General features: G+C 41.5%; 5 protein-coding genes and 1 non-coding gene across 6 annotated transcripts; 2 read left to right on the top strand and 4 right to left on the bottom strand.

Annotated features, from left to right (window-relative positions):
• Window positions 1-9,573: 9,573 nt before the first annotated feature.
• On the bottom strand, window positions 9,574-26,030 carry LOC117056380. Its single transcript, XM_033167101.1, has 9 exons — window positions 25,880-26,030; window positions 24,820-24,937; window positions 23,704-23,751; window positions 22,479-22,619; window positions 21,431-21,576; window positions 18,779-19,439; window positions 17,353-17,494; window positions 16,224-16,285; window positions 9,574-9,834 (listed from the first exon to the last, which is right to left on the bottom strand). The coding sequence occupies exons 1-9, from the start codon at window positions 25,993-25,995 to the stop codon at window positions 9,685-9,687; spliced, it is 1,584 nt and encodes a 527-aa protein (XP_033022992.1). The 5' UTR covers window positions 25,996-26,030; the 3' UTR covers window positions 9,574-9,684.
• A 1,764-nt stretch (window positions 26,031-27,794) lies between these two features.
• Window positions 27,795-33,520, bottom strand: LOC117055682 (lymphoid-restricted membrane protein-like). Its single transcript, XM_033165846.1, has 5 exons — window positions 33,475-33,520; window positions 30,690-30,806; window positions 30,325-30,505; window positions 28,694-28,755; window positions 27,795-27,877 (listed from the first exon to the last, which is right to left on the bottom strand). Exons 1-5 carry the CDS (start codon window positions 33,518-33,520, stop codon window positions 27,795-27,797), a joined length of 489 nt encoding a protein of 162 aa, XP_033021737.1.
• Window positions 33,521-35,406: 1,886 nt separating this feature from the next.
• On the top strand, window positions 35,407-61,197 carry CTR9 (CTR9 homolog, Paf1/RNA polymerase II complex component). The gene is made up of 25 exons (XM_033152508.1): window positions 35,407-35,587; window positions 36,629-36,727; window positions 38,486-38,725; window positions 40,535-40,652; window positions 41,739-41,828; window positions 43,365-43,513; window positions 43,966-44,073; window positions 44,677-44,784; window positions 44,883-45,119; window positions 46,249-46,338; window positions 46,437-46,565; window positions 46,668-46,851; window positions 47,593-47,681; window positions 48,076-48,261; window positions 48,645-48,732; window positions 48,838-48,986; window positions 51,554-51,670; window positions 51,802-51,947; window positions 53,283-53,354; window positions 54,015-54,150; window positions 55,135-55,278; window positions 57,771-57,925; window positions 58,260-58,356; window positions 58,964-59,076; window positions 59,930-61,197. The coding sequence occupies exons 1-25, from the start codon at window positions 35,543-35,545 to the stop codon at window positions 60,432-60,434; spliced, it is 3,594 nt and encodes a 1,197-aa protein (XP_033008399.1). The 5' UTR covers window positions 35,407-35,542; the 3' UTR covers window positions 60,435-61,197.
• A 5,139-nt stretch (window positions 61,198-66,336) lies between these two features.
• Window positions 66,337-84,985, top strand: LOC117054955 (golgin subfamily A member 6-like protein 6). Its single transcript, XM_033164618.1, has 8 exons — window positions 66,337-66,669; window positions 68,216-68,356; window positions 71,802-72,059; window positions 72,520-72,707; window positions 73,737-73,950; window positions 76,085-76,183; window positions 80,200-80,267; window positions 84,790-84,985. The coding sequence occupies exons 1-8, from the start codon at window positions 66,337-66,339 to the stop codon at window positions 84,944-84,946; spliced, it is 1,458 nt and encodes a 485-aa protein (XP_033020509.1). The 3' UTR covers window positions 84,947-84,985.
• A 5,378-nt stretch (window positions 84,986-90,363) lies between these two features.
• Window positions 90,364-106,877, bottom strand: EIF4G2 (eukaryotic translation initiation factor 4 gamma 2). Its single transcript, XM_033163383.1, has 23 exons — window positions 106,767-106,877; window positions 104,152-104,328; window positions 102,657-102,721; window positions 102,139-102,204; window positions 101,586-101,711; window positions 99,984-100,086; window positions 98,761-98,892; window positions 98,605-98,671; window positions 98,360-98,511; window positions 98,067-98,177; window positions 97,605-97,688; window positions 97,418-97,516; window positions 96,958-97,099; window positions 96,476-96,636; window positions 95,813-95,926; window positions 95,240-95,365; window positions 94,143-94,247; window positions 93,719-93,934; window positions 92,564-92,822; window positions 92,168-92,372; window positions 91,747-91,958; window positions 91,468-91,589; window positions 90,364-91,178 (listed from the first exon to the last, which is right to left on the bottom strand). Exons 1-23 carry the CDS (start codon window positions 106,875-106,877, stop codon window positions 91,113-91,115), a joined length of 3,021 nt encoding a protein of 1,006 aa, XP_033019274.1. The 3' UTR covers window positions 90,364-91,112.
• Window positions 95,590-95,773, bottom strand: LOC117061599. Its single transcript, XR_004428108.1, has one exon. It is a non-coding gene; the product is annotated as a small nucleolar RNA SNORD97 (small nucleolar RNA).
• Window positions 106,878-131,193: the final 24,316 nt, after the last annotated feature.

The following is a 131,193-nucleotide window of genomic DNA, read 5'->3' as shown; positions in this document are numbered from 1 at the left end:
TTCTTTCTATCATCATGTTACATCCAACAAATGGAAAATAAGAGAACCTAGAAAGACAGGAATAAACTCATACAACAGCACAAGATGTAACAAAAGAAGGTACCGGTATTGGTACATGTGATGGTCTTGAAAACATACATACAATTTTGGGAATAGTTGATGAAGGAATTTTCTGGAATATAGGTGCACTGGTGCCTCTAGACCCCAAACTGTGTCTTTTATCAATTTTTGATGGGTTGAATATGTATCTAATATATAAACCATTGTGTTTCTATTAGTAGCAGCTCGTTTGACCATATCACAAGGCTAGAAAGAAACCTAAGGTTTTTCTTTAAATATTTGGTTCAATAAAAACAATGTTTACCCTCATTTTAGATAAATTGACTCATAAAGTAAGGGCATCTGGGGTGTGGCTTAACATGAATTTTACATCCATTTTGTACTCATTTTTTACTTATATCTTTATTGTCATTGTCCCATACAGAACAACGAAATTGAAAAATCTACATCAGACATGCAAAAACCGACAAGCCTACTATCCTGAAAATGCCTGTTGACTCATTCCCCATCCTGCCTATGCATAATTAACCTCCTAAACTTTAATATCCTACCTGGTTAGCTCCCTAAAAACTCTGATGCCCCACAACTAAATACTATACTCCCTTAGAGACTGCCTTACACTGCGTTTAAAACCAAAATAGCTTTTGGATAGAAATTGTTTCTCAGGCGGCTAGTCCTGGTCTTTATAACCCTGTACCTTCTTCCAGAAGGCAGAAGCTGAAAGAGATCATTTCCGGGGTGCGCACTATCTCTGCAGCTTTCTTATAGCACCTGGAGGCATAGATTTGATCCAAGGTGGGGAGAGTGTACCCAATTATTCTCTCCGCAGTCTTTACAACCCTGGACAGCATTGTTGTTTCCCTGACAGTGCAACTCCCAAACCACACACACACTCTCATCAGTACAATGGTAAAATGCCATCAACAGGTCCTTTGAGAGCCTGCAATGACACATACCATAAGCCCAGTTTGGATGTGACCCTAAGCCAAACCATTGGGCTAACTCTCAGTAACACAGAAGCAGCAGGACCGGGGAGGAATACAACCAGGGCCAGCCCATTCATGAGGCAAGGTGAGGTGACTGCCTTAGGCAACAAGGGCAGCAGATCCCAATGTCAATATTTCTTCCCCGCTTGTTCCTGATGTAGATCTTCCTTGACCCCTTCTTCCCTGGTGGCACCATTTTGAGGTCTGCCTTGCAGGCTCAGGCAGTGCACTTCCCCCTCCTCTGTTCAGAAGAACTAGCAAATAAACGAGACTACACAGCTGAATGGGATCGAATCAGGCCACAACTTTATTGACTACAGATAGTGGTTTGGCATAGGCATTTATTTCCGGCCCGTCTGCAGGGTCAACTCGGCAGCGGGAATTCCCATGACTTACAACAAATAGGGGGATCCCTACAGGGATCGCTGCCTCTGGGAGAACAGAGGCCCAAGCCCCTGTCTGGGCAAATGGACAGAAGCGACTCCATCATGGATCCCTTTAGCAGATCTGACAAAGAAGAGCTGGGTGTTGGGAGCTGGTGCAGGCTGTTTTAAATCCCCCCCGGAGCCAATCTGAGGGAAGCCTGATCAGTAGGGTTATCCTAAAATGAACCATACTCTTCTTTAGGGGTGAGAGATTAAACCAATCTGAAAAGGAGAGCTGCCACTGATTGTTTGAGCAGCTTGAATTTGGCCAAGGACAACTCACCTCTACACGAAGACAATTTCTATATGAAAAGCCCTTTATCGTCTTCTTAATTTTGCTGTTTCTGAACAAGACAGCCATTAGAATTCATCCTTTGAAGAGAGCAGCTTTTAGAGCTTCCATCACATCCTACCATGAATACATGCAAAACTACATAGTGTAACTACTATAAACTACTCCCAATGCCAGGCCCCAAACCTGCCATTATTAAACAAGAACTGTAAATTATTTTCCCCTGCAACTCCTATCTGCAGATTATAAAGGCCTAGTTATGCTTACTAAGAGAAACATACTTTGTACATGTTCAGGCATGCTCCTACGGACTATATTAATTACTATTTTATATGTCTCACAGCTGAGCATTGGCAGTAACATGGAAACAATTTCCAAGATTAGTTCCTAGCTTCAACTTTTTTAAAGGAAACAAAATATGACTTATTTTATTTTATTTTATTTCTCTTTATGACCAGATCTTTAAAAGCTAAGAGTCAAATCCAATATCAATACCCTATGAATTTAGTTCAGGATAGTATACAGTACAGTTATGCAGTTCTGAATTTTGTTAGTTCCATAGACTTGGTCCTGCATAGTCCCTGGTTCGAGTCTTACCTGATTTATCCATGAACTCACTAGGTAATTTTAGGCAAACCTCAGTGTAGAATACATACAGTGATTACTCTAATAAAGTACCTGACATGGTTGTTATAAGGATTTCTGAGTTAATGTGTTTGAATCTGAGCACTCAAATGGTGATACAGTGGTGCCTCGCAAGACGAAAATAATTCATTCTGTGAGTGTCTTCGTATAGCGAATTTTTCGTCTTGCGAAGCACCAACGGAGAATAGCGGTTTTGATGGGGAAATTATTATTTTTGTCTTGCGAAGCAAGCCCATTGACATTTTCGTCTTGCAAGGCAGCCTTCCACTAGCAAATGCCTTTCGTCTAACGAGTTTTTCATCTAGCAGGGCATTCGTCTAGCGGGGCACCACTGTATGTAAATTTCATTGTTCACAGTTGTTTACATGGTGCCTTACACAGTTACATTGGCAACACAGTTGGGAGCTTATTATCTGACATGGGGAAATGACACAGGCAGGAATGCAATAATGTGGGCAAGTGCCATTGTACAACACAATTATTCCCAATACAGAGCATTTGGCTTATGTTGTGAGGCTTCGTTTGATGCCTGAGCCAAGCAATGGAGGATCTGTGTTGTATAATGCCTCATCGAAGCCTGTTCCACAATAGTGTGCTTTTGCTGTACTGTGTCTTCCAGTCACATGGTATTTCCATTAACTAAATACACATTCATTCTTAAGGGAAGAAAAGTTTTGCCCTTCAAAACAGAATGGCCCAGCTTGCACATCTCGGTAAACTGTAGTTAACAGGTTACAATAAAGAACTCCGTTTCTAAGGACCTTCACCATAACACTTAACTGATTATACTATTTCACAGCACTAAAATTAGTACAACTGTTTTTTTACTGTATTAATGATGCCACCAAGCTGGGTCCGTATTCACACACAACAGCCATTTGAAAAATAAAACAATTCACATAGCTGATCACAGTATTTACTGTAACTGTTAAGTGCATCACCTGTTTGCCTTGAAAGATTTAAGAGTTGTTTAAAACCAGGTAAACATTTCTCCAGCAGTTGAGAAATGAAAGCAGGATGGTACCAAGCTGGCCTTTAGAGGGCAAGCTGCAAACAGTGCAGAACTGAGCTAGCCAAGTATCCTTCCAGAACAGTAATTCTCTAGGCACCTAATCCCACTTTGCTCTGCTCTCTCACACGCAAACTAGCAAGAGATTTTAAAATGTTAACAATAAAGTATGCAGTTACCTGCTCTCATGTTTAGATTAGACAAGCTCTCTATCAGACAGAAAAAAGGATTTCAGGAATTGTTAGGCCCTTTGTTTCTGAGATCCCAAAGTAAAGGTATTGGAAATGTATTAGAAGGCCTTCACTTGACCTTCAAACAATCTTCCAACTTTATAACTAGATCAAGTTCTTGAATGCATAAGTACTGGGCTAGCTAAGAATATAGCATATATGCTATAAAGCAATTATAAATTAAATAAGAAAATGAGAATTACCAGACTGATACTGTGAAATGAAATAAATGCAAGTTCTAGAATGCCGAAAAACACATAAATAATGTAGATAGCAATGGATAGAATGGATCAGCCATAGGAGTGACAGAAATAGTGACACTCACTATGAATATAGCATTGTATTCCTTGCGCTTTGCATTAAACATCATGGCTGCAATCCAAAAAATAGTCTGTCTGCAGTATCTGTTGGGGTAGAACACAACCCCTAGCAAATGTCAAAAAAGTACAGTAACTATTTCAATATGCAAGAGTTCTTGGCTTAAATATGTATTGTCCAAACACTGACTATTTTTGCCACATTCCCCAGAAATACTCAGTACCACAAGAAAAGTTTTACCAAGTGGAACTGGAATCTTGGCCAGCTTACAATTTCTTGCATGAATGTGTAAACGTCAATATAAACAACATGATCTTGAAACTTTCAGTTTATGGTAGCTGAAATTATGATTTCCACACAAGACAAAACACCCAGGAAGCATACTTTAAAGGAATTCATTACAAGTAAATTTGAATTGCAAACCATGTAGCTAAAATGATAACTGCACCAATTCCTTCCTCTAATATATTTGTTAATCTTTTACCTGAAATTTAAAAACTTCTTCATATCTTAGATCCCCTAGGCTTAGTTATACTGTAGCTTCTTTTAAAAGCAGATATGGACTACTACACCAAAGAAACAGCTCCAGAAAGCTCTTCTTAAAAGACAGGTTCCAGAGGCTACAAGGCAATCCATCAAGCAAGCGGTGTATATTCTGTTCAGGGACCATGTGGTAGAAAATCTCATACAATAGCATGCTACTGTTACAGGGAGCTCATTTTACACTTACTTGTTTATAAACAATCAGAGTAGTAGCTAATCATTTCAACTTGTTAGCAAAAAGTACAGGGCAGCTGCTAATGATTCTAAGCCAAGGACATGTTCTCTTGATAAAATTACTTAAATATCAGACTTCAGCACAGACTAAGCGCTTACATTTCTTTAGGTTGGTTGTGTACTTTCAAAGGGAAGGGGATTCAGTCAAGTGCGCAGCCTTGCTACTCCTGTTCAGGAAACTGAAATCCAGCACATCAATAACATTTCACCCACGTAAAGCATAAGAATGAGGTACTGTACCTTTAAGGAGGGAAAAGCGTTCCGTTTTGGATCTTAGCTGAAGAAAGCTGTTTATTCTTGGTTTATTGAGATTACTTACCTAAAACTGAGCTACAGTATTCCTCTTGTTTCCCCCTTTCGGGGAAGCTTCCCTCTCTCTCTCTCTTTCTCTCTCTCTCCCTTCTGCTCACTCTGGGAGCTTTTACCATTTAAGGTCAATGTGTTACATCTGGCTCCCTTAACTAAGCTAAAGCACTTTCTAACTCAAGAAAGCAAGCTGAGCAACTAACGTTAAAAACGAGTTTTGTTTTTAACTGACTCTTCAGAAAGTCTCTTCTGTGACTCAAGGAATTAGAGTGAAAGGCTTCCCCCTTTTCAGCACAGATACCAAGAACAAATACCAGCAGAACACCCATTTGCATTCGCACACGCTTCAGAACATGAGAATATTACTCATTTCTGAATAACTAAATTTAAATCGGGCAAGGAGGAAGCAGATGAAATGGCAAGACTGAAGTGATGTGTTTGTTAACCCTTAACACAGGTGCACACAAGAGCAAATGGTAATTGTTCTGGGATTTCCAAATACAGACAGCCCTTTGGGGCAAAGGCACTGGCCCAAGCCACTAGGTACATGCCAACATTTAGAGAACTTTGGCCTAGCTCCACATAAGGATAGTGTTCTCCTATTAGGGGGAATAAATGTAAACCACTCTGAGGTCCTTGAAGAGAAAGTAAAAAAAAAAAAAAAGTAAACTCAAGGGGCTGCTATTTACAACTTGCGTGAGAAGAAAAGAGGCTATTTTCACAGTGTGCTGGTATCTGTACACAAAACTTTGCCTTGGGCCCAGTTCTACAGCTCACTTTGCATAAACTAGACCAGGGACCCCCAAACAAAGGCCTGGGGGCCGGATGCGGCCCAATCGCCTTCTAAATCCGGCCTGCAGACGGTCCGGGAATCAGCGTGTTTTTACATGAGTAGAATGTGTCCTTTTTATTTAAAATGCATCTCTGGGTTATTTGTGGGGCCTGCCTGGTGTTTTTACATGAGCAGAATGTGTGCTTTTATTTAAAATGCATCTCTGGGTTATTTGTGGGGCATAGGAATTCGTTCATTTCCCCCCCCAAAATATATGCCAGCCCCCCACAAGGTCTAAGGGACAGTGGACCGGCCCCCTGCTGAAAAAGTTTGCTGACCCCTGAACTAGACTGTGAGGATGAGATGGTTGGACAGTATTCTCGAAGCTACTAACATGAGTTTGGCCAAACTGCGGGAGGCAGTGAAGGATAGGCGTGCCTGGCGTGCTCTGGTCCATGGGGTCACGAAGAGTCGGACACGACTGAACGACTGAACAACAACAACGAACTAGACTGTAAAACCTGTGGTTCGTGAATCATTCCTAGCCTGTCAAGGGATCGATAAATCCTTCATTTCTATGACTCCAGACCAGGGCCACTGGAGGTCTGAGGCCGAGATCTTTTGTCTGCCCTATTTTGTCTGCCTCTTTCTCCGCTCTTTAAAAATGTGCATATAGGGCTGCAAAGCATAATACTGGTGCATAGCTGTCAACCTTCCCTTTTTTTGCGGGAAATTCCCCTAGCAGTACTATAGTCTATAGTATAGTACTGATAGGGGAATTTCCCGCAAAAAAGGGAAGGTTGACAGCTATGTACTGGTGAGACCCCACCATCTTCATCTGCTCAGAGATCTAAGCATATACACATGAATATTAGCATATATACAAATATGTGTCATAGGCCTGTGCCCTGAATCTTTTAAGTAACTAGCAATGAACTTGCAATAGATGGTAGAGCAGGGGTAGCCAGCCATGTTGCTTCACTGGGCGCATTTTGAATTTTGAGAAGGTGCCATGGGTGCCACTCACAAAATGGTTCCCATGTGGTGTGTGGCATAACACAAAATTAGAGAAAGTGCACTCATTTCTGTTCCCCACCCCCCACCTGACAACCTCACACTTTCCATGGGAAGTCAGTTATGTCCTGCTTGTTTCGATTAAGAAGATCTCACAAAATCGATCCCCTCCCCATATAACAACAGGGAACATTCCCTGTTGCCAGGGAAGATATATAAGGTAGTCACACCACACTCTTCCTCACACCTGAGCAACACATGCAAGCACTCACTGTACACATACAAACCACAGACCAACATGCATATATCTCCCCCCACCCATCTATACAACCACACATAGATCTCTCCCTCTCTTTTTGTCGAACTGCATCTCTCTCCCACTCCTCCAGAACCACACACATGCATTGAAGTCCATGTGGGCAACAGCACAACTTTAAAAAATTGATTTTCAAAAACCAACACACAGACTTTTCAGTCTTGTCATTTTATCACAACGTTGTTGTTTTAACTTTTTCTTCTACTTTTTAACACATCGAAGGGCCCGGGAGACACTTAACCTTCTGATGGAATGGTATTTATGTCTCACAAAGACATAAACAACTGAACATACAGAGAGGGACACAAACCACAAAGGAAAGAAGAGTTCAGAAATGGAACAAAGCCAGGGACAGCCAGTCAGTGATCTAGGCTGTGTAAGAGACCAAAAAACAAAACAAAACAAAACCCTCTTAAAAGCCAAAGCATTAAAAAGTTATGGCATTGTGAAGTTTTAGCTAGAAAGAGCATGATATTCTTCAAAGACTATCTCATTAAAAAATAATAAAAATCTGAAACACTGATGGAGTTCTGTTCCAAGGTTGTTAATCTTCTTTCTAAAACTTCTTTTTTGATTCATAGTTTTATCTTAAAACAAAGTTTTTAATTTTTACATCATTATTTAGTACTTAATTTCTACAACCAAGAGATACCAAGGTTCAGGGTTTTCTAGAATTAGACCTCCTGACCTTTCACCTCCCAAATTACTGACATATGTAGGCTGTTTGAAGTTACTCACAGCTGATGAAATGCACTCTGTATATGATCAAGCAATACTTTTCAAAATTTAAAATTGATGCATGTTTAATGTTAGAGCTATATTAAGCCAATATGGTTTCTCTTCCCTTATTTAACAAACCACCAGGAGGTCAGATGTAAAATGCCAGATCTTTTAACCATGATAAAGGAGCTAGAAAGATAGAATATATTTTCTAAAACATCATGAGACAGATGGGGAAGAATCTACTGATCAATCTCTGGGTGACTTCCAATAGATTGGCAAGATTCTGGCAACTGATTTTCTACATCTATTTCAATCAGGGTTGAGACCCAGTTTTGGCACAGAACCTGCCTTGGTCACCCTGTTTGAAGACTTGTGTCAAGAAAGAGAAATGGGAGTGTGTCCCTATTAATCCACCTTAATCTCTCAGCAGCTTTCAATACTATAAACCAGAGCATTCTGGAGTGGCTATCTGAGCTGGGGGTGGGTGGCACTGCTTTGCAGTGGTTCCAATCCTACTTGGATGGCCTTCTCCAGAGGGTAGTGTAGTATTTGACCCCATGGAGCCTTCAGTATGCAGTGGCACAGAATTCAATTTTATTCTCTATGCTGTTTATTATCTACATGAAATTACTGAAGGGCAGGGGTAATCCAAAGAATTGTAGTACAGTGTCAGCAATATGCTGATGATATACAGATATATCTCTCCTTTACATCTGCAAGTGTGGCAGTGGTTAGACTGATGTCTTGGCCTTGACTGGAAGAGAGTCAATAAACTGAAGCTTAATCCAGATAAGACTGTTGCACTATTAGTGGGTGGTTCACCTGACCAAATGGGTGGAACATGGTTTGCTTTGGATGAGGTTACACTCCTTCTGAAGAAGTAGGTTCAAAGCTTGGGGGTAATTCTAGATTCACTACTATCACTTACCGGTAAGCTCCAGGTGGCTTTGGTAGTGTGAAGTGCCATCAATCCGTTTTAGTTGGTGACCCAGCTAGGCCCTTATCTGGACAGAAATAGCTCAACTTCTGTTGGCTATGATCTGGTAACGTCTAGGTTAGATTACCAAAATGACTGTGTTATATGTGGGGGTGTTTTTGAAGATGGCTTGGAAACTGAAATTGGTGCAGAATTCAGCAGCCAGCCGGATTAATGACTGGGGCAAGATGGCCTGAACATAAGACCAATCCTGGCACCGTGCACCTGGCTACCAATTAGTTTCCAGGTCCAATTCAAAGTGCTGGTTTTGGCCTATAAAGTGTTATGCAGCTCAGTACTCCAATAGCTCAAGGATCTCCTCTGCCTACATGAACCAATCTGGACCCTGCATTCATCATCTAAGGCCTTTCTCTGTGTACTCCCTTCCAAGTGCTTGTTTATGCAACACAGAGCAGTTCCCACCAAATTCTACCACTCTTCAGCCATCAGATCCCAGGTATAGAACTGTACTCTAAATCTAGCAAAATTATAATGATGTAAGATTTATGCAGCTTTCTAATCCAAAAAGAGGGAAATGATTCCAGTCCTCTGTTTTGTACATGTGACAAACCAGTAATGCTATTCATTGTCATTCTTGTGCATATTTTGTGTTTGTTTGTTTTAATTCTAAGATGGTCTGAGAATTCTATTGAAGGGTAGGGTTTAAATCCCTAAAAGAAGGCAAACAAACAAACAAACAAACAAACAAGGCCTCATTCACAGTCCAATTACATGGTAATCCTATTCATGTTTCCTTGGGATTTTAAATGATTAGGAGAATGGGTAGCATTCTTCTTGGTACATTTATTTACAGCAGATTTAAATAAGATGTGAGTTAACTCTGAAGACTATTATTCCCAACAAGGAAATAAACAAACCTATGGGGGGAAATCAATACTTTTCTGTAGTTCAATTCACTATGGCATGAAATAGAAAGCTCTTCTATCACTTTGATCTCCAGTCCAGTCCTGGGAATCTGATAAATCTGTGTTTGAAAATAACATTTTCATTTTCATTTTGATAGTCACACACAGATCCATCTGTACTATCGAAAACAACACTTGCTTGTTAACATCATCTCCATTATATGGGTGACCGCAGTGTTTTGTTTTGCTTTGTTTAAAGCTGCTGGTACTCACCATGAATTTGTTACAGTAAGTGTCACCCTTTTAACATTTGGAGAGGGGAAAGGTGCTGGTACTGCATACCTTCGAGTACCCCCAGAAAGAAGAAAAAGCACTGGGTGTCTGTATCTGCAAAAATATCTGAGAGTGGAAGGGTTAATTTTTTTAAGCCATCTATTTTAATTCTATGGATCATAAAAGCAGTCTCTTGGTTCACAGTCAGTACTTTTCCAAAACACTTTTACATAAGTATCATTTGCATTACACACACACACACACACACACACACACACACACACCACATTTTAAAAACTGTACTGGATAAATGTAGAAAATAAAGGAACTTAGGGAAATGAAGAGCCACCTTCCAAGAATCTGGTGAAAACCATTGTGAAAAGCAGGCAGAATGTAAACAAGCTTTGCTGAATCAGTGCTCTCTCATCCCCAGCCAGAGCAGGCAGAAGACATTTTGCTGCCTGAGCCAGAACAGCAAAGCACCCCCCCCCCCCGCCCCCTACCAAGTCAAGGTGCACAGTACCCAATAATATTTTGGCATCTGAGGCAATCACCTCTTCTCCCGTCTGGCAGGAAAAACACATAAACAAATAACTATGCATTTGCTGCCCTTCACACCCCAAAAAAGTTGCTTGAGGTAGGCACCTCACTCTGCCCAATGCAATGGCTGCCCATGTACAGGACTTACTCAAACTAGTTGTGCAACTACACAATGACTAGTGTAAACTACACAATGGCAAAAGATTGAACATCCTTGAACCCTAGGACAAAGATAGAAAAAGTGCAGTAAAACAAGTCTGAAATGGGGACATGTAATCCTTATGCAGTTTTGTAGATAATTGGGAGGCACATTCATGAGATAGATAGCACATTCTCTCTCTCTCTCTCTCTCTCTCTCTCTCTCTCTCTCTCTCTGTGTGTGTGTGTGTGTGTGTGTGTACCACCACAGTCTCTGTCCTGTTATTTTCTCAACAATATAGTCTTTCAGACTTCTGTTGAAGCTTAAATCTAAATGTGCATGGGAAAGTGTGGATCTATCCTAAAGACTAGGCTAAGAATGCATTATAATTCAGGTGTATCTATTCAGCAATTCTTGCAATATTTACTAATGATAAGCTACACAAAATCCATATCCATTCATATGTAGGTCTAATAGACTCCACCCCCCTCAAAGAAAGTGGTAAAATTGACAAAGCTAGAAAATAATATTAGGACTGGTTCCTAGCAGCATGGAAGACGAACATTTATCAAGTTTGCACAACTGGAAGTCATTCACCAATTTAAAATGAATAGCTGACATTCCGCTAGGCAATACAGTACAGGGTTGTTGTTTTTTACATGAAGCAATTATCACAGATGAGCAAAGATTTTTTTTAAAATGTCAGTAATCTGATGCAGAAATGTTTTTATTGGAAAACCAGACTGAGAATGAAACACTTTTAGTGTTTTTAATTTGATAATTAAGAAGGCCAAATACACTTAAATGTCCTAACTGAGCCAATACTGAATATTCCAGCAGCCAGAAAAGCAGCAGTTTTGCCAATCAAGAAATTTCATCACACAATTTCATCTATTATTAGATCAATAACTTGCCCAAATCCTTTAGTTTTCTGAAAACAATTGTATATCTTTAAACAGTTACATTGTTAATAGTCCATGAGACTGTAACAAAATACTTGTCTCATATTACATACAGTGACATAATACAGTACATATGTCACAGACATTTAAAGGGCTTTTTAGTTAGTATTAGTACTGCCACAGAATGTATATAACATTTTTAAGTGTTAACGGTGCCCATTTACTGTTCACCAAGAAATAGTCACACCATAATGCACTGTCACGTCCTGTTTCCTCTCCACGATCCTACAGGAATGCAAATAACATCCTAGCATAATCGACAAGTAAGTTTGTATATGGGTAGAACGTCTGTTAGCTATTGTGGCAAACCACTAGTCTAATCTACTATGAGCCAACACATGTCACTTGAGTCAAAAGGGTGTTTTACTTCCACTTATCTATTGCTAAATGCGCTCTCTCAAAATTTTAAGGCCAGTGAATATTGCTCCCAGTGAACCTGTGGAGGCTTGTCCATTAGGGCAGATGTGGTACTGCCCCATCAACCTCTGTCTGCTCTACCTGCCTACCTTCTGTTTTATATCCAGTCCAGGGGGCAGCACTGGCTGTCAGCTTCCTCCCCCTTAATGTCAGTGTTCCCATTGTAGAACTCAGTAGGGAGGTGGATGGGGATAAAACTAGAATTAGTTGACTCCACCTATCATTGGTTCTACTGCTGACCTCCCTGTCTTCTGCCCTACCAGTCCAATGGCCGACTTCCTTCCTAACAGTAGTGCACAGCAGCAATACTACTTCCCCGATTTTGTCCCATTCATTCTTCAGTTCTGTACCTTCCCATCTCTCTTCTGTACCTTTTCAGGCCACACTTGCTTTGTCCCTTGACCTGGGGCGGATCTACACTCGTGGTTAATAATGCATTATTAAAATATGACACCAGAGGGTGCTGCAGAGCTATGAGTCACCCACAATAGGGAAACTGCATGTTAAAGGTAAGGTGATGTTATAGAACAATATAACTAATAACGTTCAAAAGATTAATGTAGATCCAGCCCTGGTTTCTTGGCACTCTGTTGCTTCTCCCCCAACCATAAAGTCCCTTCTGATCTTAATTGCTGCGCAGATTCTACAGAGTTCTCTCCAATTAGCTCCATCTTGCCTGAATTCCCTGCCTCTTCTACCCTTTCCCCCAAGCCTCCTCCTCTTCCACCCCTCTCTCAATCTTAGTGCCTGGTTTACTCTCTTTCTTCAACCTCCTTACCTCTTGCCTCCTTGGTGCTCTCCTACAATGTCACCCTGTTCTTGTGTGCAACATTCCCTTTCTTCACAGAAGCTAGACCACAAACTATTTTTGTTCCCTGGGCAACTGAATGCTCCATGTCATTGCACTAGCTCAGCCAATCAATGTCAGAGGCTTGACACAAACACAATACAAAAATAGACAAATCTCTACTAAGACTAGTCTGTTACCTCCAAAAAGGCTCTGGTCCTTTCAAGCTTATCATACTGATGTTACTACCATATTACCACTGATACCAACTTTCCTCAGGCCACTGAGCCACCTTACAAACACAGAACGGAAATGTTTATGACTGGCACCTCTGGAATAACGTTTGTCATGGTCCTGGCCTTGAGTGATAGCTGAGGTTTGGAAAGAGAAGAGACTGAGCCAGTCAAGCCCATGGCCATCGCATCTTGAGCTGAAGAACATGACCAGGAGGTCTTGATACAAAACCTGAAACGTAGCAGCTTTGAACCTGTGGAGCCTGAGCTGGGATCCTTAGGCCTGCCAAGCTCAATTCACCCAAGAGGCCAAGCACCTCCTGCTCTACAACAGCACACAGAATGCAGCAGATGAGAAGCAATTGAGACACACAGAAAGCCTGGTTTGGGGGGGGGGGTATCCCTCTTAACAGTCGGAGCTCTCCAAGGTTCTATAGCTATGGTCTGTCTTGCCAACTGCTCCATTGTGTCCATGTGCTTCTACTCTTGGTCATGTCAGGTGAAGATCTCTCTTCCAAAGTCCACAAAGCCATCTAAACCACACATCTGTTATCGGATGCATGCCAAATCTTCCTCACAGCTTAGAAGGATGATACAAACAATCAGGGCTTTTTTTCAGCCAGAACTCGCCAGAACTCAGTTCAGCAATTCTCAGGAGGGCATCATTTCCATTATAAGAGAACAGGGGAAGTGTTCATGGTGAGTTTTGATACCTTTTTTTCTAGAAAAACAGCACTCCAAACAACCATGCTACCAGAGACCAAGTGTGCTTGCTCTTAGGCAGTCTATTCATCTGAATTCACTTAGACATAGACTAGGGAAGTGTTGGACATGGAGACGGGGCTTTTTGCCATTCTTGATCAACAGAATCAAACCCCACCAATACAGAAAAACTAAACACAAAAGGGGCTATCCAGTTTCATAAAACTATGCACCAAACTCTCTATACCTCTCTCTATCTATTAGCCGCCCAGAGTGCAAATAATAAATTATTATTATTATTATTATTACCTTCAAAACAAATGACAGAATGTACCAAGAGCAAATTGAAGTATTTCCACATGCACGTTTGCTTAGTTATAACACTAGAAGCAGTATTTATTTTCTATCATCACTCCTGCACTCCAAGAGCCTTCATAAGGGACCAGCACCCTTTCACTTGGAAGCCCATTGTCCGCCTAAAAGGTGGACTATACATATTGTAAATAGATTTAGAGAAATATAAATCAAACATCCCAAGCCCTTTGTTGTGAAATGTATACTATCTAGGAAAGGAAGATATGGACTTCTGCAGACAATACTAACTCCACAACATTCCACTGAAGCTTCTGCCCTGCTGTGCACATCTGCAGCATCAACTGATAATGAAATGTGGTATGAAAACCAATGTTCTACCACACAGTCAAGAGTGTCTGGCCATGTACATTTTGGCCATGGGTACCCCAAGACTGGATAAAGTATTTGTCACATACTGCTTTTGCCATGCATAAGGTTTCACAGATGTTCTTGGGCAATACTTAATTTCATACAGGTCTTAGCCTAGTTATTATAGATACATTTGAGTTATTTTATTCCAAAGAAATTTTCTCACCAAGAAATCAAGTACTGTAATGTTCTTACAAGGTACTATATTTTGCGGCCATAAATGAAACCTCTTTTCCATAGGTGGTGTAGAAGATACTCATTCTCTCCAATTGATGCCTAGAGCACACACACTAACAATAAAGCAAACCCTGTAACGTCATCCTATTTTAAAAGCACAAGGCATAAACAAATCTTGTTCTCAATCTGCCCTGAGAAATTCTAATTTTACACACAGCTTCTTGGTAGTGAAAGATGTTATTCTTAGTCAAACGTCAAGAGAGGCCTGGGGAACACTATTCTCCGTTCATTAGCAAGAGAATTTACTCCCCAAGGAAGAGAGACATGCCATCACAAACCAAAACTGTTAAACTATAAAAAGTTATTCCACACAGCTCAAGAATCCAGTAAAATAAGGGGAATGACAACTAACTTTTAAAAACTGTATTAAATGCAATTGTGAGGAGTCCTGAATGCTTTTACATTAGTAAAAGCTATTTAATAAGGATCATTTGGAAATTTGTTCAACTAGTTGTTAATTCTGCAGTCAGATTTTATAAGAGCAGAGTAACTTAATTAGAATTACAGTACTTGTACTGTATTTGTTTTAAAGTAGACCACAAGTATGGGAGTATAACAAACTAGGTTGATGAAACTGCATCACACTATAATCCTACAGTAAATGGGCACCATTTAGTGGATGGAATTCAACACTGCACTGTGACAAACATTCAGTCTGCACAGGCATATCAGCTTGCCAGATGGAATGATCCCACGTCCTCTCCCCCTGCAAACTGTTCTGGAGGTTCTCCTGAACTGCCAGAGCCAATTTTTGGAGGTGCAAGGATAGGCTTGGTGGGGGGAGGATATGGGGGGTGGGAATGCCCTGTTGTACAAGTGGAAGTCTTTATGCAGGGCTTCTACTGACAGGGTTCTGCCCAGTGTCCTGAATATACTATAACAAAATAATGTGGCATGCAGAAAGTTAGTCTAGATGAAGGAGGGGACAGGGGAAGATCCTAAAAAAAATAACTGTGCTTAAATCAGAATTGCATCCATTTCAATCTCTCTATCTCCAGCTAATGCAACTCAGGGTCCTCTATGTAATTTCTGCAAACCACCCATTGCCAACAAAAACCCATCTGGCAAGGCAATAAAGCTTGGAGAATCTGTTAGTTTATTCCAATTTATTACATCAGTACCCAGTTTTACCCACAGAGCACAATAGGGTTGCCAGGCAGCCTCTACTTACTAGAGTTAGACCTGCTTGCTGATCATGATGTAGTAGTTCAATATCCCACTATGAAAGTCATGAATATAGTTGTTATTGCTTTGGAGAAATTACTTTCAGTCTAGGATTGAATGAATACCTGTTCACTATCAATACCAAGAAATGCTCTAAGATACATTAAAAACCACTACACCAGGTAATGAATGAGGTATGGTGCTGTAACCCCAGTTTGCCTGGAAATGTAGGCATTAGAGGAAACAACTCCTACATGAATATTTGCCTACATGAATACAGCTTAATTTCAAATTTAAAATACCAAAGGTTCTTACAATCTCATTTCCTTACCTTGCTGGGTTTTCTGTTTTTCATTAGCAATGCAGGTTTTTCCATTTCAGAGTATTTTTCATCTGCTTGTACAAAGAGAACAGAGCAGTACTATTAGATACTTATTAAAATGATACAGTTGAACCACACAATAAATGCTAGGGAAAAAATGAAACTTTGCAGAAACAGTGCCATCCTTGCCTATGAAGTGTTCAAGCGTATAGGTGTGGCATATGTTTTTTCTCTATCTCAGGCAACAATAGCCTGGCAACCATAACCCATCAGAACAACTCCAGGCAATTCAGTCTGATTATACCTAGCAACAGTTTAACTTATCTTCCTACTCAACAACTGAAATTTAAATAATCAGGAATGATGCTCATGGAGATGCTGCATTCAAATAAATTTGCTAACAAAACCTGCAACTTTGAATCCTCTATATCTGATAGACTTTTAAAGTCGAGGGGAGGATGGGAAGCTGGCAGTTGCCCGCAAGTCCAGTGGCAAATAGTTGAGTTGTTGGGAAGGGTAAATTAAAACATAATGACATCATTTAAGGTAATGAGAGGGTGAGATTGTCTGGTTGGCAGGAGAAAAAACATGAAATTGAGTGACAGTCTTAACTGTGTGCTGCTGGCAAATAAAAAAATGGGGCAAATGTCACTATTTTGCAGGAGGGATTCAGGAACAATTTGGAAATATAGGTTGGTAGAATTAAAGAGGATTGAAGTGCTCTGTCACTCTTAGCACAATAAATTCATTTTTTGCGGTTAGGAAAGTGACATTCACTGAAAAGTCTGGGAAGAACAAATTATCAATGGAAAGATGCATAACCTCACTGCAAACAAATCAGGACAGATGCTAATTGTTGTATATCCATCCCATAAGCAAATCAGAATGAATGCTCAGTAAAGACATAGACTAACACTTAAGCTTTGAGCAAGCACATAAAGACGAATGCTGAATAGCAAGTCTGGAGGAACCCTAAGAAGGAATGTCATTTATTTCTGTTTGGTATATAGGATACAATGTTTGCTGAATACTTAAAGTCAATTTCATAACGCACCTCCAGGTTTATTAGCCAAATTGCATAGTGGGAGAGAGGAAACAACACTCTGTTTAGCGTTTTCTACGGGAAGTTTTTTCCTACCACTCATTCTATTGTTGTCTTCTTGATGTGCTGAACATTGATGAGCCATTGAAAAACAATGGGGTAGCTCATTTTTCATGCCAACGAATGTTACGCTGTCACTGCTGTGATTCAACTCCTCACACTTTGTTGGTTCTGCAGACTGAATAAACACAATATTTTAGTTCTGAGTATTAAAAGCTGCATTATCCCTGTAGAGATGAGAAAACATATGCTCTCGCTATGAAAAGCCGCCCAGCCAAAACCATGAAAAAGAAATGCTCCCTATCCAAAATGTCTGTAAGAGGCCTGTTGGTGCCATCTTCCAAGCATTAGCTTTGTGCAGTCCTCCTGAGTAATCTCCAACTGGCATGCTTTACCATGGACAATGAAGGAAGTTTAAACAAATCCTTCGGGCTCCATCAACCCCTCCTGCTCAAACTCTGCAGAGAACTCCTAAATGCGTAGACAGTGCTCTCTACACCTACAACATACATGTGAAGGCTATTTCAGACCTTATAATTAATGTGGGGAGGCTGGGCATGCTTTGGCTTGCTCCGTTTCCCCTTTTCATATAGTGTCTGAAAAGAGATAAACTGTATGGTCACATTAGCAGCTTAAAACACAGCAAGGTCAAATCACTGTGAGATGTGGTGGGGATGTCTTCACACAATGCACATGACCTTTTTGGTCCCTCTCTCCCATAATCTTCTGAACTCCTATTGATCATAGAATTGTAGATTTGGAGGGGACCCTGAGGATCAACTAGTCCAACTCCCTACAATACAGGAATATGCAGTTGTCCCAGGATCAAACCTGCAACCTTGGCATTATCAGCACCATGCTGTAACCCATAAAGCTGTGCTCATCTGTGCATGTGTTTTGGCTCTCAAACGTTGGGGGTGGTTGTTAAAATTTCTACACAGTCCTTTATCCAAGGTTCACAGGGTGGTTTACAATATAAAAACACAAAAATACATAACATAAAATAACAAACCAAAACAATACCCCCACAGTTTAAAAGGCCATAGATTGTTAATTGATTCCAGTAGTGGCTGGGGAAACCCAGTCAGATGGGTGGGGTATAAATAATAAAATTATGATCAGTAGTAGTAGTAGCAGGTCTACTCTGATTAACACTGGATATTATCCCCACACTTTGGCTGCTTTTGCCTTCTATGTGCTCAAAATAGCTTCAGAGTTGCTTTCAGGACCCTCATGTAGTCACCTATTTTAATAAAATTCTTTAACTATTATAGATAGACTATGGGTACAGATTTTAAAAATCTTAAATGAGCTAAATGAGTATGCATGTTGCTTGTTAACTGAAGCTTGGAAAATAAAGTGCATTGAAGCAGGGAAATTTCTTATGAAGGCAACAGAAATGAGCTATTATAATGCTCATTGAGCTTCAAATTATATTAAATATTTGCATTCCATACACTACCTGAGTGAAGTTTGGCATCCTTTTGTCCATTTGAAAATTCTCCTTTGTTTCTTTTGAGTTTTCCTGAAACAGAAAGTTTCCTTCCCCTTCAGAAATCCACAGCTGAAGTACTTTTATCATCTGTTGGGCGTATAGATTTGTCACATTGCTTTCTGATACACCCTCGCAGAGATCTTTGAGAATTCTAAGAACCAATTCTTTCAGTTTTATAGCTGCAGCTAGGTTTCCCTTCTGTTCTGGCTGAATTTTATGTTCCTCTTTACGTGACTCTTTTTTTTCATTTAACACAGTATTCTTGTCATTTGCCAATATCTTAGAAATTTCCAAAATGGCTTCCAGCCTTCCTTCTGGATTCCAACATTTTTTCCCTCCTAACAATTTTTTCCAGGTCTGACACTGTACCAATATTTGGTCTTTTTCTGGCGTTTGTGTTAATGTTTGGTTGCTGAAAGTGATGGCATCTACATTTTGCAAAGCTTTTTTGCTTAGATTGGCTCCACAGTACTCTTTGGAAGTTCTGATGTTCGCTCTCTCAAAGCAGCAACTGTCACAATTCATCATACAGTTTGTGGAAGCTTGAAACTCTGCTTCAAGTGTGCTTTGTTCCAATTGTTCATTTGTTTCGCCCAATTCCTCCTCCTCATGATGTTCAACATTAAGGCTATAAAATAAAGGGGGCAATAAAGATTAGGATTTCTTTTTGTTGTTGTTGTTTCCTTATGTTGGCAAGTTTTTAATAAAACTTGCCAACTGCCCATATTCAGTTGAGATACCATTGGCTTCTGAACCAATATTGCCATTAAGTTTTCCAGCCAACAGAATTGCCTTTGTCTTAGTGCTTCTGCCGCTGTGGGAATTCCAATGGGCACATGAATAGTCTTTGCACAGAAGGAATTCCTCATTTAAAATGTGGCCTTATCATACTGTGGGCTGTGTACTCCATTCAACCTTGATTTATTAACTTGCCTCCTGGTTATATTTAGAACAAGGATTCACTTTCCCATTTTATTTTGCCCAGCGCTAAACAAAGATGCAAGACTCTCTAAACACTAACTAAACCATAACACAGATAATAACACAATCCTACTAAAGAAAGTGAAATGTATACATGAGATTAGATGTTCCCGGATGGCAGGATTTATCTTTTCACTATTGTTAGTTTCCTTTCCCCTTCCTATTTTTGTTAGGTACCAAAAGGTTAAATTCTTTTTTTTTTTAATTTAATAAACAAACACCGCTAAGCCAAGTATTATAAAGATGTGCCTTGAAATCTTTAAAACAGTATTATATTTTATTTTGAAATTTAGGAGTTATAAATAGCTGGCATTTATCTAAGCCTTAGAGAAACTGGAGTGAGTTAAATGCCATTTTGGCTTAATCATAGCCTTCAAACACTACAAAAAAAAACCACCCAAAACCCTCTGGCTTCCACTCAGGCTAATTTACATTAGGTATAGTTTTCCCATTTATTTTTTATGTTCTATAAATGCATTATAATGTAAATATGTGACTTCCCGTTCAAAATGGATAACTAGGGCTGCAATCCTAACTGCTTACATAGCAGGAAGCCCCACTGAACTCAGGAGTGGCTAGGATTAAATGGATGAAACCCTAACTACTTCTGATGACCCTCCCTTTTTACAGCTTCCAGGCTGATTTTCTTACCATAAGTCCCCCAATCCCCCAAGAGAATTACCAGTCTTGCCCTCATTCAGGGATTCTTTTAACTTTAGCCCTGTGTGTCCCCCCCACCATTTAGTGGTGTAGCAAGGTCAGGTGGTATCCGGTGCGGAATAATTCAAAGGTAGCCCCACGTAATCCAAGTGGGAGATAACCAGAGCGTGCACCACCCTGGCGAGACAGTCTGCGGGCAGGTAGGGTCTCAGCCTGCGTACCAGATGGAGCTGGTAGACAGCCGCCCTGGACACAGAATTAACCTGCGCCTCCATGGACAGCTGTGAGTCCAAAATGACTCCCAGGCTGTGCACCTGCTCCTTTAGGGGCACAGTTACCCCATTCAGGACCAGGGAGTCCCCCACACCCGCCCGCCCCCTATCTCCCAAAAACAGTACTTCTGTCTTGTCAGGATTCAACCTCAATCTGTTAGCCGCCATCCATCCTCCAACCGCTTCCAGACACTCACACAGGACCTTCACTGCCTTCACTGGTTCTGGTTCCTTGGCATCCACGACTCCCTCCTGCCACTTGCCTTCTAAAAACTGTCTACTAGGTGACATCTGGTTGTCTACTAGACACTTATCTAGACAGAACAAAAGTTCAAGCTTTGACAATCAAAGAGGGAGTGGAGATTAACATGAGAGATATACAGATTCTTTTCTTCCTTCTATAGTTCATTTCGGATGGAGTCACACAATTGGATTTCCCAACACAAAAAGACAAATTACAGTCAGCTCATGACAGACATCCCACTCACAATTTGGCCTCAAAAATGTCCATCCCCGTCCCCGTCCCCCCCGCTTTGCAGCTGAACTCTTGTTGATAATGACATTGTTTGCTCCTATACAAAAATCTTGCAGCCAAGGCTCATCTATGTTACCCTGAAGCAACTCCAGTTAATGTCAGAAGGATTTACTTACAAGTTAAGTATGCTTAAGATTGCTGCCTCTTGACTTTATGAAAAACAAAACATACCGAGGTGATTTCATCCAAAGTTGTGGCCCTTCCAGAAATGTTTCTAATCTTTGTAGGACTTTGTTCCAATTTTCAATGAATGGGCATAAGTTGGCCAAAGTCTGTAATACAGTTACTAGCAAGTGACCCATTTTCTGTTTCAGCTCCTAGAAAGATAAGGATATAGATGTTTGACAGGAGAAAACTACAGAACAAAAGATGCTTTCAGGTGTTGAAACATATCACAGAGTCCTCAGTCCTGCGATTATAATTTATCAGCTGTAACAAGACTCATGAATAACTGTGAGACCAAACAAAATAAAAAATAAAAAATCCTTCCAGTAGCACCTTAGAGACCAACTAAATTTGTTCTTGGTATGAGCTTTCGTGTGCATGCACAAAGTGCAGCCTAGGTTTAATCAGAACTACAGGTCTCATAAAATTAGACTTTACTATCCTATAAGGTTAAAGTCTTAGAAAATAACCAAAAAGGAACATACCTTTTACTTAACTAGCTTCTACTCTGATTGTATAATTGAATACTGCCCTCTTCTGACACATTATCTAGTTCACATTTATTATTGTTGTACAAATATGATGTATTTGTTTGCTTTACATTCAAGGCAATTCTTGATTCAATACAGACATTACTGTGGTTACTTCCAGATGGGGCTTCATATTGCAAATAAGTTGTTCAGATATTGCAAATAGATTCTTGGTAACAAGATTTTCCGTAGGAAGTGTACATCCAGATTAAAGGGCAGGAGGAGTGAATAGACTTGACATTTTGATGTCAATGATGTTGAGTGAATGCTGTGAAAAACCTACATCCATAAAAAAAACCAATCCTAGAATAAACACCTATCTGGAAGTCGACTGTGACATACATACATTCTACATTTAGTAATCCCTTTATTATTCTCCACTTTAAGAAAAGAGGTGAATGAGAGATTAAAGGTTTGAGCCTAGTTAGGCAGAGAAGGTGGGAATTTGAGCATTTTTACTGCTTGACAGTCTCCACATATGAAACACCAGAATAAACATTCAGTAATAGAACTACCGTACTTACAATTTCTCCCATCAGGGCTTGCAACATGCTATCCTTCTGAGAGACTATTTCCAGTAAAAAGTTCTTAAAGTGTTCCCTTGAACGCAGAAACAATAATGCTTCAAACACAAAAGTATTTCTTTCCTCGTGGGCTTTTGTATTCTAATGCCAAAGAGATAGATTAGTGCAAATTACCAAAAGGATTGTATGTTAATGTTTATATTCTTCAGAATAGAAAGAATGCACACACATGTAAATGGATTTATAGTTTCTAACAGAGAATTCGGTTGCGATCCCCCATGAGATGGTTCATGTTATACTGCATACTCTAGATGTGTTGTTTATTTATGGCAGACTAAAATTTCATTCAGCTGCAGACTACAAAATTTACAAAGAAGGCAGCTGAAAAAGAAACACTTAAATCAGCAACATGGTTAAGATAATCTCTTCAGGCCAACCAGTTTTTTCCCCTAGGTGATTAACTCACTAGCACTGTAATCACCAAATGAAAGGAATTGAAGATGTGAGTAGTCTTCAAAATATATGAGATCTTGATCCAGCAAGACAAATGCTATATGCTGATAAAAATCAAACACCAGGTAAAAGAAATGTTTGAAATAAGATTATAGCATACTGAATAAACAAAATGGTAGTCCCCCCCTTTTAATATTAGAGGTTTCTTCAGAAGGGTTGTAGATTAGTGGCAGAGTATCTGCTTCAATCCCTGGCATCTCCCATTGAAAGACCTGTCAGAAACCTGAACAGCTGCTACCAGTCAGTGTAGACCAGGCATCGGCAACCTCCGGCCTATGGGCCGGATGTGGCCCACGAGCTGCCTGGTCACTGAGCCGCCCGCTTGGCAAGTCCCCTGTGCGCTGCGCTAAACCAGCGCAGTGCAGGGACTCACCGAGTGGCACCAGAAATGGCATCTGCGCACGCACAGACACCGAAAATTGCTTCTGCGCAGGCGTCTGGGCATGTGCAAAAGCAATTTCCGGTGCCAGGGACATGCGCAGACACGCTTTCTGGCATCATGCTGTGCATGTCCGGCCCACGGATGAGCTCTGTGGGATGGATCCGGCCCATGGCCGGATAACCTTGCCGGCACCTGGTGTAGACAATGGTGAGCTAGATGGACCATTTGTCTGACTCAATGCAGGGAGCTTTGTACATTTGCCCCATGGGCAAATTTTATTGCTACTTAAAAAAAAGCTGTTGTATTAATAAATAGAAACTTTGCACTTACCTCCTCTAGCGAAACAAGTTTTATACCAAGGGACTTCACGCTTTCTTTCTGTTTTAAGAAATGATGAAGTGCATGAAAACGCATTAGTGGGGGTGGGAGGGGGAGAGACTCAGGGCCCTTCTAGACAAACTACTTATTGAGCATTATGTGGAGGTAAGGAATGGATGGTTTTTTTCAGTCTGCACTATTGAATTTAAGGCTGGAAAAATGACAATGTAGCCAATCATGGACAGGGCTGGTTGAGAAAAGATAGCCCTTTTGTTATTACCACTGGTTTCATTAGAAAATCCCTGTTTTCATGAGTGTGTGAAAGGTATATTAAAGTGCTACACAGGCTGTGTGTACACACTGAAGCAGAGGACACACACACTCCACCAGCAATAGTGATGTCTCACAGCTGGATGCTACAATTTGCTGGGCACTATATTAAAATTTGCCCTTTTGGTGACCTTGAAGTATTTGCACAAAGGTCAGGACCCATCTACTTTATCCACAGTAGAAGCTGCCCCTGTAGCCCCTGGCAGCTAGTCTGGTGGTTGTATAACCACGATGGGTAAGCCAGAGTGAACAACACTTGGCCTCAAGTTTAAGGGGCTCAAAATGCCACTCACAATGGCTGGCTTCTGGGTTTGAAGGCACCATAAGTTATATGGTAAGGGTCTTGTGCTTGTCCAAAGGCCTTTCTGCAATCTGGTTTCTTAAGCCTTGACTCTCATGCACAATAAAGTACCCATAAAAACACCAATACAAGGATGCTCAGGGACAGTGGGTAAAAGGCCAAATTACCATCAAATCATTTGAAGCACCCTACATTCAAACCCACAGTCATTTCACTCATTACATGGCAGCAAACTTGAGTTTACTGCAAAGCATGCAGCTAGCAGGGAGTCACTGGCAGCAAATTCCAGATATCAGGATCAAAGTGCATACGAACAATGCATGAGTTTGAATAATAGTGTTATTTGAATTTATACTTGATGGTGTTCAGATTATTGGCAAGACGATTTAGAAATAAAATAAAGTTCCAAACATATTAGGGTCAAAATGTCAACTACTAATGAATTCATTATCTCTCTCAAAGCAGCAACCTCAGTAAAAAAATGAGCTGTTAAATACCAGACTTGCGACACATTTACGGATCACACCATTCTCTTCATGCAAGCTTGCCATTTTATTCTTGGTGTCTTCAAGTTCACGCCATATATATTTGTAGTTTTCTAAAGGCTTCTGCATGCTTTAAAAAAAAGGTTATATACATTTCAGTAGAGTCTTTAGAAAGCTCTTAAGCAGCAGCAAAGTTCACAAGCAGGACAAGGCACAAAAGCATGAACCAACAAGTTATATCGGGGTTGTCCCGCCAGTATGGCACCCACAGGTCTTGGTAAATTGTTGCTTCAAAAAGCCACAATAAGGTTCCCACTCAGTTCCTGCTTTCACTAGCTCAGTCTCTACTGTCCTGAATGTCCTTCAAGCATGCCCACATTTCATTGGATGCCAGGATTGGACACCCAGCCTCACACCTGTCCTGAACAGAGAATAAGTGAAAATAACTTCTCTCTGTGAGCAAGCACAATGGCGGCTGATACAGGTGTATTTCTCTACCACTGAGGGAGGGATAATGGGAGGGGGGCATGGCTAGAGCATTTTGTGGGGTTGTGTGTGTGTGTGTGTTTTGCTCCTTTAGATGTGGCAGCCATTATGCCATATTCCTAAAGCATCCATTTGGTTTTATGCTACACACCCCACAACATCTTTACAAAATTCCCAATGTTGCCACTTGCCTGGAAAGTCCCATGGAACCTACTGGGAGAAACCTCCAATTAAACGTGCATAGAAACAGGTTGCAAACTAAATAGAACATTAATACTGCCTACTTATAAAGTCAGAAAAGGTACTGCTTTGTAAAATGGAACTGAGCACCACCTAGCCTTGTTGGTTTTTAAACTACATGTGAGTACTGATCAGTAGAAAAGGCTATGTCAGGTTGGTGCTGTTTCTTACCCACCCACCAATCTATCCAAATACTTCTCTTAAAGTGATCCACTCAAGAAGTTGGATCTGTGAGTTGACCTTTTTGTACACTGGCAGTGCAGTCATAATAACATGCTTTCAAACAATGCTTCCAAAAATGAGAAAAGGAGAGAGAATATATACACACACGCTTAGAAAATAATACCTTGCCAGTCTGCCTCTCAGCTCTACAATATCATCTGTCAATTGCAGATAGGACTCCTCAGACAACTCCATTACTTTCTGCATTTCCAGTAATTGCGCAGTCATTTTCTTATTCATGTATTTTAAGTCTTCAATGCTGCTGTTTAAATCGAAAGCCCATAATAAATTAAAATGTAGGCCTTCAGTATTAAGACACCTTTTCCTCAGTTTATAACCTTTGGCAGGTTTACAAGTCATTAAGTGCTAATCTAATGTACTTAATATCCACCCACCCTGATCCAGTGTACCCATCCTAGCTGGGATGACATGAACAGAACGTGAGGAATAATCATGCTAATACTTGCTTGTCCAAGCCTTTGCATTAACCTTGCAAAATGTTTGATTACTGATTGGATTGATTCGTGGGCAAGAGCCAGGAAAAACTTGGCGGATGTGTATGTGCCTAACCCAGCCTCTTGGTGAGAGATAGACTACTGGGGAATGGCAATCTGGTGAAAACATGGAAACCATTAGTGGGTACATACGCAGGATGCTTGGTGGGTGGTAATATGATACTGAGCTCTCCCACTGATGTTGAACAGTGGCCTTGGGACAGAGGGAAAAACTAGTAACAGCATTATGTGCCTTTATCAGAGACAGAATGTGAGGAAAATTCAGAAAGCAGCTACTGCTAAGGTCCTGGGGCGTGGGAGGAACAGAACAGGGAATAGGCAATGTTATCATAGAAATGTAGGGAGTAGATGCTTGGCACCTGTTGCCTTGCTCAGCCTTCCCCCAACACAGACTTGGGTAGCATGCTGGCCTGCCCTCCCATCCAGTATTACTTAATGCCAGGTCAGTCTACAATAAAACAATTCTTATCCATTATTTGATCATGGGTGAGGTGCCCAATCTGGTGTGTTACAGAGAACTGGGGAGGTAGGGCTGGCTTTACCTAGCTTTGCATGCCTGGTAAGTGCCGTGCCAGTCAAGGTCGGAGGGATAGGGAGGAGGCATGGCAGTGATCCATAAGAATCCCACCATTCTCACCAGAAGGCCAGACCATCTGGGACCTGGGTGTGAGTTTGTACTTGGTGCTGGGTGCCAGACACAGAACAGGGTTCTAGTTGGAGTACTATCTGCCTTGCAGCCCTACAACTTCCCTGACTGAGATGGTGGAGAGGGGTAATGTTGCAGAATCCCAGGACATTAGTTCTGAGGGTCATCAGTATCTATGTTGATGCTGCCCTATGTGGGTCACTTCAGTACTTCCTGGCAGCCATGGCAACCATGGAGCTGTCTCAATACATCATGCACCCAATGCATACCACAGACAATGTCCTGGGTTTTTGCTACAGAGTGCACTGAGAAAAATCAGTGGGTGAATATTGCCCCATTGTCATGGGCATATCATTCACTAGTGAGGTTCGGATTGGCTATGACTCAACCAACCTGCAGGGGTCTAATACCTTGTCTCTGTAGCATCCTCAGTAAATTGCCCAGCAATTCACTGTTTAGAGTGGTAAACCAGCTGGTCTAGACCAGAGTGCTACCCCACCCCACCACCCCAAAAAACCCACCAGTAAATAGCCAGCTGTGAGAGATTTGTGAACCACTTTATGGGCAAAATCACCCAGATCTGTGCTAAACTTGATGCCACAGTTAGTTCAGGTCCATTGGAGGTCCCTGGACCACCATCAAATTATACCTGGTAGGATTCAGTTGTTTCAGCCAAGGACGTGGACAGGATTGTGGTGGTGAGGTCAATAACGTGTCTTTTTTGACCCCACCCATCATAGCTGATAAATTTAATAGAAGGGCATTGAGTTATGCCCACTGCCTTGAAAGAGGCAGTGGTGTTGCCCCTCTTGCAATGTAAACAGCAACACCATGCAATGTACACAGCTGAATTCCTTCAACTTTTATATTCATAAACATTACTTGGAAATGTCCACTTCAGAATCTCCAGGTTTTCCTTCATATATGTCAGCATCCTCATCAGATAAGAAGGACATCATATCTGTTCAAGGGAAAAAAGGGTGTTGTATTAAATGTAGTTTTGCAATACATATTGACATTGTGTTGGTGGCATTGGTTGTTCCAAGCTAGGTTTTTGGAACATTGTAACACAAACATGTGAGAAGTAGTTACATAAAATGAATGTGTAGATGTTGGCCATAATGCAAGTGTTAGGCATACTTGAGGCAGCATATCTAGTTTTCTTTAAATAAAAATCCAATACAATCATCGCATGAAAAACAGAAGGTGCACTTTGATGTTATCCCATTTTAACCTCACAACAATCCTCTGAAGTAGCTTAGACCACTGAGTAAGACTTAGTGGGGAATTGAATCCAGATCTACATTCAACATTCTGTCCACCACAGCCCCATTCTATCCATATTCACTAGACCAAATTTGCGCCTTCAAGTTAATGACAGTAGTAGTGGCAATTGTCCTTTATTAAGCATAGGCTTACGGCTTCTCCTGGATAATTTGATTACAAATTTCCCAGGACAGCCCACAAGGCCAATTCCAGATAGACAGGACCTGACACAAACACTGCATCTGTAGTACCAATTACAGGTAGGTAGCTGTGTTGGTCTGCCATAGTCAAAACAACAACAACAACAACAAAATTCCTCCCAGTAGCACCTTAGAGACCAACTAAGTTTGTTCCTGGTATGAGCTTTCGTGTGCATGCACACTTCTTCAGATAGTGACTACTGTAGTAGTCAGTGAAATAAGTCATGATTGATTCTGCTTTTAACAGAAAGAACACCAACATTTGTGAAGAATAATGCATGACTGGAGAAGTAAGCCATCCACCTACTCACCATTGCAATGCAAATTTCTGTTAGTGGTAGTGGTAAACTTGTCAACTTCTGTTTCTGAAATGCTAGGTTAAAAAAAAAGCTGTTCTTAAACCATCTGAAGGCATTTGGTAATGGTAAGGTTGATTTTTCAAGAACTTGCAAAATTCTTTTATTGAATTTATGCAAACAACTTCTTTATATTAAGCATAAGCTATAGAATTTACAGAGAAACCCTAGAATTAATGTGATAAAGATATTGTGAAGTAATATTTTGATCCAAATCTTATTTGTATTAACAATGATCTAGGGATTGCACTTCAAACTGTCTCTAAGTGCTTGAGATCTTCTCCACAAGTAGCTAGAGATAAAGGCTAAGGAGAAATTGACAGTAAGAATTTCCAGTTTTAGTCGTCAGCACTATATTACGGATGCATTTTCCAGTCACCTTAACAGTGAAGCCAAAAAATTAAGAGGAGAACATTTGGCTCCAGTCTCATCCTTATTTATATCCGGCAGAACAGAGAGGTAATATATGGAGAGACAGAATGCCCATGTTATCTAAAAATTACTCCTCTGTTTGTCTCCTTAGGCAACAATCAATCCAATTTTTCATACTTGGGTGCTTGGGAATCAGACAGTGCCTGAGTCTGAAAGTCAACAGCAGGGAACAAAACAGAATCAAATAATTAAGAGTTGTACTCAGTGCTATTTTTCTAGAAAAAGAGGTTCTCTTATAATGGCAATGGCACCCACCTGAGGGGTGCCAGAACTAAGCTCCAGATGCAACAAAAAGCACTGGTTGTACTATAAACCCTCCAACCCCTATTGTCTCCCTCTCCATGTGTGTCTTTCATAAGCAAAATGTGTCCTTAATAGACTAAAAAAAAAACTATACTAAAGAAGACCGTAAATGAAATAAATATCATAGCAGAACCCATACCTTATAAAACAGTTCCCCAAACACACACCTGCTGATTAACCTGAATGTAGAGACTGAGGTGATTTGCGGGAAAGAACTTGTAGGCAGGGAGGCAGTGCTCAACAGTTCTTTTATCAGTTTCCACTTCCCCAAATACAAACATCCCCCTCCGCCACCATCCCAGGCTATTGTTCCTTACAGTTAAGACTTATTCTGGAGTCAGAGTCCAGTTGGAAGAAAGCCATCTTAAGAAAACTAGCCAAAGTTGTGGCATTTTTGAGGAACCAGGTGTGCTCTTCAGCAATTCTCCTCTGCAATTTTTCTGCCCCCATATTACAATTACAATGCAAATACATTATCCTGTACATTTGTAACTGCAGTTTTAAAGTAAATCTTAAGAGAATCTAAGTAACCCATGTGCTTCATAACATGTAGCTCCACTACTTAAGGTGTGTGGATACTAGGGTTGCAAGGCCACAACTTAGTGGTGCTAGCTGCATCCTTTAAAGGGGCCTGGACATTGGGAAACAATAGCTTTACCATTCTATGTCTGGTCCCATTACCCACCCTGTAGACTATGCGGGCTTCCAGCTTTGCCCCAAAGCAGTCAGAGACCAAGAATGAAGAACAGAGTACAAGAAACACTGCTTCTGTGTTTTAGAAATTATATCAAATTGTACCTCAATTGAAGCCAATGGGGAATCAGAGAAGAGTAAAACAGACTTTCACTTACAAATCTTGACAGCATATGGCTATCCATTCTTTCATAGTTTCATGAAATGTTTCTCTGTCAACAAGAACATTTTGCCTTTTTGGGTCCAGCATGTTGTAGAGCGTGAGCATTTTACCATTCTCAAGGCTATGCCCAGTCATATCCTCCAAATACTTTATAAAATCATATGCAGGTACACCTTCTGTTAATTAAAAAGCAGAGGGGCAGGGAAGAAGCAGTGATTTTCATAGATTTTACATTGCAAACGTTATAAGGAAAGGTCGGGTAAGTTTTATTGAAAGATTACAAATAAATGTAAAAACTTTCACTGACTCTACACACCCAATTGCTCATAGAAATAAGATCTAGAAAAGCGTCAAACGTACCTGTTTCTTTAGTACTGCAAACTTCAAAAGCAATGTTGATTAAATCATCTTCCAAGTAATTAGCAAAGAGTGACATGTTGTTCGCTACAAATTCATCACCTGAAGAGCTGGCATTTCCTAAAATGAAAGTGGTGTGGAAAGATAGGATACTTAAAAAGAAAAACTGTAGATTTTCAAGAAAAGAGATTTTGTAATATTAACTGGCTCTGCCGAAGCATGTGTTGTAATCCTACATAACGTTTAGGACCAGATCCAAGAACCAAATCTATACGTATTAGCACTTCCAAAACCAGAGACAAATTTAGCACACTGAAATGAACATCCTGAACAGCATATAGGCAGAAAAAAGCTTTTACTACTGGAAACAGAGGATTGAACTATGTAAACATTGACTGTTTCCAAACAGGTGGTTCCTAGGAGTGAATAAATCATTGCTCTCTTCTACAAACAGAATTGCAATTGCATTTCCATACTAATCAGGGATATCACACATTTTCTCTATGTTCATCCTGCTGTGTTCACTCCACACCGGAAGCATGATGTAGCTGCTGTAGGTGGAGACGCTTCAGCTCCCCTGAGCAGCAATTAAAAATTATATTAATTGCAGGTGATAATTTATTAAAGAATTGTTTATTTAGCATAGTGATGGCCCTACAGATATGGATGGACTACAATTTTCAACAATAGATGAGGTTGGACTGTGATTCTTATGTTGGAGTCCAGAAACACTTGGAGGGCCAAATTGTCTTCACCCTGATTTACTAAGTGCTTATCTATTTGTGTTTACCCATTAAGTCCTTCCACATTCATTTTGGATTGGAAGTGTTCAAGTAGGAATGACACGCGATTAAAAATATTTTTACTCTTCGTTTTATAGTGCTGTAACACCTTTTCATTCAATCCAGGGGTTTTGTGTGTTTTGGGGACTGCAGCTCCCATCATCCCTAGCCACTGGCCATGCTGGTTAGGGGTGAGGGAAGCTGCAGTCCCAACAAAATCTAGAGCGCATCACATTGGCTATTCCTGATTTAAGCAGTACTTTGCTAATATTTTAATATATTTAGAATTATAGCTGGAAAAGTGTTTACCTTTTTATGGCTTTATCAAACAGTGCCCACAATTAGGAAGGATGGTTATAGTGTGTGTGTGATGAGGGATGAACACATTACTGCCCATGTCAAAATCATGCCTCTGAAAATAACAACAACCTGAAAAATATTGCTAAGGGTATCTGCTCCTGTAAATATGGTGCTACCCATCTGTCCTTCTCCAAAAACATCCCAGACCTTCTGTGTTAAGTAAAGAGATGAAACAAGCATTGAGAGGGTTACTATGGGTGATGGCCTTGGGTAGATACACACTACCTGTAAAATGTGAGTGAGTCATACATAGCACAATGATTTCATACAGAACAGCTATCGTGGGAGAAGCCATGGAGGAAGCTAGCTAGATCTGTAGCAAATGGAGTTCCGCTCCATGCCAAACATCTTTGCTTTTGCTCCCAGTAAGAGGCATTTTTCACAAATCCTGAAAGTACATATACCTGAGTTAATATATAAAGTTTCTCTGCTGCCACTTTGACTTTATCACACACTCTCCCCTAAACAATAGGCAGTGCAATATTAGTGACAAAATAGGAGCCAAACTGTTCCTCAAGTGGTTTGAAGGTGAGGAAACAGTTGTGGGAAACAATTAAGGAACAGAGCAGTATCCATTCTATACCTTTGTATGTGAGGGTGGAACACCACATTATCAAGAAACAGGGCTGAGAACATGTGTGCTTTCTTTTTACCGGTAAGTGAAATGCAGGGACACAGGAACTATTGCAGGAATGACCGTTCCCCACATCAAATGGGGTGCGCATTTTGTGTGGTCGCGCACAGCCCCCTTAGATCCCAGAGCAGCACCTGGCAGTTCGGACTGGCACCACATTCCCAGGCAAGATACCTGTGGTCTCTGCCAATCCCGCCTGGGGAGGTGTTGCCAGGAGATTGGCCAGGTGGGAGGAGGGACCACACAGTACACAATAGAGGGTGTAGCTTACCTGAGAAGCAGCAAATGGCTCCAGAGCTTCTCCCACCCTTCACTCCCTCAATTAACGCTTACTTTGCAGGTTAACAGCCGCTGTTGAAGGGCCGGAAAGGAATTTCCCTGCATTGGCAGGTTTTGCCTTTCCCGTAGCAATTTGTCACAACTTTGGTGGTTGCAGGCCTTGGACGGAATCCTTTAGTCATCTTCCTAAATGGGGGGGGGGCGGTGACTCCATGCCCCCAGTGCGGTAGCAATAACAGGGTTCCCGTTAAAGGGGCTTGGGGGGAGGCATTGGCCATACGCCCAGAGGTTGTCATTGCCCTCCCCCTCCAGCGTCGGCAAACCGGGGGGGGGCTATCTGCTTGAACACATGTTCTCCAGACTTAGCCCAATCCCCACACATGCTGGATAACCCTGAAGTTACCCAGACGCCCGACTGGGGGGCTGGGAAGGATAAACGCCCAATGCCTGAGCCAAGGTCTTCCTACATCTGAATCTTAATAAAGTTGTGGCCAATTTTAATCCCATAGCACGTTGTCTTGTGTCATTATTCCGCTCAGGGGCTGCATGGGGTTGGGGGACTCCGCCTGGCCACGCAAATAACTGATTGACAGGAATGGAGTGCTTAACTCTTACCCACACCTGCCTGTTTCCTTTCTCCTCCTTAATACAGTTTTCAATGTTTTTCCAATACTGTACTGCATGTAAGCTCAGGAAAAACAGCAGCTATTCAGTTGTGAAGTAAGACTCTTACCTGATAACAGCATGCCTTGAGAAGAAGTACTTGATGTGTAATTCATGTTTAGTGAACTAGATTCAAAGAGACGTTTTCCAATTTGTGTCTGTCCTATAACGCGAACTTCACTGAAACATAATAATAACAATACTTAGCTCCTCCATTAGTCTTTAGAGTATTCAAAGTATTTAACATAACAAGTACAGTCATACCTCGGGTTACATCCGCTTCGGGTTATGTTTTTTTGGGTTACGTACTCCGGTAACCCAGAAGTTTTTCGCTGCGCACGCGGTCTGCGCATGCGCAGAAGCATTCTGCACAGTTCGCGCATGCACGATATCGCTGTTCAGGTTACGTACTTTTCGGGTTACGAACGGCACCCCGGAAACAATTAAGTACGTAACCCGAGGTACCACTGTATTTAACATACATGTAACCACGCATGGTGTCCCAACCTGAGCTGAGAGAATTAGCAGAGACAAAAAGCAGAGCTTAAAAGAAAAATGGTTGCATTTTTTGCAAGCTGGAGGAAGAATGAGTTGGTGGGATCTGGCAGTTTGGATCCACTGCCATGAGAGAAACAGTACCCGCTTGGAGCTTAATGCTTTGAACCCTTTTACTATAGGCTCAGGTTGCAAAGAAGCCATATATCATAAAGACACCACAATCTCCGCTGTGTCTCATTTCCAAAGGAAACACAAACCCTGGGTTAGTTCTTGTTCCAACATTTCGGAGATAATACTGCTTTTAAGTATATGAAACACTTTTATTCTTGAACAAGGATCACTGTCAGTACGCACACACAACGTATGTTGCTGAAGGCTCTCTTGCATGTTCTGTTCATTTAGTTTGTCCTACATCTGCTTTGGGAACAGGAGGGGTAGTAAGTTGACCATAGCTCATTTTTTAATTGAAAATAATGTTCAGGCAGTGAATTTGGGTGCAATGTCAACAGATTTAGCAGTAGGCTATGTGATTTAGCAGTAGGTGTTTGGATTGTGTGAAAAAAAATCAGCAGGCTAACAGTTTGCGTCCCCGTTTGTACCTGTACCGTACTAATGTCAAGCTGCATCTTCTACCTCGCTCAAGAGAACCAAGTGCAATTATAGATATGTCTACTCCTAAGTAAACCCCATTGAATTCAACTGAACGTCTACTTCTGGGAGTAACCCCTATTGAATTCAGTAGGGCTTACTTGTGGGGAGACACGCATTTGGTTGCACTATGAACTGCTGCTTCTTCTTTTAAATAACATTATAAGCACTTTAGTCTCCGGGAATGCCTCAAGCCATGCTGCCAGCCGTTTTCTTTTAGCAAATTGTGCAGAATGCGCTGGTAAGGAATTCTAGGCTGCAAAATGCGGCGCAATCTTTTAACTCTTCCCCGGCTTTGCAATCCCCTTGTGTGAAACCAACCAGCGCCTCGGGGAACGGGCTATGCTATAAAATCCGTGACCTGATTTACTCGAAACAAAATAAAATAAAAAATTCCTTCCAGTAGCACCTTAGAGCCCAACTAAGTTTGTTCTTGGTATGAGCTTTCGTGTGCATGCACACTTCTTCAGATACTACTTCAGATTTACTCGATTCAACTTAAGTGTGCGTATTTCGCTTTTCTGTTTTTTATTTTACACGGAGGCATTCCGATATTATTCCTCCGTCCGAGAAAAGTGGTCCAGAGTTCCGCCTCTCCGTTCTGCATAACGTGCGGATTCGGCCTTTCTTTCCTTTTTTTTTTTTAAGACGTTCGTGTTACTGAGGAGGAGGAGGGCCCGTTCCCAGGTAGGCCGCTTTTTCCGGCGCCCTTTCTCGCGGTCCGCTGCCCCCTGCAGGAGAAGGCCGGGGAGAGCGAAGGCGGGAGTCACAAACAACGACGAGAGTGGCGCCGCCTTCTCCTCTCCTTCTCCACGCCCTTCCCTACGAACACTTCCGAGGTCGAGGCCTGGAAGCGGCTGCGCGGACCCGGACGGCGACGGGACCTGCTGCCGGGAGAGCGGAACGCGGAGGCTCCTCGTCAAGGACGAGCCGGAGGCGTCGTGTGAAGTTGCTCGGCTGAGGCGGCCCCTGGGGACGCGGTGTCCGCTGCCATGTCTCGCGGCTCGATCGAGATCCCCCTCCGGGACACGGACGAGGTGAGGGGCGGCGCGGGGGTCTCGGGGGGGCGCTCGTGGTGGTGGTGGGGGGGCCTCCTCTTTATTGAGGACTTCAGCCGCTGGCTTCGCTTTTCTCCTTCCCGCCTGTTCCTTGGAGGGAGAGCTGTTGTGAGGGGCTTAAGGGCGACCCCGGGTCCGCCTTCCCTCGTCACCCAGTGCGTTTTGCAGAGTTGTGGAAAGTGATGTTACAACCCACTAAGCTGCTGATTCTAGGCCCATAATATTAACTTTCCGTGTGTGTGTGTGTGTGTGTGTGTGTGATACACACAGGACAGTACTGATAAACGTGCCGTTTTTGTCCATCCTTGCGCATTCCTAGCAACCGCAGGTGTGTGTACATGGGACCTAGGAGTTGCAGACTCTGCATCAGATGAATCGCCTAGTAGCCACTTCTTGGCTTTGTATTTTAAAAGCGTTTGCCTCGTTTAGAATTGCCACTCCAAATGCAAGCAGGATTTTAATGTTGTGCTTCTTTGCCTGCATGGCTATTGGTTGGGCCTGATAGGTGCTGATAGACCTGTGTTTCCCAAACTTGGGTCTCCAGCTGTTTTTTAAGTATAGTTCCCATCATCCCTGACCATTGGTCCTGCTGGCTAGGGATGATGGGAGGTGTAGTCCAGAAACAGCTGAAGACCCAAGTTTGGGAAACACTGTGCTAGACTGATACAACTCCTAGCTTAGAACTACTTTACATAAGACGTTTTCTACACAGGTATAACTATTGTGCAGGAAAGTACATAAATCTTGCATGTGATCCATTACAGGGATGCAGGGAGGGGTTCTTATTTTTCTGCATGTCCCTGTGTAGGAAAGCCATATTGTGTAAGGTGCCCCTCAGCTCAATAGTTTACTCTTTGAGCATGTTGAGTGGCCGGAACAGTTAAAGCATCTTCTGGAGCTAACTAGTGTGTATTACCGCAAAATGTGCTTGAAAACTTTCCTCAAGGTGCATGAGCAGAGTAGTACATGCCTTAATAGCTCATAAGGTTATTAATATTTACAATATCACTTTTTTTTTAGGTCATTGAGCTTGACTTCGATCAGTTACCGGAGGGGGATGAAGTTATAAGCATTCTGAAACAGGAACATACTCAACTGCACATATGGATTGCTCTAGCGGTTAGTTTCTGCCAATTCATTGTAGCTGATTTATTTACTTACTATACTTGTATCCCATCCTTATCTCTCACCTGATACTTCATTAGCAGAGGCAATTAATCGCCCAAGCCATGGATATTATGTAAAAGTAATTACCTCTGAGTTCAAAAGGACTTGCTCTCCAGTAAGCATGTTTATGATTAAAGCTTTCATCTTAAAATGAGCACTTGTATATACACCTCTGAATGTTACCGGTATGCATTTTAAATTTTGAAATAACTGCTCTTATTTTTCCTCCCACGCTCTTGTTTTATTTTTGTTCCATGATCAAAATACACATTTATGGATCTCTTATATATGTGAAATTAGGACTCATTCATTTTGTTAGCTGATCCATGCACATAAAGAAATCCATTAAGTGAAACATGCCTGAAACAGATTGCTTGATCAGAGTGTACCTGTGTGCTGCTAGTCATAGTTAGGTCCAGAATGAGTTTGTGTCACATGTTACTCGAAATGAAGAATGGAAGGTAGGTATTCAAAAGGGAGTTTGGAGCTTTAGAAATTAAATTCAGGCCTTACCTCACTGCATGCTGCTTTTCCACAAAAATGTGCAAAAGGGGCTCACATAACAACAGCAATAAGTATCAATACATCAGTCTATATCGTTACAATATAATTCCAATTCATTTCAAAACATGACAAATTTAAACAATCACTATTATAATACACATTTTAATTTCCTTATAAAATGCTCAGTAATAATTAAGAGAATTTCATAGGATAAAACTTTGGTGCAGAAAGTTATTAATATAACCAGCAGCCAGTTCCTCAGAAGTACAGGAAATGGCAATCAAATTTCTTACAGCTTGCAGGAGATGATACCTTGCACGCCCCACTCTCTCTTATATTCTGGTATATTAAAGGCCCCAACAGTGATAGGTGGCGGTGCCTGCTGTATCTGGAGGGCCTGTTATGACTGCAGGTATATATATACTCAGCTACTTTGGAAGCTGGATGTTTTCAATTTCTCTGGAGCAGGACTGCTTCTATAGCAGTGGACCCCTTGCATGCCTGACTATCTCATATTGTGATGCAATTCTTAAAGGTTCCCTTTACACTTGCCAGTCCACTACTGACAAAAACACATTTTGCTTGGGCCGCAGCACAGAATCACTGAGAGCCTCTGCCTTTGTTTTGTACCTTGAGAAGTTATGAGGACTCTCTCCTCCCCAAGGCTTACTTCAGAAGCATGGGAGAATGGCAGGGACTGCCCCTGATGCTGTGCTACTTCAAGAGCAATGATATGTCTTTTTGCTTTATTAATATATGCACAGTTGGAATGAGCTCCCACCCTGCCTCTGCAGGAACTCTCCCCACCCCATACACAAGTGTACTAGGTTTCATTCTCAGTGTAATGTCAGGTGATCCTGTTCCTCTGAGATATGCAACAAAGACAAGTGCAAGGTTTGTCAACACCTGAAATGATCAGTGAATTTTCCAGTTCCCTTTAAGATTTTATAGATCATATCTACACTTCTTGTAACCGTCTTTAGCAGTGAAGGTGATGGCAGCATTCCCCATTCATCTCTTGTAGTAAACTGTAGAATAAACAGTTCCTGAATTTGCTTTGTTGGTTTATATAGTACAAAAGTTGAATGAACAGATACTAATATGATAACATTTTATCTAATATTAACCATAAGTTGATGATTCCCCCCCCCCCCAGTAGAGTTATACAAAAAACCATACATATGCCTCTGTATTTCCTTTCTCTAGCTGGAATATTACAAGCAAGGCAAAACAGAAGATTTTGTGAAACTGTTGGAGGCTGCTCGTATAGATGGAAACCTGGATTATAGAGACCATGAAAAAGATCAGATGACTTGTTTAGATACCTTAGCAGCTTACTATGTACAACAGGCTCGGAAAGAAAAGAATAAAGACAACAAGAAAGAACTCATTACACAAGCTACACTGTTGTACACTATGGCTGATAAAATCATCATGTATGATCAGGTAAGAACAAATAAACTTGGAATTAAAACATCCTCTTTTGTATGCTTGCTTTGCAACATTGTAACACCAGTAAACTAGTTTGGACGCTGAAGTAACGGCCACATCTTGCATTCAGGTTACGTGATATAGATAGATAGTGTGCCATTTTCTTAAAGATTGCCTCAGCTCAAGAGATAGTAAGTGCAATTGAATGATTTGCTCACAGCTGCTCTAAACAGTCTGCCTTGGGAGATTCAAAGCTGGATAACACATGCAGAACCTTATTCCTAGATGTGGTTTGCTTTCATTTGTGCAACACACATACACCACACTGTGCTCCAGCTCATCTGCAAGCAGAAAACTTTGAGCTTATGGGTTGCTGCTGCTGCTGGAACACAGCAGATAATTGCTGAAGGTAATGGAGCCACTGGTCATTTTACCAGCTGTTTAAATATAACAATAAAATTGGCTTTACCTCTTAATCAAGTATACTATGTTCTTGGCCAAATTTTGCTAGTGCATTATGTAGTCTCTTCCCCGACCCCCTTCCGTATTCCTGACCTGTGGAAGTATCAGGAGTATTCATTTTTTAAAATAAGGCACATAAAACTACTTGGAAGTGAATAGTTTAAAATGAAAAATGTCCAAAGGCTTACAATTTATTTAAAGACATTAAAAAGGTGGAGGATGAAAGAGGAGGACGATCTATTAGGGAAAAGTCTGGGAAAAGGGAAGGGTTGTAGTTCAGTGGTACAGCATCTGCTTTGCATGTGAAAGGTTCCAGACTCTGTCTCTGGCATATCCACATGTGGCTGGAATAGGATCCTATTTAAAATCCTGGAGAGCCACTGCCAGTCACTGTTTAGTCTACATTGCTGACTGTGCTGAACTAGGTGAAACAATGGTCTAACTTATAAGGCATTTTTTAAACGTTTGTATTATAGTAATAGGGGAATGGAACATCCTAAACAGCAAGGGAAAGGGAAGCATGCCTGAAATAAGACAGTAGTAGCAGCAGCAGCAGTATACTGATAGTTTTCATGAGGATCTTGTAGAGCAGGGGTCAGCAACCTTTTTCAGCTGTTGGCCAGTCCACTGTCCCTCAGACCATGTGGTGGGCCGGACTATATTTTGAAAAAAAATATTGAACCAATTCCTCTGCCCCACAAATAACCCAGCGATGCATTTTAAATAAAAGCACACATTCTACTCATGTAAAAACACCAGGCAGGCCCCACAAATAACCCAGATATGCATTTTAAATAAAAGGACACCTTTTACTCATGTGAAAACACACTGATTCCCGGACTATCCGCGGGCCAGAATGAGAAGGCGATTGGGCCACATCCGGCCTCTGGGCCTTAGGTTGCCTACCCCTGTTGTAGAGAAATAAGGAGAGAAACTGGACCATGGGGATGTTTGAAATAACTACGAAACTCATATAATTGTGGATTATTGCATCAGCAGTAAGCCCTAAAACAGGGCAGTTGAGGTGGAAGACTAGAAGCTTTGAATCCATTGGGCAGAATAGAACTTTGGAGTCACTGCTGTGTCTTGAAGCCCTGCCATTTGTACCAGTCAGGGCAGAATGTGGGGCAGTGAATTTGGTCTTTGAATTGCACATCAAGTTCATTCACAAGGCATGCAGCTATTAGGTGATGTGCAGCAGAGGGGTCTGTATGTATCTTAAGCATCTAGGATGCCCTGCACTAAAATGCTTAATTTGGGGGACATAACTAGTGCTGTAAGAATTCACGATGAGCAATCCTTTGATTCAACTCTTAAAACATTTCTTGAAAGACAACTCACATCTGTATCTTGCTTTTCCAGAACCACTTATTGGGAAGAGCTTGTTTCTGTCTTCTGGAGGGTGATAAAATGGATCAAGCTGATGCACAGTTTCATTTTGTGCTCAACCAGTCTCCAAATAATATTCCAGCCCTTCTTGGTGAGAAGTGAAATATCTTTTTGGATGCTTTCCCTTCATACAACTTATGTCCAGTTTTTAACCAATAAAACTTTAGGCTCACTATACCTTTAGAAACCACTGCTTTTCCTTTTACCCTTGATCGGTTTCAAAGGTCATAAAGATAGCTGCCTCTTTGTATAAAACTGCCTTACACTGCAGGCTTGTCAGTCCATATGAGCACCTTTGAGAAGAGTTATAAGACTACCTATTGGCAGGCAACAAGACTCAGAGTTAAGTTCAATGCTTGAATTACAAGGCAGGAAGAGAGGGCCAGCTTCACCTTTTAAATGGCTTCTTTAGGTACTCATGGGGGTATGATTTGGGTAAAAGCGGGAGAAATCACATGCTTGTGGATTTCGTTGAGTTCCCCTCTACCGCTTCCCCAGTAACGAGTATTAAATCCCCAGTAACATGAGTATTAAACTGGCTAAGGTAAAGAAAATTTGGTGACATTTTATTTGCTAATGTGAAGAGTGCTTAAACCTTGAGAGGGGTTGACTATCATTGTTGGATATTTGTGTGTGTTCATTAAAGTGTTCTTTGAATGAATATGCTGCTATCCTATATGTGCTGTAGCAGCTATCAGGTTCATGAGATTTGTATAGATGTTAGGAAAACAGCCATGCACATCTGAAATCTGTGATACTCCATCTTGGAGTATGTTTCTAGATAGTATGGAGGTGGGAATGAATATACAAAACACAGTCAGATTTGGCATAAACTGCATATTTGAGGACAGAGTTTTGTCTCTGTCTCTTTTGGAAACTAACTACTAATCATTCATACCAGTTTTGTCATACTGAATTTTGCACTATTATATTAGGTTTCAGTTTTACTTGAGGCTTAAATAAACTGAAATCAAATCAGTATCTTTACAATTAAATGTGCTTTGGAGCACACCCACTACACTAGGAATACTTGCCACTTAAGAGGTTTCTTTTATAATTGTGACCTATTATGCATATGTACTTGTAGCTGGTAAAACAATGAATTGCAATTGATTTGTTGTGGTTGTCTGTTATTCAACTTGGGTAGATATTTATCAGCTTTTATTGCTCCTAATAGGTAAGGCATGCATCTCATTCAACAAGAAAGACTATAGAGGGGCCCTTGCCTACTACAAAAAGGCACTGCGCACTAACCCAGGTTGTCCAGGTAAGGAACAGAAAAGCTTCGTTTTAATTAAAGACATTGTTTGGTTCGTTGGGACCAAAAATAGCGTCCCTAAATTCAGGTACTTTGAATATTAACATGATTTTTAAGCTTTGACTTTGGTCTTACATATTAAGGAAGACAGCTGTTGTCATATCTGACCTTGGGTCTTGCCAGTGCAGCTTATAAAGCAATAGAATATTTTATTTAACTTTGGATTAATCCAGTTGAAGTCCAAATAAGATGAATATGGTGCCTTTTTGTTGGACCTCTGCTGCTGAGAGAGTATAAACTTTGGAGATACATTCATTAGTCAAGTACAATAGAAAGCAAGTGCAAGCATAAGAAGCTATATTATTGCATTGATCTATCTGAGTCAATGAGGTCTATTACTGACAGTAATTCTCCAGGCAGTGGTCTTTCCAAGACTTGCTACTCAAGATATTTTCACTGGAGGTGCCAGGATCAATATCCTGGGATTTAAAAACATGAGAATGACCATGTTGGATCAGACCAAAATTCATTCTAGCTTACCTAGATGCATTTCAAGGTAATAGCATCTCTCCCCCACCCCATGCCACTCATCAGCAACTGGTTTTCATTGCCACTGAGCCTTGAGGTCCAATAGAGACATTATCACTAGTAGCCAGTGACAGACCTATTCTTTCATGACCTTTTGCTGGCATATTAATCTGTAACGTTTATTAAAAATTATAAGAATCCTTGTTAAAAGTTTTGTGTTCTCTAGAAAAGCTTGCCTACAGAGTGAGATAATATCCTCTTCTTAGTCTTTGTTATTGTTATTTGTGTTGCTGCTATAATTGGAAGCCAGTAATAGACCCCTTATTTTCTAATTCTTTAAAAAAAATAAATTAAAAAGTTATTCATGCAACCAAGAATTGGCGTTCATCTAGACACATGAGGGGTAAATATGTGAAGGAGTGGGGGGCATGCATGCAAGCCACTTGAGGACTCCTCTCTCACTCTTTTGTGCATTAGTTTCCCAAATGCAGTTAGAATGTGAGGGAGAGCAAGGACAAACACACTATCTCTGCCTTCTCTCTTGAGTCACTGTGCCTTTCTGTGCCGTCCTCCATTCTTTGGAAGGCAAGCATCTGCAGCACGAAGCCTTCTGTATTTATGTGGTCTCCCCATGCAATTTAGAACTCTAATCATGCAGCCGACACAAGTACAGCAGGCTCCCCTCTGCAGACACTTGCTCTCCAACACAGGAGGGCACTGGAGATGGGCACATGAGTTGGAGCTAGCACACTTGTCTCCATCTTTCTTTTCCTTGCATGATGGCCGTCATGCCTGAAGAGAGCTCAGGATAAGTACAAAACTTTACTTATTAGTTTGAAAGTCTGTGGGCAGGGACTGTTGCAAATTATTGCTATCAATAGTGTCAAGTAGAGATTTAAGGGCTCTAGAAACAGTAAATTATGAACCTACGTTTCTTAAAAGGCAATTGAGGTGTGAATGGCTATATTCTAATATATATATTTTTTTTTCTCTCCCCACTCCCCACCCCAAAACTAGCTGAGGTTCGGCTAGGCATGGGCCATTGCTTTGTAAAACTGAACAAGCTGGAGAAAGCTCGCCTTGCATTCAGCCGGGCACTGGAACTCAATTCCAAATGTGTTGGGGCTTTAGTTGGATTGGCTGTTCTGGAACTCAATAATAAAGAGGTGGGTTTGATCTAAAATGTTAATATCAGAATATGTTTCATTGAATGTCTAGTTACAAAGACTTCTGTGCAGGCATGAAAATTAATGGCAGTTGAAATAAAAACCTCACTGTTCCCCATTTTAATGAATGCATATTTAGTTTTCTCTAATTTTGAGAAATAAAATAAGGTGTAAAGACAGTAATTAAAATAGAGCTGGTTTAAATATGAATCATTAGCCATTGACCGGTGACAGGATTTTTTTTACACTAGGATCTTGGATCAAACACATGACCTTCTGAATGTATTGGACAAAAGTTTTCAGCAGACACGTAATCTACTGCATTGTTTGCCCCTGTTATGTGACTCATCCATATTAAAAGAATGGTTTTGAAAATGGTATGGTAAAGGAACAGCCGAAGAGCTAATTAAGTTTTAAGCATAAATAAAAATTTCTGTTAATGTTGCTTTCAGGCGGATTCCATAAAAAATGGCGTCCAGCTGCTTTCTAGAGCATATACAATTGATCCTAGTAACCCTATGGTGCTGAACCACTTGGCTAATCACTTCTTCTTCAAAAAGGTAAGAGAACTTGTGGATGTTTTGAGTTGCTGGTTGAAAGTCTTTAGGCTGTTTCATAACTGATCAGGCTTTATATTTCAATATTCTTTATAACACTCATGGTAACACAGTAAATTTGAATCTCAGAATAATGTTTTTAACTAAAGACGAAGAAGAACCAGGCTTCAGTGTTATTGTTGTTTTAAAATAATACGTTGGCCAGGATTGCCTAAAGCTATTTCTTATTTTGTGATTATTGTTGTTAAATATAATATATATATTTAATATATTGTATACATACACCCTTTCATTCTAGTTGAGATTGATTCACACTAGTTGCAGTGCTGTTGAAGTTTCTAAGCACACATTCCTCAGGCTTCTCTATATCACATTCACATGGAGAAAGTAGTGTATAAGCCAGAATTAGATAGGTATTTTGGTTATATATAATTGCTTCAGTTTCCAGAGTCATGTCCTCCAAGTGCTTGAGGATTTTAGTATATAAGAACCATGTGTGATATTTAAAACATTGGAAGATCAGGTTTCTAGGTACAAAATGTTCCAGGCCATGATTTTGAATACCATAAGAAAATGATTATGTCAATTGTATTTTTTCCCCTACAGGACTATGGCAAAGTCCAGCACTTAGCTCTTCATGCTTTCCATAATACAGAAGTTGAAGCAATGCAGGCTGAGAGTTGCTACCAGTTAGCCAGGTCTTTCCATGTTCAGGTACTTGGAAAGCCTCCTTTTCTACATTGCATTATTATTTTTTAAATAGATTTCCATGTGCACCATATAAACTACTTCTTTTTCCTCCCCTGCATTAGGAAGATTATGATCAGGCTTTCCAGTACTACTACCAAGCTACACAATTTGCTTCCTCTTCTTTTGTGCTACCGTTTTTTGGACTTGGTCAAATGTATATTTATAGAGGAGACAAGGAAAATGCATCACAGTGTTTTGAAAAAGTTTTGAAGGCCTACCCTAACAATTATGAGACTATGAAAATTCTTGGATCTCTCTATGCTGCTTCAGAAGATCAAGACAAACGAGATATTGCGAAGGTACATTTGGCAGCAAACTTCTTAGACTTGAGCTGTAATTAATACTCTCTAACCTAGGAGTAAGTCTTATTGAACTCAATGGTACAGAACTGAATACACAACTGTAGAGTATATTATACTGTTATGACTGTTTTTTCCCATATAACTAACCCTATAGCTTAGTGCAAATATGCATGTTCTAGTAAACCAAGAACAAACCCTAAGACATAATGGGTTTGGACATAATGCTAAGCCAAACTATGGCTTAGCCCTGGATAGCCCAGAAGCAACAGGGGTGGTCGGGCTGGAGCACTGTGGCTGAGGTCTTTGCACTGGAGCTCATATGTTTGGCTTAGCATTACATCTGAAGCAAGTCTTAGTGTTGTGCTATCTGGAGATAGTTTTTTTCTTCAGCAGTAGGTAGAATTGTGGGATATTTTGAACCCTCTGGAAAACAAAATCTATGGTTGGTGTCCGACAAGACAGACATATGTGGTACAGCTGAGTAACAGAGAATTTCCCCTCTTTCAATATAACAAAAAACATCAGAAGCTTGGATAAATGAACTTACTGATGTGTGAACTGTTTTCATGCAATATGTATATTCATAAGTGAGAAGTACCACTTCTTTCCAGTTCAAATACCCACCATCTACTTCGAGTTCTGTGGTTCATCTATTCTAACATTTTAGGCATTACACAATGTTCATTGTGATGCAGGCTGATTTCACTGAATTAATAGAGATTTATTTTTAATGGCTCTAGTTGAGTGGTATACATCAGTAAAGTATTGCCTTTATCAAGGAAAAGCAAGAACATGAAGGACCTTTGTTCCACAGATTAGGAAATTTCAAACTGTGCAGATGCAGCTCCGGAATGCCATAGTAAGATGCTGTATATTGAAAATTGTTAATCTGGCAAACTTTCATTCTCATGTTTAATAGTTGGGTCAGTTTAACAAGATTTATTTTTATTATGGTAGTTAATGTCTGTACATCTGGAGTTTATTAACTTTATTGAAATGCCTTTGACCTAGTCAAGAATCCTATCTTTGGCGTTAAAAAATGTAAAATAAATGGTAGCTTTATTATGTTGTGTCTTCTAGCAATTTAAGAGTATACACATACATAAATAACCTTTGTATTTTATAGGGTCATTTGAAGAAGGTGACAGAACAGTACCCAGATGATGTAGAAGCCTGGATTGAGCTAGCCCAAATCCTAGAGCAGACAGATATACAGGTATGGGGAAGATGCATAAAGTGCACTTTTGTTTTAAGCAGAGCAGCGATGCATAGAACTAAACCTGTGCACTTTTCTGCCATCTCTAAATTTGACAGGGTGCTCTTTCTGCTTATGGTACGGCAACACGAATCCTTCAGGAGAAAGTTCAAGCTGATGTCCCTCCAGAGATCTTGAATAATGTGGGTGCTCTCCACTTTAGACTTGGAAACTTAGGAGAAGCAAAGGTGTGGAACTCATTACTACTACTACTGTGCAGCATGTTTATAACTTGTCCTATATTGTCAGAATATATACTACTTTGTTCCCTTTCCCCTGTTTATCCTTAGAAATATTTCTTGGCATCTCTTGACCGTGCTAAAGCAGAAGCCGAACATGATGAGCATTACTACAATGCTATCTCAGTGACTACGTCCTACAACCTTGCTAGATTATATGAAGCAATGTGTGAATTCCATGAAGCAGAGAAATTGTACAAAAACATCCTAAGGGAACATCCTAACTATGTCGACTGTAAGAAATCTTGTTGAAATTTTCAGTTGTATTTGAACTATGCCATGCATTCATGTTTGTCCTCATAAATGTAACTGTTCATTCACTGATGCTTTCTTTTGTGTAAACCATTGTGGCCAAACTGCAAGCAGAATGTACCTTCCTGGTCAAAAGTATTTTTCCCACTAACTTGTTCCTACAGTTCTGGTGTCCTTAAATACTGGCATTATTTTATTGATTTAGAAGTCTAAACCGCTTAATTTTCCCTCACGTTATGTGTGTGTAAATAGCAAATATGAGAAGTTGCTATAAAAGCCTCTGTAAATACACATAACCAAGAAAGTTTATAAAGCTCACCATGATACTGACATTGTGTGTATATATAAAAGATATAGATGGAATACATTGTGCAAGTTACATTGAAACAGAGCAGCCTTCTTTGTTATGTTTCAGTTCAGCACCGTAAGAGAGATTGCAACTATTAGTGGCGGGTTCTGCATTGTTCCCATATAATTTAAGGATCATGTGAAGGTGATTAGTGTTGCCACCACCAAGCCCCTTTTCTTACAGTCAATTCAGAATGACAAAACTGTTTTTTATTATACATCTGGCAATCAGTGGCTGTTCGTTGCACAATCTACTGCTGTCTTAAGCCAGTGTGGCATCAGTACATCTAAATGCTTGCTGCAGCAGACATGCCTCATCTTTAATGACTTCCAGAACTGGGCCTTTGATTATTAAATGTTATTTTTTGGTATTCAGGCTATCTGCGCTTAGGAGCGATGGCTAGAGATAAAGGAAATTTTTATGAAGCTTCTGACTGGTTTAAAGAAGCACTTCAAATCAATCAGGTTAGTAAGAATTTGTAAACTATCAACTAGCTTACAAGCTGTGAATTAACATTTTCTGTGAAGAAGGCAGAAATCATTTTCCTGTGTCCCACATAGATCAGCTATTCAGCCTTCATTCTGTGCTAGAAATGGCATTTTGATAATGTATCTTTATTATGACTAGCTGGGGCACACAGGGAAACATTCTTGGCAGCTGCTTTTGAGCATTACTCCCAACGCTTGACTTGCATGGAAGAGAAGTAAACTGTTTGGGGGGAGGGAATCAAATAGCTGAACTTAGTAAAGACTTTTTATTATTATAATGCTCTTCTGCACTGTTACAGTCACTCTAAACTTTGGGCATTGAAAGAAAATTAGAAATATTCAATGTAAACTGGTGGGGTGTCTGTTTCAGGACCATCCAGATGCTTGGTCCTTAATTGGCAATCTTCACTTGGCCAAACAAGAGTGGGGTCCAGGACAGAAGAAATTTGAAAGAATATTGAAGCAGCCATCGACTCAGAATGACACTTACTCTATGCTGGCTCTTGGCAACGTGTGGTTGCAAACTTTGCACCAGCCCACCAGGGACAGAGAGAAGGTAAATGTTGCACACGTTCAGACTCCATGCCTGTGGCCAGTTCAGTGATTGAGCATTATTTGCACCATAGACCAAGTGAGGTCCAGGGAGCCATTTTTACCATCTGTGCTGACTTTGCAGTAGGTTTGAACAGCAACAACAGGGAGCAGAGTTTTTACGGTGATTGCGACCGTGAATATCTTCCTTTGCTATCTTAACAGGGGCTAGAAGATCTCTCTCTTTCAAAAGGTTTTTGGTTGACTGAACTTTCTGAGGATGTTAGGTGCTTATATTGCTGTGGCTTTAGTGTATTGTCAACATTTGATTGTTTGAGAAAGTGGTGTTGAAATATTTAAATTGCAAATAACCCACTTTAACAAGATTTAATGTCATCATCTTTGTAGGAAAAGCGTCATCAAGATCGTGCACTAGCCATCTACAAACAAGTACTCAGGAATGACTCCAAAAACTTGTATGCTGCTAATGGCATAGGTGATTGTTGTGTTTGGATTCCTTGTCTGAATTTTCTTCTGAGCTTTCTGCTGTGTTTCAGGTAGTCCATACATCTGAAATTGTCCTTGGGCTTCTCTTTTTTAGGAGCTGTACTGGCACACAAAGGATATTTCCGTGAGGCTCGTGATGTTTTTGCCCAAGTGAGAGAGGCAACGGCAGATATCAGTGATGTGTGGCTCAATCTGGCACACATTTATGTGGAACAGAAGCAGTACATCAGTGCTGTACAGATGGTAATTCTTAAAAAAAAAAAAGACAGTCTTTTTTTAAAACTGTAAAGCTAAGAAAGTATTTTTCATGGGCATGAGTCCTTTTTTTAGGGAAAAAAAACTTTAGTATGGTAGCCCCTTATTAAATAACTAAAATTTAGGGAGAAATTTTCTTGTTTTGGAGGGGGTGATAAGATCAAGGACTTGTTTTCCCCAGAATTGTCATAAGATATCTTTTCTTAAATATGATCTTCATAAAATCAATAAGGAGCCATCTCTGTTAAAGCTGAGCTACAAGTAATGAATCACCAGGTGAAACATCTCTTTAATAAAATAATAATAATAATGGATGGAGGGTGTGTGTGTGAGGGAACACTTATTTTTTTTTAAAAAAAAACTGCAACGAAGTTAATGTGTTTGCTGTTCCTGTAGAAACCTTACAGGGTAAACACCCTGAACTAAACGTACTCAGTATTGGCAAAACAATGTTTGCCCACCTCTCCCATAAGCATAATTCTCTGTGTTAGATATTTGTAGTACAGCTGTAATGCTAGTTAGAGATATTTGATTTGACTGTGGTAAATTATTAGGCAGAAATAGTTGCCAGACATTATATACTTTTTTTTTTACTATGAACAAACAAATTTATCTTGCCTTTTAACTTTCTATTCTTTTCCTTTAACGACCTTTCCACCACATGTTAAGAGGACCTTGTAGCTGAAAGCACAAGGATGGGAACAAACTTCACCAAAGAAGTGTGGTGTTCAAACTACAACCTGGTGTAGAAAATGCCATGAAAACATAGTGGGCAAACGAGCCCTAAGCTGCCTATACTGGCTTAGCGAATGTATTAGAGGCTCTGTATCAAGCCTTAAGCAGGCAAACTTCCAAGTTCCTAGTACTGCCAATGTCATTGCACTAAAAAGGCATGAAATGTTGAGCTACTAACATATGTGTTCCTGAATTTATTATGCATGCAGGAGATAGGAAGTGGGGTCAAAATAAAAGCTGGGGTGTTGGAGAAATGTTTTTCTGCCACTCTTAAAAACATGTCAAGTGACTTGAACAGTTCCATGAAATTAACACCAATAGAAGTTGGTATGTTCAAAAACCAGTGAGGAATAATCCAGCTGAATAATTGCGCAAGAAAGAAAACCAGTAATGTACTATCCACAAATATGAGAGAGTATGTCAGCATTTGCAGTCAAGAAACTTAGCATAATAGGAAATTTGAAAGTATATACTTCACTCACCTTACCAATAGCTTTATCTTCAGAGTGGTGTATTTCTCTACTTCTACTCTTGCATAATGTGTGTTTAAATCATTACAGAATTGTATTATTTGCATTGGATTACTTATTGGCAATATAATCTTAATTTGAACCAAGTTTGAATAGTGGTATTCTAAATCTGTGCAGGGTACAAGGTGTTTTCATATAGTCTAGTTAATGTGATTTTCAGACAGTGTTCTTGCAAACAGTGGCTTCCTTAGAACACTGCCTTAAAGGACAAAAAGCTTTCCTGAGAAGCAAGACTCTACAGCAGATCATCCCCTACAGTGCACAATTGCAAGGAAGTGTTGGCCCACACTTCTCCATAGTTTGCATAGGGCAGGCCCAAGGGGTCTGGACTGCAGCCCGAGTGACATGAGCATACCATAAAACACAACCCAGAGTCCTCTGCTATATGAATGGATTCTTTCACAAATTTGTAGTATTTCCTCAGACAAACTGAGAGAAAAATGCTCCTAGATATGGAGTCTGAAAAACACTGGACTAGATAGCTCAGTTGGTTAGAGCATGGTGTTGATAATGCCAAGGTTGTAGGTTTGAGCAACTGCATATTCCTTATTTCAGGGAGTTGGACTAGATGATCCTCAGGGTCCCTTCCAACTCTCTGATTCTGCGCTCTACATTCTGTAAAAATATACACACTCTCACACACTCACAACTATATATCACTCCTTAGTGAAATGGGTGTTCACTGCAGTTCAACATTGGATACAGCCCATATTTTTTCCCCTGCCTTGAAACTTGCATAATAAATTTCAGCAGTGACTGTTCAGATGATGTATTCCAAGTAAAGAAGTGGAAACCTCATATTGCCTGAAGTATCCGAGGCTTCTAGGCTTGAAGTTAGCAATGCATTGCATTGCAGTGCTTACTGTCTGGATTCCTGCTATAATGAAGAGCTGCAGACGTCTTAGTAGACACAAACAGTAGACCTCATAACTTATTAGTCATTTAATTAGTTATTGGCAGCAATGAGAGCTTCCTTACTGTGCAGGTTCGGGGGATTTTTCAAGGTTTTAGTGTGGGAGGAAAATACTTTTTAAACAGTCCTTCCCATGTGCCTTCTATTTGAAGATGAGAAAAATAATCATGCATATGGAGAAGACATGATTAGCACCCTGTTAAATTTGTCTCTGAGCCCTGTGGAACTCCAAAGGACTTAACCAAGCAAACAAGTTTAGGATTCGGCTGTAAATTCCTGTGAAATCTGCTTAAACTCTTCATTCAATGTAACTAAGTGTGACATTTCAGTCAGAATGAGGGTTTAAACATAAAACCATTGAATTTTCTCCCTTGTAGTATGAAAACTGCCTAAGAAAATTCTACAAACACCAGAACACGGAGGTACTGTTGTATTTGGCTCGAGCTCTCTTCAAATGCGGCAAATTACAAGAATGCAAGCAAACATTGCTGAAGGTAAAAAAAGAAAAGAAAAAAAGCTTCTTACATATATTGCTGCAGTGGATGTATTGTTGCACCAGCTTGTTTGTGTTGGGGCCAAGGCTGGTTCACACCTACTAAATTTAAAGTTTTATTTGAATCTTCAGGCTAGACATGTGGCACCCAGTGATACAGTTCTAATGTTCAATGTGGCCTTGGTGCTGCAGAGGCTGGCTACTTCTGTCCTGAAAGATGAAAAAAGTAACCTGAAGGAAGTACTCAATGCTGTGAAAGAGCTGGAGCTGGCTCACAGGTAAGCAAATCTCCATTTGATATTTTGGTATCTATTATTGCATTGTGATGGTGTTTTGTGAAGGTGTCAAAGCAAATGCCAAACTCTAGTTATTTCTTTGCACAGCTTCATAAATGTGTTTAGACTCAGGTAGACCTCTCAGATCTGCCAGATGCTGTCTCTTAACTACACTGTTGAATTTATTTCGGTAATTCAGTTTATTTACTGCTTTTTACACAAAACCCGCTAGAGTGGTTTATGTAATAAAACTTGGAAACACAAAAACATCCAGTCTACAGATACAGCTAAAACTCTAAAGTATATCCAATATACAGAAAAAGAACAGACTTGAAACTGTCCAACCCAGCAGCAGCAACTCTCAATAAAATATAAATATACTGAACCTCCAGCTAAGGTCTGTATGAAAAGATGCATCTTCCAGTTTGAAACTGAGCTTCACTATGTAATAACTTGCAGAAAATGAATGAATGATACTTACAGAAAGTTGAAAGACTTTCTTCTTGCTTCAGTAACCTCCTCCAGTTGCTAATCTCTGGAGCTGCAGCTGGGTGGGCAATTAACATGCAATAGGAGCAGCAGTCATGAAAGTTCCCAAGAGAGACTTGAAAGAACTGGGAGCTAGAAGGTGAAGGATAGGCTTTCAGAATAGCATCCAGCAGCCGTGACCTTCAAAGTTTGCTGTATTTCTTGGCACACAAGAGGACAGTTTTTAGACACCAGGGCACTCCAGACAGAAGTAACCTATGACTTTGGGACTTGGTAGCGATATTGCTTCTATGCTGGAAGCTTGTTTAAAAGATACAAGCTTCTATTTATACTTCATGCTTCACTGTATATATGCAGGCAATTGTTTTTTCTCATAGTGTTACAGTGCTTTTTGCAATATTTACGGGTGTGAGCATGATTACCTGTGCCAAATAATCTGCCTCCTCTCTCAGTCTCATTTGCTTGAGATTTCCATTAAACAGTTGTTTGACAGGTTCTGCAACATCTCCAAGACTTTCCCTGAGCATCTGTGAGAATGATTCAGTCTTTCACAAAAAGAGTACACCATGCAATCCAAATCCATTAATAGCTGTAGGGATTTTTCTGTTGACTTTATACTGAGAAGTGAGATGCATCCAAAGTACTTTGGGAATATTTTTCAATTGGAAGTTGAAAATTGTATTTTTGATGTGTGAGACATTAGACAAGCTAAGGTGTCCAGAATAAAATACTACTATTTAGTGGCATTTGACCATACACAAATATTAATTAAAAATACATGTGAAGAAAGTTCTAGGATGCAACTGAAGTCTTTAAAATTTGATTCTTAACTTACTGTTTTCCATTCAGATACTTCAGTTACTTGAGCAAAGTGGGAGATAAAATGAGATTTGATTTGGCACTTGCTGCAACTGAAGCCAGGTAAGAACTGTGTGTTGTGTACTTCACATAACTGATGCCTACAGAATCTAAATGTATTATGTGAATTTGCATAACATGAGTTGTAGGATTTGGGCTACTTTTATACCCGAGTTTGAAAGCAAACTACATATAACAATAGCATGATTCCATGTTCCAGTAGGGTGCTAATTCAGGTCTTATCTCCTGAACAGAAAGCTGACAGTGACCAGTCCTCTGTTGGTTAGCTAGGAACTGGCAGATGTGGACATGTAACACTGGTTGTGTTCACGTGTCACAATAAGCCATAGTTTTTAACAATGGTTTGAAGTGAATGAGCAGGGTGCTGGTGCATGCTGCTCAGAAGTCCCTGCTTTGCTTCTGCCCTGCTCTTGCCCTCATCTCAAGCAACAAATTGCAATCCTCATCTTGTCATCTGAACTTAGGTCAATGATTTGTTTCTCTGCATACAAATTATGAGCTGTAAGTTTTGATCATGGACTGTTTGGGGGAACTTGCTGCATAGACAGTTTTTCCTTATACTGTGTTCTTGTTGTTCAACCAAGTAAGCACTTGCAGTTTTCCAGCTATACTCTGTATTTCTGTCTTGGCCATTGGCATGGAACACTCTTTTTAAAAAAAGGTTTCTGCTTCTGTCTGCTAATCTGAACTCAAACTTGATAGGCAGTGTTCTGATCTGCTGAGTCAGGCTCAGTATCATGTGGCTCGGGCTCGTAAGCAGGATGAAGAAGAGCGGGAGCTGCGAGCGAAACAAGAGCAAGAAAAAGAACTACTGCGCCAGAAGTTGCTCAAAGAACAGGTACTTTAGTCTTTCTGCTGCTGTAATAGTACATAATACTATCCATTAAGCTGCAGCAAAGTGCAAGATAGGGAGCAAGTGTAAGGCTGCAGTGAAGTGCTTTAAGTTGTTGTGTGGCACTTAGGGGGACTTGCCTTGTATTAGGTTGTATAGGCTTTGTATTTGAAATAGATTTGGAAGGGGGAGTGTTGGTTTTGGTAACTAGGAACTGGGTAAATATTGCACTATGTGCACTTATCTGGTGTGATGTAGTGGTTAGAGTGCTGGACTAGGACCTGGGAGTTCAGGGTTCAAATCCCCACTCAGCCATGAACCTCACTGAGTGACCATGGGCCAGTCACCACTTCTCAGCCTTACCTACCAGACAGGGTTGTTGCAGGGATTAATTGTGGGGGCAGAGAACCATGGATGCCGCTTTGAGCTTCTTGGAGGAAAAGGTGGGTTATAAACAAAATACATAATAAATAGCAGTACAGTCGTATGTTGGAAGTCAAACGGAATCCATTCCGGAAGTCCGTTTGACTTCCAAAACCTTCGGAAACCAAAGCGTGGCTTCTGATTGGCTGAAGGAAGCAACTGCAGCCAATCTGAAACCGCATCAGACGTTCGGCTTCCCAAAAAAACATTTGAAAACCGGAACACTCACTTCCGGGTTTCGATCGTTCAGGAGCTGAAATGTATGAGTACCAAGGCGGTCAACAACCGAGGTACGACTATACCTTACTTTGCAGTGCATGAGCAACATGCTATATGCAGTGGGTTTTCATTTTCTTTCAGAGCAGCCCTTTCAAAGGCAGTTCATGCATGTCAGGTCTTTGCGTCTTGAAGAACCCAAGTGACTCTTCAGCAGTAGTCCTGACTTACTGAAAAGAATGAACCTGTTTTAGGTGTCTGTTGCTAAATTTGTGTTTTTCATATCTGCATCAGTACTGTAAGTTAAAAAAAAAAAAAAGCATAGTAGCCAGGTTGTCCTCACTCTTCCAGGAAGAAAAACGCCTCAGGGAAATAGAAGAACAAAAGAAACTTTTGGAACAGAGAGCACAGTATGTGGAGAAGACCAAGAATATTCTGATGTTCACTGGAGAAGTTGAAGGATCTAAAGAGAAAAAACGTGGTGGAGCTGGCCGGGTACAGAATAAAAGCTTTTGGATTCATCATTCACCCCAAATAGTTGAAATGTGGTGTCAGGCTTTAACTTATTGTAAAATTGTCCTGTGGGGTCTGACAAGAGTACAGTAATGACATCATACTTTACATGGAAAGAACTATGGAGAAATGGTGTCAAATTTTAGACACTTGAAGACAAGAGTTGGAAAGCTGTTTAAACTTCTTACCAGTTTAGAATGTTGTGGATTTATTTAGATATGCGAAGAGAAGTGGTTTTCTTTTTTAACTTTAAAGGGAATTGACTCACATAGGCTGATTTACCTTTTCTGTTCCCCTGATAGTCTGTTAACATCCAGCATAAGAATGTATCATTGTTTTCTGTCTCTTACCACCACTACTTCTCTCTTTAGTACATCAACTGAAAGCTCTTTCAGAGTATAACTATTTTTTTTTTAATAAGAATTTATTGGTATTTTCATAACAAACATACCCCCACACCCACACCTACATATATAAATCAAATACAAACACAAATACAATTCTTCTTGTTTATACACTTAAGAAAATATCCTAGTTCCAAATTTTGACAATTGACTTCCCCCACCCTCTCTCCTTCGGTTTTATATCCATATTCTACTTTAATAACTTCCTTTCTCTAAAAATTTTATTCACTTAATAAAATTCAAACCTTAAACAACAATCTTAATAACAATTCTTTGGATCTTAACAAATTAATCTTATATTAAATCTAAACTATTCTTCTTCCCTTGAACTGCTGCTAATATCAAAAAGTTTCAAAATATCCCTTTTCTTATTAAAAATTAAAATAAAACTTAATGTCTTAACCCTCCGATTTCAGATTACCATAACAAAGCATTTATATTTTATACTTAATATAGTTCACCCTATCCCCCCTCTGTCCCATGTCCTTCTCCATCTTTCACCGGAACCGCTCCTCAGATTGTCCTCTTTTCTTATACATCCACAGGACCAGACACAAATCCAGACACCTTCCCCAACCATCCTTGCATCGAGCATCAGGATACACTGTTCGTCTCTCGGCTTCTCCCATTCAATGCTGCATTCTTCTATTTGTAGATATCTTAATTTCTTAACCATCGCTCCCGAGCTCACACCTCGGGGGCTGGATATAATATTCCTTGCCGTCCTCGGACTGCCACCACCGAGGAACGCTTCTTTTTCCGGGGATCGCCATGCCAGCTCGCTCAATTTTTCAATTAGCTCCATCAACTCTTTGCCCAAATTTTCTTCCATAGTATCGAGTGTCTGGAAGGTCTCCTCTGTGGGAAATAAATTTTCCTTCAAATCCCCACTCAAAACCTTCAATTTCCGATTAATCAGTTCCAGTTTCAATATAATAATCCTTTCCTCATCAGTTAGTTCAAAGTCCAAAACAGTTTCAAAAACAAAGCCCAACATGGTGAGGACGGGCATAGGTATCAGATTTCAGTTTCTATTTCAGTGTTGTTCATCATATAGCAGTAGTTTTCCACTTCGATTCAGAGTCTTCGCAGCCATTTTTCTCTGAAACCGGAGCGCAAAGACCAAAACTTTCAACTGGGATATTTTCCATCCTCTTCCTCCCCCAAGGGAGATCTATAAAGTCTCACTCCTCAAAAAGTCTTAACAATATATCCATCCGATAGCAACAGTATCACAATCTGTTATTTTTCTCGCCTCCGAAGGGAGACAGGCAGACTCCTTTATCTAAAGCCTCCAGGGTCGTTAAGTCGTTAAGTCTTTAAACTCAGCAGTAAATCCACTCAAGTACTTACAACCTCCAGCTTCTTTTTCTTTCATTCAGGGAGAACGTCTCGCTCACCACGGCCAGTTCTCACCACGGCCAGTTCTCGCCGCTTTTCCGCCCGGTTGGGGCATTTCCCCTAATGGCCCGGCTCCGCATTTCCTTCACCCCCACTCCCCCTTTACAGGGGGAGCGAGGGAAGGGTGCGTAGCCTAGCGGGCCCGCCAGGGAGCCCGAGGCACGGGACGCTCTTCCCGGCCTCACCGGAGCCCCGCGTAGCGGTGGCGGGGCTCCAACCCCCGGGCTAGACTGGGTGGCCTCGCAGCCGAGGCAACCCAGCGACCGCCCGCGATGGCGACCTCGCCGGAAGTCCTTTCAGAGTATAACTAATATCCAAATACTCTTCCCACCTTCTTGCATTTTTTCCTTTACTGCAATTGATTATCAGCTTCTTAACATTGTACTATTCTTCCTTCTCTCTATATTGTTTTTTTTAAAATTCATGGGCCTTTATCTATTTGTCACCTGTCTATTAATTTTGATTATCACCGTTTAATTCCGCTGTTCTTTATTTTTGATACTGAAGTTCTGCATAGAAATTTCTTAAATAAAAGATCAAATCTAATACAACTTTAAGTTACATGCACTCTTATGTGCATCTAATGTGGCTTCTAAAAGGGTTGATTTTGTTTGGGGGGATCTTTTTAAGCAGCAATTAATAAAGGAAGTGTTTCTGATTTTGTGACAGCGTTCCAAACGAACTGGGGAATTTGATGAATTTGTCAATGATGACAGTGATGAAGATCTCCCAGTGTCTAGAAAGAAAAAGAGGAGAAAGGGTAGCGGAAGCGAACAAGATGGTGAGGAAGAAGAAGGAGAGAGAAAGAAAAAGAAGCGACGAAAGTAAGTAGAAATATAGAGCAGAACTCCTTTGGTGGGGATTCAGAGGACTCTAGGTGTACTTTTTATTAGCACAATGGAGCTTCTGAGCTCCCCTCTTCCTTAAGTCCCTCAAACCGCTGCCTGATGCATCACTTCCCAAACTCAAGAAAACTTTGAGAAGCTTTTGATGGGCCACAAGGAGCTTGGGTGGGATGGAGTTGTGGGGGAGTCGAAACATCTTGGGTGTGTCTTCATTTAAATGCTTTTGTATGTAATTTCATTAGGATACTATAGTTATAAGACTGAATTGAATTGCACTTTGTGTTTATATGTGTATTGTGTTTTTTCCCCAAAGACCCCAAAAGGCAGGTGATGGTACTGATGATGATGAAAATGACAGTGCACCCAGACCTAAAAAACGTCGCCCAGCAAAGACTGAAAAGAAAAAAGCAGTATGTTTTTTTTTTAAAGCAAATTATTAATTGGTATTTTGGTTTAGCGGAATTGCAGTAATTTGGGATCAAAGGTAATAAGATTAATTACGCTTCTAAGCTTTGGAAATAATTGACTGAACCAGGATCCTGGTTTGACATTCTGGCTTAATTCTGTGGTTTGAACATACCACAGTTACTCAAATACAAAACAAAACTCAAAATAGCAGTTATCAACAGAGAATAGAAGTTTCAGACTTCTTTCCTTCATTTGCAAGGGACATAGCACACAAGGCCAGGGCATGTAACAACATGTCTGATTGGTTATATCTAAATTCATTCGTAGTCTACTGACATTCTGTATTGTTCTTCAGGTTTTCTTAAACTTGGTCATTTAAAATTGCTTTTGTGTGATTGTCTGCCATATAATTAGAAGAGGTAGCTGATACAGCCATCACCCCACAGCCATCTAATACAGGGATACAGAACCTGTTGCCATCTAGGTGTTTCCAGGCTACAGCTTCCATTATTCCTGAAAATTGCCCGTGTGGCTGGGGCTAATGAAAGTATAATAGTTGAATGTCAGGTTTTCTTTTTATTCTTTTAACACTTGTTGTTGTTGTTATAGCCAAAGCCAGAACGACTGCCTCCGTCAATGAAGGGTAAAATCAAATCTAAAGCCATCATTTCATCAAGCGAAGACTCATCTGATGAAGATAAGCTCAAGATTGCTGATGATGGGTATATAATGTTTATGGTGCTAGAAATAGTGTTGTTTGACCCTTGAACAAAGTAATAATAATCATCATCATCATCAATGCACTTCTAATTCTGGGAGTGTGGTTTGTTTAGTTTGAGCACACATGAGGAGCCAGTCCAGATTGGTTTAATTCATGGTAACCTATTAACTATGGTTTACTGTGATATGTTAATTGGGCCCATTGATTAAGACTCATTAAGTAAATGTGTACATAATGTTATGATTCCACATCACTGTATCCTGCGTATGTAATGTTTTGTACTCTTAACTATTGGTGCATACTTACAGCTTGCAGGTTCTATCTCCTCCAATTTCCTACATGGGTTTGTGGGGTCAAACATACTTTGTGAACCTTTAATTGGGCCACAGTGGCTGTGACTTTGTAGAGAGTGTAGAAAACACAAAATGGCATCGTATTCTTCCCAGAATTGCATTTCCTGCACATTTCCCAACTTTCATTAAATCAAGACAAAGCAATCTTTTCATTGCAAAGATCTGTTAGGGGTCGGGAACATGGCAGAATGATTGTTGACATTTCAGGAGCATCAGAAGTGACAAGGTGTCCATGGGGCAGGGCTTCAGAACTCTGCATAGCTCCATGACCATCTCTGAGATTAATAAAACTGCAATAAATGGCGCAGAGTAGCAAAAAGAGGTAGAATAAACTGGAAGAGATTCAGGCTTCATTTGCATGTTGCAGACTTGAACTTGTCACAGGCTTTATATTACTTTGGTGCAGAATTTCAGGGGCTTTTTGAGCACAGCCCTTAGTAAAAAGTTTATTGTTGCACTTGGGATGTTTTCCTTACTGCATTGCCTTCTGCTCTTGAACAGGAATGCCAGGAACAGCAACAGTGATTCAGATGATGCTGAGCAACCACGCAACAAACGTGTCATGTCTGACAGTGATTCGGACAATAGCAATAAATCTGGCAGTGAAGGGGGCAGTCCCAGGCGATCCAGCGCCCGCCCTTCTGATGAAGATTCAGACAGTGATGGGTCAGCAAGAAAGAGGAGGCGATCCGAATCTGAACAGTCTGACAATGAATCTGTGCACTCGGGGAGAAGTCCGTCTGTGCACTCGGGGAGAAGTCCGTCTGTGCACTCGGGGAGAAGTCCGTCTGTGCGCTCAGGGAGAAGTCAGTCTGTGCAGTCAGGGAGAAGCCACTCAGGTGGTTCTGAGAATGAATCTCGCCCAGCTTCTCGCAGTGCTGATTCTGACAGAGATTCTGACAGAGCATCTGATCATGGGGGCTCAGGTAACGAGTCTGAGCCAGAGGCATCCAACAATGAAGGATCTGAACGTGGCTCATACGGCGGATCAGATGACAGTGATTAGATTTCAGTTGCAACCTGTTTTATTAACTGCTTTGTAAATATATTTTGGTTTGAGAGGGTGGGGGGAAGAGGAGGGTATCCATATTTTATATATGAAAACTGTGATTTCAAAACCTCGACAGCTATGTTTTAGGGGAAAGTATATATTAAAAAAAAGCTGAAACATTTCCTATAACATTTTTTCTACTGAACTATACACTTGCCAGGGTTCATCTACAGTGTCTACTTGCATTCTGTACTTGGAGGTCAATGTGCTGTATTCGGGGTTAAGAAGCTTACTTTATCAGAGTGCACATAAGATCTGAAGAAACAAAATACCAAGATAGTTATCCTGCATCCAGATACGTTTGCTTAAGACCTGGAACAAATGGTACTTAAGCAAATTTATCTGAGTGGAAGGCTGTAGCTCATGCTGTCTTGCCTAGTCTGATCAAGTGTACTTTTTCAAAATTATATATGTGAAAAGGGATTTTGGTAGAACTCCCATCAATTCCTCAAGTGATATAAAAAATGTTTGGGTTTGCAGAGTAGTCCTTCAGGTTATGTAGCTCTTATAAAGTATAGTTTTACGTTTTGTTAAAGTACGAATGTGCTGTAGCAAAATGCCTAAAATTGAACAAAATGTATAAAAATAATGCTATGGGAACATAGATGAATGTCAGATTTGAGACTTGGCAGTTTTTAAAGAAATGATAAATTAGAGGCCTCCTTGGAGTGAAAAGATCTGTTTATGGCATCTAATAAAAGCTGTTGCTGCCATCTGGTTCAGAGTTTCTTACTACTGTTGTTAATATTGTTTTGTTAGCTCATATTCCATTGTTGAACTTGGCATACTGTATGTGTCTTCAGGGTTTAATTTATAATTCTCAGTAGAATTCTGCAGACTTTGAAAAGCTATCCTTAAGGTGCATTTCATTACCTGTTCTCACACATCGGGTGTCTAGACAATTTTGGAAGAAATAGCAGTGTCCATGTGAAATCTTTGATCTGTCATTTTTAGGAACCATCGCACTTTGCCCTATAATTTTGGGTCAGTACAGATGATGGAGAAGAATGCAACACTTCACCATTGAATTTTCATTCTGAGCATATTTGTTTCATGGGCCCTAGAACAAAAAATATCCATTTGTTGTTGAAGTTCAAGTGCTACCTATTCAAAAAAGCAACTGTTTTTCCTCACTGAGATACAATTGCTTCTATAATACTCATTTGATTTCAAGATAGACATCACTTAGTGTATCTTTTTTAAAGTACTAAAGCAATGTTACACTTGATAAATTTGTGTTTCACTAATGTGGGTAGTATTAATGTTTCTGAAGAAAAATGCTTTTTATCAAACCGTTTATAGAAAAACTTTAACCTTCCTAAAGAAAACTATGACCCCTTTCAGTGGAATTGCACAGTCTCTACTGAAGTTTTTCTAAAGCAAGTGATTATAATTTAGAATGAAAATGTTAGAGCCTGCTCCTTAGAGCAGTCTTTCCCAACCACCTGTCCTCCTAAACTTGGGGAAGCCACCAGGTTTGCTGATAATAATAATAATAATATTTTTTATTATTTACCGGGTACACCCCACCCATCTGGCTGGGTTTCTCCCACTACCCTGGGTGGCTTACAGGCTGCCTTACAGTGTGAGAACCTGAAGTGTGTGGTCCCTCCCACCCATTAAATTCTATCTGTTTAAAAGAGCTAGGTGGCTATCCACGCAATCTCCCCACCTACATATTGCAAGTCACTTTCACTGCTAAGAAGCTGCTAGCAGAGCTGAGTAACAGCGTGGGAAACTGATCTATTCTGTTTCCAAATGTCCAACTCCTATGATTCATGAAATGAATTTCCAGTCCAGTGAGAGCAAGGCAAAACATGGGGATGCGATCTGAGTAAATGAGTCAGGCAAGAAGAAGACTGATAAATGCTCAGTTAAAAACAATTGTGATATCATCACTTTGTTCCCTGCCTCACTGAACTGGAATGATTTGGGAGCTGCCCATAGCATGGCCCGTTTGGACATGCTTTGTATGTGAGGAGTCTATGTGGTAGCTTTCAATAAATCTAATTTGAAGAAGCAAAGGAGAGGAGATGATGATGATGATGATGATGATGATGATGATGATGATGATGATAATAATAATAATAATAATAATAATTAATAATAATAATTTATTATTTATACCACTTCAAGGTGGGGCTACATCATCACACGATCCTACCAAACTCTTTGTGGGGTCTCTAGGTTCATTGTAAAAGGAGCTAGTAGCAAGCTTGGTCTGTTAACGTGACCAAAATCTATTGCTCATTCTTACTCATTATTTATCTGCTATATTGGCCTTTAAGGGAGGGGCCTGCATATTTGTTTTGCTTATCTTGCTATATTTCCCTAATTACAGTACCTAATGGGTGGAAGTTCCTTGAGCTGGCCTGCACAGACAACCTAGGAGGGAAATGTGTACCGTTGTTAAAGGTCAAAGAGTTACAGAGTTAAGGCTTTATCTAATTAGGATTTAAGATCTGCATGGAAGGTTATAAATGCCAGGCTTAACCCCCAGGCCCTTGTGCATTTTTTAATTGAATGGTGGTACCATGATGGAAAAAGCTAACAGGAGTCCAAAACATGTAAAGGGTTGCTAAAGGCTTTTCTGGACTGTTGCAGGTAAGGGCTTACATGGCTCCATCCCGAGTGGCAAATAAATAGTTCCTTGCATATTGGGGAAAACATGACCTGTTGGGGAGGAGGTTTTTAGCCTAGCTTCCCCAGCTTGCTAGTCTTCTGTGTGGAGGATTGTGTGTATGTGAAGGAGCATTAAACATTGTGACCCCAAGTTTACTGCCTCAATAAAAGCTTCACTAGGGAGGAGCAGAGAGATAGAAGCCATTATTTTGTATGCACATGTCAAAATGCCAGGAAGAGTTTTGGCTTTGTTCCAGCCATGGTAAGAATATGCTTCTAAACCACCTCTCGGCTGTCATAAAGTTTAATAGTTTTCCCCCTATAGAAGTTGATATGGGACAGGGAACCTGTGGCCCTCCAGATGTTGTTGGATTCCTGCTCTCAACAACACCAGCCAGCATGTCCCAAGTGTCAGAAATGATGGGAGTTGGGAGTCTACCAACATCTGGAAGGCCGCAGGTTCCCACCCTGACTTACATGGAAGAAACCAACAAGTGGTATACTTAGGGGTGCCACCCAGGCTCAGGGTGTAATATTTTCTCAAGAACTTTTGTTTCTAAAAGGAAGGGCGACTGAGCTATGGGGAGCTTTCAAAAGGTACGATGAGAAAATATTTTTCCATTTGTTCATGTAGACAGCTTCTGAGTTATCTGTGTGTGCATTCCTTCCTTGAGTAACTTCAAGGTTTTTAAAGTGTTGGATTGCCTAATACCTTGATTATAATCTTGTTGACTTCTCATGTGCTGGAGCTCCATATGAAATGTAGGCAAGTCTGATTTCCTGCCAAAAAAAAAAGGGAAGACAGTTGCTATGCTAGAAACAAATAGAATAATTGCTGGATTTTAGGTAGCTAGTCCTTCAATTTTCTATAGATAGCTTGAGGGCCATGCCGAGAAAATACCAATGACATATGGTAGGTGGCTACTTCTTACAAAAACGGCAGAATTACCGGTAATTGTTTTTGTGTGTGTTTAATGGTTGCTTGTTTCATTTAATTGTGGCTGCTTTCGCAGGTTGTCAAATGGACCCATGAGTGGGTCTTCTAAATGTAATAGAGAACAATATGGAATAAGATGATGGACAAGAGGTAATTTGGCAAGCTTGGCTCAGCTTGCTAAACTCACTATATAAAAACTTGGAGCAAACGTACACACCTGTCTATAAACCCTACTGCTTATTATATTGGTTGCTGGGTGCCCTCATACAGCCCTGACCTAGTAAGTTATGTGAAAAGGATTATGTTGTTGTTGTTCAGTCGTTCAGTCGTGTCCGACTCTTCGTGACCCCATGGATCAGAGCACGCCAGGCACGCCTATCCTTCACTGCCTCTCGCAGTTTGGCCAAACTCATGTTAGTAGCTTCGAGAACACTGTCCAACCATCTCATCCTCTGTCGTCCTCTTCTCCTTGTGCCCTCCATCTTTCCCAACATCAGGGTCTTTTCTAGGGAGTCTTCTCTTCTCATGAGGTGGCCAAAGTACTGGAGCCTCAACTTCAGGATCTGTTCTTCTAGTGAGCACTCAGGGCTGATTTCCTTCAGAATGGATAGGTTTGATCTTTTTGCAGTCCATGGGACTCTCAAGAGTCTCCTCCAAGCACCATAATTCAAAAGCATCAATTCTACGGCGATCAGCCTTCTTTATGGTCCAGCTCTCACTTCCGTACATTACTACTGGGAAAACCATAGCTTTAACTATACGGACCTTTGTCGGCAAGGTGATGTCTTTGCTTTTTAAGATGCTGTCTAGGTTTGTCATTGCTTTTCTCCCAAGAAGCAGGCGTCTTCTAATTTCGTGACTGCTGTCACCATCTGCCACCATCTGCCACCTGAAAAGGATTATGTGCCCCACTAAAATGGTGGCAAGGAACATATGGCCCTTCATATGTTAATAGACTTCTAACTCCCATCAGCCCCAACCAGCAGAGCCAATGATGGTGGTAGTTGGAATTCAGCAACATCTGGAAGGCCACAAATTCCCCATCCCTGCTCTAAATTAGTGCTAGGTTCTGCACAAAACAATGGCTGAGGTCTCTGGTTCCTTAAGAAACATTGATAACATGATGAGTTGGATCAGAACAAAGTAGGCCCTGTGAAATAAGTTACCGTAAATCTCCCATCCGGTCTGAAGATAAAGACTCCCAAGAGCTGCATGATGTGTAAATTGACCACAAGCTTTCATTATTATTATTATCATATGCCCTGTACTGTTGACTCAATTAGCAGTCTCTTTCCATCTTTGTTTATAGAGTAGCAAAATAAACTATATGGGGAAATTATACAGGATGATGTGCTTTGTAGGAAAAAAGGCAACATAATTATCACCTCTGTCACAATTTGTGAATTACGTACATAAAACTTTTGCTATTCAACTGCAATAATGGGGCAATCTTAAACCATAAAGATTGAGATGGAATCTTTGAAAAGCTAAAACATGAAGACAATAAGCACCTGGGGGGGGGGGCAAGAAATAGTTGATATTAATAGGCTTTGGTTTATTGGGTCTATCCATTAATTAGGATGTTTAGCTGATTAGTTTTCTGCTTTGTAACCAATTTAGGCTACAACAGTCCTATACCCCTTACCTGGGAGTAAATCCAATTGAAGTAAATGGGACTTCTGAGCAGACATGTATAGGATTGTCTATTCAAAACATCAATACTGTACAAAGATACCTTTATGAGGTACTGAAAGGAGTCTGGAAGAGCTTGCAGTTTAGTACATGAAAGTTGTCATTCATAGCTAGAAGGAATGTCAAACATTTCCCTTTTTATTACAGTAACACTTCAGATCTAAAATAGCCTCCGAAAAGAATGTGTGCTTTAACTAGTCTTGGGAATTCAGTTTTGCCTTCAACAATCGGTTCCTGCCATTGACTGATGTTTTAGTCAATTAATCAATTAATTGAAGCAGTAAAAGCCCAGATTCTTGCAGCTTACACTACCTGGCACGTCTGAGTTCAAATCTTCATTTGCTTGTTTGCATCCCTGGTCTGAAGCTTCTATTTCTGCTCCTTTCATTCTGGGCTCCAGTAACAGTTTAATAATTGATGCCAGGTGAGACCTTTAGTTGATAGCTTTTTTTCACACTAGCCTTGCAATCTTCATTATCTCTCCCAAGTAGTCTGTGGAAGGGCTGTTTTTGACCAGATAAGCAAGAGGTAGTAGCTATTTAGCCAGAAAGTGTAGAACTGGAACTCTCAGCAGTTCTACAGATTTCCAGGAAACGCTTCTCAAATATGCCACAAAAGACATTATCGCAGAGAGACCCTCACAGGGCCAATCTGTCGACGAAACCATCTCTGCTGGAAAATGCGGCAGGCAGCAAAGGTATTTCCGCTATCGATGGCAGTGGTGCTGGTGCCACAACATCCTTTACTAATGGCAAGCCAAGTCTTGACGGGCTTACTGGAAAATCTCCCCTTTCTACCATTTCTTTTGGGGATCATCACGCCAATCTGTGTCGTGGGGCGAGGCCTGTTTGTCGGATCCGCCCAACCAGTGCTGTGATCCAAGGAGGCTCTGTGGCTCACATCAACCGTCTGCAAGGAGAACTCGTGAGAAAAAGGAAGGTCAGTGGCTATTTGTGTGCTAAAGTGACATGCCTCAAAACAAAGGGCAATGTGTAATTTTGATATAAGTAAAATTTACTTTTAAAACTTGACTTGTGGTTCTAAGTGGTGAAAATAATCTTGCTATTTTTATAAGTAATCATTATTTTATCAGAATGCAAGGATGCAATTTCTGGGCTGGAAGGATAGATCTTGGAGAACAGAGTTTCCATCCTAGCTCCGTAATAGATTGAATGTTATCATAATTCTCTTTTGCTTTAAAGCTATTAGAGACAGGAATTTTCTATTACTCAAGCAAGAATTGGTTTTCTTATGTTGTATTGGAAATGAATAACACTCCTAGCAAAGTCAGCTGTTTCTGCTTATTCATTCCTACATAGTTCAGAGTCCTCCATAATCTATGAGACTCTTATTGCTTATCTGTATCTAGATTCATAGAATCATAGAGTTGGAAGAGACCACAAGGGCCATCCAGTCCAACCCCCTGCCAAGCAGGAAACACCATCAAAGCATTCCTGACAGATGGCTGTCAAGCCTCTGCTTAAAGACCTCCAAAGAAGGAGTCCTCCATAATCTATGAGTCTCTTATTGCTTATCTGTACAGTGGTGCCCCGCTAGACGAATGCCTCGCTAGACGAAAAACTCGCTAGTCTATGGGGCTGCCTCGCAAGACGAAAATTTTTCGTCTTTTTTTTTTCGTCTAGCGAAAGCGCAGCTTGCATTGCCGCTTCGCTAGGTGAAAAACCCGCTAGACGAAAATTTTCGCAGGACGAATTATTTTTGTCTAGTGGGGCACCACTGTATCTAGATTGTTCTAATGGGTGGGATTTACCTAACCAGCAAGGACTTCCACCTGTGAACTGGGCTTTTCATGAGATGTATTCAGAATATTTTTTGCTCTTATGCCCACAAAACAGAAAAAAGATATTTATATGAACAGGAAAGCATAGGCTAAATGCCTGTGTTAAGGCCTTGTGTTTTTCAATAATAATGCTCCCTCGGCCTGAAAGCGGGATGAGCGCCGCAACCCCATAATCGCCTTTGACTGGACTTAACCATCCAGGGGTCCTTTACCTTTTACCTTTTTATCTGTAGCCTCGCTGTGCGTGAGTGCACAAAACTAATTCAGAATTTGGTTGGCAGAAGGTCATCTGGTCCATGTAGTTTACCTGAATGAGATTGCAGCCTCTCTAAGAAGCATACAGCATGTTCTTTTCGTTTGCCAACTGTTGGTTCCTTGCTAAGTCTAAGATGCACATGGCCAGTACAATTCCTTTAACATCTTTCTGCTGTAACGCTACATGTTTTAAATATAGATTATTGCTCAGCATACTTTTATTTCGCTTGAAAGATAATTTGTGTGCTTGGAGAAGTGTGTTGAACTCCCCCACCCACACACACAGCCATGGCAGACACACCTTAAGCTAATAGATTCACATAGGAACATTTTCAAAATTGTTCAATTTAGAGAAATGGCTGCAATAAATCTTAGGAGCTGAAATTATGCAGAATGATATTAAGACAAAAACTATCTGTATGTCATCAGGAATGCGAGGACCTGAAGAAACAGAACAAATGCTTGTCAAACGAGCTGCATTTGGAAAGAATTTTTATGAAATCGGAAAGCGAGGTGGGCATGAGAAATCTCAGAAATATAAATCATGGCCTGCAAACTCTAGTTAAAGAGGTATGAAACCACCAGACTGAGCTCTTTTCTGATGTTTTTTTTTTTTTTACCAACATTACCTGACTAAACATAATGTAGTCCCCTGTTGTGTATGGGAACCAATAGGAGCTGTTCAACCACCTTACAGGGTCCGCCTCCTGGCGCGACCTAGCCAATTACAGACGAGCTTGGTGGGTGAACACTCCTATCGGAAACAAGTTAACTAACAGAGTTTAGCAGCAGCTAGTCTGTCTGGCTCGGGCAGGCTCACAGGCAAAATGGCTGTTCTTGAAGTCTAGTTCTGTTTTCAATAATAAAGGACTTTTGGAACCTACACAGCCTCTGCCTCTTGTTCCAGCTGAGTATGCAACATCCCCTTTAAAGAATATAGAGTTTGTCTGAAAACTTCCCCTGCTGTGAAATTAGTTAGAGGAAATGATGTAGCTGTGAGGGATCCTATTCCCTCCCCTTCAATACTTCCCCAACAGTGACTCTCCTTAAGTTTCACTGACAACTAGGATGAATGCTTCAGTGTTCATATGGAAGTTGTCTCTGGGGTACCTCAGGGCTCTACGTTTGAAAACCTCTTGCCACCTATGGGATCTCCCTACCAGGGTTCCCAACTACTGCAGTTTGCCTTCCCTTTAGGCAAATAAGTGGCACACTTGGCTTCACTGTCCAGCCCTCTGTATGACAGGAGAATAAGCAAACAGTTTCCTCTTCCACAGGAAAGCTTTGTTCTCTCCTCTTCGTCACACCTCTTAAGGTACTGATACACTGCCAGAGTCAACGAACGTTTAAGCACATTTAACTTTATTAGGTAACTTAAAAAACATGGATGTCTCGGGTTATTACTGGTACAAATCTTCTTCTCATGTAATTCAGCTTTGTTATAATATTTCCTGCATCCCTTTAGCAATGGTAATTGACCTTTCCTCCCATTCCCCAAAGCCTAACCTCGCATTTTCTCTCTCTAATCCTCCACCCCCCAACTGCCAAAAAACCGTTGTTCCCCCTCCTTTTAGAATGCCAACTAGCTCCGCCTCCCAGGGAACACCTACCTAACATGGGAGTGATAGGTTAACCCATGATGAACCTGAATCATCAGCAGGCATTATTCCGCCACAGTAGCTATTAAAAAAAACATTATTAACCATTAGAAAGTATTATTCTGTTGTTGTTCATAATTAAATGTCAGGTACAACTTGTGACTTAAATTTTATTTTCTGCAGTAAAATCACCTCCAAACAACAAGCTGAAAACGTTTTGATCTGCTCCACTATAAATCTCACTGTTAAGAAGCAATTGGATGTAACAGCAAGGCCTGAACTCCACTTCTGCAATGCAGTGGCAACTATGGCTGCAATCCTAACCCCACTTCCCTGTGGGGTTTAAGCTCTGTTGAATTACCGGTAAATAGGAGTAACTTCTGAGTAGACATGGTTAGGATTGCACTGTAAGCTAACTACTTTTTCACATCTGGCTCCGTGGGCTGCTTCACACACAAAAATTACATATTTAAGGTATACACCTAAAAGCAAAACAATCCAAAAACAGAGATCTGTGCTTGGTAATTCTTCCAGGTCAGTAAATGTGCACGGAGATTGCATGTTCATACTCAGGTGCACATCCCATGAGGTACAGCAGAGTGTGGGTGTGGGTTGTGGTTTCCCTCACAACTTGCAGGTATAAATAGGAGTGTAAATTTCTATCCACCAACTAGGCCACTAGTTGTGCAAGTATGTGTGTATGGTGAACTTGAGTCATTGAGCATCAACTTTATCCTTAATCCTCTCAAACTGAGCTTGACTCTGAGATACAGACATCAGAATCCCAATATCCAGGGTAAAGCATTTAATCCAAGTCTTTTAGAGGAGCCATCCTATACATGCCTACTCAGAAGTGCATCCCATTAAGCTTAATAAGATTACTTCCAGGTAAGCATTTATAATAAGAGCCTGCTGAATCAGGCCAAAGGCCCATCCATAGGCTTGCAGTCTCAGCTCTTTTCTTTTTTTTATTAATTAAGATACAAATACAGAAAAGAGGATTTGAAACCAGTGGGACATGACTGGTATTGTGGAGGTTAATTGCTCAATTTATTGAGTAAAAAGGGCTTTTTAATGTTGTAAAGCCAATTAATTGCCACCACACCAGTCACGAAAATGCAGTTTTCCATTTGACTTAAAATATTGATCTATGTTAACTTTAAAGTAATATTTTTCATCAGAGAGAAAGAAGAAGAATATTGTGAAGAAGCATTATGAACTGCTTATGTTTTTTGAAAAGGAAACCCTGATTCCTCTTCTTTGATTACAGAGAGGTTGCCAGTGTGAACGTTACTGATGAATATTGTATGGGTAGTTTATGTCTGGCTGGGTCAGATTCAATATTTTGGCAGGAAAGCTATATTCAAGGTCTGCCAAAGTTTCTGCCCTTTGTAGAACATTACGCTTTTCTCAGTGTAAAGAAAAACAAAGTGAAAATAAATCAGGCGAGAAAACCTACTGGCAGAGAATTTGTTGCTAACAACTCGTAGCAGGTTTGCTATGACCAGGCACAAAAAGAATGAGGGGCTGTAAAAAAACAAAACAGGTTTAATTTATGTGGGTGTTTGTGCATTGTGACAATACTAAAAACTTTTAAGCAAAAATTAAAGGAATAAAAAGTTGACATATTTTAAAAATACAAATCTATATACCATATTTTTCCATGTATAACACAACCCCTATTTTTGAGGACTCCAAATAAAGAAATTCCCCATATGCACTATCCGTATATAAGACAACCCCCAATTTTAAACTTGAAAAAAATTGGGAAACAATATAGTCTTATAAACGGAAAAATATGGTATGTTGAAAGACTGCAGGACACTTTAAATCAGGCACCCCCAACCTTCGACCCTCCAGATGTTTTGGACTACAATTCCCATCATCCCTGACCACTAGTCCTGTTAGCTAGGGATCATGGGAATTGTAGGCCAAAACATCTGGAGCGCCGCAGGTTGGGGATGCCTGCTTTAAATCATAAGCCTCTTGTGAGAGTTGTGAGGAGACCCTTCACAGAGCTCCTGCTCCCAGCTCCCTTAACAAACAACAGATCCCAAAATTCTTTGGGGAAAGCTATGACTGTCAAAGTGGAATAAGAGTGCTTTCAATATATGGTGTGAATAGCTCGGCAGATCCAAACTTTTCTGGAAAGCTTTTGGCACACTCCCTAGATCCCATATCCTTCTGAATCTGAAATTTGATCTAAGGACATGCAAGTGAAAACTGCAATAGCTTCTTTGTCCCCCCCCCCCCCGTGACAAATTTTAGATTGTAATCTCCTCAGGGCAGTGACCTATTTTGTTGCACTCTGTAAAGTGTTGCTGACATCAGGCATTGATAGTATGTAACAACAATTCCCTGCCCCCCCTGAAATATTAGAGGGGCCATTCTCAAAGGTACATGAGTTTTATTGATGACTGTGGAATAAGAAACCCCTTTCTAATACTGTATCCACATGTTCTTTTGCTCATCAGCTGAAGCAGAAGCTGAATACCTCTCAGCAGACAGCGACAAAATACTCCAAGCTTGTGGAGGAGGCCTCTCTGGCGCAGGCAGAAGCTGAGAAAGGACAAGCGGAGGCTGAAGCCCAGGAGAAGTTGTGTCGGGAGCAGCATGAAGCAGTTCAGCTGGAGAACATCAGCTTAAAAGAAGAGACCCAGCAGCTGAAGAGAAAGGTATGAGCCTTAGATCACATGCTTGCACCCTGAGTTAACTACTACCAGTTGTCAGGATCCCATTTCTGTCAGGGTAGAATGTATAAGAGCAAGCCTATCAAAATATCGCCTTTGCCTAGGTCAGCCTTTCTCTGGGTCCCCAGATGATATTTTGCTACAGCTCACATCATTCCTGATCACTGGTCCTGCTAACTAGGAATGGTGAGAGTTGTAGTCCCAACAACATCTGGGGATCCAAGCTTGAGAAAGGCTGGCCTACAGCAATGTAGAATAAATCTCATACAGCACAGGGCCAAACTTTGCATGGAGCAATGTGAATCATTCGCCTCAGGCAGTGGCTTCCATGCTATTTTTCTTCTTTCAAACTCTTCGCCTTTGTTTTTATAGGTGTTAAAACCTCTCACAGCAACTTTCTGCCTTAGAGAGGGGAAAACATGTTTTTCTGATTTGTTTCTTTCAGTTAACCGAAATGCAGCAGCTGTTAGCACAAGTGGAAAGGAGCCACTTTGAAAGTCAGATGAAACTAGAGAGAATAACAATGGAGAGGGAAGTCATCCGTGAGGAAAAGCGATATTTGGAGCACGAAAGAAATGAACTAAAGCAGAAACTGAAAGGAACACTAGAAGAGAATTTGAAGTGTAAAGAAAGGTAAGGTTTTAATTACACACACACACACACACTTTTTTACAGGCTCTTTCCCATCCCAGAAAACAGTTTCTCCTTTCCTGATAGATATTTGTCTATTGCACAGAGATGTTCCCTATCTTGACAATGGTGTATGATTTTTAATTTTGTTTATTCATTTAATTTTATACCAAACCCTATTTTGTAGGCTCTGTGTCATATGCTACCTGTTATTTTGCAAAATATTCATCCCCTTCATCCTTAGTTGTCTTAAAATTGGTATAAATATAGTAAAGTATATAGCTTTAAACCAAGGATGGCACACCTGTGGCCCTCTGGGTGTGTGTTTGTTGGAGTCCAACTCCCATCAGCCCGAGCCAACATGGCCAATGGTCAGGGATATTGGGAGTTGTAGTCCAACAACATCTGGAGGGGCCATAAGCAGTAGCAGCCAGTGGGGGTGTAGAGAATTGGGACAGTGTTGCTTACCTGACTTCCCAATGCAGAGGTTGCTGCCAGTAACCAAGAGAGGGAGAGGGAGGCAGTGAGGTCTGCACTGTGCAAGCACAGCAGCAGGAATGTTTGTTTGGTTTCAGCTGCTACACCCACACCATCCTGGCCTGGTCACAGTCCCTGTCAGTTACCAACAGTGAGCTATGCATTGGGAATCCAAGTAAGCAACACCACTCCAACCTGCTGCACTCTGCCAATTGTTACAGGCCACAAATTCCCCACTCCTGGTTTAAACACTCACTATGATCTCTTAAAATCCGCTGAGAGCAGCTTCTTAACAACACCGTGAGGTTCATTCAGCAGTGACATTCACACATTCTCCAAGCCTGAAAACCTTTTAGAAATGCCATTTGATCTGCCTGTTTACAATAGTCTTTGGAATTTAGTTATGTTGAGAAACAAATTTAATTGAATTTGAAGAAGTACTATTCTGCTATCACAATTTCATTTCATTTCATTTCATTTCAATTACCTAGTTTAAGCCTTTAGGATGGGGAAGCCTCTACCTCTAAATAAACATTTTCCTTCCCTCTATTCCAGTGAAATCTCTCAAAGATGTAGAACAGAAGCTGCTGAAGAAGCTTTAGAGAAAGCAACTTTGCTTCATTACGAGGCAGAAAGGGGGAAGCGCTTGCTAGAACGGGACATAGAAGAGAAGGAAAAACAGTGTGGGATGTGGATGAAGAAATATAGTGCCATGGCAGACCTCTGGCAATCCCAAGAGGAAGAAAAATCAAGAAGGCAAAACAAAGCTGTATGTACCACTTTGATACATTATGAAATCTGAATGGCTCTGTCAATGACTCTGGGTTTTGTTCTGGGAGCCCTCATGGGTTGAGGTAACTGATCCAGTGAGCTACTTGGGGCAAGACACAACTTAAAACATATGCTTAAAAAATGAACTTAGACTGGCTGCAAGGTCCTATCCCCGCACAGCCCCAGCCTGAATTTAAACTGTGGCTCAGGATGAGGGGAGTTTATCCCTTTCCCCTCTGTCCTCTGGCAAATAGCAGCTGGGGTGGGGTGGAGTGGAAGTGATGCAAGGAAACAGATTAACCCCTACCACAGCCCTGACTAAAATGAGGGAGCCCTCAACAGCAGGGTTTTGTTTTGCTACCAGAGACACAAAGCCTGTACTGTATAAGCGTGTTTTCTAATCCTGTGTTTAAAGTCATGTCTTGTTTGACCTTGTGTGTGCTTACACCGCAGAAGCCTGGTATAGCTAGCTGCCAGAGCCTGGCCTTCTGACTTCATTGTTGCCTGGTCAACAGTGCTGAAGCTTACACACTTCAGCCTCTAGCTTCTCCAGTTTCCAGACCTCTCTTTGAACAGTCAGTCCTAGCTATGGAGTCATCACTGTATGTGTCTGAATGGAACGCAATGCCATCTTCCTCTCTCCCTTCCCTGCATCCCCCTGCACCTTTGGGAGTCTCTCCTAAGCAGATTTTGGGGGGTGTATGGGGTGCAGAGAAAGATGGTAATATCCCAGTGATGGCGAACCCGTGGCACGCGTGCCACAGCTGGCACGCAGAGCTCTGTCTGCCGGCACGCCAGGAGGAAGACTGACCGATGGGCATGCTGAGGACTTTTCCCATGGGGAGACTCCGCTGTGGGTGGGGAGGGCGCAGCGCTATGCACACGCTCAGAAGCGCACTTCCGCTTGGTGAGCCTCCCGAGAGTTCCGAGCAGCCGCCTTCCTCCTCCTGCTGCTGCTGCTGCTGCTGCTGCTGCTGCTGCTGCTGCTGCTGCAAGGTTGAGGCTTTGGCTGGGGCCAATGGGAGTGGAGTCAGAAGTGGAGTGGAGGCTTCATGCTCCCCAGCTGAGCTGCCCGATCCCACTCCTACTTGCCTGCAAGCAGGAGCAGGGTGGGGATCTCTCAGCTGGGAAGCGCGGAACCTCCACTTCTGAGAGATCCCTGCCTTCACTCCTGCTTGCACACAAGTAGGAGTGGGATCAGGCAGCTCAGCTGAGGAGCGCCTGGCTGCCTTCAGCTTGGTGCAGGGGGCAGGGGCTCTCAGATGCAGCTTCCGGGCTGCCTCCACCTTCCCCAACCTCAGCAACTATTCAGCCTGACTGCCTTCACGGGGATCTGATGCGGAGGTGGGGGCTCCTTTAAACTTCTCCTTTGAGGAGAGTGCAGCCACGAACCCCTCAATGGAAAGTGTGACGGAGTCTGCACCTCCCCTGCTGAGCAGCCTCGATCCAGCTCCTGTTCTTGTGCAGGCAGCAATGCTCCCTAGCAGAGCAGCCCAATCCCACTCCTACTTGCCTGCAAGCCGGAGCAGGCTGGGGTGTATGTGTGTGTGTGGCTGCGACATCCCTTGCCTGCTTGCTTGCCACCCAGCCCGCCTTCCCTCACTCTGAAAACGGAAGCGTGGCACTCAAAATGGAAGTTATACTAAGAACAGAACACGTTGCACTTCCGAAAAAAGTTCGAAAACCGGATCACTCATTTTCAGGTTTGAAGTGTTCGGGTTCCTAGTAGTTCGAAAACTAAGCTGTTCCAAAACGGAGGTTCCACTGTAATATTGCTCCACTCTCTCTCCACACGGATGCGCCAACCTCCTCTTCTAAACTAAAACCTCAGTATTCAGGTTAAATTGCCTTGTTGGCACTTTGCGATAAATAAGTGGGTTTTGGGTTGCAGTTTGGGCACTCGATCTCTAAAAGGTTCACCATCACTGTAATATCCTGTTGTACAAGTGGAAATCCACTGGATTCACACTATGGCATTTCTGAAGGAAAACAAATAAGTAACTGAAATGCAGGATGTCTTTTGTGTCTTCCTGGCAGTATGAAACTCCCCCCCCCCTTTGTATTTCTGAATAAGAAGTCCCAAATGAGGTTAAACTTTGCCATCAACATTTCTTCTTCCCTTCTCTTCTTAGTGTCAGGTGAAAATGAAGAGCTATTTCTTGTGTATCAATGAAAGCAATGAGCACATAACAGTATTAAGAAATGAAGATGGAACTCCACAGAGATTTGCCGTAAGTTTGGGATAAGCAGACTCCTATAATTAATGCATGAAGGGGTTAAGACCATAGAGTAAAGTGTCCTGCCAGGCTTAGCTGGATCACTCTTCTTCACCTTGCAAGGAAAGGTTATAAAACTCCTTGTTCTTTCATACCACCATGTGAACTCCGGTAAGCAAAGAGATCTGAACCAGTTGCTCCAAGCTCAGACTGCATGGCTTACGAAAGCTATACAGTAGTTGTGTTTCTATACAAATAATTTAGAAACATTCACCACTTTGGAACCTAAGTTTTATTGCCTGTGTTTTCTTATTGCTGTATGGAAAAACACATAAATCTGACCTTTGAAGAGTTTGTAAGTAAACTATTTTTAACTTACCAAACACATAGATTCTTTGGATGCTATGGGGAGAGAAGAGCTTTGAAAGCACCTCAGAACAAAAACCAACAGTAAACAACATGGAATTTACTTCCATTGAGATCAGAGGGGAAAACACCAGTACTGTGTTTCATATGTCACAAGATGGAAAAGGCACCATGTAAACTTGTACAGAATGAAACAGTGCTCTAGATAATAGACAAAGAGCTCAGGATTATAGGTCAGGACTCGTTTTTCTTTTTAATATAAATAAACTAAACAAATGTGCCAGGATAAGCATGTTTCAAATATGAAATTTGGGTGGTAGTATATTGGACTAGTGGAAATAACAGCCTGTTAAGTATCAAGCTAACAGTCACTCATCTTTAACTTTTGTTTCCAAAATGCTTTGTTAAAAAAAAAAAAAACCCAAAAACTATGCGTATCACCACTGCACCTGCCTTTTGGGATGCTCCACCAAACAGCAAATTAATATACTTAATTATAGATCAATTTCACTTTGATTTTTAAAAAGACAAAGTAATGTGCCATATGTACACAAGTAACAAAGAGAACCTTGAGCTTAGGCCAAAATTTATTAAATTGCCTTTCCCAGTCAAACAGAAAAAGTGATCAACTGGAATTATGGATTTGCTTTTTCTTCCCCTCCTAGAAAGAATTGGATTATTCTCTGGCGCTGGACAACTTCCTTAGATTTTAGGCATTAATGTTCTAGTTCTGTATGCACTTTCTTGGAAGGAAGCCCCACTGAACTCAGAAGTTTTACTTACTAGTACAGAGTGATATGAGAACAAAAATGGAGCCCTGGTGTAACAGTCCAAGGCATTTAGTTTTATTATTTAACACACATAAAAGGACAAAAAAATGAAATAAAAAGCAAAACATTGTTTCTAATTTCAGCATTTGCCCTTAGTGGTGATATGGACAAGGAACTATATATCTCTATAGTTACTGGTAGTACATAACAAGAAGCAATAGTTCCCAAATTAGAAACCCAAGACTTTCTCACTCTGCCTGGCAGAGAGGCAAATGTGGAGAATTTACCAACAATATGTAACTACATGCCACTTAGCCCCTTAGTATTGGAAGATGTTTGGCCAATAGCTAAATTTAATGCAGACAATTGAAGGATATGCTCCCAATAAATACCAGATGTGTTTTGCATTGAATGTTGTATTCAGTGGATGGAATAGCTTTGTATCATGTGAGTCTAGAAATGGAAGAAAACAGGCAAATCATTTTGTGTGGCTGGCATTCATGCCTACCTCCTACTGTTGGAGGAAAGATCTGTTTATCTTCTGCTGTGGGATTCAACTCGTTTTTTGAAAGAGGCAGCCAAGATGTGAATAAATTTACCAAATATGCCCGCGCATGCTGTCATAACTGAATTAGCTTTGGCAATCTGACTGATTAATTTGCTCAGCATGTAAAACTCAAAAATAGACTGACAGGAGTTAGAAATTGGGTAACTTATAACATTTGGAATTTTTAAATGAAATGGTGCGTGTAGGGTTCACTTTAATCATATTTTTAAATTCCAGAGAGAGGGCTCTAATTATTCGTCTCTTGGCAGCCTCCTGTTCTATTGTGATGAGCTTATTGTCATGGAAGTGCAACTAGACAAAAGAGCTTTTGATTTACTGGTACATGCACAGGGCACTCCTTCTAGGAGGTATTTTTAAGTACAGTATCCAACAGCAACTTGCAACCACCAACTATTCTTGCTTAACTATTACGTTCTTTAAAAACATTAAAGGTTAGGGGAAGGGCTTGCTAACGTGGGATTCGCTCAGAAAAACAACACAAGATGGATATGAGGCAATTATGTAGAAATCAATGATCTGGTTAACCTGTGAGATACTTTGGGAATGATCTATTTTCTTATATTTGATCATTAGCAGAATTAAATTATATGGCTCTTTGTCAGAATTGTAAATAAGTCAGAGCTCCCCCTGTTTTAATCAATATTAAAAATGAGATGGATCTCTCCAACTGATTTGACATACCTAGCTCACACAAAATGGCCCCTTGTGGCTTTGCTTCTTCCTCTTCCATATGAAGGCTCCATGTGAGGAAGGGCCATTGGTAGCTCAGTGGTACAGCAAATATCACAACTTCTATCTCCAATATCTCTACATAGAGCTGGGAAAGAACTGAAACCCCAGCTTTATATCTAGGTAGCCCAAATGGTGCCTTTCAATTCCCATCAGCCCCAGCCACATGGCCAATGGTCATAATATATTGTCTATACCAGGGGCAGCCAAACAGCCAACTCAATATTATTCCTTTAAATCATGAGGGACCCATAACCAGTTTGTGCGGTGCACTCTCACAAGGTTTTCCTTTTTAAAAATTAGTTTTCTGTTACAAAATCAGTAACAAAGCATTCACAAAACAGTTTTTGTGCAAACATAAATAATAAAACATGACAAGACTAACAAATGGGTCACTAGGGGGTCAAATACATACATCTTATTTCATAATACATAATATCTACACCATTTCTACGGTATTCCTTGTCTATGTGTAGTTTAATTTATATATTTAATAAAATCATACCATACAGTGTAAAAATTATCTTGTTTTTTCTTTCTCCTTGCCACCTTCAGTTTTTGCAACTTCCCCATTATGGCTGTTTGCAGTGTTTTTCAGGTTCTGGTTATGACCATTCTAGATGCTGTTAATAAATGTTTTATTAATTCCTTATTTCTTAATTGGTCCATATCTGAAGTATATAGAATAAGTAAGGCTAAGACCAGGGTATGAGCTATAATCTGAGATATATATTTCAAGACTTCCTTCCAGAATTGTTCTATTTGTGAGCATTCCCACCACATATATTGGTATGTACCTATAATCCGGCATCCACCCCAGTAAGGGGGAGCTTCTGGGCTTCTCAAAAGGTTTAAGGTGGCCCCACAAATAAACTATCCTCCATTAATGGTTTCAAGGAAGAAGGGTGAAGGTGAGAAAAGTGATAGCCTTCTCTTTCTGTAAAGCTTTATTTGTAAAAACCCACCAGTAAGTGGGGAGTAAAACACCATCCAGAGAACCTTGCAGGTTGGGAGACAACCTTTGAAACAACTGCATAAGCATAAAGGTAGAGGTAAAGGGACCCCTGACCGTTAGGTCCAGTCGCGGACGACTCTGGGGTTGCAGCGCTCATCTCGCGTTACTGGCCAAGGGAGCCGGTGTATAGCTTCCAGGTCATGTGGCCAACATGACTAAGCCGCTTCTGGTGAACCAGAGCAGCGCACGGAAACGCCGTTTACCTTCCTGCTGGAGCAGTACCTGTTTATCTACTTGCCCTTTGACGTGCTTTCGAACTGCTAGGTGGGCAGGAGCAGGGACCGAGCAACGGGAACTCACCCCGTAGCGGGGATTCGAACTGCTGACCTTCTGATCAGCAAGCCCTAGGCTCTGTGGTTTAACCCACAGCGCCACCCGCGTCCCTGCATAAGCATAGGTCGCTGTTAATTCAGAAGGACTTTCTTTTTTTAAGGAGGTGGTAAAACTCAAATTGTAATCCCTCTGAATCAGCCCCACACAGGTTTCAGCCATGTTGACAAGACCTTAAGTAATCGCTGTGAAGTGGAAGCAATCCTTTATTTATAAAGCAGCTCTTATTTCTTGCTTTTTGCCTATGTTTCAGGAAGGAGAGCAAGTTTGTTTTTCAATCCCTGGTGTTGACAATGAAGAAAAGGCCAAGAGCACTGACAGGTAGGACTTTTATAGTCTCTGACGTCTCTTAACCTCCAACTTCACAGTGAGCTATCTGTGCAGAGGATCTGACAGGTAATAAATTAATATGTTTACTGGCATATTCAAGACAGGAAATAAACTGATGGAAAGGCAAATCTCATTACTTTTGCTTTTCATGTATCCTCTGACAACACTAACTGCCTACCTCTTTCCATCCCTTCTCTCCCTACTAGGTAACAGAAAATTAGCTATTCTGTGAAAATAAAAATGGGAGCAAAATTTCATGCCCATGAAAATCAAGACACATAAGAGTTCAGCTCTTCAAAGAGCTTTTTGCTCCTTTAATCATTTTTCTCCTAAAATAATCCATTAGGAATCCTTGAAATCCTAGCTAGTCAACTGTTGTGGGCTTTTAGTTTGAACTTTGTAGTTACAGATCTTTGAAGGAGAAATTGATAAAAAAAAAATGAAGGAGCAGTAATGTGAAAGAGGATCGGAAAGAACAAAGAGTGTAGGGGAGGATCTGTGAGCAGCTGCTGAGAGATGAGCAAATTCCTCTGTGAGCTGTCTGTGAGACAACATTGTGTTTGTGCCTTGACTGGCAAGTGCTCACCACCTTCTTTTGCCCAATTCATTGCCATCAATGTGAGAGAATCTCTGGGCTCTTCCAGGCGACCTATTTACAAAGCATCCAGATTGGTTTGCACAGCCTTTAATGAATATGTTGGATTACACCCAGTCTTTATTGAACATTCGTTCGGATTTGTTTGTGGGGAGTTCATAGAGCAGTGAACATTTACCCTGATATGCTTGTGTCTTACCTTTAATAATGAGCTCATTCCACACTTTTCGATGTGTTTTCCCATCACTCTCCGAATCACAAAAGTATAAATAAGTAAATAAAATGTTTCTTTTTCTTTCTTTTTTGTTTTAAGTGGATTTGTAGCACTATGGCTACTTTTTAAGATACTTCATTTGTGCAAACCTGAATTTTCCAGTAAGTGGTTGAATCCCTCCCACAAAATATTGGAAGTCTACAGACGCACTTCCCTTAACATGTCACCCTGAATCAATCTGCTGCAACCTGCAGTCGGCTCTTGTCATCCGCCTCTCCATTCCTCCCTTATTCTTCATTCACTCAACCTGCTATCCTGCCTGCTGGAAATGGGTCCATTAGGTCAAATGAGGCACTGACCCACCAACCTCAGCCTGTTCTCAGCCAGCCTCCACCTGTCTCTCTTCCTACATGTTAGTCCTGAAAATGTGCCTGGTGGCCAGATTCCTCCTCTTTAGTCTCAGTGCGGCAATGTAGACCTCAGTAAGGAGGAAGATGGGGACAACACTAGGTTAGTTGGCTCTGCATTTCATTAGCTCTAGCTCTGCCTTCCACCCCACCAGTCTCAATGGGGAACAGCCACAGCTGATCCTGCCTGCAAACCTAACCTGGAAAGCTGGAACGGTATCCATCTGGTTGCTGCCTATTGTCTTGGACTGATTGCCCAGGGCCTCAATCTACAGATACTTTTGGAGAGTGTTTGTGTAAGGGTGCTACAATAATATGTACAATTCTGGCTGCTCCATCTAAAAAGGGGGGGGGGAGAGATTGTAGGACTGGAAAAGATGCAGAAAAGGGCAACCAAAATTGTCAGGAATCTGGAGCATTTTCTCTACAGAGTAAGGTTACCATGTTTGGGGCTTTTCAGTTTAGCAAAAAAAGTGGCTCAGTGAGGGGTACTGGTAAATAAAAGCATTTAAAAAAATATTACTGGTGCAGAGAAAATTGCTGTGCGCCCCTCCATCTCATAATACTAGAATTTAGGGCAATCAAATGAAGCTGAATTTGGAAAATTCAGGACAGAGGAAAGGAAAGTACATTTTCACACAGCACATATGTATAGAACGATGTCACAAGATGAGCATCTAAAGCTAGTCTTGATGGTCACCGACTTATGTTTATGACTTTAGAAAGGCATGAGGCAAATTCATGGAAGATCAGGCTGCCAATGTCTATGCGTCATGGAGGATAAATGCAATACCCAGGTCAGAGGCAGTAGGTCAGAGGAATATCCAGGTCAGAGGCTGAGTAACCATTATTGGGGAGGTACAACAAGAGAGGGGTTTTGCCTCTAATGTCCTGCTTGTGGGCTTTCTAGAGGCATTTTTAGTTGGCCGCTGTGAGAAACAGGACGAGGTGGACCTTTTGATGTAACCCAACAGAGCTCCTCCAATGTGGCTTTCTTATAGGGACTTACTTTAGCCCAGGAACTATGTCCTTCCATCACCCCCTTTGCTTGAAAATCCCTACCAGAAAACATGTGTGGTGGCACTCCTCTTCCTTCCTTCAGATCTTTCCTCAAAACCACACATGCTGCTGAGCCTTTGCTCCAACTTTTTAGTCCTTATTGAGATAAGCCCTAATTTCATGTAGCTTCTAAATTCTCTGCACTTCTCATTTGTTGCTCTTTCTGCTCGTCTTTCTGTTATTTGCCTCTCCCTGCCCTTTCCTCAGCAAAGAAACATGTATTATTTCTTGTTCTGTAAAGCCTTTGTAAATTAGGGTTGCCATATTTCAAAAAGCTGCTTTTTCCATCACATTGCCATACATTCAGGTTTTCCCTGACATTTTGCCGATTCGGCAAAATTTCCCCGACACCATTTTTATACCCGAAAACCAGGACATGTCAGGAATTATATTATGGCAAGCCTATGTAAATCAACAGTGCTTTATTAACCTGAGCCAGCTTTGTCCAACCTGATACTCTCCAGATGTTTTGAAGTCCAAACTCCCATCAGCCCTGGCCAGCAGAGCCAGTCGTCAGGGATAATGACAGCTGCTCTCCAAAATATCTGGAGGGCACCACGATAAAGAACGCTCAAATGAACAATTCTCACTGCATCAATTTACCCCTTTGTATGAGGGGAGTTGGAAACTTATTGGGTACCCTGGAGAGCCAATTAAGGTTTATACTGTATATGGCTTTGCTTTCTTCCACATAAAAAGGGCTAAACATAGCAAAAAAATGTGACTATTTTTTTCTTTGCTCTACCCCCTCCACTTACTTAATTTGTCCCAAATGTAGTTTTGTTATCATAGTCGCTTGGTAAACTGAATAAAAACAAAATTTATCTTTAATCTCAGCTATGCAGATTTTTTAAAATTAAAGGCACAGAACACACTCCCAGCTTCATAAAAATAATGTTGGGTGGAAAAAGTATCACAACTAGGCTGTCTCTAGTTTGGGTTTGCCACCCGTCTTTTTGCATTAACTTGGTAGAAGACAGCACAGACAACAAGCTGAGGTCATTTTGAACGTGTTAAGCAGTTCTCCCACCAGTTTGTAATACAATGCAATCAGGTTTTTGTTTTTTTTAAAAAGGGGGAAAATATTGTTCTCCAGAAATAGGTGAATATGCTCACCTTTAACCCTGCATAAACCAGACCAGAGGATCCAAAGGATCCTTTTTTCACTCATTGTGGAGGGGAGTGCAGAGATAAGTCTCCCCTCCCTGGGCATTGCCTTTTTAGTAAGTGTGGCTTCCCCACACTTGTTATTATTTAAGGAAAAATAGGTTCCTGAAAAAGAATCTATGCACAATTGGATCTGGAACACTGTGTCTGCCTCTACTCCCAGTAGTCCTACTGCTTAGATTAATCAGAGCAGGGTTGCCAAACTTTGGGGGCTATTTGGAGTTTTGAGAATATGCCGTAGCCAGCTCACAAAATGGCTACTGTGGGGGGTTGTGCTGGTTAACACAAAATGGCTGTGTGGATTTTTAGGGGATATTTAGTGAGACCTTTTGCAGGCGCCATAGGAGGTACTGGCAGGCACACTATTGCCCATGGGCACTATGTTGGGAACCCCTAGATTAGGGCTGCACTCCTAAGTTTGACTTCTGGTCAAGGGGGAAGTCAGCATCTTATTAAAGAGATACACACTTTCCCATAATGTTTGTTCTGGTGATCATAAGAAGCATTTCCTTTTGTTTGCTGCTTTCAGTGAGTAAACTAGGGAGCCTAGTGATTGCTCACTTGTACAGTCTGTTTGTACAGACTGATCCAGCCTAGTATTCCAAACAATCTACTTGTCCTTTTTTCCTCTTACCCCTCATTTCTCCCATACTAATCATTGCTTGTATATACTTTACATTAGGGTTGCCATATTTCAGACAGAAATCCAGACAGAAAGGTTATTGAGATTTTGTGGCAATTTTGCAAAAAAAAATAAAAAAAATAAAAAATTGAAGCTATTTTTAAGTGAAATCGCCAAAATAATGATAGTGCTGACACAGATTGCCATACATCTGGATTTTCCCGGACATTTCAGCAATTTCTGCCTGGACACTCCTTCCAACTGCAACATTCCATATATGTCTGGGAAATTCTAGACGTATGGCAACCCTAAAGTGTACATGCATCAAAAGGAGGCATAAATAAATACATACCAATGAAATGGGGAAATAACATGCAGTAGAGAAACTATGGTGCAGACATACTGAGTTTTTGCATTAACTATTATGTTGAGTCTTTATTTCTCTGCAGGATTTTGCACAGAGTTGTTGCACCCAGTTCAAACCCTGGACATCCTCAGATGTGTGGACTTTGTCCTGCTGAACTGCAGGAGAGAACACCAGCTAGAAGAGGCAGGAAAATCATTGAATATTTCTGGTTTCCAGTTGATGGTAATACTGAAGAGTGATTGGAGAAGAAATAAAAATATAACCAATGATGGGGGGTGGGTGGGTGGGCAGCTCCGGGACCTTGAGTAGGAACCACAATGTTTTTGCTGGAGTGCAAGATTAACTGAAGACCTTCCTTGTACTGGCAAGTGAATGAGGTGATGAGGAGACTTTTGTTTGTGACAGTTTGTCATAGATGAAGCCAGAGAACGAGAAACTTAATCCAGCAGAGGTTGGGCAAATCTTTCTTTCTTTTTAATACTTACCAGCATTCCAAATTAAAACACTGCCTTGCACATCTAATTAAAGGTTACATTCCAGTTGTGCATGCAAAGTTGAATCTATGCAGCACTACTACAAGCAGTGGATATTATTCCCAGGATTGTAGGCATGCTGATTATAACCAATTGGCTGTTAAAGGTACTGCTGTTCTTTGGTTATTGTTTGTGCATGTGTGGAAGTGCCTGCATTTTTTCACTCCTCAAGGTTGACGCTGTGGGACCTGTCGTAATGAACTCCTGCACTTCAAAGTGTACCACTAAATGAAAGTGAATGTATATTTGCAAAAGAGAATGCAAGATCTTTTCAATTCAGCAAGATTGATGGTTCTTCAACCCCAGACAGTTGTGTCTGCATATTTACCTGTAAAACATGAACAAAGTTCATCCAACAACAGCTGTCTATCATAGTTTGTGGCTTGTATTGGTGCAGCATGTCCCATAACGGGCCACTTACACACGTCTATCTCTTGAGAAATAAGGGCCAGTTCATAGAACTATTCTGTCCATTATTAAAAGTAAGCAAATGGGACATCTGATCATGAGTGCTTGCAAAGCACTGTGCCTTTGCCAATATGGTTTGAATTCGGATAGCAAAGAAAAACAAGTTACCTGACATCACTGTGACTTTGCCCAAAGGGGGTGGGGGAGCCCAACACAATTGTTGCCAAGTCCCAGCACAAGGCTAGCTAAAGCTATATACTATTGTGTGGGAAAGGGATTCCTTTCTTCTACTCCCTGCCAGGTCAGATCTGATGGGCCCCCTCCCTGTTGAACTGCAGGCACTGGATAAAGACCTTCCTATTGTAGCAGGCCTTTTAAGTAGGTTGTATTACACCTATTTATGGAACTTGTGCTCTTTACCTGTTATTGTTTTTCGTTTTGCTTCAAACTCTGTGTTATTTTATAGCAATGTTTTATTGGTAGTTAAGCTGCTTTGTAACCACCTATGGGGAAATGTGACCTCTGCATACTAGATGTTAATAAATAAACATCCCATGTAGCAGTCTGCATTTGTCAGCAGGCAAGTTGGGGAATATTAAAGAAGGCACAGTGTAGAGTTGCCAGCCACTCATCTCTGTGGGACGTTTGTCTCTTGGACAAATCCTTGACAGAATTGTAATATAAAGCACCACCCAACTCCAATTGGTAATTGAGATGGAAGCTCCAATTGGCTGCCAGGGGAGCTTTTTTCCTATTTGTAATTACAGGAGGATTTCCTGCCCTGCCCCAGTTAGCTGGGGTAGGAAGAATTAAGCCTCCTGTCTCTGTACAATGGCTCTGATGGAAATCAGGTAGTTAAACGGTTAGATTTAACATAGCCCCTAGGGATATTGTTTTTTAAAGATCATCTAAAAAACTTTAGCCTTCAAATGTCAAGTCACTGCTTGAGTTTTCACAGTAGTGTAGAGCAGAAATGTTACAGAAATGCTGAAGCTATTATCTCTTGAGTTACATGAAAAAGTTCCTGAAATAGTTAAGACAGGGCAGCAATCTCCTCTGGAGGAAATGAACATGCAGGCTTCACGTACCTATTAAGAAAGGTGGCAATGGGAAGCAGTAACACAAAAAGGTGCCAATTTGATTTGAAGCTAAGTAGTGGTTCTCAAGTGGGAAATACAACCTATGCACAAACACTATGTCTGGAGCAAAGTGCAAACGATAAAAGCTAGTCTCAAATGCATGGCTCCAAGTACTTTTCAGTACTCTTAAGCAGTGGCAATATAAACAATTGCTCAGTACAGTGAGTTAAAAATGTAGCTTATCACTGCTTCCTACATCATGAACCACTCATTGGCAGCAAAAGAGCTAGGTTAGTACTTCATGAAGTACTAGCAATTCAGTGAAAAATGTTGCCTTTACCAAAGCCAGTTCATTCAATACACATTTGTTTGAAATCTTACGCTAGGAGATGAGTTACGAATATCTACACCTATTACACCACACAGATGTTTGTTGGTGTTTAAGGGGTCATGTGCTACAGGGAGCCTGAATTAAGAAGAGGTAAATGGATTTCTTTTGAACAAAAGGTCTGGACTTGCAAATAATTTGGCCAATTCAGATGGCTAGCATACCTCACTGGCATGTTTGGTGATCAGAATAAGTTGAATTTAAACGTACAAGATAGAGATAAAAACATATTTACGCATGTAGGTGAGGTCTAAGCTTTCATGAGAAAAATAGAGTTTGAGTTTGACGGGTCACAATGGGTACGTTTCCATGCTTGACAGAATTTCTTCTTTCACTTGAAGAGAAAGCAGATGAGATTAAAAATAACATTAAGCAAATCATCATCAGCCACATGGATTCACTACATGGAAAATTTGTCCACCACTTTTCTGCTGAATAAATAGAAGTTGGTGTGTGTGTGAAAAACCATTTGCGATTATTGTCAGAGTTTCTTTTTCTGTAAAAAAACAAAACAAAAAAACTGCATTGAATTGTGCATTAGGACTCAGAGATAATTAAATTTGGAAGTGCTGTCAACTGAATTTTGGCTTTATATTACCACGAGTATCCTGAGCTTGCTGATGAAACATTATCAATGCTGCTGCCATTTGGTAGTACTTATCTTTGCTAGAGAGGTTTTCCAGCAGTCTATGAAGATGAAATCCAGCAGGAAGCCATGTGTCAATATTGATCCGAGATGGACAATGATCAAACCTTTAAAGGTAATTTTCTCATCCCTAGTTTTTAAAAACCAACTCTTGGGTGCCTGTGAATACCTTTTCCAAGCAGCACCCTGCAACACTGGGTAGGAAAGTACTGGGGAAGGTTGTGGGTATAGAATCTTACCCTCCCTGCAGAAGTACTGCGCTGCCCTGCTCCAAAGGTGCCCAGTGCCCTCTAGGAACCTCTGCTGAAGACAGAATCAACCCTAAATTTCTGTTCAGAGGCTTCTATAGGGAGTTGCTTCCATCCTAGGTACTGGGCACCATTCCACAAAGGTTACCTACCATATGTTGGTGTGTGATAGGTTCTTGCAGCTTCTGTTGCCATGAAAGTGGAGTGAGAGGGTGTCCTGGGGTGCAGTTCTGCACACAGTCCTTTTATGTCATTCTAGTTTTTATTTTTGCCAACAGCCGATTGTAAATGTACAGATCTATGGGTAGTGCAGAGTAGCCCTAGTTGTGTGTTATAGATCCCCGTCAGATTTTGCGAAGTTGCCAGCTGCTTCCACTTTGGTCTGCGAGGTGGTAGGTAAGCTTCTCCTACAGAAGCAAACTGACCCGGTGATGCCTGTGTGGGCTCTAGTAGGAAACTCCATGCCCACCAGAAGTTTGCGTGAACAGAAATAAACACACGTGCCAGAGGCAGCACTCGGAGCAACCTGTCACCAAAGCAGGGCCATTGCTGGGGGTTGGTGAAATGGGCAGCTGCTCCCCCAACCCACTGCTGTGGGCGGGAAATGCTCCCTAGAGTGCGTGCTGCCTGCAGCAGCGTCAGGGGAAGTTGCGTTCCCACCAGCTGGTACGGAAGGGGGGAGGGGAGTGGGGAAGCGATGGGTCTCTGCACGACAGCGCGCACACACACACACACACACACACACACACACAAAGGGACACTCTCACGACTCGCACACACCTCCGGCTGGGAGGAGCGCCGCCCCTGGTCTTGGCAGACGGTGCTGCCTCGGGGCTCCTGAAAGATGGGTCAGAGGGGAGCGGGTGAGGGGTTGGCTGTGTCCTAGGACCAACCTGGAGGGTTTCCCCAGTGTGCTCCCCTACAGTTAAAGCAGCCTGTCTGGCCCCAGTGCAGAATTTCTTGCAGCCAGTGGGTTTAGGCAGGCTTAACACTGCACAAGAGTGCTGATGTTGACAAGAGTGGTGGGATGCTTTGTGGATTTTGGCTGTGTCTCAGAGTCTGTTCTTACTTGGGAGTAAGCCACCTTCAGTTCAGCAGGGCTTAACTCCCATGTCAGTAAGCAGAGAAATTCATTCTGTGAAGGCTGTGATCTAATGGCAGCGAAAGAAACTGCAAAATATAAAAAAAAATGCAACTGCATTATGCAGCTTCATGATGGTCTTGGGGCTCTATGGATTACTGTGGGATCCTTCTCTTGAGGGCTTCCCCAGCACTGCCATTTCGATGTTCTTTGATCCCTTCCTTAGAATGATTTGATGCAAAGGCAGGTGGAATCAAAGGCAGTTATTTGAAACTTGTCAGAGCTTTTCCTCCCTCACGCTGTGTAGCACAGCACTAAAACATATTTTAATGGAAAATATGTAATATTATTTATACCCCACCCATCTGGCTAGGCTTATTTATCTGTTTATATTTTATCTGTACGTGTGCACGCAGACTATTATTATCCCATTTTTAAAACTGGGCTCTTAGTATAGCGCTCCAGTGTACACGAATGGCCAAAATTGTGGGACCTTTTGGAGAAAGTGCATTTCCAAGGTTTGATGGCTCATAACACTACTTTTTTTGAAGTAATACCAGTGCTTTTTTCTGTGGGGATGCATACCCCTAAACATTTTGTGAATTTAATGGGAGAAGAAATTCACTGTATTTATTTTCCCTGGTGGTGATTTTCTTGAGTCAAAATGAGAGTACCCCTAAACAACTTTTTTTTTAAAAAGCACCGAGTTTTACCATAAAATTATGTATCAATGAAAAGGGTTACATTAACCCTAATGTGCAAGTTGTTTTTTTGAAATTGAAACCTCAGTATTCAGGTTAAATTGCAGTGTTGGCACTTTGAGATAAACAAGTGGGATTCGGGTTGCAGTTTAGGCACTCTGTCTCTAAAAGTTACAGGTGGGTAGCAGTGTTGGTCTGCCATAGTCGAAACAAAATAGGAAATTCTTTCCAGTAGCACCTTAGAGACCAACTGAGTTTGTTCTTGGTATGAGCACGATATTGGTATTCTCGTGCATGCACACGAAAAGCTCATACCAAGAACAAACTCAGTTGGTCTCTAAGGTGCTACTGGAAAGAATTTCCTATTTTGTCTCTAAAAGGTTCACCACCACTGTTCTAAAGCATGCATTATGGCAGGCTAGTGCACCCCCCCCCCACAAAGCATGTTTGTCTTCATTCAGATTACACAAGTATGGGGACCAATCAGAAAGCCTGTCAAGTAATTCCAGCTTCAATATCTATTTTCTTTGGCAAACAAACGAAATTTTAAAGAGCAGCCATTTCAACAGATATTCAAGTATCACAATGTTTATTGATAGATACAAGTATATAAAATCAGGGCATGAACATGTCTTGATAAATTAAGTAGACTTAATTTCAATACTATAATAGGGACCAATTCAGTTTCTCACCATTTTATTTCACACCCACAAAGACCACTTCCAAGGGCATTTATCCACCTCTTCAAAATGATCAATTTTGTGCAAGTAAACCATGTTTCTTTTTAAAAAGACTTGTGCACTTGCCCAGGCTCAAAGATATTAAAATCTAGCACATAAAGCCCATTACTAGAGGTAGAAATACAGGCAATATACTATTACGGCAACCACCATCGATTACAGTTAAGGATTCTCTGTAACAACCAAATGGATAATCAAATATTGCAACAACTCAAGTATTACACTGAGCAAAGTGCATTTCTACAGTATTCAGTGTTGCTATTCAGATTTCTAACGAACAGCCTATGGTAACTGGCATCAAAGAAGATCCTTACACAGACTGCTTCTGAACTTATGATGTAATTATTGCATGCTGCTAATACACTGTTATCTAAACATTAAATATACTCTAAAATATTTTTATGGTAGACTATGATTAAGACGTACTACAAAAACCCTTATGCAGAAGCAAGTCCTATTGACCTACTGCTGCTTTAAATATTGTGAAAACATTACAGCGGAATGAGTTTTCGCAGTGGTTAGGTCAAATGCAGTTACATCATAGCAACAGTATGTTTGCACAATTTAAGGCTTTGGCTGGTTTAGTCAGCTTCTTCCTCAGATTCTTCTTCCTCAGCAGTTTCCAGCCAAGTCAGCCACTGGTTTACCTGTAATTAGGCCATTATAACATTAACAGTCAAGAATGACGAAAGTTTTATCACATATTCATGCAGACTGGCCCTGTACGTTATTAAATCACCATATAACTACAAATCAAAGAAAAGTAAATTTAATCCTTTACTCATTTAGCTTCATATATAAATCAAAATTTTGAATTTGTTGGCAAGGCAGATTCCAATGCCCTCATTTGCCAACTTTACAGGGTTCAAATACTTTGAATAAGTTCCAACTACAGAACTTCTTGTAGCAGCAAGATATTACAAAGAGGTGGTTCACCTGGAACAAAGCTTTGCCCTTCCCTGGAAACTCTTGAGTAATGTCTTCTTTCCATGCCAGAAAAGCTTCTTCTTCAATGATTTCCATATCATAGAAATGAACAAAGAAGCGCAATAACATGCCTAAAAACAAACAAAGCACATTTTTTTCTGGTTTTTTTAAACACCAATAGTGCAGGCTGCACTGCACCCATTTGCTAGAATTCTCCCCAAACCCTCACATAACAAGATGAGGCTCAAGTGCTTTCTCCTGCATGGAGACAGAAGATTGAATCCGTACCTTTTGGGAAATTGTTGTTGTAGCAGTGCACTTGGAGCGCATACAGGGCACTCACTTGTAGATCAACATGGTCATGAAGGAACTTCTGCATTACCGGCTTAAAGGAAAGAAGCAGCTGTTTTTCTTGCTCCAACTGCTCTTTAGAAGGAGCAGATGAAGAATCTGGTTCATCATTAGGTGGGTTTACTTCACTAGAAATATACTGCAAGAAACTGAAACAATAGCATACATTTGACTCAATTTTCCCTGCAAGAAGGCATGCACTATATCCTGAAAGACTAACAAGGACTACTTGATATAAATTATGAATTTAAGGTATTTATGAACCCCAATATTAACCCCACATTTTATAAAGCACAGCTATTAACAAGCAAGGTCATTTATGGTATTCAACAGAACTGCTTTAAGACGTGCATCTTACCTGGTCATCAAAATATTAACAAATCCCTTATCTACATGAAGTTTCGGTGAAATGTTGTCTTTAATCCATTTATAGATAGCTTGAGGGGATGGATCCAACTTTATTTGCTTTAAGAGCTCCTTTTCCAGTTTTAGAAGTGGAAACAAGAAGCTGAGTCCTTTCCCTTCCAAGATCTCCAGCATACGATCCTTATTCTGGTCGATCTCTGTAACAAAATAATAATAATCCAAATTAACGTTCAGGCTTGTCACCTAACCCAATGTTGTGGCCATCCCTGCTTTTGTTCACAATTTGAAGAGGTTAAGTCTTTAATGTGTTATTTCCCAACTTTTTATGTATTTGGCCCAGTTACAGCCTTATAAAAATAAATGAAACACCAGTATTTTGTTCCCTTACCAGGCAGCATCTTCTGCATATTGACTTTGCTCTGTTGGAAGAGTTCAGTTAGCCATTCACGGTCCTGTAGCTTAGCTAACTGCTGAAGGCAAAGCAAGAAGAGGGGGAAATGGGTGCCACTTTCCAATGGTTGAGCTAGTTCTGAGATGCTCACTAGTTCTGAGATTATGGCACGGGCTGCAAACTGTGCTAGATAGGATTTTACCAGAGGGATGTCTACCTCCAGTTTAGGACACTGGTCCAATACATTTAGGAATGCCTGAAAGGAAAAAAAATGTTTGCATTCGTTATATTTTTATTACATGTCCACATGTTAGAACAGCCAAACAATGTAAAATGAACAAGTCTAGAGATCTCCAATATTCAAGTGGGTAACCAGAGCCTGTTGTTATCTCTTCAAGGTGCTACATGCTTCCACCCCCAAGTTCTTTCCTTCCTATTAGTTTCCAAGCCATTTAAAGCAGGGGTGGGGAGCTTTATTCAAAATGGGAGCCAAATGCCATTTTGCCTAAAGAAGTTGACAGGTCTATGGATGTGGTTTTTGTATAGCTACACAAAATGCAGTTTCTGCACACCTCCATCGAACCAATCTAGAACTATTATCATAATTTAAGGACACAATTCAGCCAGGCATAGAATAGGGCCAGTGAGAGGTGCATCCTGGGAAGGTGGTGTTTCTGGAGAAGAGCCCCAAAGGCCAGGCAGAGGCCTACAGGGCTGCACTTCCCGCCAGAACCTGAGGTTAAAGTGTTGTTCCTGATTTAAAGTGTTCTTACAATCTTTTTACGTCACTTTGTTTTTGGAACTGGAAGGACTTTTGCTTATGGCTCTGCCCATTATGCAGTCCACAACAGAATACCCCTAGAGAGCACAGAGCAGCATATCTGGACTGGAAGCACTCTAGGAGATGTGTTGTCCATCCCACTATGAAGGGGGAGGTATCGTAATCTGCATCAGCCTGCCCAGTGAGCAGTGGACAGAACAACCTATCCATGGATCCCCCTTCACTGAAATAAGAGGTCCCACTCTAGTTTTAAGATATGTATCACCTATATGAATGGGGGAAAGATACTTAATGATTAAAAAAAAGTGCCACAATATATATCATGAGACCACAAAAAGAGCTCAAAATTATTATAAATCTGTGTATAGTACCTGCATGAAGTTGTCACTAGTGGCTATCCCTTCCTGCTTAAGTAAATTGATCAGAGCACTTGCTTTTTCTTTATCTTCATCTGATCGATCCAATGATTGAAGTATAACTTTGCTTAGCATCTCAGGGATAAAGTGTTTTGGCGCCCTCATTTCTCTCACACCATTGACCGCATCGTTGGCATTTCCATTGTTCAGATATTCAGTTACAACAGTTTCCTGAAAGAGAAAAATGCTTGCTCTTAATAATGATAGCATTATTTATTATACTTGTTATCCAAAGGTCTCCAAGTGATTTATAACACAGTTAAAAACACAAATAAACCAGCTAGACCATAAAATGGAACAAAAAGCCCACTCCTGTAACAGCCATAGGAAGCTGGAAGCTGCCTGCACATTAATCCCAAGAATACTTAGTGAAACTTACTGTCATTTTGAGCAACTCTTCCTTAGAAGGTGGCGGCTTTTTAGTTGTCTTTGCAGGTTTCTCCTGGATAAGTGGTGGATTTGTCTTGAGACCAAGCTGAGGTGGCTTGAAAAGTAAAAAGTCCTCATTAGAAGATTAAACAAGTGACAAAGTGTTATTTACTCAGAAACAATTTAAGTTGCTGGATTCAACCTCTGAATTATTTGGCCGCACAACTCTCAAAACAGACATGGACCCACTAGCAGGGTGTTGTGCCCAAACTTCCTGGAGTATCCACAACCAAGGACCAAAATTCCACAATGAAAGCCACCACTTTTCTATTAGGCTTAATCACACACACATATTCTGTTCAAAAAAGTGATTTAAAAGTGGTGCAAAACAGTATGAAAGCATCCCAACAAAGAAGCATTTAACAATTATCTAAGAGGCTGGCCAGCTGCAAACAAACTGATCTAGCTTCCCATGGTAAAGGAGAGCTACCACCCGGGGGGGGGGGGAGCAGCTAAAATTTTTAAAACATGCTTGGAAATTTAAAGCATGGAAACCACGCACACCTCTGTGGCAAAGTGAGTTCCATAATCTAGCGTCACAAGTGAAGTCTTAAAGTTTATTTCAACATACTCCCAAATGAGCAATCATGGGGAGAAAAGGGTCTTGCTGCATAATTTTTGTTCTTCTGAACATTTAAATATAAGGAAAGACCTGCTGAACTCTCTTATGAAGAGTCTTATTCAGGATACTATGTTCTCAATCCCCACAGCCACATTAAAGGTAGTAGGCTGCCAGGTTACTATTAAAATTTCTATACCTTCAATCTGAGAATCACAGGTTGGGTTACATTAAACACCACACAAAATAGTCAACAAAAGCAATACTCCCCCTGCCACAGCTTAGATTGTTTGTCAAAGGTCATAGATTGTTTGTCAAACGCCTGCACAAACAGGAATGTGTTTGCTTGGTGCCTAAAGATATGTAATGAAGGCGCCAGGCAAGCCTCCCTGGAGACAGCATTCTACATGCTCCAGGCCAGTGGTCATAATTCTCTAACTTTCCACACAGCTACATTAGCCACAGCTGTCATCCATGGGTAACTTTACCTGTCCCAAAGGTGGTGTTTGAGTACGCGGTGGCTGTGCACTGGGAGGAATCATAGTTATCTGGGGCTGAAGCTTTGGCACTTGGTTTTTGTTTATTAGGAAAGATTGAGCAGGCCTCAGGCTAATCTGTGAAGAGAGAGAGAGGTGGTTAAGAATTCTGTAGCAAGAGTTCTGTTGGTGTTGTAGAGAGAGATGCATGTTATCCACAAGCATTTAATAAGCCTCAGCAACAGCATGACTAAATAGGGAACTAGTTTTGAGGGAGATGCTATTTTATCATGGCCCTTTATGCCCCCAACCATTATCTGAAACTTTCAGTGTACTTCAACTGCTCTTTCTTTATGAACATATTGCCCTCATATCTCATAATCTTGTTCATAGGACACTGGAGACTCCCGGGGGAGGGGAGAAGAAGAGGAGGAAAAGGGGCAGGCGGAAAGAGAGAAAAGAGAAAAAAGTTAAGAGGCAGAAGGTAGGGAGGGAGTTCCAGCATTTGTCCTCATAATAACGCGTCTTTTTATAATCATCGGGCATTTCATTTAGGACCAAGTCTGTTCAGACTTAAGTGTATACCTCATCTGCATTAAGCTGTCCTTTCTTAGAAAACCGTGGCGGCATATCCTTGGACGACCCTTGTTGTTGGGATAGAAGTCCCTGATTCTGATTATGGTATAGTTGGCTTTGCCCCTGTTTTCAAGGAGAGTGAAAGGGAGATGAAGACCACCACATCCCAGTACTTGCTCTTATTATATAGTGTTCAGTGTCTAGAGTACTTCACGTGCATTCTTTACAACAATACTGTTAAGGTCAGTATTATCTTCGCTATCAAGAGATAATAACAATTCATTTCAAAGCAAGGAAGTAATGTATGTTAAGCTACATTGGAGATCATTTTGATTGAGTATAAACATGTGTGATTTAATGGCTTGCTCAAGCATGGCAGAGGTGAAACACAGCCTGGAAACTTTTTGGTTCACAGCTCAATCTTAACCACTTTACAACCATTAATGCTCATTCGTAAGATACTATAGTTACTTCAGACAAACGACTGCAGAATTTTAGTTTCATCAATTGTGGCACAGAAAGCCTTGGAACCTACTACTTGAGTAGGAAGGAATTGTTAAGAGCCTTCTGTGAAACTTATTTAACATTAAGCAACGTATTAAATTAGTTATCCTTCTTAGAGGAATTTACAAGAATCAGATGAGTACTATTGCTTTCACTAAGATCACTTACTGGATTTTTCAAAAAGGATTTGCCTAGTTCTCCAAACTGGGATTGAGCAGGGGCCATGAGGTGTCCCCCATGGCCATTGAAAAGTTGATTTGACCGATGTCGCCCCATGGTGGGTGAAAATCTATCTTGAATAACTCCTGGACCAGTACCAATTCCGCTACCTGTTTAATGAAAACAAACCAACAATCAGACTACAGTATCTTAACATAGCTATATAAAGTGCCTTGAAAAGATATTACAGTGGTGCCCCGCTAGACGAAAAGAATTCGTTCTGCGAAAATTTTCGTCTAGCGAAGCAGCAGTGACAGCCGCGCTTTCGCTAGACGAAAAATTTTCGTCTTGCGAGGCAGCCCCATAGACAAATTCATCTTGCGGGGTAGCCTTCCGCTAGACGAATGCCTTCGTCTAGCGAGTTTTTCGTCTTCCGAGGCATTCGTCTAGTGGGGCACCACTGTATTACTTCTTAAAGTTGAAGGAATTACCAGGCATTTGTCCAAACATATCAGCAAGCCCTCCAAGTGGATCCCTGTCAAGTTTCATCCTGGGTGGCATGAACGGTCCCTCCAGAAAGAAGTCACTTCTCATCCCTTGAGACATAGGAGGAGGAATAAAAACTCCCAGATCCTTAAAAACAAAATGTTCAATTATGTAATTAAGTTCAAGCAGGAGATCCCAAGTCCACTTATCTTAATACCCACTGGGATAGATCCAGATATGAGCCCCAAAGGTCAAGTAACCCCAGCTGCATGGGGTGACACAGCACAGCTGATTCCCAGTAGCTGAGTGGGGACAACTCAAATATGAGCTCTACCCACGGAATCAATTTTCAGGTAACACACCCAAGTTCCCAATACCACAGCTCATCCTATTCAGCAGGGTTCCTCAACCAGACAGCAGCATATCTGTTGAGCCACATACCTAAGTATTTGCCTAAATACGTACTTTCACTGCATCTTGACGGATTTGATTGATAGTCTTTGGTCCATTGTCAAGAAAAGCTTTGCGAGGAATCCAACGGTGTTCTCTCAACTCCACAGTATCCTTAAATAATAAAGAAACAGAATATGAAGTTCAAGAACATATGCCAAAAATACATAACCTGCCAAAATAAACAAATTTATGCTCTTACCTGCAGCAGGAAACGAATCCTTGCCGGCAATTCCTTACTCATCATCAAGGAGCGCATACGGGCAAAGTACTGATCCATTAAGGACTGTTGAGAGAAATTTGCAATGTGCATTCAAGTGAAGGGCTTACAACACACATCAGAAGCAAGCCTCTTTAAAATTTATACACAGATTGGAACCAGAAGATTCCATGTACAAGTCTAAATAAGACCAGAGGAAATATGTCTTGGTTCTGGCCTTCAATTTTTCCTAGTTAACAGTCCTGCTGTAAAGCAGCTATTTACTACTGAATGTTTTACAGTGCAAGTTCATCAATGTCTACTCCAGACTGACATAGCAATACTTCTGTACAAAATAATAAGCTGCCATAAATATACACACAAAACCACTATACTGTTTCCTAAGAGCATAAACATAAAAACTACAAGACAGCAACAAACCTATGCAATTTAGGCAATGTTTACCTTGGCTTTTGCATGGTCTAGTCTAGGTCCTACTGTCCTCATTATCTGACAGAGGCACTCCAAATCCTCTCCCATATCCTTGAGTTGGACTCTCTTCTTCTTTTCCAAAAGCTGTTTTTTTAAAAGCAAAAAATAAAATAAAAATTAACTGCACCTACTTAGTTTTTTTTACCATTTCAGTACATTTCATTTAAAATCTCACTAAAGTAAACATCAATGTAAAACCTTGCCAATTATTCTTCCACATATAATTATTTTTTTCTGCCTAAATGAAGAAAAAAAGCACCACTTACTGTTTTGATGCACTTATGAAGGATAGATTCATGAATAAGATCAAGCTTGCCAAGTTCTCCAATGAATTTGATGTTTCCCAGCATCTTGATCTTAGCAATGGCTCTCTGTTCCTCCTCCTCGGGTAGGAGGGGGGCATCATGCTTATCATAGACTTTAAAAAGAGAGAGAGATAAGAGATGTGGTTCTGTTTGTATAACATATGAAGCAAAACAGGAATTACATTTTAATTATTTTGAAGTCTTACTATCAACATTTCTGGTGCGGTTTTCAAATTCATCCTGAAGTTTAGAAATTAAGAGGCGTCTGAATGTCTAGAAATAAAAAGGCAGTACTTTAACACCTTGTAGTTACACAAAACTAATTTTCATATTGGCATTAGTCTGACAGACGTTGTACTCACTGTGCTTTGCTTCTGTCCTGGATGACACTCTGCTGATGGGCCATCAAAGTTGGGTGCATCTTCTGCCAGTCGCAGACATAGTTGAGCATATAGCGAGCTATATTTTGGCTCTTCAAGGGCTTTGTCTACGATCTAGAGAAAAAGGCTTTCCCGAGTTATTTGGAAGAACCAGAGCATAAGTAACTCTTCAGCAGCAGATACCATGTTACTTCATTTGTGCGTGATATGCTAAGTGCACACCTGCAGGTTCAACTCCTACCTTTCCCTATCCCCTTCCAATGTTAGCAATCAGTGCAATGCAAGCATATTGGCTATTCACTAAATTCCGAGACACAAAGCTTACTTTAATGTGACTGTAGCACACACCCAGAGATACCATACTCTGGGATCCCACAATGAGTAAGAGAAGCAAAGAGCTGGCTTTTATTTGACTGGTTGCCAGACTGCCTTAGCAGTGCCCCATACCAAGCAAATTAATTATTCTGTTGTTTCTCAGCTGGCAAGGACAGCTGTGGGGTACCAGATAATCATACTCTTGCCTCCCCCTCCATCCAATGTTGTCATAGAACTGGATGCAGAGGTTAGGATATTGCTGTGGAGCTACACTTATTGCTCCAATACAGTGCAAGAATCATTCCTCAAGATATAGCAATAATAAAAACCTGGAAATTTTTGTTCCCAAGAACTAAAATTGTTAACAATAGTATTTCATCTCAAATAGTTATAAAAGGGTTATAACCATTTTCTGTTTATGCAAGTCAAATTACAAACTAATCTGGTTTACTTAAGTCTCTTCTATGAGTGGTCACAAGGATCACTGTATCAACTCATGAAAATGCAACACTACTTGCTAAGTGAAGAAAGGTTGCAAGCAGAGATAAATGCAGAGGTTGCTCATACAACCACTGACCAGACCCAAAGTTACTGTTTGTAGAAAATTTACTTTGGGGTCTAGTTCCTATTTAGAACTTTATTTCACAACAGAAACATAATTAGATTGGAGTTAGTTGAATGAAAAGGTCTGTGATGTTTTGTGAGTCCTCCTGCTATCCCGTTTAATGGACATTAGATAAGGGACTCTTTCCAATCAAGCCAGGAGCAGTGCTAAAGCTGTTCTAGATGTGTAACTTTGAAGCTTCTTCCCCACCCACCTGTTACCCCTGCATTATATGGTAGAATAATTTTTTAATCATAATTTTTCTAATAAGTGTATATTCACTTACCAGCAGTATGATCCCCTTTAGGATGAGCTTAGACTCTACACCCACATTGAGGAGCTCAAGGCATAGCTTGTCAAACTTTTCAGGAGTAAGCTTATTTAATATGCTAAAAGGAAACAAAACAAGTAAACTGTATAAGCATCTCTGCAGAATCACATTTTTAAAGCTTTGTTTATTATAGGTGGCTTTAAAAAATGTTTAGGAATCCATAGCCAGTACTAGCTTTTCCTAACCATTTGTGTTCCAATGCAATTCTTGCAGGAAAAGTTGCAACATATTGTGTATTCTATCTATTTTGTGCTGAGCTTACATAAATAAACCTTCCATCATCAACTAGCTGAGGTGGTGTGATGACACCAAATAGAGAGCTAATCAAAAACTAAGTAGATTACAGTTCAACTTCTGTGAAAGAGCTTGAGTATTGCTGGTTTAAAACCCCATGGTAGGACAGGCCGAGGACAGTGAAGGTTATTAAAAAAACTAAGTTACAAAGATACTGAAGCAAGGGAGTATAGTAGATAACAAAACCAAAACCGTAGTAAGGACATATGAATATAGCTTGGATCAAGCAAGAGGAGACTAATAGGAGAAAACTTGGGCAAACCTTCACAACATTTAAAGCCAGGAAATATGCTAAGGGCAGGAGGAAAAGAATTAGCTCAAAAGACAGGGGCGGGATTCAATGCCACACGCTCACAACAATCCCCCTCTCCCTCCTGTGCACTGTTCTAGGGTTCCCCCCCCCAAACCCATGTCTCAATTTTCAGAGCCCAGCGGGCATGCAGACAAGTCAGAAAGCCCCACTGCAAAAGTGCAAGGCTTTCACTGATGGGTCTGCTTAGATGAATCCCACGTAGTCAGAAGTAGGTGATGGCAGTTCTCTGCATGGTCCTACTATTGCAGCAGTCAAAAAAGTGCAAGATAGGAGGCACATCCCTTGCTTTGCAAGTATGATGGGTGGGGTACCTGTCAAAACTCTAGGCTAGCTTTAAGTTTTTTTGATGGGGCTCAGCGCAGGTACAGAATCCATTTAATAGATTGCACAAAGGCCATGCAGAAGAAGCAATAATCTAAATAAACAATGGGTGGCAGAGACATGAAACTACTAAATGCAAGTGCCAAGTAGAATGCAGGACTGGGGCAAAACTGAAAGATTAAGTCTGGCACAGTATGGGCAGCCTTGAAGTGTGCAGATTTCAGAACTGTGGGCTAGGATGCCTGAAGGCACAAGAGTTTTAGATCTAGGGCCTACACCATGCCAGCACGTGCTATTTTTACCCACCAACCTGACCCTAAACCAGCAGCAGCTCGGTAAAAGCTTTCTGCCTGAAACTGAGTTAAGATGATTGTCAAGCATCCTAGGAGGTGACTCAAGATAGGATGAATTCACCTTGGTGGGTCATAACTTGGGCATGCCTGATCCAAGTGTCCAACAGGGAATACTGCCAGTAATTGCTACAGGATTGTGATCTAACCAAATATAGGTGGAAAACAATGGCCAAAAAAGCAGCACATCGAGAAGTGCATTTCACATATTGGTCTGAAGCAATCAGCCGATTCTTGGCCATAGGCTTCTAGTCACAGTTCCTTTCTCTCAGAACTTACCCTCTTACTTTCCTGAAGATTGCATCGTGTCTTTCTTTGTCATTTGCGGAGTCGTCATCTCGTCTAGTGCTTCGTGAAGGAATCCATTTCTGAGCGTTTTGCCCTGGGGTTTTCCCCAGGAACTCGCTTTATTTTATAAACACAAGAATCAAAGGTTAGAACTCGCATGTTCCCATCCATGCTAATTCAGGACACTGAAGTTCAACTTGAAACTACAATTCACCAAGACCAGCTTTCAAGACTAGATGACATTTCCACCACTCCCTCTTCCTTCTTTTTTACTCAACCTTCTTAAGCAGCATGAATCTCACAAGTATATCAACAGGATGTGGAACGGAAGTATCATTTGAGTAATTCCTGGGTTAAGTTTTTCTGGTGAATGCTACACTGATTAGTTTTCTTTCCAATTTACCACTCAACCAGACTGAGAAATTAACAGCTTTGCAAACTAAACCTTATGTTTCAACTTTTCTGCAATATCCCCAAATATAGTTCCCCATTCATTTCATGAAACCACAGCCAAGTTAGTATTCAAAATACTAAGCTGACGTACCTGTTGCCGGCAGTCTTGGGATAGTGCTGAGGTGCACCCCTACTTCCTCCTCCGCCCGAAGAAGCACTATCAGAAACAAAGTCCCCCAACGTTTAACAGTTATGAGTTGTTTTGCAACAAGAGCAACTTGTATTAGATTCAGTGGCTTGGGCAGAGTACTATCTTCTTGTGCCCTTTTGTATGGTTTTCTGACAGCTATATCCATGTGAGTTGTGGGCTACAGGTCTTGCCTATCTTGATTACACTATTAACATTCTATGGTTGCAACGTAATAGGGGGAGGGGAGTAGTAACCCTGTTGACAAACAAGCTGGCTGCTATTCCCCATGCCCTACAGACTCCCTTGTATAAGGCCTTACATGGTTCAGTTGCACTAGTGTAATACCACTATTTGCCATGTACATTTGACTGCACTGTTTGCTCCCAATGGCAGATCAACATTGTTAAATAACGGAAGGCATTAACAATTAAGCTGCTTTATTTTCCATCTACTTCACCATAAAATCTAGTTTTACATACCTGAAACGAGAAGCACCCCCTTCTGCAATCGCACTCTCCACTTTGGCGGCTTGACAACGAAGAATCTTCAAAAGAATAAATTGACAGGATAGGGAAAAACAAAACCTAGGAGACAATCAAAGTTTACATTGTAAGTTTTTGATTACCAAAGTCTCACTAGCAAAACAAAAACGATTAAGAGTTAAAGCCCAAAGCTGCAATCCTAACTCCACTTACCTGGGAGTAAGTCCCACTGAATTCAACAGGGCTTACTTCTGAACAGGCATGTCTAAGACTGCAGTATAAATCAATATATTGTCAATAACTTAGATCTCTCCAGGAATCTCGATGGTAAGTGACACACATGAAAAACTACATAGATTGTATTTTAATACCCTGCATTGTAGCCTTATGAAAACCAAGCATCAAGTCAACTATCGCTTTCTTGAGCATATTTGGGAGTAAGAATTCCGTATGAGCGGTTGAAACTTAAAATAGGAGAAACTAACAGACAACAGGTCATAAAACCTGCCCTCCCAACAGAGAATGTAAACCATGTAGACAGACACACTTAACGGGACTCCCTTGCTACGACACCTAGCATTAGGTTCTCCGCCCAGCATAGCCCCATCTGGCTTCCAAGAGGCTTACTCCCGAGTAAAGCCGAGATCGGAGCCTTCATTCATGTGGCGCCACATCAGCGCCACACGTGGCTCCCGTCCTCCCAAGGCGGCGGCCTAGCCTTAAAACCGCGTGCGAGGGAGGCGAAACCAGACGGCATGGCTACTGCCAAACAAAAGGCTGCGGAAGCGGCCCAGCCCACCCGATCCCCCAACAAGCACAAGCCCGCCCCAACCCCCGTCCTTCCCAACCCCCCCCCCGGGCCCTTCATTCCCCGCGGGCCGCAGGGCACCGCCCGTTTGCAGGCTCGGCGCCCATCCGGAGACTAGGCCCGCTCTTTGTTCTCGGTGGCCAGCCGAAACCCGACCGGCGGCCAGCCGCCACGCTGACTAACGGCACTTTCCCGGGGCAGCAGGAGATGGAAGAGAGACATATTAAGACGAGGGGGCCGGGTGGGGCTGGCGTTTCTCCCAGTCCCACAGAATAGCAGGGGGTCTCCGAAAATCAACCGCCAGGGGTACTACCCTCCCTCTTCCCCTTCTGCAGTGCATGAATGTTAGGAAGAGGCACCGCAGCACATCCGCGTCGCACCTTCATCGCGCGACGCTGGCTGCTCTCAGACAAAGGCAAGGCCTTCCCAGACGCCGGCTGAGGGAACCGGGATCCCGGCGGCGGCCGCCATTTTGCGCCTCAGAACGAACGTGCAGCAGCGAGGACAAGATGGCGGCCGTTTTAGGCAGCGGCCATTTTGCGTGTCGGCAGCCTGGTCCCGGCAGCGTTCCTCTTTCCCCACCCGCAATACCGGCGCCGGAGCGCTCCTAGGTACCAGCGGAGAGGGCTCCGCCGCCGCCCGCCCACAACCCGTCACCTTAACCGACGACAGAGATCCCCTCACCTTCCCTAGAGTCTCGTCAGCGTCCCCAGGACCGGCGGCGGCGAGGGCTGGGGAGAGGCGAGAGAAGGGAGGGGGAGAGGGAGCCGGGGATCGGGGCTGGGGTAGGGAGGGGGGGAGAGCGTAAATGGCAGGACGGGCCTCCGAGTCACCACAGCAGCCACCAAGCGCTTCCCTCCGTCACCTCCATAAAGATCGGACCAACTCACCGCCGCTTCTAGCGCGTACTGAGACAGCCCCACTAACTTTATTACACAGCGCGCAGCCAAACCCTCCTTAGCATGCCGGCTACCAATCACCGATGGAGACTCTGCCAAGGCGGCCAATCACAAGGAGAGAAAGGGGCGGGCACAGAGCTGAGGAGGCGGGCGAGGTACGGTTGGTTGACGGGAAGCAGCGCCGCAGTGCAGCACCACATTCACAAAGACGGGCACAGTCTCGAGTTAGCGTAGAAAACAACCTCGGGTGGTAGGTTGCGCAAATGGCGCACCGGGTCAATTGGGGCAGCCTGAATCCCTTTCTTCCCCTTCCCCATCACCGCGTTTCCTCCAGTAACAGAAACTGGGAGGGAGAGGCAGCTATGCCTGTTTCTGGCGAGCAGCCCGGCTATTTTATCATTGTATCCCAGCCTACCCGCCCGTATCCTGCTTGCAGTGCTACGGAGATTCCCCTGGATGTGGTTTTCTGGCAAAACCGCCCCATGGCTTTGTTCTGATGCCTAAGGACTGCAGGATTAAGGCACTACATTAGGAAGTAGCAGTGATTGGTCATGTGCATGACTCGTGCCTGAAAATTAACCGTGGTCCGATGCTAATTCACAAGGATAGGTGAACATGGTGTGGGGGCATTTTCAGAACAATGAGTTTACCAGTGTTGAAGATCTGAAAGCTATCCTTGCTCCGTTTACTACTTCCTTCTGTGCCCAGTATCTGTAGTCATCGAAACTTATTTCATAGGGTTGAGCTGATGAACAGCATTCTAGAAAAAGTGCTCAAGGCTCCAGCTTTTGGCTCTTACTGCAAGTGCACTTAATAATGTATGAACTTAGAAAAAAATAATAATTTCAGCAAGGCTGTGCATCTATGTTGGGCTCACTATCAAGGTGTTGAAAATGCCACGGTATAGTACTGCCTGCTACCTATCCCATTTCCCACAAAATGGAAGTATTTTGAAAGGGAAAAAAGAATAAACCCCAACTTCGCATGCTATGTTTCAAATACAACATTTTGAATTTAAAAAAATAAATAAATGTTGTATTGTACTATATGAACATAGGTATTCCTGACAGAAAATTGCAATATCTAATCCTTTATAAAGTCACAATACATATTCAGTATAGATTAAAATTATTGGTGACGTTCTAACCATAGTTACACAATGATCCAAAACTTGTGCAATAGTAGATGAATTCACTGCTCAGGTGACTCAAGAAGACATGAATCTAAATGTCTAACACATACCGGTAAATTGCAGTTGCGAAACAGATTTCCATTTTGTAACACAGTGCAGAGTATCTTGTAGAAAACTTGTTCAGGTTCTAGAGTATAAGGATGTTAAATACACTAGAATGTTCATGCAAAGAGTAGAAATAAGAGATTCCTCTAGTGTTTTGTATAACTCATTAGCTAAAGATACGTATGATATATCAAAAGTGGTTCGCTTAAGGGAACATTGATGGTCTAGGATGCTGGTGGCTCCTAGCTATAGCTTGCACCCTTCTTGCTGGTATGGTCCCACTTGCCAGCTTCCTATAAGCATCTGGTTGGTCACTGCAATGTTGGAGTAGATGGGCCTTTGGCCTGATCTAGAAGGGCTTCTATTATGCTTTTATGTTAACTAGAGAGAAATGTAGTCATCAAAGAAATAGAAATACAGTCGTACCGCGGGTTAAAGACGCTTGAGGTTACAGACTCCGCTAACCCAGAAATAGTACCTCGGGTTAAGAACTTTGCTTCAGGATGAGAACAGAAATTGTGCAGCAGTGGGAGGCCCCATTAGCTAAAGTGGTACCTCATGTTAAGAACAGTTTCAGGTTAAGAACGGACCTCCAGAACGAACTAAGTTCTTAACCCGAGGTACCACTGTATGAGATTTTGCAGTTGGTCAGCAAGAAGCTGAGGGCACCCTGTTTGCTTCTGGGGATTCTGCTTTAAATGTAAGCATTGGTTGTCTGATGGACTATCTGTTCCCCTATGCTCTATTTGTAAACATCATAAGTCAGAACTCTTCCCCTCACAAGAAAAGTATCTTTTAAGAAGCTGTCTCTCAAAATTTACCACCATTTGGAGTAGTGTGGTATACCATACAAAATATTTGTTGTTCACTTGCCTTTCCACCTCTTTCTTTCTTTACTCCTTTAGGGGAAAGAGGTAACGTACTCCCACAGGATTCGTGTAAATGTCACGAGCACACTATCGGCCAACATGAAGAGTACATTACTTGTGCCCTGCTCCACAATCCAATAACTTGGAATATGGTTTGCCTGCGTATGCTTAGATATCATTCTACTAGTTCTTTAAACCCGTTAAATTAACGGGCGCTAGAACATTCCTTCCGGCGTCTCTTCCGTTGCTCTCTCTCCTCCGCCCCTTCGCTTCCGCCCGTGCTCCCTCGGCTACCTTCCGGTCTTCCACCCGGCCGCGCTCGCTCCCGACATGAGTCCCCCTGGCTCCCTTGCCGCACAGCCTTTCCGTTCCGCCCGCCGGCTCCCTCTCTGCCTCCCCCGCCATGCTTTGTGGCTGGGCCGCCCCCAGGAAAGAGCTGCCTGGGGGTTTCTGCTCGATCCCTCGGAGATCCTGGGGCCCCTGCGCTCCCTTGCTCCCACCTGGTAGGCGCCGTAGTTGCTCTCGGGGTTGCTGAGTGGCACACGGCGCCCGAAGTCTCTGCGCTCCAAGTCCCAACGGCTGTCTGTGGGGCACATGCGCAGTAGCACAATCCCACGGACACAGGGACTGGACGCAGAGACACTTGCACTTTATTATTGTAGATTAGCTCCCGGATAGGTAGAAATAAAGCACTTTTCATATGACTCAGCAATGGTGGGTGAACACCTAAACCATCAAAATCTCTATACAACCTCCATTTGATATGCTTCCCTTGCAAAATTTACCTACTTTACACACACTGCTTTAAACAGTACAGAGGTAGCCTAGATACAGAAATGTAAGGTAAAGAGGAGGCTGAGAGATGATAGCCACCTTGAACAACTAAAGGGCTGGGCTGTCACAGGGAGGATGGAGCAAGCTTGTTTCTCTTGCTCCAGAGGCTGGTACCCAAACCAGTGGATTCAAGTTACAAGAAAGGAGATTCCAACTAAACATCAGGAAGAACTTTATGACAATAAGAGCTGTTTGACAGTGGAATAGACACCAACAAGAGGTGGTGGCCTCTCCTTCCTTGGAGGATTTTAAACAGAGGCTGGATGGCCATCTGTCATGTATTATCTAGTTGAGATTCCTGCATTTCAAGGAGTTGGACTAGATGACCCTTGGGGTACCTTCCAACTCTACAATTCTATGAGTCTGAGATTTTCAAAAATTGGATGGCTGGAACAGACTTTAAAATAGTTTTCAGATGATGTTGGCCTAAAGCGATATAAGCACTATTTTGTGTTTGTGTGTGTGTGTTTAACTTGGAACGTCACCCTTCATCTGAAGATCACAGAGTGGTTCACAACAGAAAAATACAAAAGGAGAACACAACATACATAACGAAACAAAAACAAACCAATAATACCCCCAACACATTTAAAAGGTCATAGAAAGTTAATCAGCCAAAGGCTTGGTTATAAAGAAATGTTTTCACCTGGTGCCTAAAGACATGTAATGAAGGCGTCAGGCGAGCCTCCCTAGGGAAAGCATTCCACAAACGGAGCCACTACAGAAAAGGCCTGTTCTTGTGTTGCCACCCTCCAGACCTCTCATGGAGGAGGCACACAAAGAAGGGCCTCACGGCATTGATGCCCTGTTAAATTGTGCAATAAATATTTCCATGTGACGGATCAGCTTCTCCCAAAGAGAAAAGTTCCATTACATAAACTTCAATAAAGCACCTCCTGGTACAGTGCCTGCTACAGCCAGCATTGCTTCAACTATTGATCCAGGGAGGGAAGTCACTATCCTCCCAATTTAAGTGCCCGTTGGCTGATTCTTTGGGGAGAAACTTCATCTGCCTGTCCTGTGCCCTACCACTTCTCTGCTGACACAGAGAGGGTTGAAAACTCTGAAACTCGCAATCAGTTTGCCAATTTAGCTTTGCCTTACATGGAAGATGCCTCCTTGTAAAGGCAGAGTGGCAAGCTGTGCTTCACCCCGCCCCCAAAGTGATGTTATCTGCTCAGCTTGAGATTTATATTTTAAAGCAAACTGACATTTTTCTTCCCCTTCATTGCTGCAGTCCAAGGGGCTACATTCTAGAACTGCAATGGTTGAGAGCTGTCCAGGTAATGGAAATGTGTGGGGTTACATACTATATCACCAAAAATTCTTAAGTCCCAGAACAGGTGAAATAGTAATACTGTTCTTAGCATCTTCGATTTGGGGGTGGGGAAGGTAGGGCAATCACACTACAGCTGTGACAAAAGTTCAACTATTGCTACAAGTAAGCACTCAGAATAGTAAGCACCTGGGCAGAGGGGAAACAGAAATGCAAGAAGAATAGGTGAGTAGTAGCCATATCGGAGAAAAGAGCTAGTGTGGAAACACCCTTAGTACAATAACCAGACCAAGAGCAAGATCGTCTTTATATTACAATGAAGGCTCTAATACTAAACACATTTACTAGGAAGTAAACCTGAGCACAATGAGACTTGTCACTATTGACATGCTTGGGCTTGCACAGCAGATCACATAATATTCTAAAGACTGACTCATGCAATCTATGGCTGGAGAAAACATGATGCTGTTTGCCATTAGATCTTGCGCTTCTATCATAGTTCCTAAAATGTGGCTGATGTGACAGACTGGATCCCACCCACCCCTTAAAGTCAAAGTGAATGACTTTCTAAAAGCCAACATCTAATTCCAAATACATGACACACTGCTGAAGAATGGAAAATGGGATTCTGGCAAAAACCACAAAACCTTAGCAATATCATAGAAATCCTATACAGTATGCATGAGAAACTGTATATGGAAGAGTTGGCAGGATTCAGGTGAACTTGATTATTAAAGTCGGCACCACCAATGTGCACCATGACTGACGCAAGAGTAGAATGCTGAGGGAAGATCTATGTAGGCCTTAGTAAATAGTTCAGAAAAGTTTAAAGTTTTATTAGGCACAATGAACCTGTAAATATTCGGATGTTGGTAGACTCCAACCCCTGTCAGCCACAGCATAGCCGGTGATCAGAGATTTGTAGTTCAATAACATCTGGAGGACCTCAAGTTCCTCATCTCTGCTGTAGCACATGGGAAAGAGTTCCTGTGTGGAATAAAACTAAAAGGAAAAGGCCCCAGTGCTCACAATGAAACACTGTATTGTAGCTCAATATTGTTGCACGCCACCTCAGTCTCCAAGTGGTGTGAAATTCCAAGGGTTCCAGGCGCTTATTGAGAGTTTATGTTTCCTTTTGGGAATGAGGAACAGTGGAGATGGTGGTGTCTTTAAGATATATGGCTTAATTACACATATATATAACCTGAGCCTTGGATGGAGGGGTTCACAGAATCTACACCCCAAAAGGGTCTCATTTCTCCCATAGCCACAGCCTTGGATTCAAGCAGAAATCAAACATTGCCTTTCCAGCCTGCAGCCTTTCTGCATCCGACTTCTAACTCACATAACTCCTTTCCTGACCTCTCTACTCGAGCTTTATCTGTTGAGGGAGGGGCCTGCACCCATTTGCCTTCTCACACCAAACCCCCTTTGGAGCAAAACACTCTTACAAGGAGCTTGAAAACCTTGTGAGTGGATTAGATTAGCTTGAAAAAAATAGAGCAATTTCACAATAATAAAAATTCTCTCCACATCTATAAAACACTTCTTGAACAATTCAATACAGATGTGGAGAGAAGGGGGGAAAGCCAAGAAGTGTTTTATTCCAAAACAAACTAAACTACTATAAAGAGTATTGCATCAGTGATCACCAGAACGTGATCTCTTTTATGTTTTGTTCATTTGAGATACTTGTTTTCTGATTTTTCTTGCGGACCTATGTGGTATACCACCAACAGACAGATGTGGCTTGAGCATGCTAAACAGCTGGAGATAAGTCAACAAGTCAATTTAAGACAAAAAAGACAAAAAGTCATTAACAATATCTATGAATATAATGAAAATGTTGAATGACGTGCAGCAAGTATAGACAACTCTATGGATCAAATCTGAACTCCTGTCCCACCTTCACCTTCAGTATCCTACTGCTACAGTATCCTATCACACTGCAAATGTGTGTTTTTTAATTCCAGGGATGTTTTGGTAACCCTGTTGAAATTCTTAATAAGGGGGTAGTAGTCCTGTCCCACAAATTGCTGGTACTGTACAGAGTACATCTCCTCATACTATAAATGTGTTTCAGGCAAAGATAAGGGAGGAAGGAAAATAAACTTGCATGAATGATAACAAGAATGGGGAGTATAGTGTGGCAGACAAATTATATTGTCCTGAGTATTACTATCAGATTTCTGTGAATAGGACTCACAATACCTTGCCAGAGTATTGGAATTGCCTGAGGAGTATTAATAGCCTAGGATATTTGACAGATGTGTCTCCACTGGAGCCAATAGTTTACACAATGGGTGCCATTTCTTCATTCTTTTTTATATACAGAACCACTAGGGGAAAAATTAATCAGACAAGGTGGAAGGGGGTTATATCTTCACCCTCCACAGAAGATGCAGCCTAGGCCTGTGAGTGAAAAGAAATAATTGAAACTACAGCTTGAGTTTGGAGAAAGAGGCAAGCTTTTGGGGAGCTGCCTCTTTCCAAGAAACTGATGTGGTGGTACAGTTGATTTGGTTAAGCTCTGCCTCCACCTCTGCTCAACCTGCCTATTTGTAAAGAAAGTCAAACACTACTAAATGCCAGAAACCTTCCACAACCTCCTTCCAGAGGAAGCTGAACCTGGGTAAGCATTGTACCTCTGAAATGTCTCACTGCACAGATGTGTGGAGAATGCAACAACATTGTTTTTTGGCTGTTATTCTTTCGTAGTTTATGTATAGAATTTGTGTCATTGATTGATTGATCGTGAGCTTTCTTGATCACCTTATTTTATGTGAAGGCCATGGTAATGTTTTCCTACGTAATATATGAAGAAGAACAATGTGGGGCGGATAGCAGTGTGCTCTCAAAAGGCAAGGGTTTTGCCCTGCCCCTTCCTTCAAAGGAGTGTATCAAAAGATCTAGTTGCTGATCTGAGACATAAAGGTTTCTATAGAAACTGATGAAGCTGAGGAATTCCACAAAATATCCCACAAGACAAAGCAAAAGTGTGTGTGTGTGTGGGGGGGTAATAGAGCAGGAAAAGGGGGTGGGGGCAGAGTCTCCTGGACCCAGGGCATTAAGAATGCTTTTACCGGGCTTACATTTAGTGGGATGTGGGTTCTGGTCTTTCTCTCTACTACAGCAGACTTTAGTTTTTAGGTAATATAGTGACAATAAAAAGAGCATCCAATGTGTTTGTTGGCTTGGGAAGTACAATCTCCACACAAATCTAATCCTCCTAGTGACACTTACTCCTAAATAAATGCATGGCAAGCAGAAATGACTGCAGCAACCTACTAGTGAACTATCTGCAAGATGCAAAAACCTAGCAGATTATTTATGCATATAATCAAGCAAGCCAGTTACTTAGCATTCCCAAGTACTTACTTGCACAGTGAGAAGCTGCCTGAATGACTCAGCAGGATATTTTAAAGCATCAAGATTTTTCCCACCTCCCATAATGTTTATCATTACTTTTAAAGACTGAACAAGCAAACATTTCCTTTTGAAATCCAAAGTTCTCAGTGTTTCTGCTAACTTTCTGTCACCTGCTGTACCCCTCCCAACACCTATAAAAAATAGGGCAGCTAAGCTAGCATTAACTCCTTGTTTACCATGACCCAGAGCCCCACATGCAACTACTGAATTCACAGGCATCTACAGTAGGACTGACAACTTTTTTTCTGGCTTTGCTTTTGGTGCTTTTAACAATGGTCTACCAGGCAGAAATCCAGCAGGTGAAGTTTTCATTATCAGTGCGTCTGTATGCCGGGAAAAGTTTCTCCTGCTGATTTCTTCCTGTTCAATATAGTTTGTTAAGGGTGTTGGGAATTATAGCTCTATGAGGGGCAATCTACAGTTGCCGGGATTTTTCGGGGGAAGCCATGAATGGCATACACGTTTTAAATGTATGGTGTGCATGCAAAAGCAAGGCCAAAGAAAAATAATTGGCAGTCTGAAATGTTGATTGCTTATTCGCATCCTAACAATCAGTACTGTTATTGACATTAAAATACGTTGTCTCAGGAGAGTTTATGTTTATGTGCAGTGGTCCTACATTGTCCACAAAAGTATCTGGTGGACCACATGTTCCCCATCCTTTTGGAGCAATAATTTCAAAAGCATTTAACGGACCCTGAGGATCATTTAGTCCACCCCCCTGCAATGCAGGAATATGCAACTGCCCCATATGGGGATCGAACCTGCAACCATGGCGTTATCTGCACCACTCTCTAACCAACTGAGTGTCTGTTCTCAGGTAACCACCCTGTGACCTGTAATCCTGTAGGGTGTGGTGCTACAAGTAAAATTTCCCCAGGTGATCTTGTTGATCCTACATGTCTTCTGCTCTAACAATTCCCCAAATCATTGGTAGCCTGTTAGTCCAACTCCAGAGAATGTGCTCTGGGCCCAAGCAGACAAACAAGCCACTCTGGGGTGAGTTCTTTCACCCTGTCATAGCTTTATCATCTGAATCATCCTGCAATGTGGTTGGGAGCATTTTGTCAATAAATCAGATGCAGGGGTGTGCAGTAACATTGCCCTCTGTAACAACATTCTGTGACAGGTTCTGAAATGTACCAGAGCCATCAGAAACTATAAACATTAGAGTTCCTCTTCACCAGTTGCTTGGGAACTGCTGCAGTACAGCTGCGCTCCGCTCTACTTTGGTAACATCAGAAGCCTTACAGCATCCAACTTTACAGTTCCATGTCCATGATTCTGTATCATAGGACACATTGTCCCTTCAGAAATGGATTGGCTGCAGCAGATTCCATATCACCCACGTAATGCAAGGAGAAGGACTCTGTTCACCATCTCCTTGGGCCAGGGTTTCCTAAACTTGGGTTTCCCACTCCAGCTGTTTTTGGACTACAACTCCCATCATCCCTAACTAGCAGGACCAGTGGTCAGGGATGATGGGAATTGTAATCCACAAACAGCTGGCGACCCAAGTTTGGGACACCCTGCCTTGGGCACCTTCCTTCGTCCCCAAAATACACTCTACAAGTCTATGATTCTATTATTTCTGCCATTGCCCCTGTGGAGTGCCCTTTCCTCTGTCATACTGGAGACATCATCTACTAGTTGCTTCAGACATCTTGTGAAGACATGTTTTCTTTGTGTAAGCTTTCCCTGACTCATAAGATTGGACCCAGTTATTACTGAATTCCTGTTTTAACCTTCTACTGGGCTGGATTCAGCTACCGTAACCCAGAGCATGAGTGAAAGCCAATGCAAGGACTCCTGCTAGCACAATGGAGCTTCCCCCCTCTCCTGCCTCCAAATTCACTGTGGAGGGTTGGTAGAACCCCCAGAACAGCACGCAGTGGGAGGAGAGAGGAGATTGTTCCATCTGGCAAACAGAAATCCTTGCTGTGACAGAACAACCATATTTGTTGAATTCCATCCTCTGTTTTCCTAATGCAGTTTTACTGTTTTTATTATAGTGCTTCATTTTTTATGTCGTTTTTGTAAATTGCTTAGGGGTTTTAAAAATATTTTAAGTGGTTTAGAAAGTTTTGAATAATTAAATAATCACACACACACACACACACACACACACACACTGTAATGTTTTCCATATTCAACTTACACCCCTACTCCCAAGGAAGCATTTTATTTGTATCTCTTTCCCCCCCCCCACATTTTTACCCCTAAATTGCAGCAGGGGGCAATACTGATTTGGGGTGTCGTGAATGGGGAAGGAATATTTAACAATTTTCTCTCACACCATTGTCCCAATGAAAATTGTCCCCCCTCCAACCATTGGAGCTAAAGAAAGTGGAACTACCCAGTTGGCTACGGAGAAGTCTGGAAGCAGAGTTGTTACTCCTCTTCCAGCTTAAAGCAGAAAAGCAATGGTTAGTACTGCTAAGTCATCCACTCCTGGAAACACTCAAACCTAAAATCTCTTGGCTGAGAGCTCACATGAGGATCTAATCTATTCCCTGATATAAATAGTCCTGTGTATAATAAACAGATCTAAACAGAGAACACTCTCTTCCTGTAGGGCCTTGCTTATAACATTTATTGAATTAGTCTGACTTGCTGATTGATTTCATTAAAGTAATCAAATACAGCATGTCTCCAACTACAAATGCACAGAAATTCTGTGGACCTGATTAGTTAAAACTAAGATTGTTTCTGGATGGGTGTTGATTGTGGGATTGGTGTTCCTCAAGAACCTAAATGTTCTGCACTGTCCACACAACATTGTCATTGTGAAAATGTAAGCCTCCCCACCTCTGCAATATTATCCCAAATGGACATTTTTGCAATAGCCCAACAACCAGTTTTATTCCCATTGCTATTTAATATCTATATGAAGCTGCTGGGAGTAGCCATTAGGTGTTTGTGGGCAAGATGCTTCCTATGTGCTTGATCATCAGAACTTTGTAACATCTGCAGAGGGCTCTTGTAACATGTAGTTCAGCACAGCACATCATGGGATGGACTTGCATTGTGATAGTCAGAGGTGTATTTTGGTTTTTTTTAAAAAAAGGAGGTTTCAGTATTCATATTCTGATAAAAATGCTAGGGTAGCATAAGAAGAAGAGGTGACAGCACTCCATGCCAGTGAGTACCGTCACAATAAACCTACCGAATCATTTCACCCCTGCTGCCATCAGCTAAGGATGTAAGGTGGGGCGGAGCAATGTGCCTTGTGATGAGGAAAGGAGACGCAGTGGCAGCAGTTCTGCAGCTCTCATAATGTCTGCTTCTGCCTTTTAAATGCTTGTTTTACAAAATATATTTGGCTTCCTTTGCTTCCTATTTAAGGAGCTTCGCAATCATGCCATACTATATTTGTCAGCACTGTGCTTTTCCGTTCTGTCTTGGAATTGGTTACCTAGATACATAATGTGTTTCCGTCCTTTAAACATTTAAGCAAGCACGTAATCTGATTTGATAGATTCCCCCTGAAACAGAATAACAATAATAAAAAAGGGGAGAAATTAAGCTAAGTGCTGTCATAAAACAGTGGCCCAGCTTGATTATTGGACAGAGACAGAGAGATATGGAAGAAAAAAAACACCAAGCTGCCAGCTAATGGCAAGTTTAGTAAACTTTATAGGTGCTGTTTTCCTGCAGGCCAAATACCAAAGCAGCAAACATCTTACAAGGCTAGATCCTTTGGCAGCTACACAACAGGAAGGGGACAATTGCCCCTGAAAGAAGGAAAGAAAGAAGAACTAATGCAATTAGATTTTATTTGGCAGTTAGATTTTACTTTGTATGCTAAAGGAGTTCTTTGTCAATCTGCTCTAGTTCCTCATCTCAAAAGGACACTCAGATATGTTGTTAGAATAATAAAGGATATGACGGACTCCCCATTTATAGATCATTGCAGCTGGTTACTGTTTTTAATTGTCTTTGTAGGTTCTGAACTGCTATGTGTGTAATGTAATAGGTCTCAGTTGTTTAGGAATATTGTCCTCCATACTGCTTTTCGTAGGTCTTGTATTGGGGGTGGCTGCCACTGTTTATTATTTTTTACTTATTTGTAAGAATATTTATAAACCACCAACTCCTTAAGAAAAGAAACAATGGTGTACAATAAAATAATTCAATCAGCATAAAACCGTAAGATAAAAAAAAAAATACAGAACAAATGACCAACACGGAATCAGATTCATTCTCTAAAAATGCTTGATAAAGCAAAATTGTTCTCTGCAGGCAATAAAATGTCAGAATTGTAGCTGCCTGTCTGCTTTCAACAGGAGCAGTGTTCCAGATTACCAGAGGTCCATTCTTAACCTGAAACCGCTCTATTTTTTTAAAAGAAAATTTTTATTCATTTTCCACAAATCAAAAAAAAGAAAAGATTACAACATACTTACATTAACAAAAATGATATACATCACTACAACTTATAACATAAATAAAAGTTTAAAACTCCTAACTTTCCTCACATGTTTACATGACTTCCTCAAATCCATCTTTGTTGAATTTCATTACCGTTCTTAACCTGAGGTACCACTTTAGCTAATGGGGCCTCCCGCTGCCGCCGCATGATTTCTATTCTCATCCTGAGGTAAAATTCTTAACCCAAGGTACTACTTCCCGGTTAGCGGAGTCTGTAACCCGAAGTGTTTGTAATCCGAGGTACCACTGTACCTCCATCCTAGCAGGCTTAGTTCCTGTGAAACAAAATGAATATGAGAGAACTCTGAGGTTGTTGTGATCCGGCTGTTGTATAAAGGACAAGATGGCAGGGAAGCCAACAGGATTCCAAGGGCTGGTACAATTAGTGTGGATTGAGCCCCCTGCATCCTGATCCACTCCCCATCTATTGACAATAACTGGTGCTTATGTGCATATAGTAACTTATCCTAGCCTACCTCTCAGGACTGTTACAAATATAAAAAGGGAGAGGAGAGGAAAACGTCCACAACCTTGATCTCCTGGGTTGAAAAGCAATACAGCCATACCTCGGAAGTCATTCCAGAAGTCCATTCGACTTCCAAAATGTTTGGAAACCATAGCACGGATTCTGCAGAAGCCCTGTCAGATATTCGGCTTCCAAAAATAGTTCGCAAACCTGAACACTCACTTCCAGTTTTCGATCATTTGGGAGCTGAGGTACGACTGTATATAAATATATCCCACACAACACATATTTAAACTATGAAACACACTCACTGGATGCAGTGATATCCACCAACTTGGATGGCTGTAAAAGAGGACTAAATGTAATGTTATGAGTTTGCAGGGGGTGGGATGTATGCCAAGACCATTGTAATGTTTGGGTCTCCTTGTAATTCCTGGAATAGCCAAGCTAGCTTCCTGGTGAGGTAACAGCATAGGTAATGGGCCATTAAGGGAATCAAAGGAAGTGGCTCTGGGCTAGACGACAAATGGATGGGTTCCCCCCCTCAAATGGCTGGTAGTTAAAAAGACAAAGGCAATAGTTGAGAGTTCAGTGAAGTTAGCTAGAAGCTAGAAGAAAAAGCTGCAGACTGGGAAGCCAGAGAAAGCCTGAGGGATGTTTGGTTTCTATTAGTATGCAAGGCTGTGGCTATGGGGAAAGCAATGCCCTCTTTGGATGTTAATGCTGTGAGCCCCTCCATCATAGGCTCAGGTTGTTTGTATGTATATATAAACCATATATCATAAAGACACCACAGTTTCTGCTGCGCCTCATTTCCAAAAGGAAACACAAAACCCTGGGTAAGCGCCTGAAACCCCTGGAATCTCACACCGCTTGGAGATTGGGCTGGCCTGCTACAATGAAATCTATCCATTGCCACCATGTTATTTTGATGGGAGTACACCATGCTGTAGAACGTTTACAGTAAAAGAAATGAAATATGGAACTAAAACAATTCAGAATAGGGATGCACATATCACTTTGTGTGCTGTATATATATTGGGCACAAAAATGTTAGTCGAAACCTTGGTTAACTTTGATTCAATAATGTAAATCGTTAGGACAAAATGAAGAAATTACGACAGATCATAGAATTGTAGAATTGGAAAGGAACACAAGGGTCATCTGCAATGCAGAAACCTTTTGCCCACCGTGGGGCTTGAATGACCCTGAAATTAAGGGTCTCGTGCTCTACTGACTGAACGAAGACGCAAGCCTATACTTTGCTTATAGTACAGACATGTTTCCTGCCAGTCTGAATATGGACAGAATTCACAACAGAAATTTAATGTGAACTCCACAAATATGACTACTGTATTATACAGGTCTTACATTCATGTCAGGAACCAATTAATCGGGTCCTCCATTAAAAGAGGGCACGTGTTGCGATGCGACCGGCAACCTGACCCAGTGTTGTGGGGGTAATTGGAAATCATGGCCACAACCCCTGATAGGTCGGTCCCGTGTTGCTGGGGTGAAATCTAACCAATGGGGCGTCGTAAAATACAGCAATGTGGGACCTATTTAAGCCCATGCGAGGCTGCTGAGCTTCCTCTTTGGGGCCTTTTGCATCGGAACACCCACCCACCTCACCCTAGATTTAGGGCTTGCACTTGACCTTGCTATGCCATCGTGTGTCATCTGTCGTTGGGACAGGGGCACGGCAGGAATTTTCCCCAATTGGCTGATTGGCTGGTGCCATTTGGGTTTTGCCTTCTGCGTAGCAATTAGTCACAACTTGTAAGTTGCGGATAGGCTCTGGTTCAGGTGATAGGCGTGGTTCGTGATGTGGCCATGCCTATGCAAATGCAGGGTATTCAGGTATAGGAATCCAGGGACTTATGGGTTTGTTGGTCCCTAAAAGGGGTCTGGCCAGTGCCCGAGTCCAGGGGACATCAGGGCAGCTGATAGGTACCCCTACCAGCAGTTGTCCCTGGTGTTCATCCTTGTCTGTCCTACGAACGTGGCTCTGGGACAGGGCTGCCTGCAAGGGTGCAGGGAGATAGTCGAACCAGAACTTATGCAACCACTCACTTGGTTGTAATCAATAAAGTTGTGGCCTGAATTCTGCCAAAAACCAAACCAAATATCTGTCTCTTGTGTGAATTTAATTGGGGAAGGTTAACGGTCTAAACACACAAACAGAAAGCCAGTTTAAACTTACATAGGGAAACACCAGGAAACAAAGCCCCTGATAAATATTTGTCCCGGAAGTGTAACAATCCAGACTGTAACTAGGAAATCCTAAGTTGAATGTTCATATAGCTCAGCTGTTGTTGGACTTCTCTATCAGTCCAACCCAGCATCACCAACAATCAGGGATGATGGGAGTTGTAGTCCAACACCCAATCACACCCAACCACCCCTCCTGTAAATACAAATCTAGTGAGACATCTAGCCTCCTTGATGACCTAGTTTCTTAAGGACATGATTTCATTATTATTATTACTACACGAGGAAGCATTCAAACATGTGATCACAGTTGCAGTCTTCTGAATAGTACAGTTTAGCTGCAGGAGATGCATGCTGATCCTGTATCTTGCCTTTGACTCACGAGAAATAATAGCACACAGCTGTGCAGGAACACTCCTCACCTCCTGTTGAATGCTTTAGCTCTAAATCAGAAACACAGCAGTATTCCTGCAGGAGGGGGAAAGGGATTCTAGGGCATTGCACCACACTGTGCCTAAACACCATTGTTTGGTTGACATAGATAGTGCTGTTCTTGCCAGCGCTGAATAGTAAATAGCAGCTGAGCTCAAGGTGCATGGGACAATTAGTGTCTGGATGAACTGAATGAGTGCCTCAGATCCCCTGAAAATGCCCCCATGCAGACATATTATGTAGAATTCAGCTTTGCCCCCTAGTGTTCAAGTTCAGCTTAGACAAAACAAATCAATCCCTGATGCTCAGCTGAGCTCACATCTGTTTCAAAGGTGTTGGGGGTAGACCAAGCAGTAATGAAAACATTGTCGGCAGTGTGTTTTGGTCTGTGGGATTATTTTAGGCATGCTGTGCTGTTAATGCGTACAGTAGCTGCACTCTTAAGCCCCTCTTTTCAGTTTACATTGTGCTGAGGTTTCTTGCATCACTGATCCAATCTGAAGGAATTGGCAAAGAACCTCCAGCTGTTTTCTGCAGAGTGAAAATTCGGCATTAACTCAAAATGGAAAGTTATGTGCATTATACTTATTAAGGAGTTTAAGTTGTAGAGGCTGCTGCAAAATAAGGGGTATCTATTTTCTGCCCAGGCCACTGTCGGTGCATATAATTGCAGGATGGGGGTAATAATGTTACTTGTGCAGAGGTTACAGCCCCACAGTCTCTCCTAAACAACAAAGGAAATGTTCTCTGTGCTGGAACGGCAGAGCTGACTTCAATAAACATTTTCAATATAAACTTAGAGCAGACAGAGGCTGCAATGCATGATGTACTGTACGTATATAGGCAATATCAAGGGCAGATAATACCCTGATCCAAAGCAAGAGGATCTGATTAATTAAAATAGTGATATAATTGTGACTTAAGAATTCTTTAATTGTTCAGACAGATGCAAGCAGGACAAACTGTAGCATAGTTTTCATTAAAAACTCTAGTTTGTCTTATTTTCATTAGCCTCTGCAATGTGACAGAAAGGTCTCTTTCAAATGGAACTACGGTAATGTGAACTGCGTGTGGATTATTGAGTCTGAACGAGATGAAGCTCTTGCAGAAGTTTAGCATCATATAATGTTACGGCATATTTGGACAGAAATGGGAATGCAGAACCACCTAGGATCATACACCAATAATGAGATCTGATCTCTGCAGGGGAAGACTTTGGTAACACAGAATCACAGGGATTGGTTGGCACATGGCGATAACACAGGAACCGAGACAACTACTGGCAACAGTGCTAACTGCCGCCAGCAGCAAATCCCTGGCATCTCCAGGTAGGGCTGGGAGAGACTCTTGCCAGGAACCCTGGAGAGCTGCTGCTGGTCACTATAGACAATATTGAGCAAGATGAACCAATAGTCTGACTCAGTATAAGGCAGCTTCCTAAATGGTTCTGTGCTCCTGTGCTCTTCATTCATCAGGCCTTTTAGCCTAAACATTTTCATTCTAACTACTGCCTGGTCACTTTGCAACAACAGGTTTAACAAGGTTGTTTGTACTACTCTTAAGTTTTAGTTTGGAAACATTAATTAATTCCCTGCAGTTCTTTGCAGGCTTATCAACTCCCGGTCTGACTTATTGTATCTTTCCATTTCCATGTTTGTATGTGTATTCAGCTGCAGTTAAGAACTGTATCATCTTTGTTGAATACATATTATACTTTAGGAATGCATGATTCCTTGAACTGGGGGCCGGAAATGAACTGGAAAAATAAGGCAAGGGTGATTTATTTATTTTTTTACAGTAAAAGTGATTTCCCATCAGCAAATGTAAGGCCTTTAACAGAAATACTACTCTTTGGCTGAAATTAGTTTTTTGCAAAGCTTATTTTAAGATGCAATGGTGAAAAATGTCTGCTCTATGTAGTAAAATCTGAAGTCATATTGTGTAGTGTAAGGATCAGAGCCTGGGAGATTAGGGTTCAAATCTCACTCAGCTATGAATTCACTGGCTGACCATTGGGCTAGCCACCTTCTCTCAGCCTCATCTACCTCTCAAGGTTGTTGTGTGGATGAAACAGAAACCATGTGTGCAATCTTGGGCTGCTTGCAGGAAAGGCAGGATATATATATCCTATATATATCCTATATATATACAGTATATTATTATTTCCATATGTTTACCACTTACTATCTGAAAGCTCTCAAAGCAGTTTACAATAAATACAGTGGTACCGTGGTTTAAGAACAGCTTAGTTTATGAACAACTTGGATTAAGAACACTGCAAACTCGGAAGTAGGTGTTTTGGTTTGTGAACTTTGCCTTGGAAGCAGAACAAGTTCCGCTTCCTGTTGAGTGTGTTCCATTTGTAAATTGAGTCCCCCGCTGCTATGGGAAAGAACACCTTGGTTTAAGAACGCTTTGGTTTAAGGATGGACTACCGGAACGGATTAAGTTCGTAAACCAAGGTACCACTGTACATACGCATGCGCGCACACACACACTTCAATAAAACCATGTCAAATGATTCACATAACAATAGATATATAAACAATAAAGCATGGGTAGGCAAACTAAGGCCTGGGGGCGGGATCCGGTCCAATTGCCTTCTCAATCTGGCCCACAGACGGTCCAGGAATCAGCATGTTTTTACATGAGTAGAATGTGAGCTTTTATTTAAAATGCATCTCTGGGTTATTTGTGGTGCATAGGAATTGGTTCATATTTTTTTCCAAAATATAGTCCAGCCCACAACATGGTCTGAGGGACGGTGGGCTGGCCACCTGCTGAAAACGTTTGCTGACCCCTGTAAAGTAACAGAGCAGTAGAAGGCAGTATAATATAAAATTTCAATAAACACAACATAGATGCATTCACTCAGCCGATCTCACTCACCATCCATTTCACACAGCCACTATAACTATTCACAACCTCAAACATTACCTCTATCAACCATGCATACATGAACCACTCACACTAAGCAATATTGCAACCCATATACAATACGTTGCTATCCTAATATCTGAAGCACTATGGACTCATAGCTCCCTATCCACTGGACCATCTAATACTCCTCTCACATCTCTTACCTGAGCAGAGTCCAGATCTATACCAGAGCTGGCTGTCACCCTGGATGGTATAGATCTACTTCCATCCGCTCACTCCCAACTCCATAATAACAACATGCACACATTTTCCAATGCAAGCTAGTAAGGCATGGTGCTCCTTTCTCTTCAGCCAAGCATTACCTGAGTGTTACTGTGACTATTTCTGAGAGGGTGGATTTTGTAGCGTGTCAGTTTCAGCCTGCGCTAGCGTCAAACGTACAGAAGGGCCACTAGGAAACACCCCCCACACACACTAGTAACATAATATGAATGGTTTAACATGTACAGAACAATTAGCACAGATTATGTGAGTAAAGTAAATAAAATCTCTAAACTTCAACAAACTTTTTTTATCTAAAATGTTTTTTTAATTAAAAATGTCTTATTTTTATTGCAAATAGAAAGAAACAACATTGGCTCACATTAGCAATGAGCATAATACACCAACCCTACTTTAAACATATCTATTAATATAGGCAGCCCATCTGTCCCAAAAGATATCCAAACGGGATTGACAATTGCATCCAAATATAGAAAAGGCATATATGTTAATTTTACATCAGGAAATGGGAGGGAGGAAATAATTATAAACAAGGATTTGAAGATTCTGTAATGTAAGTTAGCTGAAATCCCAAAGTTACTTTCCTGGGAGTAAGTTCTATTGAATTCAATAGGACTTACTTCTGAGTAAAGGTAAAGGTAAAGGGACCCCTGACTGTTAGGTCCAGACACGGACGACTCTGGGGTTACGGCGCTCATCTCGCTTTACTGGCCGAGGGAGCCGGCGTATAGCTTCTGGGTCATGTGGCCAGCATGAGCAAGTCACTTCTGGTGAACCAGAGCAGCGCATGGAAATGCCGTTTACCTTCCCGCCAAAGTGGTACCTATTTATCTACTTGCACTTTGATGTGCAATGGGAGCTCACTCCGTCGCAGGGATTCGAACTGCCAATTTGGCAAGCCCTAGGCTCTGTGGTTTAACCCACAGCACCACCTGCGACCCTCTGTGTAGATGTGGTTAAAATTGCATCATTAGTCCATGACTGGGATGACACAGTCCTGGACATTTTAGAAGATTTGCACTTTAAGATGCCTTCATGAAGACTGCCTTGATTTGTCACCTTGCTCCTTCTGTGCTGACACTGATGTCACGCCAGAGGCACTATTGCTAGATACATCTATCTTGCTTGCACAGGGTGGGGGCTGACTCAGATACTTTGAGCTCGCTGATAGAAAATTTTGTCGTTTCTCACCATTTGCACCATCTTGCCCTGAAAACCTGCTGCTTTCTGCTCAAAAAGATTAATGCATGCAGCAGAATCCTACAATTGCAAAAAGAATTCTTTAACAGCAAAATTCTAAGGAATACTTTCTAAAGGGAAACAGTATTGTCTATACAGTACTGACTGGAAGAAGCTCTCCCGAGTCTGAGACAGGACTCTTCCCCAGGCCTACCAGGAACTGGACCTGGGATCTTCTGCATGCAAATCAGTTGCTGTACCAAAGAGCTATGGCCCTTCCTCAGGACTGACCCAGAAAGCCCTCATGTGCATGTATGTTTCTCCATAGAATTATGATAAGATATAGTTTATAAAATCTATTTTTCATTTCTTTCCTTTCTCATACATCCAGACTTTGTTGTTTTCTGAATAACAATGAAGGCCACAAAATTAACAGTACCATAATATGAATGTCCATGTGACTTACTCCAAGTGTCTGCAGCCTAAGCTACTCACATAAAAATTGTAGGAGGATCCTTTAAGTCAGGACATAGTTTTTCCTTTATGACTAACATCTAAATTCAGAGGCTTAGCAATACAGGGCTGGAACCTAATGTGCTATTTATATATATTTTTATAAGCAAGTTCAGTCACTCTGATAAGTCCTCTCTTGCAGTCCTTATGTATTTTTACTTGTTTTCTAATGGTGGAGCGTGGAGAGATTTTTGCGAAGGGTGGTTGATTTAATTTTTTGATTATACACTATTCTGCCACTTGGTGTCCTTCTAACCTAACCTAAACCTTCAAAGTGACAATTTGATGAAATCTAAGCAACATGCGTACAGTACTTTCCTGTAAGAAATTTTTTAACCCCTTTCATTAGATTTGTGTTTTTGTGTATGGTGTGAGAGCCACTTACCCATAGTGCAATTCCACCCCACTGTGAAATGTGTGGGTAAAGGAACCACTTGGATGGGCTGATTGCACGAGTGTTTTGTACCAGATTTCCAGTCCACTGGGGGGCCCTGTCTGTTTTGTTATCTCTGTGTACTTCAAATATATTTCAAGTTCCATAGGGCTGTCCTATGGGGAACACATGAACATAAGAATCCTGTTCTCACAGTAGCCAACCAGATGCCCAGAGGAGGTGCCACTCCCCCATCTCTGTGAAGACTATTGCCGTCCCATTGACTTCATTGGAATCTCAACAACCATGGAAATGCAAAATTGAGAAATTCTCCAGCTAGGGTGTAATAGAGTTTTAAAAAAATGATTAAATGAAGGATCCGGCATAACTACTGTGAGAAGCACATATATGTGCAAGCGATATGTAAACTTCATCTAATATCTACATCGTTACAATAGTTTATGGGAGGGGAAAAATGAACAAAGAATGCATGAGTATAATGACTTTATTCTATGAATCTTAAATATGATGCCTAAATAATGACAATGTGGTATTTGCTGCTATTGAATTTTTCCTATCTCATGTTGCGGTACAGAGTCAAGGCTATTGTGGGCCCCTCCAGACTGGTGGGTTTTGTTTTCTGCAGTTGTATTATGCAACATGTCATTGGTGCAATAATAGTGTATTAGTGGTGAATATATACTGGAGCATCCAGTGGTGTAGCAAGGGAGGGGCATTGGGGGCGGGGCGCCCCGGGTTCCAGGGGAGGGGGGTGACACTCGGCAGCTCCTCCTGCCACTCCCCAAGCCAAACCCCACCGCCTGGCACCCCGTCCATGCTGCTTTACGGACGGCCGGGGCAGCCCCATGAGCCTCCCTCGGTTGCCACAGGAGCAGCAGCGCCAGCCCAGATGCACTGCGCATGCCCGGCGTACAGCTTCTGGGTCATGTGGCCAGCATGACTAAGCCGCTTCTGGCGAACCAGAGCAGCGCACAGAAACGCCATTTACCTTCCCGCCGGAGCGGTACCTATTTATCTACTTGCACTTTGATGTGCTTTTGAACTGCTAGATAGGCAGGAGCAGGGACCCAGCAACAGGAGCTCATCCTGTTGTGGGGATTTGAGCCGATCTTCTGATTGGCAAGCCCTAGGTTCTGTGGTTTAGACCACAGCGCCACCCACGTCCCTTGTGGGACCATATGCACACATAATATAAGGTTAGAAGCGTGTGATGTAATTTGATGGCTGGAAAAAGGCAAACAAAACTAAAAAGTCACATAATTATATTTTCCCTACTTAAGAAAACTGATGTCTGCAAAACAAGCAAGCAAAGGATTCACAGATATTTTTTTTGTTAGGCAGTTCAGTAAATTCTAGGGCCCAATTACATCCCACTGGGAGATAAATAGCCCTAATCTGGTATGTGTTCAGAATTATCTTTGAACATGAAAGCTGGAATACATTGAATGAATGAATGAATGAATGAACGATAAACATAATAATAAAATTTTCTAATTACCCTGTGGTCTTTGTGCCACAGTCTCCCCAGCAAAATGATAATAATAAAAACAACTGAGAAAGTGTTAAGATATGCCAAGCAATGTAAAATGCCTGAGGCGTTTCCTAAGAGCTAATTACTTCCCTGTTTTAAGGATTAAGGAAAGGAATCGACCTGCATTGTGCCCAGATGTAAATGGTTAATGGGATTTAAATTCTTCTTTCTGCTTTGAGGCTGAGGCAGCCAGCAAGAGATCCCCCAACCAGTCTGGCCTCAGAGGAATGCTAATCAGAGTTCTAGCACCAGAAGGCTACAGAAACCAAGTGCTAATTAGTTTCAGATAAGAACGTTCTGCAATTCCTTGGAGGTGATTTAGGTTTGACTTGCATTTTCTCCTATATATTTACTGGGTGTTGTTGTGATGAGTCATGAAAACTCTTGATTGAAAGTTTATTAATAAGTTTTCCTGTTTACTTCAAGGGAGAGAGATGTCATTATTGTGCACATTTTGCTGAAGTAATGTGACTGAGCCGGAGAAGCCCTGTCCAATTACCTAATTACTTCAAGGCCAGTCCCAATACATCCTTCTGTGTGGGGCGTTATTTCTGTGGAAAGTGGTACTATTCTCTTGTTATATAGGTGACTGGAAGTTCTTTCCGTGTTGTGTTCTAATTGTTATAACCTGCCCTGGAACCTAGGGTGAAGGGCAGGCAAAAAATAATACCACTACTTTCCAGAGGTATTAATATGGCAGCAAATTTTGAAGACACCAGTTAAGTAGTTTACCTTGTTTCCTTCCATATCCCACGAGCAGCATCACACGGAACTTGCTTGGACGGTAAGGAGCTCATATATATGCAAGACTTTTAGATGGCTGGGTTAATACGAGAGAATTCTCAATGACAGTCCTATGTTTATAATTCGATCAAAGAGACCAGCATTTCCTATATCCCTCTATAGGAATTTAACTCTGCCTTTGCCCTGGTCTTACAAAGGCTGCCTTTCTCCTGTGATGCATCACACAAGACGCTGAACAAACTTCATTAGTTACTGTTGGATATATGCAGGCTTTGAAGCTGACACACCAGCACTGCACAGAGAGTTCAAAAGGAACTCCATCTCCCCCTCAACTGGCAATAGTGTTGGGAGGCATGGAAGTCCTTCTTTCCCCTCCCTCCGTCAACTTAGTCTGCTACAGTACTGTTGTAGGGGCCACTACCCAGGATTCCTGCTTGTAATGCTGCAGAAGCCATGTTTCAAATACCAAGTAGGGGAGGGAGGAGGAGGCAGTAGTAATGGAGAGCAGAGCTGCCACAGCAGCCAAGTAATGGCATTTGGGAGGAAGGCGGGTTAGGAGGATGGATTTGGACCCCATTACAATTCAGAAATGTGTAATCAGGGCTGCAGTTGGCTCCACATTGGGATCAGAATTTTGCAGCCTTGGGGGCCAGCTCATTTGATAAACTTATTCTGAACTGAATGAAGAGTAGAGTGCGTGGAAATAGACTGCTTTTCACCAGTTTGAACCTGACTCTCCCACTTCTAAATCCACACTATAGCTGCAGCTGATGAGAGGTTCTAATTATTTAATATATTACGCTGGAATTCATCTTTGCAATCAGCATTCATTGTGGTTCTATTTCTAGATTTATTTATTTTTAGAGATTTTTTTTTTTTAGTGTAATCCAGTGGTCTTTGAAATGGAGCAAAAAGTGCATTTCTGATGCAGGGCATCAGTTTTTGTATGTGCTACTCTTCATGAAATGAAGATTGACAAGCAATAATGGCTTCATTATATGTTTTCCATAGCATTTACCATCCTATAAATCCATTGCCTAGAACTGCAATGGGGTTTATTTTGTTTGTGTGTGTGTGTGAAAAAGAGAGGGAGGGAGGGAGGGAGAGAGAGAGAGAGAACACATAGACAGACTATGTGTAAGTGTGAATGAGGAGACCTGTCATCTTGGACAACTTGTAACCACCAGTTTACCCTACCCTAACAGCTGTGTATGGTAGCCCAATGAATCTCTTGTGTTTGCCTCATGGCTGGAATGTCAGTGCCTGGGTGAAGGGGCTTGACCAGCAAGCAACCAACAGGCCACAATGGATATGTGCCTAGTAGGGGGTCATCCAGCTTCACAGGTTTCCAGTTGTGCAGGCCTGTCATTCAGTTTGCAGGTACTATAGTTCATGAAGCAGGGTAAAAAGTTAAGGAAGGGGAACAGTGGGTGGGTGGGTGGGGATAGGAATGAGAAGTAAAAAGAAAGGAGAAGAGAGGTTAGCATTGAAGGAAATCTAGAGAAAGGATTGGAAAAGCATGAGAGAGAAACTTTGATCTACATTCCTTGGGCCAAACATCATCCACTTCTCTGCTGGTTGTATATAATGCGTGAAGACATATTTGCCCATTTATGCCACACCAATTTGCTGTCTTAGGCTACAGCAGATATTGTGGATTCTCAAGATGACAATTGGTGTCCTGTAAATCGCTGGAAATGTGATGTTTCATCATGTTGGCATGTTGTGTAGTTGAGTGTCATGCAGCATAACGTGCAAAAGCTTTCCAGTCCCTTTGGACAACAAATGCATCTCCTTCTGCCAAAGTAATCAAAACCATTAATGCCTACACTCTCCTTATTTTGCTCTACCGGCATCATTTTGCTTCTGTCAGTTGCTTGTTAGACTGGACAGGAGATGAATTTCCTGGACTAGCCAACGAGGAAAAGGCTATAAATGGTAAATGCTAGAGGCATTTCAAAGAAAATAGCAGGCTGCCTGAACACAGGGCCCTTCCAGATGTTCTTTTTATTGGACATTCATGATGATTTGTGCTTATGATGGTATCGCAGTGGTTATACATGAACCCACTTTCAATACTGTTTGCACCGGCAAACGTTTCAGGCCATAATGATTTCCCCCCCCCCCCAGTCAGCATATGACCATTAGCTTCTTGCTGAAATCCTGTACCCTTTTATACTACAAATATTCCAGTTTATTTATTTTTGTCCTGCTTTTGTTGCATTACAGCACAAGAGGGCTCCTCCAGACAGCAATAATGCAACAATGTTCGGGAAGCGTTGCAGAACCACTCATAAAATGGAATGATGTGTGGATACTCCAGTATAAATTCACCACTAATGCCCTATTATTGTGTCAATAACATGTTACAGAATACACCTGCCAAAAAAAGCCCACCAGTCTGGAGGGGCCCACAATCTCATGGAATGTGTGGTGCTTTTTTGAGTCTACCCAAGTAATATAAGCTATGTCGTCTTCCACCCCGCTTCTCAGAGTTCTTGAGCTCTTACTAATAGCAGCTGGAATCAGCAAAACTCTTTGTTTTGCCCCACAAAATGTAAGAGGAAAGGGCTGTGTGATGTAACTGGGCCAGGATCATCTGTTAGTCTGTAATCCTATGTATGCATATTTGCAAGTAACCTCCACTAAACATGGTGGGAGTCGATGTCTGGGACTGGCAGGAGCCACCAAGGTCTTCCTCGGAGCCAGCAGTATTTGTGAGGCAGTTGCTGGCTAAGGAGGAAGGAGGGGAGTGAGAGCCAGAGAACTGGTCAGCAGGGGCAAGGTGGAAAGGATTAGGCGTTTGAGGGAAGAGTCTCAAGGGAGCCTTGAACAAACCCAATGAGTGGGAGCTGGCCTGATCTCAGAGGGCAGAGAATGTCAAACGGGATTAGTTTTGAGGCCTAGTGTAGAAGCACCATATGCATCTGGAACTGCAAGTGGAGGAGGTTAAAATGCCATTTTTCCATCCTATAACATGCACCAAACACTGTTTGCATCGTTTACTATTTATCGTTTTACCACCCTATTGTCTCCTAAACTATTTTTTCTATTACTCCAGCAATGCCAACCCAACTTCTCTATAGTCTCCTAACTTTCCAGTGCCAAGTTTTCCATTCTTTTTGAAAACCTACCATATTATTATTTATATATTTCTTTTTTCTCATCACACACGAATGCTAAGAACAGTTGTGGTGCTTGCTTAAAAAACCTTTTCGTTTCTTCTGTGATTTCTAACAATACTGTCCCCCTCTCCTTTCTAATTATATTAGAAGCCATTCTGAAACGGGAACACACATTTCTGGGCTGTTTTAGAAGGTCCAGTTACTAGCTAAGTTTACTTGGGGACAGATAGATTGTAGTTGACAGCAAAAGCTATAAGGTGCGTTAATGTCACCTTTCAGGCCAAAGCACTTCCCAAAGGCACGCTCTTTTTATTTCACATAGGAGCCTGCTGATAAGACTGAGATCAGAAACCTTCCACAATGGCTGCATTTTGCTTGGCACAGCTATGTTTAAGAAATGAGAAGGTAATGTGCTTTCATGTTGAGATAATTCTATAGAGGCTGTGCCATAATTCACAAGCAGCAGCAGGAACCCATTCCATAATCCCAGTCAGAATCAAGAGGCTGGCATTTCAATCAACCCATCAAAGGGAGTGGGGGAAAAAAACAAAGGCAAGGCAGTGGCTTTATATATGCCTTTTAAGGAAAACGCACATGAAAGATACCCGCTGCACCAAGGATTCCCTGCCCGAGCTGCTTCAGGTCGTGGCGGATATGCTCCTGGAGACACCTAGTTTGGTTGTCTTAGGGGATTTTAACATCCATGCCGACACGACCTTACAAGGGGCCGCTCGGGACTTCGTGGAAAGCATGGCCTCCATGGGGCTGTCCCTGAATAAGTCTGGTCCAACTCATAGCCGCGGACATGCCTTAGACCTGGTGTTTACCTCTATGGATGTTGGTGATCTGACACTAAGTAAAAGTGAAACAAAAGAAGTGCCATGGTCAGATCACTTCCTGGTGCAACTGGACTTCTCTGCGACCCTTCCCCTCTGCAGGGAGGTGGGACCGATTCAGATGGTCTGCCCCCGCTACTTAATGGATCCAATTGGCT

Source organism: Lacerta agilis, chromosome 1 (genome assembly GCF_009819535.1).
Source record: "Lacerta agilis isolate rLacAgi1 chromosome 1, rLacAgi1.pri, whole genome shotgun sequence".
Classification (NCBI taxonomy): domain Eukaryota; kingdom Metazoa; phylum Chordata; class Lepidosauria; order Squamata; family Lacertidae; genus Lacerta; species Lacerta agilis.
Note: the sequence above shows the minus strand (reverse complement) of the source record. Positions and strands in the feature narration are given on the sequence as shown.

What these genes read in the sequence shown, in the direction of transcription:
- EIF4G2 (XM_033163383.1), bottom strand. Translation starts at nt 106,877, where the DNA reads ATGGCGGGGGAGGCAGAGAGGGAGCCGGCGGGCGGAACGGAAAGGCTG. An exon ending in ATCTTCAGGAAAGTAAGAGG is followed by an intron (nt 100,087 to 101,585) that starts GTAAGTTCTGAG and finishes GTTTCCTTTTAG; the next exon opens with CATATTAAATAAGCTTACTC. An exon ending in CTAGTGACAACTTCATGCAG is followed by an intron (nt 92,823 to 93,718) that starts GTACTATACACA and finishes TTTTCCTTTCAG; the next exon opens with GCATTCCTAAATGTATTGGA.
- CTR9 (XM_033152508.1), top strand. Translation starts at nt 35,543, where the DNA reads ATGTCTCGCGGCTCGATCGAGATCCCCCTCCGGGACACGGACGAG. An exon ending in ACATCCTAACTATGTCGACT is followed by an intron (nt 46,852 to 47,592) that starts GTAAGAAATCTT and finishes TTTGGTATTCAG; the next exon opens with GCTATCTGCGCTTAGGAGCG. An exon ending in AGACTGAAAAGAAAAAAGCA is followed by an intron (nt 58,357 to 58,963) that starts GTATGTTTTTTT and finishes TTGTTGTTATAG; the next exon opens with CCAAAGCCAGAACGACTGCC.
- LOC117054955 (XM_033164618.1), top strand. Translation starts at nt 66,337, where the DNA reads ATGCCACAAAAGACATTATCGCAGAGAGACCCTCACAGGGCCAATCTG. An exon ending in TGCAAACTCTAGTTAAAGAG is followed by an intron (nt 68,357 to 71,801) that starts GTATGAAACCAC and finishes TTTTATTGATGA; the next exon opens with CTGTGGAATAAGAAACCCCT. An exon ending in GAACTCCACAGAGATTTGCC is followed by an intron (nt 76,184 to 80,199) that starts GTAAGTTTGGGA and finishes CCTATGTTTCAG; the next exon opens with GAAGGAGAGCAAGTTTGTTT.
- LOC117056380 (XM_033167101.1), bottom strand. Translation starts at nt 25,995, where the DNA reads ATGAATAAGAAAATGACTGCGCAATTACTGGAAATGCAGAAAGTAATG. An exon ending in AACTTGTTTCGCTAGAGGAG is followed by an intron (nt 22,620 to 23,703) that starts GTAAGTGCAAAG and finishes CTTTGGCATTAG; the next exon opens with AATACAAAAGCCCACGAGGA. An exon ending in CTTTGGATGAAATCACCTCG is followed by an intron (nt 19,440 to 21,430) that starts GTATGTTTTGTT and finishes TTTATTTTATAG; the next exon opens with CCTTAATGTTGAACATCATG.
- LOC117055682 (XM_033165846.1), bottom strand. Translation starts at nt 33,520, where the DNA reads ATGAATTACACATCAAGTACTTCTTCTCAAGGCATGCTGTTATCAG. An exon ending in TCAAGGCATGCTGTTATCAG is followed by an intron (nt 30,807 to 33,474) that starts GTAAGAGTCTTA and finishes CTTTCATTTTAG; the next exon opens with GAAATGCCAGCTCTTCAGGT. An exon ending in TTGCAGTACTAAAGAAACAG is followed by an intron (nt 30,506 to 30,689) that starts GTACGTTTGACG and finishes TTTAATTAACAG; the next exon opens with AAGGTGTACCTGCATATGAT.